Source organism: Dendrobates tinctorius, unplaced genomic scaffold, assembly GCF_039654945.1.
Source record: "Dendrobates tinctorius isolate UK_male_01 unplaced genomic scaffold, ASM3965494v1 ptg000155l, whole genome shotgun sequence".
Lineage (NCBI taxonomy): Eukaryota > Metazoa > Chordata > Amphibia > Anura > Dendrobatidae > Dendrobates > Dendrobates tinctorius.
Window position 1 is genome coordinate 21185081 of NW_027361822.1, and position 118972 is coordinate 21304052.

The 118972-nt window shown below is 45.8% G+C and overlaps 1 protein-coding gene across 3 annotated transcripts; it reads left to right on the top strand.

The window, feature by feature from the left end:
• Positions 1 to 2325: 2325 nt before the first annotated feature.
• LOC141051099 (uncharacterized) lies at positions 2326 to 84479 on the top strand. 3 transcript variants are annotated; one of them, XM_073547977.1, is made up of 3 exons: positions 2326 to 2494; positions 60932 to 61016; positions 82559 to 84479. In XM_073547977.1, exon 3 carries the CDS (start codon positions 82853 to 82855, stop codon positions 84230 to 84232), a length of 1380 nt encoding a protein of 459 aa, XP_073404078.1. In that variant the 5' UTR covers positions 2326 to 2494; positions 60932 to 61016; positions 82559 to 82852; the 3' UTR covers positions 84233 to 84479. The 3 variants fall into 3 exon arrangements, with proteins under 3 accessions (XP_073404078.1, XP_073404077.1, XP_073404076.1); XM_073547976.1 differs by lacking the exon at positions 2326 to 2494 and adding an exon at positions 6929 to 7263; XM_073547975.1 differs by lacking the exons at positions 2326 to 2494; positions 60932 to 61016 and adding an exon at positions 81240 to 81365.
• Positions 84480 to 118972: the final 34493 nt, after the last annotated feature.

Sequence of the window (118972 nt, forward strand, 5' to 3'; positions counted from 1 at the left end):
AAATGGAGCCTCCAGCACCGACCTCCACCCGCACTCCACATAGAGAATAATGGGGCCTCCGGCACCAACCTCCACCCGCAGAGCCGCACTCCACAGAGAATAATGGAGTCTCCAACACCGACATCCACCCGCAGAGCCACAATCCAGAGAATAATGGAGCCTCCGGCACCGACCTCCACCCGCACTCCACATAGAGAATAATGGAGCCTCCAGCACTGACCTCCACTCCACATAGAGAATAGAGGAGCCTCCAGCACCGACCTCCACCCGCACTCCACATAGAGAATAATGGGGCCTCCAGCACCTACCTCCACTCGCAGAGCCGCACTCCACATAGAGAATAATGGAGCCTCCAGCACCGACCTCCACCCGCAGAGCCCCACTCCACAGAGAATAATGGGGCCTCCAGCACCGACCTCCACCCGCAGAGCCACACTACACAGAGAATAATGGGGCCTCCAGCACCGACCTCCACCCGCAGAGCCGCACTCAACAGAGAGAATAATGGGGCCTCCGGCACAGAACTCCACCCGAAGAGCCACACTCCACAGAGAGAATAATGGAGCCTCCGGCACAGAACTCCACCCACAGAGCTGCACTCCACATAGAGAATAATGGAGCCTCTGGCACCGACCTCCACCCGCACTCCACATAGAGAATAATGGGGCCTCCGGCACCAACCTCCACCCGCAGAGCCGCACTCCACATAGAGAATAATGGAGCCTCCGGCACAGACCTCCACCTGCAGAGCCACACTCCACATAGAGAATAATGGAGCCTCCGACACAGACCTCCACCCGCAGAGCCTCACTCCACATAGAGAATAATGGAGCCTCCGGCACAGACCTCCACCTGCAGAGCCACACTCCACATAGAGAATAATGGAGCCTCCAGCACCGACCTTCACCTGCAGAGCCACACTCCACATAGAGAATAATGGAGCCTCCAGCACCGACCTCCACCCGCAGAGCCACACTCCACATAGAGAATAATGGAGCCTCCAGCACCGACCTTCACCTGCAGAGCCACACTCCACATAGAGAATAATGGAGCCTCCAGCACCGACCTCCACCCGCAGAACCGCACTCCACATAGAGAATAATGGAGCCTCCAGCACAGACCTCCACCAGCAGAGCCGCACTCCACAAAGATCATAATGGAGCCTCCGGCACAGACCTCCACCCGCAGAGCCACACTCCACATAGAGAATAATGGAGCCTCCGGCACAGACCTCCACCCGCAGAGCCGCACTCCACATAGAGAATAATGGAGCCTCCAGCACAGACTTCCACCCGCAGAGCCTCACTCCACATAGAGAATAATGGAGCCTCCGGCACAGACCTCCACCTGCAGAGCCACACTCCACAAAGAGAATAATGGAGCTTCAAGCACCGACCTCCACCCGCAGAGCCGCACTCCACAAAGATCATAATGGAGCCTCCAGCACCGACCTCCACCCGCAGAGCCACACTCCACATAGAGAATAATGGGGCCTCCAGCACCGACCTCCACCCGCAGAGCCGCACTCCACATAGAGAATGGAGCCTCCAGCACCGACCTCCACCTGAAGAGCCACACTCCACAAAGAGAATAATGGAGCTTCAAGCACCGACCTCCACCCGCAGAGCCGCACTCCACAAAGATCATAATGGAGCGTCCAGCACCGACCTCCACCCGCAGAGCCGCACTCCACATAGATAATAATGGAGCCTCCGGCACCGACCTCCACCCGCAGAGCCGCACTCCACATAGAGAATAATGGAGCCTCCAGCACCGACCTCCACCTGCAGAGCCACACTCCACAAAGATCATAATGGAGCCTCCAGCACCGACCTCCACCCGCAGAGCCGCACTCCACAAAGATCATAATGGAGCCTCCAGCACCGACCTCCACCCGCAGAGCCGCACTCCACATAGAGAATAGTGGATCTTCCAGCACCGACCTCCAACCGCAGAGCCGCACTCCACATAGAGAATAATGGAGCCTCCAGCACCGACCTGCACCCGCAGAGCCGCACTCCACATAGAGAATGGAGCCTCCAGCACAGACCTCCACCCTCAGAGCCACACTCCACATAGAGAATAATGGAGATTCCAGCACCGACCTCCACATAGAGAACATTGGAGCCTCCGGCACCGACCTCCATATAGAGAATAATGGAGCCTCTGGCACCGACTTTCACCCGCAGGGCCGCACTCCACATACATGGCTGCTCTCAGTGCTGTGAGCACAGGACCTGTGATGAGGTCACAGGAGGGGAGGAGACAGGGGTCACATGATCAGGGGCCCTGACACCTTCCCTTCTGTGATCACATGACAAGACTTTGCATGGTATCAGCAACACCAGCGTTCAGGCTAAATTGTAGGTGCTGCTGGTAGCAGAGCACATAATGCCGCCCCCACGTACACTCACTGTCAGGTGGGGAGAAGATGGAGTGCGGAGCAGCAGGAATATGTCCGTGGGGGCTTTCGAGGACAAGCTGCTGGTGTGAGGTGAGCGGAGCGCAAGATCCTTTCTCCGTGTGGCAGTTTTGTGCTGCAACTGCTGTTTCCCCCCTGCCAGCAGTCTCTGGCTCCGCCCTCAAAGAACCCTCTAGGGTGCCGCAGCGCTGCCTGCCGCCTTGCCAGCAAATTTAAAGTGCCGGCATTATCTGGCAAACGACCAGAGGAGCGGGCGCCCAGGCAACGACCCATAAGTGCATTAAAATGGCGGCCCAGCGGGAAAATGCCCGGTTAGGTAAGTGGCCAATCCGGGCCTGCATATTACCCCCATCCTGGTAGATGTCTCCATCCTAGTATATGCCCCCCCATCCTGGTATATGCCCCCCCATCCTGGTATATGCCTCCCCATCCTAGTATATGCCCCCCCCATCCTGGTATATGCCTCCCCATTCTAGTATATGCCCCCCCATCCTGGTATATGACCTCCCATCCTAGTATATGCCTCCCCATCCTAGTATATGCCGTCTCCATCCTAGTATATGCCCCCCCATCCTGGTATATGCCCCCCCATCCTAGTATATGCCCTCCCCATCCTGGTATATGCCTCCCCATCCTAGTATATGCCCCCCCGTCCTAGTATATGCCTCCCCATCCTAGTATATGCCCCACCATCCTGGTATATGCCTCCCCATCCAAGTATATGCCCCCCCCATCCTGGTATATGACCTCCCATCCTAGTATATCCTCCCCCATCCTAGTATATGCCCCCATCCTGGTATATGCTCCCTCGTCCTAATATATGCTCCCCCATCCTGGTATATGCCCCCCCATCCTGGTATATACCCCTGCATCCTGATATATGCTCCCCCATCCTAGTATATGCTTCATGATCTTGGTGTATGTCCCTACCTCCTGGTATATGCTCCCTCGTCCTAATATATGCTCCCTCGTCCTGGTATATGCTCCCTCGTCCTAGTATATGCTCCCCCATCCTGGTATATGCCCCCCCGTCCTAGTATATGCCCCCCCATCCTGGTATATGCTCCCCCGTCCTGGTATATGCTCCCCCATCATGGCATATGCTCCCTATCTTGGTATATGTGTAGGAAGATGGACCAGACCAGTGCTACCTCTCTTGCGTCGGTTCCGGAACTATTGGGGATATGACCATTGTTGCCGGGGGGACAGACCTTTGCACCCAACTGTAAGGGGTGTGACAGAGATAAAAGAGTCTGTCGCGGTAAAACAGGACACTTGGTGTGAAGACAGAGCAAGCAGCAGGAGAAGGTTGATTTCCTCTCCGTGGAGCCATGCAATAATTCAGGCCCGCGCTGCAGCTCCCCAGCCCATACACACACTGACTGTGAGCAACTTATTTGTGTGTGTCTGTTGACTCCAGTGACTGAAAATCCATCCCGCACCTCTCCGCTGACTGCCACGGGCGCGTGGCCTAATTCTGACTAAGTAAATCATACAGAGCCGGGTTACTTCACCCCAGCCTCCGTCACTGAACTGAGTGACACTCCAGCGGCGCCACATACTTCACACCACGTTCGTCGCTCTGGGAACGCAAAAGGGCTGTGGAGTCGGTAAGCCAAATCTGCGACTCCGACTCCCACATATATTGCTTATATTTAAGTGAAAAATTTATTGTAGTACAATGTGAACATCAGACAATCGTTTCTATGATCCAATAATCAAGATATTTAGATAGAACATAATATATTTATTGGAATACAACTTTAGAACACAAAAAACTGTAATAAATTGTAAATATGTAATACACTGTATACATGTACATGTATACGGTACAGACCAAAGTTTGGACACACCTTCTCATTCAAAGAGTTTTCTTCATTTTCATGACTATGAAAATTGTAGATTCACTCTGAAGGCATCAAAACTATGAATTAATACATGTGGAATTATATAATGTGTGAAACAACTGAAAATATGTCTTATATTCTAGGTTCCTCAAAGTAGCCACCTTTTGCTTTGATTACTGCTTTGCACACTCTTGGCATTCTCTTGATGAGCTTTAAGAGGTAGTCACTGGAAATGGTCTTCCAACAGTCTTGAAGGAGTTCCCAGAGATGCTTAGCACTTGTTGGCCCTTTTGCCTTCACTCTGCGGTCCAGCTCACCCCAAACCATCTCGATTGGGTTCAGGTCTGGTGACTGTGGAGGCCAGGTCATCTGGCGTAGCACCCCATCACACTCCTTCTTGGTCAAATAGCCCTTACACAGCCTGGAGGTGTGTTTGGGGTCATTGTCCTGTTGAAAAATAAATGATGGTCCAACTAAACGCAAACCGGATGGAATAGCATGCCGCTGCAAGATGCTGTGGTAGCCATGCTGGTTCAGTATGCCTTCAATTTTGAATAAAGAGAATAGTGGAGGCTCCAGCACCGAACTCCACCCGCACTCCACATAGAGAATAATGGAGCCTCCAGCACTGACCTCCACCCGCAGAGCGTCACTCCACATAGAGAATAATGGAGCCTTCGGCACAGATCTCCACCCGCAGAGCCACACTCCACCCGCAGAGCCACACTCCACATAGAGAATAATGGAGCCTCCGACACAGACCTCCACCTGCAGAGCCTCACTCCACATAGAGAATAATGGAGCCTCCGGCACAGACCTCCACCCGCAGAGCCGCACTCTACATAGAGAATAATGGAGCCTCCAGCACCGACCTCCACCCGCACTCCACATAGAGAATAATGGGGCCTCCGGCACCAACCTCCACCCGCAGAGCCGCACTCCACAGAGAATAATGGAGTCTCCAACACCGACATCCACCCGCAGAGCCACAATCCAGAGAATAATGGAGCCTCCGGCACCGACCTCCACCCGCACTCCACATAGAGAATAATGGAGCCTCCAGCACTGACCTCCACTCCACATAGAGAATAGAGGAGCCTCCAGCACCGACCTCCACCCGCACTCCACATAGAGAATAATGGGGCCTCCAGCACCTACCTCCACTCGCAGACCCGCACTCCACATAGAGAATAATGGAGCCTCTGGCACCGACCTCCACCCGAAGAGCCACACTCCACATAGAGAATAATGGGGCCTCCAGCACCGACCTCCACCCGCAGAGCCGCACTGCACAGAACTCCACCCGAAGAGCCACACTCCACAGAGAGAATAATGGAGCCTCCGGCACAGAACTCCACCCACAGAGCTGCACTCCACATAGAGAATAATGGAGCCTCTGGCACCGACCTCCACCCGCATTCCACATAGAGAATAATGGGGCCTCCGGCACCAACCTCCACCCGCAGAGCCGCACTCCACATAGAGAATAATGGAGCCTCCGGCACAGACCTCCACCTGCAGAGCCACACTCCACATAGAGAATAATGGAGCCTCCGGCACAGACCTCCACCTGCAGAGCCACACTCCACAAAGAGAATAATGGAGCCTCCGGCACAGACCTCCACCCGCAGAGCCTCACTCCACATAGAGAATAATGGAGCCTCCGGCACAGACCTCCACCTGCAGAGCCACACTCCACATAGAGAATAATGGAGCCTCCAGCACCGACCTCCACCTGCAGAGCCGCACTCTACGTAGAGAATAATGGATCTTCCAGCACCGACCTCCACCCGCAGAGCCACACTCCACAAAGATCATAATGGAGCCTCCAGCACCGACCTCCACCCGCAGAGCCGCACTCCACATAGAGAATAATGGAGCCTCCAGCACCGACCTCCGCCCGCAGAGCCCCACTCCACATAGAGAATAATGGAGCCTCCGGCACGACCTCCACCCGCAGAGCCACACTCCACATAGAGAATAATGGAGCCTCCGGCACGACCTCCACCCGCAGAGCCACACTCCACATAGAGAATAATGGAGCCTCCGGCACAGACCTCCACCTGCAGAGCCACACTCCACATAGAGAATAATGGAGCCTCCGGCACAGACCTCCACCTGCAGAGCCACACTCCACAAAGAGAATAATGGAGCCTCCGGCACAGACCTCCACCCGCAGAGCCTCACTCCACATAGAGAATAATGGAGCCTCCGGCACAGACCTCCACCTGCAGAGCCACACTCCACATAGAGAATAATGGAGCCTCCAGCACCGACCTCCACCTGCAGAGCCGCACTCTACGTAGAGAATAATGGATCTTCCAGCACCGACCTCCACCCGCAGAGCCACACTCCACAAAGATCATAATGGAGCCTCCAGCACCGACCTCCACCCGCAGAGCCGCACTCCACATAGAGAATAATGGAGCCTCCAGCACCGACCTCCGCCCGCAGAGCCCCACTCCACATAGAGAATAATGGAGCCTCCGGCACGACCTCCACCCGCAGAGCCACACTCCACATAGAGAATAATGGAGCCTCCGGCACGACCTCCACCCGCAGAGCCACACTCCACATAGAGAATAATGGAGCTTCCAGCATCGACCTCCACATAGAGAACATTGGAGCCTCCGGCACCGACCTCCATATAGAGAATAATGGAGCCTCTGGCACCGACTTTCACCCGCAGGGCCGCACTCCACGTACATGGCTGCTCTCAGTGCTGTGCGCACAGGACCTGTGATGAGGTCACAGGAGGGGAGGAGACAGGGGTCACATGATCAGGGGCCCTGACACCTTCCCTTCTGTGATCACATGACAAGACTTTGCACGGTATCAGCAACACCAGCGTTCAGGCTAAATTGTAGGTGCTGCTGGTAGCAGAGCACATAATGCAGCCCCCACGGACACTCACTGTCAGGTGGGGAAAAGATGGAGTGCGGAGCAGCAGGAATACGTCCGTGGGGGCTTTGGAGGACAAGCTGCTGGTGTGAGGTGAGCGGAGCGCAAGATCCTTTCTCCGTGTGGCAGTTTTGTGCTGCAACTGCTGTTTCCCCCCTGCCAGCAGTCTCTGGCTCCGCCCTCAAAGAACCCTCTAGGGTGCCGCAGCGCTGCCTGCCGCCTTGCCAGCAAATTTAAAGTGCCGGCATTATCTGGCAAACGACCAGAGGAGCGGGCGCCCAGGCAACGACCCATAAGTGCATTAAAATGGCGGCCCAGCGGGAAAATGCCCGGTTAGGTAAGTGGCCAATCCGGGCCTGTATATTACCCCCATCCTGGTAGATGTCTCCATCCTAGTATATGCCCCCCCCATCCTGGTATATGCCCCCCCCATCCTGGTATATGCCTCCCCATCCTGGTATATGCCTCCCCATCCTAGTATATGCCCCCCCATCCTAGTATATGACCTCCCATCCTAGTATATGCCCCTCCATCCTAGTATATGCTCCCCCGTCCTGGTATATGCCCCCCCCATCCTGGTATATGCCTCCCCATCCTAGTATATGCTCCCCCGTCCTGGTATATGCTCCCCCATCATGGCATATGCTCCCTATCCTAGTATACGCTCCCTATCTTGGTATATGTGTAGGAAGATGGACCAGGCCAGTGCTACCTCTCTTGCGTCGGTTCCGGAACTTTTGGGGATATGACCATTGTTGCCGGGGGGACAGACCTTTGCACCCAACTGTAGGGGGTGTGACAGAGATAAAAGAGTCGGTCGCGGTAAAACAGGACACTTGGTGTGAAGACAGAGCAAGCAGCAGGAGAAGGTTGATTTCCTCTCCGTGGAGCCATGCAATAATTCAGGCCCGCGCTGCAGCTCCCCAGCCCATACACACACTGACTGTGAGCAACTTATTTGTGTGTGTCTGTTGACTCCAGTGACTGAAAATCCATCCCGCACCTCTCCGCTGACTGCCACGGGCGCAATGCCTAATTCTGACTAAGTAAATCATACAGAGCCGGGTTACTTCACCCCAGCCTCCGTCACTGAACTGAGTGACACTCCAGCGGCGCCACATACTTCACACCACGTTCGTCGCTCTGGGAACGCAAAAGGGCTGTGGAGTCGGTAAGCCAAATCTGCGACTCCGACTCCCACATATATTGCTTATATTTAAGTGAAAAATTTATTGTAGTACAATGTGAACATCAGACAATCGTTTCTATGATCCAATAATCAAGATATTTAGATAGAACATAATATATTTATTGGAATACAACTTTAGAACACAAAACTGTAATAAATTGTAAATATGTAATACACTGTATACATGTACATGTATACGGTACAGACCAAAGTTTGGACACACCTTCTCATTCAAAGAGTTTTCTTCATTTTCATGACTATGAAAATTGTAGATTCACTCTGAAGGCATCAAAACTATGAATTAATACATGTGGAATTATATAATGTGTGAAACAACTGAAAATATGTCTTATATTCTAGGTTCCTCAAAGTAGCCACCTTTTGCTTTGATTACTGCTTTGCACACTCTTGGCATTCTCTTGATGAGCTTTAAGAGGTAGTCACTGGAAATGGTCTTCCAACAGTCTTGAAGGAGTTCCCAGAGATGCTTAGCACTTGTTGGCCCTTTTGCCTTCACTCTGCGGTCCAGCTCACCCCAAACCATCTCGATTGGGTTCAGGTCTGGTGACTGTGGAGCCCAGGTCATCTGGCGTAGCACCCCATCACACTCCTTCTTGGTCAAATAGCCCTTACACAGCCTGGAGGTGTGTTTGGGGTCATTGTCCTGTTGAAAAATAAATGATGGTCCAACTAAACGCAAACCGGATGGAATAGCATGCCGCTGCAAGATGCTGTGGTAGCCATGCTGGTTCAGTATGCCTTCAATTTTGAATAAATCCCCAACAGTGTCACCAGCAAAGCACACCCACACCATCACACCTCCTCCTCCATGCTTCACAGTGGGAACCAGGCATGTAGAGTCCATCCATTCACCTTTTCTGCTTCGCACAAAGACACGGTGGTTGGAACCAAAGATCTCAAATTTGGACTCATCAGACCAAAGCACAGATTTCCACTGGTCTAATGTCCATTCCTTGTGCTCTATAGCCCAAACAAGTCTCTTCTGCTTGTTACCTGTCCTTAGCAGTGGTTTCCTAGCAGCTATTTTACCATGACGGCCTGCTGCACAAAGTCTCCTCTTAACAGTTGTTGTAGAGATGTGTCTGCTGCTAGAACTCTGTGTGGCATTGACCTGGTCTCTAATCTGAGATGCTGTTAACCGTTAACCTGCGATTTCTGAGGCTGGTGACTCGGATGAACTTATCCTCCACAGCAGAGGTGACTCTTGGTCTTCCTTTCCTGGGGAGGTCCTCATGTGAGCCAGTTTCTTTGTAGCGCTTGATGGTTTTTGCCACTGCACTTGGGGACACTTTCAAAGTTTTCCCAATTTTTCGGACTGACTGACCTTCATTTCTTAAAGTAATGATGGCCACTCGTTTTTCTTTACTCAGCTGCTTTTTTCTTGCCATAATACAAACCCTAACAGTCTATTCAGTAGGACTATCAGCTGTGTATCCACCAGACTTCTGTACAACACAACTGATGTTCCCAACCTCATTTATAAGGCAAGAAATCCCACTTATTAAACCTGACAGGGCACACCTGTGAAGTGAAAACCATTTCCGGTGACTACCTCTTGAAGCTCATCAAGAGAATGCCAAGAGTGTGCAAAGCAGAAATCAAAGCAAAAGGTGGCTACTTTGAGGAACCTAGAATATAAGACACAGTATTTTCAGTTGTTTCACACTTTTTTGTTAATTATATAATTCCACATGTGTTAATTCATAGTTTTGATGCCTTCAGAGTGAATCTACAATTTTCATAGTCATGAAAATAAAGAAAACGCTTTGATTGAGAATGTGTGTCCAAACTTTTAGTCTGTACTGTGTGTGTGTGTGTATGTGTATATATATATATATATATATATATATACACTCACTGGCCACTTTATTAGGTACACCATGCTAGTAAGGGGTTGGACCCCCTTTTGCCTTCAGAACTGCCTCAATTCTTCGTGGCAGAGATTCAACAAGGTGCTGGAAGCATTCCTCAGAGATTTTGGACCATATTGACATGATGGCATCACACAGTTGGCGCAGATTTGTCGGCTGCACATCCCTGATGCGAATCTCCCGTTCCACCACATCCCAAAGATGCTCTATTGGATTGAGATCTGGTGACTGAGGAGGCCATTTGAGTACAGTAAACTCATTGTCATGTTCAAGAAACCAATCTGAGATGATTCGAGCTTTATGACATGGCGCATTATCCTGCTGAAAGTAGCCATCAGATGTTGGGTACATTGTGGTCATAAAGGGATGGACATGGTCAGCAACAATACTCAGGTTGGCTGTGGCGTTGCAACGATGCTCAATTGGTACCAAGGGGCCCAAAGAGTGCCCAGAAAAAATTCCCCACACCATGACACCACCACCACCAGCCTGAACCGTTGATACAAGGCAGGATGGATCCATGCTTTCATGTTGTTTACGCCAAATTCTGACCCTACCATCCGAATGTCGCAGCAGAAATCGAGACTCATCAGACCAGGCAACGTTTTTCCAATCTTCTACTGTCCAATTTCGATGAGCTTGTGCAAATTGTAGCCTCAGTTTCCTGTTCTTAGCTGAGAGGAGTGGTACCCAGTGTGGTCTTCTGCTGCTGTAGCCCATCTGCCTCAAAGTTCGACGCACTGTGCGTTCAGAGATGCTCTTCTGCCTACCTTGGTTGTAACGGGTGGCAATTTGAGTCACTGTTGCCTTTCTATCAGCTCGAACCAGTCTGCCCATTCTCCTCTGACCTCTGGCATCAACATGGCATTTCCGGCCACAGAACTGCCGCTCACTGGATTTTTTTTCTTTTTCGGCCCATTCTCTGTAAACCCTAGAGATGGTTGTGCGTGAAAATCCCAGTAGATCAGCAGTTTCTGAAATTCTCAGACCAGCCCTTCTGGCACCAACAATCATGCCACGTTCAAAGGCACTCAAATCACCTTTCTTCCCCATACTGATGCTCGGTTTGAACTGCAGGAGATTGTCTTGACCATGTCTACATGCCTAAATGCACTGAGTTGCCGCCATGTGATTGGCTGATTAGAAATTAAGTCTTAACACACAGTTGGACAGGTGTACCTAATAAAGTGGCCAGTGAGTGTATGTGTATGTGTATATATATATATATATATATATATATATATATATATATATATATATATACTGTGAGGTAGCGCTGTCCTTCAGGGTTAGGGGACACTCGCTTGGCAGCGAATAAGTCACATCCAGCACAGGTTTTCATAAAGCAGTATAATCCATGCGGTTTATTTCAGCTTCACAAACCGTCACAGCAACAGAAAACAGCATAAAGTCAGCATTGCGTCCATTACAGAGTTCAGCTCTGTTATCCTTGCATCACAGAAATTATGCACTGTTCAATGCGCAGGCTTTCTAGCCACCAAGTTATCTCACCCACGTCAGGGTTGCCTCGTGCTGTTTCACCATGCTGCACGTTTATTCCCTCCAGGGAACTAACAGGCACACATCGCCATTACACACAGCGTCCACATGTGCTGTCAGGCAGGAAGCCCTATGTCAGCGGGACCTTCCTCTCTGGACCAATCGGGTCCCTGCATTCACTCACTTGTGACCAGACCTCAAGTACCTTATATGGTCCATAACCACACCCACAGGTGATCACATGGCTATGACCTCACCCAAGGTCCTATTGCAGACAACCACACACAGGCTTCCCTGACACATTGTAACAGAACGTACTAGTCAGCAGTACCTCTGCTGATCATTATGATCTTTCAGTATCCTACACCTATCAGGGCAATGGAAATGTTTATACGGCTGTCCTGGGACACCCACACAGCGCCCCCTAGTGGACACAGCGGTCACTGCACCACAATACACATACACTAACACACTATGACTTATCTCGGCTAAGATAAAGCCTAGATCCTCAGGCTACATTCACACTATGGGCGTAGCCAGGATCAAACCTGGGGGAGGGGGCAGAATCTCAAACTGTTCCGCAGAATTTCATACTGCACACCTCAGCTGCTGCAGAACCTCATACTGCACACCCCTACACTTGAAAATAAAGCCTGCACCTTATGAAGATGTGGTGATGAATGCAGTCTATTTATTCCAACTATCAGTTGATGTTGATGTTACTGAAGACGAGCAATGCCTGTCCTGGGCGTCCTTTTGGGCAGCTATGAGGTGTACCTGACTGGTGCTAAAAAAAAGGAGTGTTAGTCTGTGTGCTATCCGGCTTTCATTCTTTTTGGTACAGATATGATATGGATAGACAGATATGGATAAATGGATATATAGATAAAAGCAGATTAGAAATCTGCTCTGCTATTGAAAACATTATCTATGAGCTCAAAAACCTTTCAGGTGATGCAGTTTTTTAAAAAGCTGATCTGCTTTTGCAACTGAAAAACGTATCCTCAAAAAACGCAGGAAAAACGCTGTGTGTGAATGTAGCCTTAGATCAGGACTAGAACAGTCATTTATAGGACATTTCATAACTTTCCCAAATTCCTATGAAAAAATATTCAGCATATTCTGCATTGAACCCAATTTATTATATATTTTCGGAGTCGGTCCATTTTATACCGACTCCAACTCCACCAAAATGAGCACCGACTCCGACTCCACAGCCCTGCAAAACTTCGCCTAGGAGAGCCAGGATATGCCACTTCGGTCAGGAGATGATGAAGATGCACCCCATGACCACTGCATTAGAAGCCGAGGTGGCCATGATGGATCTAGATGGAGAAGCCAGAGATTCAGTTATGTTACGACCCCCCAGAGAGCGAGTGCTACAAATTTTGGAGGAGTCCCATGGGGACCCCACAGATGTAGGGGAGTTAAGGATGCGTCTATTTAGCCATATGCATAGGGAGGGGGAAACGGTGACTCAGTGCATGAACACTCTTCATGAGATCCATACTGCTATCATTAGAAAGGACGGCATAGTCGTAGGGCCTACTGACGTATTGCTGTGAGATCAACCGGTGACAGGCTTGCGGGACGTGCTGATGAAACAGGCTTTGCAGGAGCGCTTGCGGGTGAATCCTCACATGACCTTTTCTGAGATAGGAAGCAAAGCACGCACACACGAGCAGGAGCAGGGAGTGACAGTCCTGGTAGGGAAGGTCCAAAGCGGAGAGGTATCTGTAAACATGATCACTGAACCACAATGGGTGGATGAATTGCAGAAAGAAATTCAGGATATTGGAGGAGAGTTGGCTGATGTAAAGAAGTCGGGAGGTACCTTAAATCCGCCAGGGGGCAGAGATGACCCCGAACCCTGGTTTGAAACAAGGATGTTCCATCGAGAGAGACCCCTCACCTGTTATAATTGTGGAGAAATTGGACATATGGCTCGGGAGTGCCCACGATGGGGTAGGCCCCTTCAACGTCACCCGTTAAACTAGAGGGCTCCGAGCCCTGGGGACACCGCCCAGTTGCCTGAACAGTCATGAAGGAGTAACAGAAGTCCCACACATCTAGTCTCTACATGCGTTCTCGTTTGGGCTGAATTGGACAATCGAGCAGTATGTTGTCTGGTAGATACTGGCTCGCTGGTTACTACGATGCCTGAAACTAACTTTCGGTGACACTTTCCTGAAGCAATGCGGCCTGAGTGGGGCCCAGTGATAAAGTTGACAGCTGCCAATCACTTACCCTTTCCGGTCGCAGGAGTGGTCTGGATGCAAATAGCCATCTATGACAAAGATCTGGGTCGGAAGGGAGTGGTGTTGACCATTGGAGAAACAGGTAACGGACATGCCGTCACCCTGGGCATGAACGTGCTGAAAGAGTTCAGCAGTCTTCTCATCAGTGAGCCCTCAGACGTCACCCTGAAGCAGTGGAGCCCGCACACTCCCCAAAGGAGAGAGTTCCAACAGTTAATCCGCATGGCTCAAGCTCAGGGGACCTTGTTGTGAGTTCATTTTCCCCTTCTTCACTGAGGTCTGGGGAACCCCCTATTCTGGTAAAGGAAGGTAATGAGCCTGATTATCAGGCACCTGAGTCTAATGAGGATGACTGGCTGAGTGGAGTCACTGACTGGATATAAGGCTGCCGACGCCCTCCTGCCCTGCGGGTGATTTCTCTGTGGACTTCTAGGACACCAGTCTGATTCCTGCTTCCCTAAAGCTAAGTTTCTGCTTTGCCTGTTTGCATTTGTGTTTTGTTTTTGTTTTCCTTGCTTTTCTGGATTCTGTCATTCCCTGCTGGATGAGCTGAATCTCCTTTTGCCGGTTGCTCTGTCTTCAGAATATTCCTGAGTACTGACATAGCTTTTTGAAGCCTACCGTCTTCAGGGCCTTTTTCACTGTCAGTCTGTTGGCTCTTATTTTCATAGGGTTTTTCAAGGATTGCAGACAGCAGCCTTCCTGTCCTTTCCTATCTAGGTAGTTTTGGGCCCCGTCTTTGCTCAGTCTATCTTTCTGTCTGTGTTAGTGTTTTCATCTTGCTTCACCGTCATTATATGTTGAGGCTGCTTATTGCTTTGGGGTCTGCTCTGGGGCAGTTTAGATTTCCCCTTTCTTTCTTTAGGCCTATTTTATTCTCCGGCTGTGATCGAGGGGTCTAGGGCATCGTAGGAACCCCCACGGCTACTGTTAGTTGTTGTGATAGGATCAGGGGTCTGCAATCCGATAGCTGCCAACCTCTCTGGTTTTCTGGACTTAGCTAGCATTTTTGTTTTTGCCTCCTACGGTGACTCAATCATAACAGAATCACCCGCCATACCGCAGATCCTAGGGTACTCAATAGCAGGAAAGAATTGTGTTTAAAAAAAAAAAAAGTGTGTGTATATTATTTCCTCTATATCTCTGAGGCCGTAGGGGGAATTTTTTTTTCTCTCAATGGAGATAAAGCAATTGTCTGATCGTGTGGAGCAGCTCGCTGCGGAAGTGCTGGCAATTTCCGCCTACCTTGCTCGTTCGCATGCTGTTGAACCAAAGATCCCTACACCTGATGTATTTTTTGGGGATCGATCTAAATTTTTGAGTTTCAAAAATAATTGTAAATTATTTTTTGCCTTGAAGCCTAACTCGTCAGGGAGCTCCGCGCAGCAGGTTAAAATTGTCATCTCTTTGCTGCGTGGCGATCCCCAGGATTGGGCGTTTTCTTTGAAACCAGATGATCCTATTCTGACTAATGTGAACGCATTCTTTCAAGCTTTGGGGTTGTTGTATGATGAACCTAATGCTATTGATCAGGCTGAAAAGACCCTGTTGGCATTAAACCAGGGTCAAGATTCTACAGAGTTGTACTGTCAAAAGTTCCGAAAGTGGGCGGTCCTTACTACCTGGAATGATAATGCCTTGGCTGCTCTCTTTCGGAAGGGTTTGTCAGAAGCCGTAAAAGATACTATGGTGGGATTTCCTGTTCCCTCTGGTCTGGACGATTCTATGTCATTAGCCATTCAGGTTGATCGGCGTTTACGTGAACGCAGGATTGCACGAGAGGTGTTGCCACCGGTTGAACTGACGTCTGAACCTATGCAATGTGATAGAGTTTTGTCTAAGGCGCAATGTCAGGAGTTCAGAAGGCGTAATAAGCTGTGTTTTTTCTGTGGAGATGCCTCGCATATTATTTCTGTTTGTCCTAAACAAGAGAAACGCTTTGCACACACGTTTTCTGTTGGTGGTGTTCAACCTAAGTTTCTTCTGGCAATTACTCTGATCTGCTCCCTGTCCACATTTTCCGCCAAGGCTTTTGTGGATTCGGGAGCAGCGCTAAACATAATGGACTTGGATTTTGCTAAACGTTGTGGATTTCCGATGACACCTCTGCAGACGCCTATCCCTTTGAGGGGGATTGATGCTACTCCTTTGGCTAAAAATAAACCTCAGTTTTGGACCCAGGTGGTCATGCGGGTCGCCCCAGACCATCAAGAAAATTGCAGATTTTTGGTGTTGCATGGTCTGCATGATGCCGTTGTTCTGGGGTTTCCCTGGTTGCAAATTCATAATCCAGTTTTGGATTGGAAGTCTGTGTCTGTGGTGAGTTGGGGTTGTCGGTGTGCCTTTAGTGAGGCTCCGGTTTTTTTCCACCTCTCCTCAGTCGCATGATGTTCCTGACTATTTGGCGGACTTTCATGATGTATTTAGTGATAATGAGTCTGCGTCCTTGCCTCCTCATAGGAGTTATGACTGTGCAATTGAACTAAGCCCGGGGTGTAAATTTCCCAAGGGTCGGCTCTTCAATTTATCTGTACCCGAGCACGAGGCTATGCGGTCCTATATTAAGGAGGCGTTGGAGAAGGGTCATATTAGACCATCCTCTTCACCCTTAGGTGCCGGTTTTTTTTTTGTGGCCAAAAAGGATGGTTCTTTAAGGCCTTGTATTGAATATTGTGCCCTCAATAAAATTACTATTAAATATCAGTATCCGTTACCCCTGATTTCGGATCTATTCTCTAGAGTTAGAGGTGCTTGCTGGTTTACCAAGCTTGACCTCAGGGGGGCGTATAATCTTATCCGCATTAAGCAGGGGGATGAATGGAAGACGGCGTTTAATACTCCGGAGGGACATTTTGAGTACCTGGTGATGCCTTTTGGGCTCACTAATGCCCCTTCTGTCTTCCAGTGCTTCATGAACGATATTTTCCGAGACTTTGTCGATAAATTTTTGATTATCTATCTGGATGATATTTTGATCTTCTCCAAGGATTGGGATTCTCATGTGGAACATATTCGGACTGTATTCCGGATCTTGAGGGAGAATTCCCTGTATGTCAAAGGATCGAAATGCATTTTTGGAGTACAGAGGATTTCAGTTTTGGGATTTATTTTGTCTCCGTCAACTATTGAAATGGACCCGGCCAAGGTACAGGCCATTTATGATTGGGTTCAGCCCACTTCTTTGAAGGCCCTCCTGAAGTTTTTGGGGTTTGCTAATTTTTATCGGAAATTTATAGCAAAATTTTCTAGTATTGCCAAGCCATTGACTGATCTGACTAAGAAGGGTGCTGATGTGTTGAATTGGTCTCCGGAGGCTGTTGCTTCCTTTCAGGAGCCACTCTTCTAGCTGCTTTCCAGAGCCATTGTCCTCCACCTGGTCGGAAGAGACCAAGGGCTCTGCTGCCTGCAATGAGTTGTTATTAACAGTGAGCAGCTTGGCAACTGTGGCGTACCGAGGTATTGTGGCTTCCTCCTCCCCACAGTTCAAAAGGCGTACAGGTACTCTCCCCTTTTGTACATCAACCACCCCTCTGGCTGTCAGGACAGTGGGCCTACTTTCGGAGTATACCGGTTCCACCAATGCCTGGTAATCCCTCCCTCTAAGGCCTATAGCTGCCCGACACCATATCAACATTTCACTCCTGGGGGGTATTACAATGGGGAAAGCATCACTCACTCTGACGCTGCCAATCTCTCCACCAGAGAGTTCTACCTGTTGTCTTTGCATCAGGGCTCGGATCTCCTTCTGCAGGACTCGTTGGTCACCAGAACCAGCAGTCTCAGCCACCTGTTGCAACAAGACAATAACCTCGGACAGACAGTTTTCAATTACATTTGTACCAAGAGTCATCATGGGATTACATTCACGTCGATCAATATCAACAATTATCAGACCTTGTGATTTTAGTTCTACCCGCCCCACTTTAACAGTAATTTCCTTGCATCCAATCTGCGGCAAGGTATGACCATTACTAGCAACTACTGTTAGTTCATCAGCCACGGGTGAGTTCAGAATCAGCCCAATATCTCTTGTACAGAATGTACGGCATAGTGGTCACCTGGGAGCCAGTGTCCAGCAAAGCATTCATGGGGATGCCGTCAATCACCACAGGAAGGATAGGTCTCCCTCCCACATAATTGGCTCTCCAGTTCCTCGGGCCTGCTGAACCTACTCCTGGGGGTTGGCCCTTTGCCCCAGGGGTTGCTCGTTTAAAGGACAGTACCTTACAAGATGACCTGCATTGTAGCAGCGACGACAGATGGGACGTCCGTCCTGGTCATAGCGATCATTGTTCCTTCCTCGAAGTGGCGGGGTTCTCCTCCTCCGGAGTCATGGGACATCCTCTGGACTGGAAGCAAGCTGGACCTTTTCTTTGGAGGACTCTTGCAGGGACTGCACGGTTTTGGTAAGTGCAGCCATTCCCTTGGTCAGCTCCTGGACCTGAAAAGGCAGCTCCTCCGTGGGGTCTTTATCCAGGGTCTGGGCATCAGCCTCCACAGGGATGGAAGGAAAAGGCGTTGTTTCCTGATGGTAGGTGATCGCTAGGTGCCTCTGGGGCGCTGGACGGCTGTCCGTGGGTTCCAGCAGTACCCGTATAGCTTTATCCTTAAAATCAGCAAAGTTTGCATGGTGAGGATGCGTAGCTGCCCCCTGTGGGTACTAGACAGGAGTCCTTCAATGAACTGCTCCTTCAACAGTTTATCTTCTTCTTTTACGCTGTCAGGATCAACTTGCTTAACTGCTCGCAGCGCCTCCTGCAGGTTGAGGACATAGTCCCTGATACTGTCTTGTGCCCTCTGTTTACAGCCAAAGAACCGCATCTTGATTTCAGCTGCAGTACGGGTGTGAAAGGTGCTCCTCAGCTTGACCAGGACCTTTGCAACAGTCTCTTTATCGGTGGCCTGCCAGACTTTCACCTCCCTCAGTGCTGCACCCGTTAACTGTCCAATCAGGATATTCACTTTCTGATCTTCAGACAGAGGGTAAACTTTAAACAAACTGCACAGTCTCTCTTTAAATTCGCTCAGGGTGTGTGACTCACCCGAGTACTGCGGTAGCCAGGCCGCTCCCGGTATGTAGGGCATAGACAGCGGCATGATGGGGACCGCTGCGGCGGGTTCTCCTCCTGGCGGTACCGTGTGATTGGCAACGGCAACGGCCGCTGCATTGCCATCTGGCGCGGACATCTTCTCCCCCCCTAGTGGACGTTGGCCCGGGCTGGGGGTTGTATGAGCTCACCGGCGGCTGCTTTGCAGGCCCGGCGCCCTAGGCCTCAGCTACTCCTCTTCTCGCGCGCTGTCCCCTCTTCCCACGCGGCACTTCACCTCTTCGTGCTCTGCGACAGGCTCCGCCCATGAAGGCCTGCCCCTTCTTCCCGCGCGCACCAAGCAGCGCGGCAATTGGCGCCAAATTCACACACAGTTCACAAACACAATCTATGGCACACAGGACCCGGGGATTCCGGACTCTGTAATCCTGTTCGTGACGCCAAATTGGGTCGCCCTCCTCAGGGCTGTGGGGTACTCGGTACCGGGCCAGTGTCAGGGGGATGTGTCACAGCAGCGGTGACCCGGTCCGTGGCCCTGGGTGCCCAAGCAATGGGGAGATGTAGTTAATGGTAGAATAGTTTGTGACGCCACCCGTGGTGTTTGGCAAGTATGGTGTTAGGCCAACGCTGCATACAGATCCGCTGGGACTGATGCTAGGGTGCAGCAAAGATGTAAAAGCTCCCCACAGGTGGAGCTGTAGTCCCAGGGCGGTGTAGATGTATCCGGCACAAGGATGTAGCAGTGCTGGAAGCGTAGGGAACAGACAAGACACAGCGGTTGCAGTTTCTGTACCTTTACTTTGTATATGCAGTCCAGGGTCCTGATTACAGATGGTGTTGGAGCAGGTTAGCCTGGAAGCAGATCAGGATTCTCTCTCAGCAGAAGGGCTGTGCAGTCTCCTTCCTAGCGCCTTGAGGTGTGAAGCACCCCAGTACTTAGTTACTCTGGATTGCCTCTCTTCGGATGTTCCTAGAACTATACTTGTATGACAGATAGCTGTAACCTCTCTCGGGGACTCCTCTCTTGAGTCCTGGCTCTCTATTCAATTGCTGTTCTGTCCCAAGTCTTTGATGGGAGCAGGGCATTTACAGCCTCCTACTCCTCTGGTATCTGTGGCAGGACCGTTAGTATCCGTACCACCGTGGAGACCAGGCTCCAGTTCGTGCGCTCTCAAGCTGGGGAGACCGCCTTCTGCAGCTCAACCTCCAGCTTCGCTCCACACGTCTGCACCCTTCACCCTCCGCAGACTCTCTGACTCCTACTTCCTCCTGGCCCTCAGAGAGCACTCCTCACCTAAATCTGGGTTCAGAGCTCCCCCTGCTGGCCAGGAATGGAACTGTGTTGCATGCATTAGGTTAACTGCTGGAGAGACCCGTCACTGCTGCCAAACCTGGCATTACCCTCCCCTGGAGGAAGGCAAAGCCAGTGTGGCGACCATACCCCTGGGGGTGCCACATTTATACATACTGAAAGCAGAAAGACAAACAAGCAGCAACAGCGGACACCGGCAGAAGAGGCCCTTGTGCAAGAACTTAATATGGGCCTTTCGCAGTCAGAGCGTGCATCATTTATACACAATTATACATGGTATGGAGGTGGAAAGAGACCTCCTTACCTCTTGGGCACAGGTTGCACCAATAATAAGTCCGCCCCTGGTCTGCAGTAAAGGCTTGTTTGGTAAAGTATCTGAAGGGCAAAACCCCAGTATTTTGTGATGTCCATGTGTTCCACACTTCAGAATGACACGCTCAGCGCTGTGCTGCTGATCGGTTGGGGGTCCAGGTCCTATGACCACCATCGATGAGTCAAAATACGGCTCCTACATGAACTGTGCGCTCAAAGCTTTCTACAGGTTGGGGCATTTTTTGTACTCCATTGAACTTTTTTTTGCTTTGTCTTCGCCTAGTAATTCACACTATTTTGCTGTTTTTATAAAAAAAAATACAGGCCAGATAATTTAAAGCGGGGGATCTCTGTCACAGGCCTCACCTATCTGTGGTCTAAAAATTGGGACATTTTTTGAGCTCAATTGAACTGTTGTTGCTGTGACTTAGCCTATTTATTCACACTCTTTTTGCTGTTTTAAAAAAATACAGGCCAGATAATTAAAAGTGGGGAATCTCTGTCACAGGCCTCACCTATCTGTGGTCTAAAAATTGGGGCATTTTTTTGGCTCAATTGAACTGTTGTTGCTGTGTCTTAAGGCCCCGTCTCACATAACGAGATCGCTAATGCGTCACTGATTTTGTGATGCAGCAGCGATCTCGCTATACGTGACATGCAGCAGTGACTGGACCCCCTGCTGGATATTGCTGATCGTGCAGGAATGTCCTGGGCCATTTTTTCGTCGTCGGCGTTCCGCTGGCCAGAGCGCATCGCTGTGTTTGATCACTGGATCATTGCTGCGTCGCTGAAGAGATCTGCCTGTTTGGCAGCTTACTAGCGATCATTTAGCAACGCACCAGTGATCCCTACCAGGTCGTATCGTTGTCGGGATCGCTGGTGCGTCGCAAAGTGAAACGGGACCCTAAGTCTAGTAATTGACATCAGTTTGCTAACAAAAAAAGGTGTTACCTACAGGCCACATATTTTAAACTGTGGATTTCACGCACACGGATCACATATAAGTTTGCTCCAAAGTCATTCATTTTTAGTGAACGTGCCAAATATTGTAGTCCATTTAAAATGGGCAAGGCATGTGGCAAGGGACTGGGAAGTGGACGTGATGGTGTATGGAGAGAGCGAGGACGTGGGCAAGCTAAAATTGGCCCACAACAAACACCCACATCTTCTCGCTTGACCTTCCTGTCACAATTGCTAGGGGACTGCAGCAGCACACCATTATTGAACCAAAAGCAGTGTCAAAAGGTTGTTGGTTGGATAGCAGATAATGCTTCCAGTCAGTTTGCCGCTGCCACCATCACCACCCTGTCTTCCACATGGTCAAATCTCAGTAGCCGTGAGTCTGGACCGCATATTCCTTCACCTTGATCCTCCTTCCACCCACCATGCAGAGCGCCCGGAGACAACTGATCCCACACTTGGACACTCCGAATAGCTATTCACTTTTCCATTTAGAGATTCGGGCCTCTCTCCCAGTGCAATTGAAGCGTGGCAAGAGGAGATCACATGTAGCAATGCCCAAATATTTGAGCAGCCACGTTCACAAGAAGATGACGGTGGAAATGTGTCACAAGAGGTGGACGATGATGAGACACAATTGCCAAAAAGTCAGGAGGAGGACCAGGTTGCGGAAGTGGAAGAAGAGGTGGTGGATGATATAGTGACTGACCCATCCTGGCAGGAGGACATGCAGAGCGAGGACAGCAGCACACAGGGGGAGGGAGGCGTAGCAGGAAGAAGCAGTGTGGTGGCCACAAACAGAAGATGGGTAACCGTTCCCTGTAACACCAACACGACGGAAGTTGCCAATACAATTGATAGGTCTTCCCGAGTCTGGTTGCTTTTTAAAGACTCTGCCGATAACCGCAAACAGGCCATTTGCACCACCTGCCATGCCCGTATCAGCAGGGGTAGCAAAACTACCAGCCTGATCACCACCAGCATGATCAGGCAAATGGCAGCAAAGAACCTGACTTTGTGGGCCAAACCCCAGGGTCCAGGAACAATGTCTGCATGTGACACCACTGCTTCTTCCTCTGTTGTGTGTGGAAGCCAATTCTCTGTCCATGGTGCCTGCGAAGATGCCTCCTGCCCTGCACCTGTCGGTGCAGACACTCAACTAGCTCCATCATCAAGCACATCCACGTCCTTGTCCCAGCGCAGCGTTCATTTGAACATACCCCAGTCCTTGGAATGCAAGTGGAAATACGCTGCCAACTCCCCACAGGCCACCCTACTAAATTCACATATTTCTCATCTGCTTGCGCTCAAAATGTTGCCTTTTAGGCTTGTGGAGGCGGAAACTTTCCGCAACCTGATTACGGCGGCCGTCCCAAGGTACTCAGTCCCCAGCCGCTACTATTTCTCCCAGTGTGCCGTCCCCGCATTACACAAGCACATGTCCCACAACATTAGCTGTGGCTTCAACAATGCTGTTACTGGGAAAGTCCACCTAACCACGGACACGTGGGCAAGTGCTTCTGGGCATTGATGGTACATCTCGCTGATGGCATACTGGGTTATCAGAGTGGAAGCCGGGACCCAGTCAGACCTTGAGATGGAACACGTCCGCCCGATGCCAAGGATTGCGGGCCCTACGTCAATCAGGGTTGCTCCCACAGTCTACAGCTCCTGCACCTCCTCCTCCTCTTCAGCCTCCATCTCCGAAATGACCACATCAGTCACAAGCTGGAAGCACTGCCTCAGCCAAGCGGAACAGGCTGTGCTGAAGCTAATATGCTTAGGTGACAAACCGCACAGTGCTGAAGAGTTGTGGACAGCTCTGAAAGAGCAGGCAGATCTGTGGCTGACACCGCTGAACCTTCAGCCAGGCATGGTCATGTGTGACAATGGCCGGAACCTGGTGGCAGCTCTCAGGTGAGGCGAGCTCACACACGTACCATGCCTGGCCCATGTGCTTAACCTCATGGTTCAGTGGTTTCTCAAAACTTACCCGGAGCTGCCGGATCTGCTTGTGAAAGTAAGCCGCCTGTGTGGCCATTTTAGAAAATCAGCTACAGTTACCGCCGCCCTTGCCGTGCTTCAGCAGCGTTTGCAGCTTCCGGCTCACCGACTGTTGTATGATAGCACCACGCATTGGAACTCTACACTGCATAAGTTGGAAAGGATTTGTGAGCACAAGAGGGCAGTTGTTGTCTACCAGCATCAACAAGGCCGTCGGTATTCAGTTCAGACTCCACACATAAGACCTCAGGAGTGGACATGGATATCAGACATATGTACCATCCTCCAAAACATCCTAATAATTAGTGTCACCATCCCTTTTCTCTGTGTTCTGAAACGCTCTCTGCTGACAATCAAAGAGGATGCATTGCAGGCATAGGACAATGAGATGGATCAAGGAACAATTCAGGGTGATTACACAGCCCAGCCTCATGTCATCCCAACATGGATTGGTTGACAGTGAGCAAGAGGAGAAGGAAGAACAGGAGCTACTTTCATCTTTATGTTGCGATGCCTTTCCCATGTGTGACCCTCGTATTCTCCAAATTTTGGGTGACAGTCATTGCTGGTTGGTGACACTTCTAGACCCTCACTACAATAAGAACTTTGTTTCTTACAGTGGCATACAGGTGTGCTAAAATGGTTCAGTACCAGAAGGCCATTGTTGCGGAATTATTAAAAAAAATTCCCATCTGAAAACGCTGGGGGCAGAGGTCACAGTTCGTTGGACAACCAAGGAGTACAGGCAAGAGAGACAAAACTCCAATCCAGCAGAGGCAGGGAACACCGGCAAAGTTCTTGGGAGAGTTTTCTCAGACCCTCCCATCGCAGTGTCCCTGAGGAGCGGGGTACTGTCACAAGGAGTGAAAAGTTTTGGAAGATGCAGCAAAAAAGGCAAATGCAATTCTAGGATGTATTAACAGAAGCATACAGTCTAGATCACGTGAAGTCATTATTGCCCTCTACTCCTCTTTGGTCCGACCTCATCTGGAATACTGTGTCCAGTTTTGGCGCCACATTTTAAAAAAGACATCAACAAACTGGAGCAAGTTCTGAAAAGAGTGACCAGAATGGTGACCGGTGTGCAAACCCTGTCTTATAAGGAAAGGTTGCAGAATTTGGGAATGTTTAGCTTGCAAAAGAGAAGACTGAGAGGAGACTTAATAGCTGTCTACAAATATCTCAAGGGCTGTCACATTGTAGAAGAATCATCTTTATTCTCATTTGCACAAGGAAAGACTAGAAACAATAGGATGAAACTGAATGGGAGGAGACACAGATTAGATATTAGAAAAAACTTTTTGACAGAGTCATCAATGAGTGGAACAGGCTGCCACGACAAGTGGTGAGTACTCCTTCAATGGAATTCTTCAAACAGAGGCTGGACAGACATCTGTCTGGGATGATTTAGCGAATCCTGCTTTGAGTAGGGGGTTGGACCAGATGGCCCAGGAGGTCCCTTCCAACTCTATGATTCTATGCTGAGGCAGTACCTTGGTAACTGTACCAATTCCTCTTTGCCTTATAATTATTGGGTATTCAAGCTGGACACGTGGCATGAAACTGGCTCTCTATGCCTTGGAGGTCCTTGCTTGCCCTGCCGCTAGCGTTTTGTCAGAGCGTGTTTTTAGTTCCGCTGGTGGAATTATAACTGAAAAGTGCATCCGCCTGTCAACTGAAAATGCTGACAGGCTGACTCTTATAAAAATTAACAAGGGCTGGATTGGGCCAGACTTCTCTACACCACTGAATGATAACAGCGAAACATAACCTCAAATCCAGTGTCATTTTTTGGGAGGTATATTCTCCTGCACCTCTTTCACACCACACATGGGTAAACGCTTCCTGATTTTTGCTGTTATCCTCCTCCTCCTCATCCTCATCATCAGCCACCACCACTAGATCACCACGGTGACCGTGGTCCGTGATGCAACAGCCACGTTATTTTGTTAAAGGGTGTTTTTGATGCCTGTAAAAAAAAAAATGTTTACACATGTTGATGTGTAACCCCCAGGGAGAAATGTTTGTCAGCCCATGCACTTAGTGTATGGGCATTACAACCATAGGAGACCCGTTCCTTTAAATTAGGAAAAGATTTTTAGCAGGCCATCTTCCACGTCTCTTCTGACACCACCACTAGATCACCAGGGTGAACGTGTTCTGTGATGCAACAGCCAGGTTTTATTTTTTTTCAAGGATGTTTATGATGCCCGTAAAAAAAGTTTACACAGTATGTTGATGTGTACCCCCAGGGGGAAATGTTTGTCAGCCCATACACTTACTGTATGGGTATTACAAGTATAGGAAACCCGCTCCTTTGTAATGGGAACAGATTTTTCGGAGGTTCTCCTCCACATCTCTTCCAAGGGGTATTGGGGTACGTCCAAATTTGTGGCAGGCCTTGCATTCACTGCATAGGAAAACAGTATGGGAGATTCACTTCCTAATAATGTGAACTTTGTTGTTTAGTCAGCTTCAACAATGCAATTCTCCACTGCCAGTTCTTCAGCCTCAACACTAAAATTCTCCACTGCTGGTTCTTCAGCCTCAACACAGCAATTCTCCACTGCTGTTTTTTTAAGCTCAACACTGCAATGCTCCACTGCCGGGTGTTCAGCCTCAACACTTAAATGCTCCACTGCCGGGTCTTCAGCCTCAACTATGCAATGCTTCAATGCCGGATCTTCAGCCTCAACATTTAAATGTTCCACTGCCGGGTGTTCAGCCTCAACACTGCAATGCTCCACTGCTGGTTCTTTAGGCTCAACACTGCAATTCTCCACTGCAGTTTCTTCAGCCTCAACACTGCTGTTCTCCACTGCTGGTTCTTTTAGCTCAATACTGCAATGCTCCACTGCCGGATCTTCAGCCTCAACACTGCAATTGTTCACTGCAGGTTCTTCATGCTCAGCACTGCAATGCTCCACTGTCGGGTCTTCAGCCTCAACACTGCAATTGTCCACTGCAGGTTCTTCAGGCTCACCAATGCAATTGACCAATGCAGGTTCTTCTGCCTCAATAATTCTCCAATGCAGATTCTTCAGGCCCAACACTGAAATGCTCCACTGCAGTTTCTTCAGCCTCAACACTGCAATGCTCCAATGCAGGTTCTTTAGCCTGAACACTTGCACTCACTTCATGGGAAATCATGATAGGAGTACCAAATGAATAATGGGAACTTTGGTTTCATGTGGATGTCCAGTATGTCGGTACAAAGGGTTATTGGGGTGCTTGTAACTTTGGGGAAGGCCAGGCCTTGCATTCACTTCATGGGCAAAGATTATGGGAGTACCAAATGAGTAATGGGAACTTTGGTTTCATGTGGCCTTCTAGCATGTTGGTTCAAAGGGTTTTTGGGGTGCGTGTAACTTTGGGGCAGGGCAGGCCTTGCAATCAATGCATAGGCTAACATTATGGGAGTAGCAAATTAAGAAAAATGGGAACTTTGGTTTCATGTGGACATCCAGTACGTTGGTTCAAAGGGTTATTGGAGTGCGTGTAACTTTGGGGCAGGGAAGACCTTGCATTCAATGCATAGGCTAACATTATGGGAGTAGTGAATTAAGAAAAATGGGAACTTTGGTTTCATGTGGCCATCCAGTACGTTGGTTGAAAGGGTTATTGGAGTGCGTGTAACTTTGGGGCAGGGATGACCCTGCATTCAATGCATAGGCTAACATTGTGGAAGTTCCAAATAAATAAGGATGGGAACTTTGGACTAGATGTTCCTTTACATATTTCCCAGGAAAATCAATTTTGGTTTCGTTCTTATATGTTTTATTTTACGCCTGTATAAGTGGCGTAAGACTCTGACAACATTGTTCACAGCTGTGACCTGGGAGTCAGAAATGCTTCCAGGGGTCTTCCCCATGATGTTCCCATGTCATTTAAGCACTGTTCCCATCAATTTCTGACGTTTTTAGACCCTAAAAAGACCCACTGCAAAAATGCTTGGTTTTCCCATAGACATTGGGCTTGTTGCTCAGGTCAAGCACCCGAGCATTACAATTTGCTTGACCCGAGCGACGAGCACCCGAGCATTTTAGTGCTCGCCCATCACTAGTAACAATGTTTCTTTGGTTAATCTTGTTTATATTTTGTCTTTTAGGATGAGGTTGTCATGACCATAAAAGACACTAGGTGGTGATAGTCACGTATGTCTCTTTCTCGAAAAGTGTGTTCCTATTTCGACTTTATAGATGGGAAAATAATTACATGCAGCAAATTGTGTGATTGTTAGGCTAAAGAAAAAAAGTGCAGGGCTACACACACAAGGCTGAATTGACAATTTGAACGCAGTGTTTTTTTTTCATCTTGTTTGTTTTTCTTTTTCAACGTTTGTGCATAGAGGGGCCCAAAAGGTGCCTTTGCCCCATATGAAAAGACTGTTACTATTAAAGACCTGTGATAATTGGGGACCCTGTCAGAGACTGTGCATTGGAGCCCATAAATAATAATAATAAATTTTATTTTTATAGCGCCGACATATTCCGCAGCACTTTACATTTCAGAGGGGATTTGTACAGACAATAGACATTACAGCATAGCAATAATCACATACAGTAGATTATAACAAATACCAAGAGGAAAGAGGGACCTGCTCGCAAGCTTACAGTCTATGAGGAAAGAGGTAGACACGAAAGGTGGGTGGTAACAGTTGCCCTGATTGTATGGACCAGCCATAATGTTAAGTGTGTAACAGTACAAACACAGAGGGCTAATGGATGCATAAAGCATGTGGGAACATGATGCGGGGAATCTGGTTATGGTAAAACTTTTGGCTGTGCCACACAGGGATAGATTAGGTTAATGTGTTGAGGCGATAGGCCAGTCTGAATAAATGCGTTTTCAGGGCACGCTTAAAATTGTGGGGATTGGGGACTAACCGTATTGACCTGGGAAGTGCATTCCAAAGAATTGGCGCAGCACGTGTAAAGTCTTGGAGACGGGAGTGGGAGGTTCTGACTATTGAGGATGCTAACCTCAGGTCATCAGCAGAACGGAGGGCGTGGGTAGGGTGGTATACTGAAACAAGGGAGGAGATGTAAGGTGGTGCTGAGCTATGGAGGGCTTTGTGGGTGAGGGTAATAAGTTTATACTGAATTCTGGAGTGGATGGGTACCCAGTGTAATGACTGGCACAAGGTAGAGGCATCGGTGTAACGATTGGTGATGAATATGATCCTGGCTGCAGCATTCAAGACAGATTGTAGAGGGGAGAGTTTGGTAAGAGGGAGACCGATTAGAAGAGAGTTACAATAGTCGAGACGAGAATGAATAAGAGAAACAGTAAGAGTTTTTGCAGAGTCAAAAGTAAGAAAAGGTCGAATTCTAGAAAAGTTTTTGAGGTGCAGATGACAAGAGCGAGCCAGTGATTGAATGTGGGGGGCAAAGGAAAGCTCGGAATCAAGTATGACCCCAAGACAGCGGGCCTGTTGCTGGGGAGTAATAGTGGAACCACACACAGAAATGGCAATGTCGGGTATAGGTACATTAGTAGAGGGAGGAAACACAAGGAGTTCAGTCTTTGACAGGTTCAATTTCAGATATAGTGAGGACATGATATTAGACACAGCGTTTAGACAATCGCCGGTGTTTTCTAGAAAGGCTGGTGTGATGTCAGAAGAAGAAGCGTATAATTGGGTGTCATCAGCATAGAGATGGTACTGGAAACCAAATCTACTGATTTTTTGACCAATAGGGGCAGAGTACAAGGAGAAGAGGAGGGGTCCTAGAACCGATCCTTAAGGGACCCCAAGAGTAAGGGAAAGGTGAGAGGAGGAGGAACCGTCAAAAGATACAGTAAAGGAGCGGTCGGAGAGATAGGAGGAGAACCAGGAGAGAACGGTGTCCTTGAGGCCAATGGAACGGAGCATAGTGAGGAGGAGCTGATGATCCACAGTGTCGAATGCTGCAGAGAGATCCAAAAGAATTAGCATGGAGTAATGACCATTTGATTTAGCTGTTAGCAGATCATTAGAGACTTTAGTGAGGGCAGTTTCAGTGGAGTGTAAAGAGCGGAAACTGGATTGGAGAGGGTCGAGAAGAGAGTTTTCTGAGAGATAGCGGATAAGACGGGAGTGGACCAGGCGTTCCAGGAGTTTAGAGATGAAGGGAAGATTAGAGACAGGTCTATAGTTAGCGGCACAGTTTTGGTCGAGGGATGGTTTTTTAAGTAGTGGATGTATGATGGCATGCTTAAATGAGGAGGGAAAAATACCAGAAGAGAGAGAGAGGTTAAATATTTTAGTTAGGTGAGGGGTGACAGCAGGGGAAAGGGACTGGAGGAGATGTGACAGAAATGGGTCACTGGTGCAGGTGGTTGGGTGAGAAGATGCAAGGAGCCTGCTTACTTCTTCTGTGACTAGTTCAAAATCAGAGAGTGAGCTAGATGCAGTGGGGGAGGGAGGACAGTGCATGGTATGAGGTGATTGGGAGATAATTTCCTGTCGAATCTGGTCAATTTTTTCTTTGAAGTAATTGGCCAGATCGTCAGCTCGGAGCTCCGTGGTTGGGGCCTGTACTCTTGGGTTGAGTAGAAAATGAAAAGTGTCAAAGAGACGTTTTGGGTTATTGGACAGTGAGGTGATGAGGGTGTTGAAATAGGCTTGTTTGGCGAGGTGAAGGGCAGTGTTGTATGTTCTAAGCATAAACTTAAAATGAATAAAATCTTCGTGTAGATTGGATTTTCTCCACAGACGTTCGGCGCACCTGGAGCACCGCTGCAGGAAACGTGTTTGCACCGTGTGCCAGGGTTGTCGCCGTCTGCATTGTGGTGTTCTATTTATAGGGGGTGCAAATTCATCCAGTGCACTTTGAAGTGTTTCATTGTAATGCTTCAATGCAGAATCAGGACATGAGGGAGGAGATAGGGGCCAATGAAGACTGCAAGTTCTTCATAAGTTTCTGGGTGTTAATGGCCTGTATGTTTCTATAAGTCTGGACAGTGGGGGTGACCTGAGCAGCCTGGCAGTTCTTGATAGAGAATGAAAGAAGATTGTGATCATAGAGTGGGAGAGGGGAGTTTGCAAAATCATCCACTGCACAAAGCCGAGAGAACACCAAGTCGAGGGAGTTTCCGTCTTCATGCGTTGGAGAATTAGTAAGTTGCGAAAGGCCAAATGAGGACGTTAGAGATTAAAGGTGAGTAGCAGATGGTGAGAGGGGAAGAGCAATGGGGATGTTGAAATCTCCCATGATGAGGGTAGGGATGTCACAGGAGAGAAAATGTGGAAGCCAAGTGGCAAAATGATCCAGGAACTGATGGGAGGGGCCGGGAGGACGATATACCACCGCCACTCGCATGGAGAAGGGGGTGTAGAGTCTGACGGAATGGACCTCAAAAGAAGGGAAGTCTAGTGAGGGTAGTTGAGGGATAACCTGAAATGTACATTTTGGTGATAGGAGCAGACCAGCGCCTCCACCTGCTCTATTGTCTGATCTTGGGGTATGAGAGAAGTGTAGCCCCCCGTATGAAAGAGCAGCAACAGCAGCGGTAGTGTCTGACTGCTGGATCCAGGTTTCAGTAAGAGCCAGGAGGTTAAGAGAATTAGAAAGGAAGTAGTCATGGATGAAAGATAGTTTGTTACACACTGAGCGAGAATTCCAAAGTGCACAATTAAGAGAGACAGATGGCATGCAGGGAATATTAATAAGATTAGAGGGGTTTCTGAGTGTAGCAGTCGGGGGGTTTGACTTTCTATAACATGGGGGACCAGGGTTGGGAGCAATGTCTCCTGCGACAAGGAGGAGGATAGAAAGAGTGAGCAGATGGTTAAGTGATTTGTGAGAGCGTCTCTTATTTTGAATGGTGGGACTGACTGGATCTGTGCAATTTAACAATGTGAAAAGAGCGTGAGTGCTATACATAGGAGAGGAAAGGAGCGAGGGGCCGATATGGATGGAGTGTAGAGAGTTAATGCCAGGGCGGTGTATGTGTGTGAATGCAGTGGCCTGGATATAAATTACACAAATGCATATGGTATATATTTGATGTACTCCAAATGTACAGGGAGTAGATGTATATAAATGTCTTACCTGTCTCCTGCCCTGTCTAACTGCCATGTTATAACTGCCAGTAGTACTTTTATACATGTACTTCGATTACATGTGCATAAATGCCCCCTGCATAAATGCTCCCCCTAGCTATGTCTGAATATATAGGAGGTTAAGGCTAAGGTTTTTTTTTTTGTTTTTTTGTTTTTTTATAAACTTGGCTTCTTTTAGGCTGAGATTTTTATCCTTTGTTTGCAACTGCATAGAAAAGCAAAGCAGACAGCACTTTTCTATATAGATGGACACACTTTGTGATACACACGTGATCAAAATAGTTGGTACCCCTCGTTTAATGACAGAACAACCCACAATGGTGACAGAAATAACTTAAATCTGACAAATGTAATAATAAATCAAAAATCTATGAAAATGAACAAATGAAAGTCAGACATTGCTTTTCAACCATGCTTCCACGGAATTTAAAAGAAAAATAAAACTCATGAAATTGGCCTGGACAGAAATGATGGTAGCCTTAACGTAATATTTTGTTGCACAACCTTTTGAGGCAATCATTGCAATCAAACGATTCCTGTAACAGTCAATGAGACTTCTGCACCTCTCGACAGGTATTTTGGCCCACTCTTCAAGAGCAAACTGCTCCAGTTGTCTCGTGTTAGAAGGTTGCCTTTTCCAGACGGCATGTTTCAGCTCTTACCAAAGATTCTCAGTAGGATTTAGGTCAGGGCTCATAGAAGGTCACTTCAGAATAGTCCAATGTTTTCCTCTAAGCCATTCTTGGGTGTTTTTAGCTGTGCGTTTTAAGTCATCCTGTTGCAAGACCCATGACCTACGACTGAGACCAAGCTTTCTGACACTGGGCTGCAAATTTCTCTCTTGAATCCCTTGATAATAGTCTTGAGATTTCATTGTACCCTGTACAGATTCTAGATACCCTGTGCCAGATGCAGGAAAGCAGCCCCAGAACATAACAGAGCCTCCTCCATGTTTCGCAGTAGGAACAGTGTTCCTTTCTTGATATGCTTCATTTTTCTGTCTGTGAACATAGAGCTGATATGCCTTGTAAAAAAGTTCAATTTCTGTTTCATCTGTCCATAGGACATTCTCCCAGAAGCTTTGTGGCTTTGTCAACATGTACAGTGGGGCAAAAAAGTATTTAGTCAGTCAGCAATAGTGCAAGTTCCACCACTTAAAAAGATGAGAGGCGTCTGTAATTTACATCATAGGTAGACCTTAACTATGGGAGACAAACTGAGAAAAAAAATCCAGAAAATCACATTGTCTGTTTTTTTTTCCTTTTATTTGCATATTATGGTGGAAAATAAGTATTTGGTCAGAAACAAAATTTCATCTCAATACTTTGTGATATATCCTTTGTTGGCAATGACAGAGGTCAAACGTTTTCTGTAAGTCTTCACAAGGTTGCCACACACTGTTGTTGGTATGTTGGCCCATTCCTCCATGCAGATCTCCTCTAGAGCAGTGATGTTTTTGGCTTTTCGCTTAGCAACACGGACTTTCAACTCCCTCCAAAGGTTTTCTATAGGGTTGAGATCTGGAGACTGGCTAGGCCACTCCAGGACCTTGAAATGCTTCTTACGAAGCCACTCCTTCGTTGCCCTGGCGGTGTGCTTTGGATCATTGTCATGTTGAAAGACCCAGCCACGTTTCATCATCAATGCCCTTGCTGATGGAAGGAGGTTTGCACTCAAAATCTCACGATACATGGCCCCATTCATTCTTTTATGTACCCGGATCAGTCGTCCTGGCCCCTTTGCAGAGAAACAGCCCCAAAGCATGATGTTTCCACCACCATGCTTTACAGTAGGTATGGTGTTTGATGGATGCAACTCAGTATTCTTTTTCCTCCAAACACGACAAGTTGTGTTTCTACCAAACAGTTCCAGTTTGGTTTCATCAGACCATAGGACATTCTCCCAAAACTCCTCTGGATCATCCAAATGCTCTCTAGCAAACTTCAGACGGGCCCGGACATGTACAGGCTTAAGCAGTGGGACACGTCTGGCACTGCAGGATCTGAGTCCATGGTGGCGTAGTGTGTTACTTATGGTAGGCCTTGTTACATTGGTCCCAGCTCTCTGCAGTTCATTCACTAGGTCCCCCCGCGTGGTTCTGGGATTTTTGCTCACCGTTCTTGTGATCATTCTGACCCCACGGGGTGGGATTTTGCGTGGAGCACCAGATCGAGGGAGATTATCAGTGGTCTTGTATGTCTTCCATTTTCTAATTATTGCTCCCACAGTTGATTTCTTCACTCCAAGCTGGTTGGCTATTGCAGATTCAGTCTTCCCAGCCTGGTGCAGGGCTACAATTTTGTTTCTGGTGTCCTTTGACAGCTCTTTGGTCTTCACCATAGTGGAGTTTGGAGTCAGACTGTTTGAGGGTGTGCACAGGTGTCTTTTTATACTGATAACAAGTTTAAACAGGTGCCATTACTACAGGTAATGAGTGAAGGAAAGAGGAGACTCTTAAAGAAGTTGTTACAGGTCTGTGAGAGCCAGAAATCTTGATTGCTTGTTTCTGACCAAATACTTATTTTCCACCATAATATGCAAATAAAAGGAAAAAAAAACAGACAATGTGATTTTCTGGATTTTTTTTTCTCAGTTTGTCTCCCATAGTTGAGGTCTACCTATGATGTAAATTACAGACGCCTCTCATCTTTTTAAGTGGTGGAACTTGCACTATTGCTGACTGACTAAATACTTTTTTGCCCCACTGTAGTTTGGCAAATTCCAGTCTGCCTTTTTTATGATTTTTTCAACAATGGTGTACTACTTGGTCGTCTCCCACGAAGTCCACTTTGGCTCATGCAACAACAGATGGTGCAATCTGACAATGATGTTTCTTGAGTTTGAAGTTCACCTTTAATCTGTTTAGAAGTTTTTCTGGACTCTCTTGTTACCATTCGTATTATCCGTCTCTTTGATTTGTCATCAATTTCCCTCATGCGGCCACGTCCAGGGAGGTTGGCTACAGTCCCTTGGAGCTTAAATTTCTGAATAATATGTGCAACTGTAGTCACAGGAACATAAAGCTGCTTGGAGATGGTCTTATAGCTTTTACTTTTAACATATTTGTGTATAATTTTCTTGCTAATCTCCTGAGACAGCTCTTTCCTTTGCTTCCTCTGGTCCATGTTGAGTGTGATACACACCATGTCATCAAACAGCACAGTGGTAACTGTGGCCCTCTATATTGGCCCACTCACTGATTCCAAGATTGTAGACACCTGTGATGCTAATTAGTGGACACACCATGATTTAATATGTCCCTTTTGTCACATTATTTTCAGAGGTACCATCATTTCTGTCCAGGCCTATTTCATGAGTTTTATTTTTTTTTAAAATTCTGTGAAAACATGGTTGAAAAACAATGTCTCACTTTCATTTGTTCATTTTCATAGATTTTTTTTATTTATTATTACTTTTGTCAGATTCAAGAGGTTTCTGTCACCATTTAAAGATTTTTTTTTTGGAAAGTGCATTGAGCAGCAGGGTGGTTTGCTGTTAAAAGGGAACAAAAATCTCTTTACATCTTCTGCCTGAGCGAGTGTGAACGAGCTGAGTGTAACCTGAGCGTAAGTGCGAACTGTGGTAAGAGTGTGACTTGTGAATCAGTGACTTTGGAATCAGGGAGTTTCCAAGGGAGGTATTACTGAATTACTGTTATATTTTATTAATACTTTTTATTTATTTTTACTTATCTTTTCTGTCTGGTGCAATCCCCATTAGGATGTGCTCCACTATTGCCAATGCCATCCAGTGTACGTCTTGCCGCATGTATGAAATACTTGAACAGCCGGTCGAGGGTGCATACTGCTGAGCGAGATGTGAGCACATTGTGCATTTGGAAGCCCAGATACTGGATCTAAATGTGCACCTGGCAACACTGAGATGCATAGACAATATGGAAAGGAGTCTTCTGCTCACTGAGCAGACGCTCAATGGGATAGATGGGATGCTAGCTTGGAGCTGCAGGACAGTGAAGAAGCTAGCTGGGTGACAGTTAGAAGGCGGGGTAGAGGGAAGAGCACCAGGGAGGCTAGTCCTGATCTGGCACACCCCAATAAGTTTGCTAAGTTGGCAGATGAGGGGAGTGTCAGTGCAAGAGTAGCTCTGCTGCAGCAAGACATGTCCTTTGAAAGCCGGAGGAGTGTGTGCTCCAGTGAGGGGGAAATAGGAGAGCAGGGCAGGCCAGACAGGTGCTGGTAGTGGGGGACTCAATTATTAGGGGAAAAGATAGGGCAATCTATTACAAAGACAGGGATCGTCGAACGGTGTGCTGCCTACCTGGTGCTCGAGTCCAACACATCGCTGATCGAGTTGACATATTACTGGGCATTGATCTGGTATACAGAGGGGTTTTGGTGGTTGAACAATGAAGACTTGCCTTGTTTGGTCAATCTTCTTTTTGAAGTGTGTGGCAAATTCCTCAGCAGAAATGAGGGAGTTTGGAGGGGGAAGTGGTGGGCGGAGGAGGGAGTTGAAAGTTTTGAATAACTGTTTGGGATTGTAGGATAGGGAAAATACGAGGGTTGTGAAGTAGGCCTGTTTAGCAGAGGTGAGGGCAGATTTGAAAGCGAGTGTTGTCTGTTTGAATGCAGTGAAGTCATCTTGCGAATTTGTTTTCGTCCAACGCCGCTCTGCAGCCCTGGACACTTGCCGGAGCTTTTTAGTGGTGTTATTGTGCCAGGGTTGTCTGTTGGTATGTCGCATTCTGCCATGAACGAGAGGGGCGACCTTGTTAATAGCTGATGCGAGAGTGCATTGTAGAAGCAGTGGCACTATCTGTGTCTTGGAGTGAGGATATGGATGTCAGTGGTAAAATAGAGTCAGAGAGCACGTGGATGTCTAGGTGTGCAAGGTTTCTGTGGGGGTGCACATGTTGCTGGACATGGGTGCCAGGAGAGGAGGACAGGGATGAGAAATTGAGTAGATAATGGTCAGATAGAGGGAGAGGGAGAGGGGAGGTGGTGAAGTTAGAAAGAAGGCAGAGGTGGGTGAAAACCAGGTCTAATGTATGTCCATCTGTGTGGGTGGCTGAGGAGGACCACTGAATAAGTCCAAAGGATGAAGTAAAGGACAGGAGTTTGGAGGCTGCTGACTGAAGGGTATGAGTGGGGATGTTGAAGTCATCCATGATAATAGTGGGGATGTCCGTTGAAAGAAAGTGAAGAAGCCAGGTAGAGAATTGGTCAATGAAGGCAGTGGTCGGGCCTGGAGGGCGGTATATGACGGCCACTTGGAGGTTTGAGATTAAGTTGATGCGGACAGAGTGGCCTACAAAAGAGGGGAGGATTAGGGAGGGAAGAGGTGGGATTGGGTTAAAGGTGCAGTTGGAAGAAAAGAGAAGACCCACTCCTCCACTATGTCTGTTGCCGGGGCGAGGAGTGTGGGTGAAGTGGAGGCCGCTGTAACACAGCGCAGCAGGGGAGGCGGTGTCAGAGGGTGTCAGCCAGGTTTCTTTGAGGCCGAGAAAGGCAAGATTGCGAGAGAGAAAGGGGTCATGAATCACATGAAGCCTATTGCAGATGGAGCGGGCATTCTAAAGTGCTCCAGAGAGAGTGAGCAGGGGGTTGGTTGTCAATGGCACGGGTTTTAAGTTGGAAAGATTGCGGTAGTTTTTATTAGATAGGGAGCGGTAGGAAGGGGTAGTAATGGGGGTTATGAGCTGTGGGGGTCCAGGATTGGGAGATATGTCGCCAGCAGTGAGGAGAAGCAGAGAAAGGGAGAGCAGATGGGAGAAGGAGAGTGGGCAGCTTGTCTTAAGTTTCACTAGGATAGATTTGAGGTTGAGGAGCAGTTCAGCAGAGGAGATCAGGTGGGGAGGAAAGAGGGAAGGGGAGATGATTATTTGGTTAGAAGGTGCTGGGGTTTGAGGATAGCAAATGAGAGTGAGTATTAATGGAGCAAACACTGTGAGGGCATATGTAAGCATGGTGAAGGAGTAGGAGGGTTAATAGAAAAGCTAAATACCAGTAATAAGAAGTGCTTACTCAGCAGACATACCTAAAAGAGACAGATATATAGTGTGTGGTTCCTGACTCCTGCCGTGACTAACTGCCAGTGTAATAACTGCATCTTCACGATACTTTTGCTGCAGGGAGACACGTGCCTGACCCAGCACACGTGCCCCCCTTAGGAGGCATCTAAATATATATGACTGAGTAGAGGCTCAGGTGAGAGGGATTGTGGGAACTGATTTGGGATAAATTACCAATTGCCTAGCACACCAGGGGAGGTTAGACAATCAAAGGCACAGGGCCTGGCTACATCCATTATGATAGTAACACCTTGCACCTGATAACATCTCTACTGGCCCCATCATGGATATACAGCAGTAAGTATTGAGTTCAATGCAACAAATGATTTTAGCAAACAATCAGTAGGCACTGTTATATACCATTAAAGGAAATGTTGCACTAGATGACAGCAAGCAGGGATTGTAGCAGTAGCAGAGATTGTACATGTATATCAAAGTGATAAATATGCATCATATATTAATTGCAAGAGCACAAAATGTTGTAAAGCCACCAAAAAATAATATATAAACTACTCAGAATAAAAAACTTTCATAGATGCAGACCTCACATTTAATGAAAGGACTATAAAGAGCCCATAATCAGAGAGAATACATTACCAACCAGAAATGGCAACAAGCTGCCCCCGCACACACCACTCCAACGCACGTTTCGCTTTACCCGCTTCGGCAGAGAGTGGTGTGGGCAGGATGCAGTGGTATTCTATAGCCGAGGTACAGCTGAATGTACTTACAATCAAGGGTGCCATAGTTACATGGCGCCACAACAGCGCACACCGCCGCCATCATCCCGGAAGCTGCATACCAGAAGTGCATCATCGAGGGCGGTCCATAGGACGCAGTCAGCAACACATCATGCCGATAAACAACCCCAGGACGCAGTTTATTGGGAGTCTCCGCCCATTATTTCTTTGTTTTCTGCAATGGGCGTGTTTTCATTTTCTTTGGGTTTTTAATTTAACCTGCATACTGAGGTTTTAGTTTAGAAAAAAGAAACAGAGAGAAGAGAGTAGACAGGGGCAGCACAACAGGCAGGAGTAACAAGGTGCAGCCACAGACTGGATCAGGGATGCCAAACTGCAGATATAAAAGAATATGCTCCCCCATCTTATATGCTCCCATATCCTGGTATTTTCTCTACCATCCTGGTATATGTCTCTCCTTTATGGTATATGTCCTTCCATCTTGGTATATGCTCCCCTATCCTTGTATTTGTCTCCCATCCTAGTACATGCTCCACCATCCTAGTACATGCTCCACCATCTGAATACATGCCCTCTCATCCTGGTATATGACCTCCCATCCTAGTATATGCTTCCCCATCCTAGTATATGCGCCCTATCCTGGTATATGCTCCCTATCTTGGTATATGTGTAGGAAGATGGACCAGGCCAGTGCTACCTCTCTTGCGTCGGTTCCGGAACTATTGGGGATATGACCATTGTTGCCGTGGGGGACAGACCTTTGCACCCAACTGTAGGGGGTGTGACAGAGATAAAAGAGTCGGTCGCGGTAAAACAGGACACTTGGTGTGAAGACAGAGCAAGCAGCAGGAGAAGGTTGATTTCCTCTCCATGGAGCCATGCAATAATTCAGGCCCGCGCTGCAGCTCCCCAGCCCATACACACACTGACTGTGAGCAACTTATTTGTGTGTGTCTGTTGACTCCAGTGACTGAAAATCCATCCCGCACCTCTCCGCTGACTGCCACGGGCGCGTGGCTTAATTCTGACTAAGTAAATCATACAGAGCCGGGTTACTTCACCCCAGCCTCCGTCACTGAACTGAGTGACACTCCAGCGGCGCCACATACTTCACACCACGTTCGTCGCTCTGGGAACGCAAAACCTCGCCTAGGAGAGCCAGGATTTGCCACTTCGGTCAGGAGATGATGAAGATGCACCCCATGACCCCTGCATTAGAAGCCGAGGTGGCCATGATGGATCTAGATGGAGAAGCCAGAGATTCAGTTATGTTACGACCCCCCCAGAGAGCGAGTGCTACAAATTTTGGAGGAGACCCATGGGGACCCCACTGATGTAGGGGAGTTAAGGATGCGTCTATTTAGCCATATGCATAGGGAGGGGGAAACGGTGACTCAGTGCATGAACGCTCTTCATGAGATCCATACTGCTATCATTAGAAAGGACGGCATAGGCGTAGGGCCTACTGACGTATTGCTGTGAGATCAATTGGTGACAGGCTTGCGGGACGTGCTGACGAAACAGACTTTGCAGGAGCGCTTGCGGGTGAATCCTCACATGACCTTTTCTGAGATAGGAAGCGAAGACACGCACACGCGAACAGGAGCAGGGGGTGACAGTCCTGGTAGGGAAGGTCCAAAGCGGAGAGGTATCTGTAAACATGATCACTGAACCACAATGGGTGGATGAATTGCAGAAAGAAATCCAGGATATTGGAGGAGAGTTGGCTGATGTAAAGAAGTCAGGAGGTACCTTGAATCCGCCAGGTGGCAGAGATGACCCCGAACCCTGGTTTGAAACAAGGATGTTCCATCGAGAGAGACCCCTCACCTGTTATAATTGTGTAGAAATTGGACATATGGCTCGGGAGTGCCCACGATGGGGTAGGCCCCTTCAACGTCACCCGTTAAACTAGAGGGCTCCGAGCCCGGGAGACACCGCCCAGTTGCCTTAACAGTCATGAAGGAGTAACAGAAGTCCCACACATCTAGTCTCTACATGCGTTCTCGTTTGGGCTGAATTGGACAATCGAGCAGTATGTTGTCTGGTAGATACTGGCTCGCTGGTTACTACGATGCCTGAAACTTACTTTCGACGACACTTTCCTGAAGCAATGCGGCCTGAGTGGGGCCCAGTGATACAGTTGACAGCTGCCAATCACTTACCCTTTCCGGTCGCAGGAGTGGTCTGGGTGCAAATAACCATCTATGACAAAAATCTGGGTCGGAAGGGAGTGGCGTTGACCATTGGAGAAACAGGTAACGTCACCCTGGGGATGAACGTGCTGAAGGAGTTCAGCAGTCTTCTCATCATTGAGCCCTCAAACGTCACCCTGAAGCAGTGGAGCCCGCAGACTCTCCAAAGGAGAGAGTTCCAACAGTTAATCCGCATGGCTCAAGCTCAGGGGACCTCCAGTGATGGAGGAATGTTGGGAAAAGTGATTGTCCCCGCCTCTGCTAAACTCGTTTTGCCACCATGACAGACCATGCTTACCCTGCCTGTACGGGCTTGTACCCCTCTAGAAGGAGTTGAGATCCAGATCGAACCAGCTACTATGGAACATCTACCCCCAGGGCTCCTTGTGGCGTGAACGTTAGCCATTGTACGTGACGAGATGGTCCCAGTACACTGTGTCAATTTAGGAGAAGATAACATCACGCTATCTCCCAGATGTGAAGTGGCTCTAACTATGGGCGTGCTAGAAGAAGTGACACCACCTCAGGCCGTGCAGTTGACGGTGAAGAAGGGAGACCATTGGACCGTGGCTGTGGATACGTCTCTGACACCGGAACCACAGCATATCTGGGAAGGGTGATGAAAAACCGGAGGAATAAAGTCTATGCTAGTTTACAAAAGTACCAAATTTTATTAATCATAAAAAGTGACATAAAATGTCAATATGTGGAAAAAGACACCATACACAATACATATGTGAGCAGACAATTTGAAAAGAGGGTGCATATATAATTTAAAGTGACCTCAATACCCTAGAACGTAGCATAAGTAACCTACCGTAACAGTTAGTACATGTGGGACAAAGAATGTGTGTATGTACTGCCACTAATCATAAGAATCTCATATGAACAAAATAGTCCCAGATGTAACAAGCATGATGCTAGACCTCAGTGTCCAGGTCTCCCCCAGGTATAATCAATATTGTAGATATGTGAACCTAGTAACATCAAACTAAATGGAGGAGCACCAGACACTGCAGCATATTATAAGACTAAAGTTCAGTAATTACATGTAAAAAATACATGGCAGAACAGTTGGAATAATTAAATCAGCAGAAATATATCGCTAATGTGTAATTACCCGTCATGCTTCGAATCGTGAGGGCAGGAGAAACGGACCCCGACGTACGTTTCGATGTATTAACCTTCTTCACGATTGGAAGCATGACGGCAATTACACATTAGCGATGTATTTCTGCTGATTTAATGGGTTGTCCCTCTGGTCCGGGTATCGCGGCATTAAAGTCACCTGGTGTTGCGACGGAGGAGCCCCTGTATAGGGGTACACCTTGTCCGTTGCTCCACTACGTGGTTCTGTGTCGTGGTCATAGAATCATAGAATCGTAGAGTTGGAAGGGACCTCCTGGGCCATCTGGTCCAACCCCCTGCTCAAAGCAGGATTCGCTAAATCATCCCAGTTAGATGTCTGTCCAGCCTCTGTTTGAAGACTTCCATGGAAGGAGAACTCACCACTTCTCGTGGCAGCCTGTTCCACTCATTGATCACTCTAACTGTCAAAAAGTTTTTTCTAATATCTAATCTGTGTCTCCTCCCATTCAGCTTCATCCCATTGCTTCTAGTCTTTCCTTGTGCAAATGAGAATAAAGTTGATCCTTCTACAATGTGACAGCCCTTTAGATATTTGTAGACAGCTATTAAGTCTCCTCTCAGTCTTCTCTTTTGCAAACTAAACATTCCCAAATCCTGCAACCTTTCCTCATAAGACAGGGTTTGCAGACCGGTCACCATTCTGGTCGCTCTTTTCTGAACTTGCTCCAGTTTGTTGATGTCTTTTTTAAAATGTGGTGCCCAAAATTGGACACAATATTCCAGATGAGGTCTGACCAAAGAGGAGTAGGGTTCTTTCCTCAGGCACCTTTTCCGTTTGTTTGTTTCCTTTAATAAACATCCTTGGTTTGGAAGCTCATTCTCCTGTCTCTTGTGTATCGGGTATACAGCTACCACTGCACCATCAGTGGTCCAGTGAGTCCACTATACACCTTCACACCCTGTGGGCGTAACAGTTTGTTCAGGCCATGGTCTCCGCTGATACCTGATGCACAGCCCAGATAGAGCTGGCTGCGCTTCGACAGAGTCAGGATCAGCTAGTGGCCTTTATGCAAACCTTGGATACCCACCTGACTACTCTACAGGCTGCCGAGCCCACCAACGTGACCCAGCTAGCAGAGCTCCATCTGGAATTCACTCACCAACTGGAGATGCAGACTCGCTTGTTGGACTATATGACCTTTGTGGAGGACCAGTTAACTAAGGTACCGCATCCTATTGTTGTGCCCACTTCAGGACCCAGTCCTCATCTCTGCAAGCCTCCTCGTTACAATGGTGACCCCAAGTTGTGCAGAGGAATTCTCAACCAATACATTATCCGACTGACATGGCCAAGGTGGCTTTCCTTGCCTCTCACCTGGAGAGAGAGGTTTAGCCTGGTTCAACCCCCTAATGGAGCGGAATCATCCCATCGAGTCAGATCTGCTACATCTGCCATGGAGTCTCTCTTCAATTTGCAACAGGGCTGTCTTTCTGTCGGTCAGTATGCCATCCGTTTCCGTACCCTGGATTCGGAGCTCCAGTGGACCAATGAGCCTCTAGTCGGAGCCTTCCGGCGAGGATTATCTGGAAGACTCAAAGATGAATTGGCAGTCAGGGACTTACCTGAGACCATGGAGGATCTCATATCCCTCGCCATTCGAATTGACCTGCGTCTCCAGGAACGCTCCAGAGAGAGGATTCTTGAGAAGCGATTTCCTCGTCCTGCATCTTCTTCACCGGAACCTCGGTTTCCGCCTTGTCCCGCTTCAGTCTCTAAGAAAGAACTCATGGGTCTTGATCACGTTAAGGTGGAGAGGAATAGGCAGGAGAAAAGGTCCGCTAGGAATCCGCATCATTATGGTGGACGCCCTGCTCCCAGTCTATGCAGTGGCACGGAGAGGCCGGAGAGACTCTTCCGCCTGGGACAGGTAAGAGAGGCCTCCCTAGGTGAGAATGATTCCTCCCCTCCACTAACTGTATCCATACAGGTGATCTTCGGAAAGGTGCGGTTCTCGGAGACGGCCTATCTGGACTCCGGGTCTGGTGGAAACTTCATCCAGCAAGCAGCGGCCAGCCGGTTCAGGATTCCTATCACTCCCCTGCAGCAGTCCCGGCAGATCATCTCCGTAGACGGAAGACCCCTGAAAGATCCCATTCTTGGTATCACCGAAGAGGTGGAGCTTCAAATCGGAGCACTCCACAAGGAGAGAATTGCCTTCTTTGTGTTACCGAATCTTTTCCGTTTCTACTAGGTCTTCCGTGGCTGCGCCATCATGAACCTGTCCTGTATTGGCAGTCAGGAGATGTCCTTCGATGGGGTCAGTCCTGTCATGATCACTGCCTCATACCCGTATGGCCTGGTTCAACGCCGCATCCTCCTGCAGCCTTACCCGGATTACCCGCTGCCTACTGGTCCTTCGCAGACGTATTTGACAAAGGAGGAGGCCGAAACTCTTCCCCCTCACAGGCCTTATGATTGTCCCATCGACCTAATCCCCAGATCCACTCCACCTTGAGGTAGGATCTACCCTCTTTCTCCCACTGAAACTCAAGCCATGTCTGATTACATCAAGGAGAATTTGGCTCGAGGGTTTATCCAGAAGTCCTCCTCTCCGGCTGGAGCTGGATTCGTCTTCGTCAAGAAGAAAGATGGATCTCTTCGTCCGTGTATAGACTACCGTGGTCTCAATCTAATAACTGTAAAGAACAGATACCCTCTTCACTTAATTCCAGAGCTTTTTGATCGTCATCGAGGTTCCAGAATTTTTACCAAGTTGGATCTCCGTGGGGCTTATAACCTCATCAGGATACGATCTGGGGACGAGTGGAAAACCGCCTTCAATACGCGAAATAGTCACTATGAATACCTGGTGATGCCGTTCGGATTAAGCAACGCGCCTGCTGTCTTCCAGGAGTTTGTCAATGACATATTCCGTGACCTGCTCTGTATATTTGTGTGGTAGTGTATCTGGACGACATCCTGGTATTTTCTCCCGACTTACCATCGCACAGGAGGAATGTTCGTCTCGCTCTCCAACGATTGAGAGAGAATCGCCTCTACGCGAAGTTTGAGAAATGTCTGTTTGAACAGAGATCTTTACCCTTTCTTGGCTTTATCATTTCTGATACAGGTCTCGAGATGGATCCAGAGAAGGTCTCCGCCGTGCTTAAGTGGCCCTGACCTGAGGGAATCAAGGCCATACAGCGGTTCCTGGGATTCGCCAATTACTATCGGCAATTTATCCCTCACTTCTCCTCCCTGGTAAGACCACTCACCGCTTTGACTTGTAAAGGTGCCAAAGCAAGGGATTGGACTCCTGAGGCCGAGTCGGCTTTTACTGCCCTTAAACAAGCTTTCTGTACTGCCCCGGCTCTTCACAGACCAATGATCAACAAGCAGTTTTTCCTGGAAGTGGACGCTTCGTCATCTGGAGCCGGAGCGGTCCTCACACAGAAACTGTCTACCGGTAAGATGGTGACCTGTGGATTCTTTTCCAAGGCATTCTCGCCCTGCGAACGTTACTACTCAATTGGGGATAGGGAGTTACTGGCAATTAAGTTAGCCTTAGAAGAGTGGTGATATCTTCTTGAAGTCGCTGTTCATCCAGTCATCATTTACATAAATCATAAAAACCTGTCCTACCTCCAGTCAGCTCAAAGACTCAACCCTCGCCAGGCTCGTTGGTCTTTATTTTTTGCTCGTTTCAATTTCACTCTCCATTTCCGTCCTGCAGAGAAGAATATCAAAGCCGATGCGCTTTCCAGATCATTCCTGTCAGACAACCTCGAAGAGGAGCCTCAGCCTATCATTGAACCATCCTAGATGATCACGGTGGCTGTCGCAGATCCCACCTGGTAAGACTCTCATAACTGAAAGAGACAAGAGGATAGTTCTACGCTGGGGTCATTCTTCTAAGCTGCCCGGTCACGCCGGTCAAAAGAAGACGTTACAGCTAATATCTCAACACTACTGGTGGTCCACCTTGCGCCAAGATGTAATGGACTTCGTTGCAGGCTGTCCCGCCTGTGCTCGTAATAAAACCCCCAAGAAACTGGCAGCCGGTCGCCTCCTTCCGCTCCCGATTCCGTCTGCTTCCTGGCAACACATTGCCATGGACTTCATCACGGATCTGCCAGCATCATCCGGTTGTAGAGTAATCTGGGTTGTTGTTGACCGGTTCTCCAAGATGGGACACTTCACTCCACTCTCCGGTCTTCCTTCCGCTCCTAAACTCGCAGAGCTCTTCATTCAGCATGTCCTTCGGCTTCACGGACTTCCACTTCACATTGTCTCCGACAGGGGAGTTCGGTTCATTTCCCGCTTCTGGCGGTCCCTCTGTAAGTTGTTGGACGTCACCCTGGACTTCTCCTCGGCCTATCACCCACAATCTAACGGCCAAGTGGAGAGGGTGAATCAAGTCCTCACAAACTATCTGCGACTCTTTGTGAATGGTCACCACAGCGACTGGGCCAACCTGCTGCCGTGGGCGGAGTTTTCATACAACAATCATGTCATGCTCTGCTGCTCAGGGAGACTATCTCACAGCTCCACTGGTACTTCTCACCCTGTCCGTGGCTCCATGCAATCAGCGGCCCCTTTCTCTGCTAAGAACCTGCATGCTCTTGGCAGGTCTCCTGGTAATGCTCTTAGGAGACGCGCCCCGCTTCCTGCTCACCTTGGTACACCTTGCCCGGTGCTCCACTACGTGGTTCTGTGTCGTGGTCAAGAGGGTTCTTCCCTCAAGCACCTTTTCCGTTTGTTTGCTTCCTTTAATAAACATCCTTGGTTTGGAAGCTCATTCTCCTGTCTCTTGTGTATCGGGTATACAGCTACCACTGCACCATCAGTGGTCCAGTGAGTCCACTATACACCTTCACGCCCTGTGGGCGTAACACTCACCTAGAAGAGCCAGGCTATGCGCTTCTGTCAGGAGACAGTGCCACAACTTTCTTCAGGATCAGGCGAGAGACTTCACGCATTACTTGCGGCGCTACCGTGGGATTTTAAGCTTCCCCTGCCCGGAAACCATCAGACTGATAAGTTTACCCGTTTCATAAACATTAGTTCTTACCCTGATACATTACTCAGTTTACTCCTCCTCATAACTCTTTCTCACCGTGTGTGGAGTAACCCCTGTAATAAACCCTTTAACTCTTGCTCTGTCTCCTGCTCATCAGTGCATACCGCATACATGTGATTACTACATATGTTCCCTCACACTGCCTGCACTGCTGTTCGAAACATAGAAGAAAAAAAATAAACACTCCTACTCATTTTTCCCCTGCAAAGGGTTGTCTTCTGAAGCCAGTTCCTGGCTACAGCGTTGAAGTTACGGAGGCGCATGATATCGCTGCCATGTGCCCAGTCACGTGCACGCCGACATCAGCTGCTGACCTCTGATTGGCCGGCAACTTATATTGCGGAGCACGGACCGCCACGTTCCTGAGCTGCAATACACTTCAGCTGATTGTGTGTCCGATTACCCACATTCAGCTGAAGTATTGGCTGGCGTTGGCGGCGTCCACACTACGGCATCATTTAATCGAAGGCACTCTTCAATAAAATGGTGCTGCAGTGCAGTATGCGCATGCGCTGCTCCCGACTCCACATGCGCATACGTCAAGTCTTCAGTCAGAATGACACATCTCCATTTACATTATAAATATAATGCATGACACAATACATGCAATACAGTCCACACCCTTACAGCATGACATTTATTGAAACCAAACAGCCCCCATTATAGTTAAGCTATGATAGTTCCCATGACCATTATTGGGTTTGACATCTAAAATATGAGATGTCAGCGATGAATATTATTATTTGACCTTTGTATTGTGTAAATGATCTACAAACAATGATTGGTTCTACATAAAACTTTGAAAATTTGCTCCCTGTTAAGCCTCACCCCATTTTTTCACTTTTGCTGGTATTTTTCGTGAAAAAGGAAACAATTTTAGTGGAAGTGGTCATCAAAGCGTATTTCCTGACCGTTCGGAGGGTGGAGGTGCTGCATTAGGGGTACTGTTAGCATAGTTACTGACCCATTACTTTGCTTGGAAGGACGCCATTGGCTTCATCTGCCTAAGGCTTCAAAATACCTTGTCCTGACCCTGATCATATTACTAAAGATACCAAAAAGCAGGTCTGTATATGAGAAGAATCTAACCAAAATCAACATAGATGTTTCATATATATATATATATATATATATATATATGTATTTGTGCATAAAAGTTGTTATGCAAATATGAAAAAGAAAGTGTGTAAATACAGTGACTTTCCGTAGAAAGGAGCAGATGATGACGATTCCGCTTCTCGGGCCTTGGTTTGCACTTGTGCTGGTTTTGGATATCCAGGTCTGGATCACACATGACAGAGAGGAGAAGAGCAGGAATGTGTGACATGTGATCTGTGTAGTTGGAGTTTTCCTGGATTCCTACAGCGTCGCGATCAACCATATGGCGTTCTGTCTGACCATGGGCAGGAAGGTGAAGGAGCAGCCGCTTCCTTCCATCTGTCCATGGCCTTGTAGGTGAAGGAGCAGCCACTTCCTTCTGTATGTACATGGCCAAGTAGGTGAAGGAGCCTCCGCTTCCTTCTTTCTGTAATATCCGGTAGGTGAAGGAGCAGCCACTTCCTTCTGTATGTACATGGCCAAGTAGGAGAAGGAGCAGCCGCTTCCTTCTTTCTGTAATATCCGGTAGGTGAAGGAGCAGCCGCTGCCTTCTTTCTGTAAATATCCGGTAGGTGTAGGAGCAGCCGCTGCCTTCTGTCTGTCCATATTCGGTAGTGTTCTCCTTAGCACCACATTGTAGATGAGTCATCCAGATGGTGACATAGCAAGTATTGCTGAAAAAATTCCTTCAATTTCAGCCTTTAATTACTTGCTATGTTGCTCCAGAGGAAGGCGAAAAATAACCCTGAGGACTCGTTGATGGATTGTCCTCATATCAAGGGAAAAAAATTCCTTCCTGATCCCAAATATGGCGATCGGAATAAATCCCTGGATGTTTGGTGCTCAAATCCACATGGGTGTTATGTGGTGGAAGCTCGGTAGGTTTGTCACAGTCCGGTTAATGAGAGTGTCCAGTTTTGTCGTCTCATCCGATTAATGTAAATCTTCATTCCTGGATGTTACTGGAATGGGGCTGATTGTTATCAGCTTAATAGTCTTGCTGTAAGAAGAGAAATATACACGTCTGAGAATCAGCTCCTCACATTCAGTATATACAGTGGTGTACTGGGGGATATAACAATGAGAGGTATAGTGGGTAAGTGCGTTACTGGGTAACATTATGGATGTCCGTATGTGTTGTACTTACAAAGTAATATGGGAATGGTGGGTCGGATCTGCCGCACTCCACATCGCTCCAGTCTATAGAGTGGAAGAACGGGTGGGACCTGATGGATGTTGTTATGGCAAATCGGGCAGATGGAGTTTTGCAGAGAAGCTAGAAAATGAAAGAGACCATTAGTCATTAGATCATGTATTATTACTGATAAGTTATTACACAATGTCTATGGACTGTCCACATCTTATCTTCTATCTATTCTTGTAGTCCACCGTCATCTTTATACATCTGATACTACTCACCCCTTTTATGATGTCAGTGGTATTAGTGCATATCCCTGGTGGAAAATAAGGAGTGTGCTCGCGCAGAGACTGGTGGTATTCGTCCAGTGAGCCTTTGCTGTAAAATGGCCAGTCACCTACACTCATCATATATAGGATGACTCCGAAGGAAAAGGAGTCTGCCAGATGGTTGTATCCTTCCTCATTCATTATCTGTGGGAACATGAGATTGGAGAGAAGTTGAATATTACGGGAAGAATGACACACAGAGAATATGAGTACCGGTCTGTGATTAGATGTAAGCAGGATACATAGAGATCAGATTATCCCTCAATCCTGCTATCGGCACCAATCACACAGAGATGTTCCTTACCTCAGGTGCTACGTAACCCTTAGTGCCAGCAATGTTCCTCACTAGGTCACCCTCAGATACATTCACGACTGATAAGCCAAAGTCGGAGATTTTGATGTGTCCGTTGTCTTGGAGGAGGATGTTCTCTGGCTTCAGGTCACTGCAGGGAGAAGGAGCAGACACTGATTGTGAGGATTATTCATGAAAATAACTTTCTACAATAGATATGTAAGGAGACAACAGAGAGTCCCAGGTGACAGATTTATGGAGGTGAAATGATTACCTATGTATGACGCTGTGTTCATGCAAGAATTGGAGTCCGCACACCATCTCTGCCGCAAAGAGTCTGTGGAATAGAAAGTAAAAGATGGATCAGTGGTTACATACGCAATCATACGGAGAACATGAGGAGATCACACACGTGTCCTTTTCACCTCATTATTTGCTCTTGTTGTCATTCTCTATTGCTCCAGGGCTACAATGTGCAGGCAGCGGATTATTAAGATTCAGTATAAGACATTTACCTTGTTGTCTTTGTGTTAAACATCATTGAATCTTTCATGTGGTGAAACAGGTCTCCTCCGGCCATATAGTCCATGGCTATTGCATATTCCATAGGTGTCTCCATAAACGCCCTCATAGACATTAGGTAGGGGCACCCGGCAGCCAGTCTCAGGACTTCGACCTCTGTAGAGATTATGTGCTCACAAGATCTCTTGTCCATGATCTTAATGGCCAGCAGTCCTTCATTGACCGGATCTGATGCCAAGCTGACCTGGAGAAAAATCACAACAGATCAGACCAAACTCCCATCTATTACTCTGTGATATGTCACTGGTTTATTCCAAGTATCATTACATATGAACATCCTGTAATGAATAAGTCCATCCCTCCTGTGTATCTGTGCAGGATACATTGAGGGTCACGGACAAATATAAATTGACACTTTTCCATAGCCTCCTTTTCCAAGATCTTTCAAGAACTCAAGACTGTAAAGGTCCATAGGTTGGTCTGTGTGGACCAGTCCTCTGTGTGGAGAAATCTGTACACTGGCATCACCAAGGCGTCGTGCCGGCATGTATGGTGTGTCGATGGACATCATTTCCACTCCGTCGATGGACATCTTATCCATTCCATCTGCAAGAGATGATACAAGATTTATTAGCCCCTTAGCGAACACATGATGGAAATGTTTGTCAGGTTGTGTAGTAAATGTATGGAGTGGGCTCAGGAGCTGAGCATGCATCGTACCAATGCCTGCTGTATTACATAGCTGCCACCTGCCTATATCTTCAGCGACCAGAGCGTTCTCCGATTACTGTAGTTTATCCATTTCAATGCTGACAATTGTATTTAAACTAAGTGACTTCCAATTTGTGTCCACGCAATTGCAGGGCATAATTGCTGGGGTTGATTGTTTGAAATGACTACCTGGACCTGCTGAAAGCCCCTGTCTCTCACTTTCCTTCTCCTGTGAAGACCAGCCTGGATTAATTTCATATGAGAACATTAATTTAGCTATATACAGTTCTAGCACAGTATATAGTACAAACGATCAGAAAATCACAGGTTCAAGTCCCCTAAGGAGACTAAAGAAAAGAAGTAAAAAATTGTTACAGAAGAAAACAGAAAATAAATGTAAAAACTGAAACTTTCCCATTAATAATAGCAATAATAATGATAATAATAATTTGCATCTCTATTATCACCACATCTATATTGGTCTGATACACAAAAATGCAATATTTATTATTATTATTAACGCAAACCGTAAACACTGAAATGAGAAAAAAAATGAAAATTGATTTTGTGAGAGTGCCGTATCCACCTAAACAATTGTAATGAAGAGATATCACAATGTCCGCTCTACCCAGGAAAGGTATCAATAAAAGCTACAACTCGACACGCAAAAAGTAAGTCGTCACACAGTTCCATCAAGCTATCAAAATCAAAAAGAGACAATGTCTCAAAATATGGGAACACAAACCAGTTATTTTTTTAAATTCACAATTTTCTTTCAACATCAAGTAAAATGAAAACCCCTATGTATATTCAGCATTGTCATAGTTGTCATTGACGTGGAGAAATATTTTGTGAGGTTCTTTTTACCACTCAATGAACACAGAGAAAAAAAAATACAAGAATCACTTTTTTGTTACCCACACTTTGAATCTTTTTCCTTATGTTCCAGAACATTGAATGGTAAAATAAATAACGTTCAAAACTACAGGTCTGTCCACTAAAAAAGCAAGTCCACATACGGCTACTTTGTCAGAGAAATTAAAAATAGTTATTGGTTTTATAAGGAGTAAGAAAAAAAAACGTACAGTTACCAGCTCAAGAAGGGGTTAACAAATATAGCTCCTGAAGAAATGTTACAATTTTATACAGCATTATGTAAATGAGCAGGAAATGTCTAATATTTGGGCTCCCATTTATCAAAACTGTCCATTAGCAAAAAGTTCCTGTTGCCCATAGCAACGAATCACAGCACAGATTCCATTTCTTAACATTCTATAGAACAATGAAAGCGCATTGTGATTGGTTGCTATGGACAACAAGGACAGTTTTTCTGCACTTTCTATAACTGTGGCCAGTACATAATATTAGAAATATAATCCCACTCACCCCAGTCTTATTATACTGAGCAGTGTCCATCTTACCTGGTCCCTCTTTATCCAGTGAGGTGTTTGGTGGAGAATCACTCAGCTGTGTGTTCTCTGGGATGGAGATGTTTTCAGCTGATGTCCTAGACCTCTGTAATGCACCATTCCCATTTATAATGGGTTTAGCATAGATGAGACCTCTTGTACATTGGACAACCCAGTCTCTGCTGTTCCTGATCCTCTTCTGGGCTGCCGCTCTTTGTAGGTTCGCTGTCTCCAGACTTTCAGATCTGGAGAATGTGACATGTCTCGGTGTTTCTTGGAGAACCTCTTCCAGCTCTAACTCTGCCCTGATGTTTCTCCACTTATTGAGGATGTCTTCTTTGTTCCTCCTCCGTATTTCAGGGACCAGATCTCCGATTTTTTTCAAGGAGATAAGAATGGCCCTCTGAAGCTCAGCGGAGGCTGCAGAGTGAGACTCCATGAGGGTCTCCACTTTCCTTTTCTCTGTAAGGATCTCATGCCTTTTTGACTTTCTCATTTTCTCCTGAGTTTGTCGTTTGTATGCCATTTCTGAGGCTTCAGTGTCCATGTCCGGTAATATAGAGTCTTTTCGCCCTAAAGCGAACAATGGTACCTGCTCTTCATTTATTCCTCTCTTCTCTCTCAGAACCCGACCTCTTTGGGCTCTTCTTCTCTCTTTATCCATTTTAGAATGAATTTTTGCTTTGTTCATCATGTAAAACAAAAGGGGTTGCCTTACCCTTGGGAGTCTGTAAGGCAGTGATTTCCCTCAGGCCGCTACAATAGAATATAGAATGTGAAGATGTCATCACATCACTTGTGACATCGGTTTTATTGTGATGTCACCATGAGAGAGATGATAGAGATAGCTAGATAGATAAGAGATAGAAATGAAATTTAAAGGATGATGAACCAAATTTTTGCGGCTGTATGCATGTACATATACACCCTGTGTGCACAATTTGTATTTTTGATTCATTTTATTATTGAACAACTATTGTGCTGCTGATTGATTCAAAATGTTAATAAATCTGAAACCTGAATATTTAGGAAATTAAAAATAAAGTTTTTTCTTTCTTAGGAGAATATCTCTGTGTGCAGAAGTATTGAGTAACTATTATTGTGCAGAATTATTATGCAACTAAATGAAAAACATACATTTTCTCATCTCATTTGTTTATTTTCCTCTTACAGTGAGAATGATAATCAAGGAACTCAAAAAGTTAAAAAATACATTTCTGGCATTTAAAAAATATATATCAGTGCCCAATATAGCCGCCCTTCTGTACATTAATAGACATAAGCCGCTCATCCATGGAGTATGTTGCAATCAGCTTTTTGGGCAACACCAACCACAGCCTCCCAGACCCCGGCATTAGATGCATTGATACATAATGTTTTAGAGGTTCCCAATTGGATTCAGGTCTGGGCCTGTTTTGGAGGTGGTAGTGGCCCCCTAACCTCTTGGACCCCTGTGTGGCTGTACAAATTGCACCAGGTCTGGGTCTGGGGATCATGGACTCATCAATACCTTCATCATTCATTAACTGCGTACCCAGTCTGGTCACATGAGGTCGAGTAATGTCCTGCACTAGGAGGAGCGCAGGGTCCACTGCACTGCGGTAAGGTCTGACAATGGCTCTGAGAATTTCATCCTGGTACCTAATAGCAGTCAGGAGCTGTTGGCTATCACATAGTACCCGTCCTCCCAGGTGATGGTGCAGACTGCATAACATTCACCACGGCGTCTCCAGACTATCACATCTGTCACTTGCTCAGTGTGAACATGCTCTCATCTGTGCCGAGAAGGTAGGACCGGCCAATTCTGGTGTTCTCAGGTTTGTGCCACTTGAATTACAAGGTGCTGAGCTGTTAGTAAGGAGGCTGCGAATAGGGAATTCAGGTGGGAGTAAGCGAGCCAGCAGAGGACCGGACAGAGACAGGAGATTGGCGATAGAAGTGTATGTTTTTTATTTTTTAACCAGTCTGTTTATTGTGCTTTTCATTCTGCAGAGACTACAAGAAAAAAAAAACAAAGGACAAATATAGATTGTGTTACTGAATATCTAAACTTTATTAACCAAACAATAGATGTGCACGAGTAATACAACAAGATGACCGGGGGTGCATATCCAAATAATAATGTGAATAATCTAAAGACTATAGAGATTGTGTGTCCGAAGAAGCAGCTGAATACAAAAATCCACTGATACACTTGGCACAGTGCAAATATGCTAACAACAATACATGTGCACATGTGAGCGTATACTGGTAATGAACTAAATGGAAACATAATCGAGGCAGCGCTCAACGATGGCCAGTTTACTAGTATAAATAATGGCCATTGGGAAATGGTTGTGCCTGTAGCAATGCTATTATATTGCCCCATGTAGGGTGATATAAGCACATGTTGATGTACGTGTTAGAATGACAGGGGAAGAGTCTTGAGGAGATCATTTGCATATTCCCAGTGCCTTCTAGGATAAGTGAAGAGTCTCCGCGAGCTCAACGATCACTGGGTTTTGGCCGTTGCAGCTGAAAAGAGGAAATCGGAAAACCAGGGGAAGAGTCTTGAGGAGATCATTTGCATATTCCCAGTGCCTTCTAGGATAAGTGAAGAGTCTCCGCGAGCTCAACGATCACTGGGTTTTGGCCGTTGCAGCTGAAAAGAGGAAATCGGAAAAACCGCGCGCCTATCGGCGCGCGAATTTTGGCTCATCTTTCATCGTTTCTAAGAAATCTCAAGATGGAAGAGGCCAGGAGCCATTTGGTGAGCTGCATTTCTTGCTACATGTTCACAGATTTACCAGTGGAAAAGCCAAACTTCACCTGCCACAAATGCAAGCTTGTGTCCCTGTTGGAGGAAAAGTTGCAAAATCTCGAAGAGAGGTTAGCTACATTGAAGATCATTAAGGACGGTGAAGAGTTCTTAGACAGAGCAGAATTATCTCTTCATGTTACAGAAAGAGAAGAAATTCGAAGTGCACCTGAAGAAACAGAGGAATGGAGACATGTGACCCAGAGAAGCAGGAGGATCAGGAGGCAGTCAGCACCCATACTGCTCAGAAACCAGTACCAGGCTCTCACGCAGGAAAACGATGAAGAAATACATCAGGATAAGACTTTGCCAACAAACAACAACCATGTACGCCTTCAGAGTCCTCCCGGATGGAGAAAGAAGAAAAATGTTGTGAAGAACAAACGGAGAGTGGTGGTCATGGGGGATTCCCTGTTGAGAGGTACAGAGGCCGCTATCTGCAGACCGGATATAACTTCAAGAGAAATGTGCTGTCTTCCAGGTGCAAAAATTAAAGATGTGTCTGACAGGATATCAGGACTCTTCAGACCTACAGATGACTACCCATTCCTGCTACTACATGTGGGGACAAATGACACCGCAAGAAACGACCTGGAAACCATCTGCAGAGACTTTGAAGACTTAGGCAAGAAAGTGAAAGAACTGGGAGCGCAGGTGGTCTTCTCTTCCATCCTCCCAGTGGATGGCCATGGAACAAGGAGGTGGAATAAGATTCTGCAGGTGAACAACTGGCTACGTCGATGGTGCCGTCAGCAACGATTTGGATTTCTGGATCACGGAGTGAACTACTTATACGATGGACTACTTGCTAGAGATGGGGTGCACCTTACGAAGACTGGAAAGTATGTATTTGGAAGTCGCCTTGCTACACTTGTAAGGAGAGCTTTAAACTAGAACAACATGGGAAGGGAAGCAAAAGACCAGAAAAAGCCATACACCTGACAAATGCTATTGAGAACTCTGCTATTAGAAGTGGAAAGGAAGAACAGGAAGAACAAAGACGAAAGAATCTAATTAATAAAAATATTGGAGAAAGAGAAACCAATCACAAACTAAAATGTTTCTATACTAATGCACAAAGCATGGGCAACAAACAAGGAGAATTGGAACTACTAACACAGGAAAAGAAATATGATGTCATTGGAATCACTGAAACTTGGTGGGACAATACACATGATTGGAATACAAGACTAGAAGGATACAACTTATTTGCAAGAAACAGACTTGATAAACGAGGAGGAGGTGTCGCATTGTATGTTAGAAACGCGTATGTCTGCACAGAGATTGAATCTTCAGAGACTGGGAGTTCTGTGGAAACTGTTTGGGTAAGAATACAAGGACAGAACAATGGAAAGGACACCATCGTAGGCATTTACTACAGGCCGCCTGTGCAAGCTGAAGATATGGATGAACTCTTTATGCATCAAATGGCCAAGTTCTCCAAAAAATATGACATAGTTGTCATGGGAGATTTCAACTATCCAGACATTTGTTGGGAATCTCTCTCAGGCAAAACTAACAGGTCAAGGAAATTCTTATCCTCTCTTGCTGACAACTTTATCTTCCAAAAGGTAGGGGAGAAAACAAGGGGAACTGCTACCTTGGATCTAATCCTTATAAACAGGGAGGAAATGGTTGAGGAGGTAAAAGTGGCTGGGACCCTAGGAGGTAGCGACCATGCTATTTTAGAATTTTGGATAACTAGAGGTGGAAGACCTGTGAAGACTCAGACGTCAAGGTTAGATTTCAGAAAGGCAGATTTTAAGGGATTCAGAAAGAGAATTGGAGGGATCCAATGGCTGGATATCCTAAAAGACAAAAATGTCCAGGAGGGATGGGAAATCTTGAAAAATGAAATTCTCAAAGCACAGTTGTTAACAATTCCGAAAAGAGGGAAGAATAGGAAGCATTTAAGGAAACCAGGATGGATGAACACAGAACTTAAGCACATGCTAAAAAGGAAGAAAAAAATGTTTATAAAATGGAAAGAGGGAGGCATATCTAAAGAAGAATATAATGCTGTCTGCAGAACCTGCAGGGCACAAATCAGATTATCTAAAGCTGAAAATGAATTGAGGCTTGCAAGAGATGTCAAAAGCAATAATAAAGGATTTTGGGGATATGTCAAAAGTAAAAGAAAAGTCAAAGATGCTATAGGATTTTTACAGGATGAAAATGAGGAAATGGTAAGACAGGATGTTGAGAAGGCCGAACTTTTAAATTCCTATTTTGCATCTGTTTTCTCTCAGAAAGGAAATGTAACATCAACTGTTATTCACTGTCCTATTAAGGGAATAGAAGAATCCAGGATATCTATAAACAGAAAGATTGTGAGGAAACACTTAGCTAACCTAAATGAATTCAAGTCTCCAGGTCCAGATGAATTACACCCCAGAGTACTGAAGGAGATAGCAGAAGAAATTTTTGAACCCCTCTCCATAATCTTTGAAAATTCTTGGAGAACAGGAGAAGTGCCAGAAGACTGGAGAAGAGCAAATGTTGTTCCTATCTTCAAAAAGGGGAAGAAGGTGGACCCAGGCAACTATAGGCCGGTGAGTCTGACTTCTATACCAGGAAAGATCTTTGAACAAATTATTAAACAACATGTATGTCAATACCTGGATAAGAATGAAGTGATTAAACAGAGTCAGCATGGGTTTGTAACTAATAAGTCATGTCAGACTAACTTAATTTCCTTCTATGACGGTATCACTGATTGGGTGGATCAAGGAAATGCTGTAGATATAGTATATCTTGACTTCAGCAAAGCATTTGACAAAGTCTCTCATACAATGCTTATTGAAAAAATGACTAAGTATGGAATGGACATGGCAACTGTTAGGTGGATTCATAACTGGCTTAGTGATCGGACCCAAAGAGTGGTCGTAAATGGCTGCACATCCAGTTGGAAGAATGTCTCAAGTGGGGTACCACAGGGCTCTGTCCTGGGCCCTGTATTGTTCAACATCTTTATCAACGATTTAGATGAAGGAATTGAGGGTAAACTGATTAAATTTGCTGATGACACAAAGCTAGGAGGGATAGCTAATACTAGAGAAGAGAGAGAGAGGATTCAAAAAGATATAAATAAACTGGAGAAGTGGGCAGCAACAAACAGAATGGTTTTTAACAGGGAAAAATGCAAAGTACTACATCTGGGCAATAAAAATGAAAAAAGCATATATAGAATGGGAGGAATAGGGCTAAGTGACAGCACATGTGAAAAAGACTTGGGTATACTAATAGATCACAGACTGAATATGAGTCAACAGTGTGATGCAGCAGCAAAAAAGGCAAATGCAATTCTAGGATGTATTAACAGAAGCATACAGTCTAGATCACGTGAAGTCATTATTTCCCTCTACTCCTCTTTGGTCAGACCTCATCTGGAATATTGTGTCCAGTTTTGGGCACCACATTTTAAAAAAGACATCAACAAACTGGAGCAAGTTCAGAAAAGAGCGACCAGAATGGTGACCGGTCTGCAAACCCTGTCTTATGAGGAAAGGTTGCAGGATTTGGGAATGTTTAGTTTGCAAAAGAGAAGACTGAGAGGAGACTTAATAGCTGTCTACAAATATCTAAAGGGCTGTCACATTGTAGAAGGATCAACTTTATTCTCATTTGCACAAGGAAAGACTAGAAGCAATGGGATGAAACTGAATGGGAGGAGACACAGATTAGATATTAGAAAAAACTTTTTGACAGTTAGAGTGATCAATGAGTGGAACAGGCTGCCACGAGAAGTGGTGAGTTCTCCTTCAATGGAAGTCTTCAAACAGAGGCTGGACAGACATCTGACTGGGATGATTTAGCGAATCCTGCTTTGAGCAGGGGGTTGGACCAGATGGCCCAGGAGGTCCCTTCCAACTCTACGATTCTATGATTCTATGATTCTATGACAAGGTGTTAAAGTGTAGAGATACATACAGTTTACAAAGTGATTCCGGTCAAATGACCGTGTTATGAACTTATTGTGCGCATGCCGCGAATCCCGTCACCCTTGCGTCCCACGCCTCGAGATGAACATCACGATCCTAGTCACGCGAGCAGGCCAGCGCCAAGCCCTACATGACGTAGACACAGACCGGACGTCAGCCTGAAGAATGTGACGAAGGATCAGGGACTCCACATAGGCATAAAGTGTAAAGTGACTATGTGCAATTGCAAAAATAAGATAATTGCGCAACAAATAATAACTCACGGGTCAAAAATACCACATGATCATTAAGCAATGTGCAAGGTGCAAAGTAGTGATTCTAACTAATTACATATATTTGTATTTAAGGCATAATTACCGACATAATCAATAAAACAAGAACCAAACAGCTTACCTAGATAACAAACATCAATGATCCCACCATTACTATAAGACAATAAAAATGGAGAGAGAATAAATATAGTCAAATGAACAAAAAATAATATGATTACAATGTTGACATGTATAAAGTTAGAACCATATATGGAACAACCATTAATATTAGGCCATTAGGAGTTATTTACAATGCATCATATGAGGAGCAAAAAAGTATCGTAATAATTAACTTGAATTGTTCTAGATGATATATATCACTAATAATACAGCATCAAATCTTCATATTTCCGCATAAGTTTTGTTGCGTTTAGCAACAACCAAAGGTGTTATGAATGAGTCACCGAAGGAGGAAAAAACAAAAATACAAGCTAAGTCCTGAAAACCAGAGAGGTTGGTAGCTATCGGATTGCATACCCCTGATCCTATTCACCACAACTAACAGTAGCCGTGGGGGGTTCCTACGGTGCCCTAGACCCTTCGTTCACAGCCGGAGAACTAAATAAGCCTATAGAAAGAAAGGGGAAATCTAAACTGCCCCAAAGCAATAGACAGCCCCCAACATGTATTGTCGGTGAAAAGCAGATGAAAACACAGACAGAAAGACAGGCTGAGCAAACGATGGGGCCCAAATAACTAAATAGGAAAGGACAGAAAAGATGCTGGCTGCAATCCGCAAAAAACCCTACCAAAAATGTCCCAACCGTCTGATATGGAAAAAGGCCCTGAAGTCGCTAGACTTCAAAATCACTATATCAGCACTCAGGTACATTCTGAAAACAGAGCAAAGAGATAAACTGATCAGAGACAAAAATGGAGCTCAGCCCGTCCCAACAAAGGCAGGCTGAACACAAAACACGAAGCAAACAGACAAAATCTCATGGCAAAATAAGAGAGCAAAAACTTAGCTTTCAGTAGACAGGACTAACTGGTTGCAAGAGCTCAGAGCAGAAAGGATCACCAGCACCCCTGTAGGGTGTCAGCTGCCTTATATCCACTCAGTGATTCCGGGTGTCCAAACAGGCTCCACCTGTTCAGATGACAGGTTCTTCTCAACCCAATCAATTTCACTACCTCTCTTCACCAGCAGAGGGAGTTCATCAGACATCAACGGTGAAGGGGAAAATGAACTCACAACACTAAGGTTTCTCAGGTATTACATTAGATATACCTGGATCGTGTAAAAGAATAGGCCAAAACTTAGAGATGATACCAGTCATCTCATGCCATCTAGAGTGAAAATTTATGATGAACCGCACATGACCATCTGTTTCTTTATTTTTTGCCTCAGAAATTAACAACGATTGCCGATCAGTTTCTTTGGCTCTAACAAAAGCATTATGCACAATATCTCTCCGATAACCCCTTTTTGAAAAATCTATTCGTCAGTTCATTGGCCTGTTTTTCGAAAACATCTTGTCGACCACAGATACGTCTAGTTCTTAAGAAATTGTCCTGTTTGTATCGCACAGATAATATGCGCTGGATGTGATGAACTGGCATGGAGCAATGCATTAACACTCGTTTCTTTCAGGCAGATGGAAGGGACAAGTAATCCTGTGTCATCAACCGATATCTTCAGATCCAGAAAATTTATGGAATCCTGTTTAATCGTGCAGGTAAGTTTAATATTAATACTGTTTTCATTCAAATATTGAAGGAATCCTTCCAATTGCACTTTGGAACCGTGCCAGACAAACAAAATATCATCGATGAATCTCATCCATAATACAACTCTGGGGCGGACAGACTGTAGTGGGCCCCTGTGCAAGAAATTTTTCGGGCCCCCCCCAACCCTTAGTAGAGCAACAAAGTTATTTGTTATTTGTTGTTATCTAATATTGAGGCTATGCAGGGCTGGATATAATATCTGTATAGAACATAATGTAACCCCCCATAGAATATAATGCAGTCCCCCCATATAGTATAATGCAGCCCCTCCATAGAATATATAGCAACCCCCTCATAGGATATAACGCAGCCCCTTATATAGTGTAATGTAGCCCCTCCATAGAATACAATGTAGCTCTCCTCATATAGTATAATGCAGCCCCCATAGAATATAATAAATATAATACAGCCCCCCTATAGAATATAATGTAGCCCCAAATAGAATATAATACAGCCCACCTCCCCATAGAATATTATGTAGCCCCCCCATATTATATAACACAGCCTCCCCTTATAGAATATAATGTAAAATGTACCCCCATGGTATATAACAGCTGCATAGTATATAGCCCATTACCACATGGTATACAGCCCAGCCCACCATGTTATACAGCCCATCATGGTATATAGCCCCCCCAGCATGGTATAATACAGCCCAGCATGGTATAATACAGCCCAGCATGGTATATAACACAGCCGCATATGTTAGATAGCCCAGCCCACCATGGTATATAGGCCCCCAGAATGGTATAAGACAGCCCAGCATGGTATATAGGCCCCCCAGCATGGTATAATACAGCCCAGCATGGTATAATACAGCCCAGCATGGTATATAGCCAGCCCAGCATGGTATATAGCCCCCCCAGCATGGTATAATACAGCCCAGCATGGTATATAACCTTGAACCCCAGGTGCTTCACAGAAGTTTCTATCATTGAGCCGTGAAAATAAAAAAAATCTTAATTTTACCACAAAAAAGTTTTTTAGCCCCAAATTTTGCATTTTCATAAGAGTAACAGGTGAGATTGCGCCATACAATTTGTCGTGCAATTTATCCTGAGTATGCTGATACCCAATATGTGGAGAAAAACTAATGTTTGGGTGCACAGCAGGGCTTGGAAGTGAATGAATGCCATTTGACTTTTTGAATGCAAAGTTTGCTGGAATAATTACCGGACATCATGTCGCGTTTGGAGTGCCCCTGATGTGCCTAAACAGTGAAAACACCACACACCATGTACGGCCCAACAAACACTGTCAGAATATTAGGAATGTTTTTTTATTACATAATCTATCAAAATATTTCTGTAGAACACAACAGAAAGCCCCAAGACTATTAAAACTCACTATTAGGCCGGAGTCACACTACAGCGAGATACGGCCGAGTCTCGCAGGTTAAAACCAAGCTCTGGCACCGGCACTCCGGAGCGGAGCGTGCAGCTCCATGTATTGCTGTGCGGCTGCATGCTCCGCTCCAGAGTGCCGGCGCCAGAGCTTGGTTTTAACCTGCGAGACTCGGCCGTATCTCGCTGTGTGTGATCCCGGCCTTATTGACCAAATACTGGATAATTATCCTGATCATTACAGGAGCTTAATAAATAGGAAGAGCTATTGGATATTTAAATTGTGCACACTAGCTCCTGAAGGCTTGAATCTTACTACTGAAAATGTGGCGAAATAACATTATTTGCATTTTTATTTTTAATTTTTATCTATCATATTTTAATTGTTTTTATGCACTATATTTATTACTGTTTGTTTTTTCCTTATATTCCTCTGATTTTATATATTCATTTTGTCATATAGATTGTCATTGGTTGATTGTTTATGTTACCCTATTGGTCGCTTGAGTTTAATAAATACACCTTCCTGTTGTAATCACATTGCTACCTGATGAAGAAGGCGTTGTCCGTTGAACCGCGTAGTGGAATAAAGTTAATCAATTTTACCCTTGGATCCCCAGCGCTCCTTTGACCGTGTTCATTTTGTTCTAAACACCACACAAGTGACATTTTGGAAACTAGGCCCTCCAGGGAACTTATTTAGATGTGTGGTGAGAAGCTTGAACCCCCAGGTGCTTCACAAGCGTTTATAACATTGAGTCGTAAAAATAATGAAAAGTTCCCCACAAAAATGTTATTTTAGCACCAAATTTTTTATTTTCACAAGAGTAACAGGAGAAAATGGAACCCTAAATTTGTGGTGCAAAACTACTTTTGAGGCACAGTGCAAAGCTCAGAAGGAAAGAAACAACATATTGGAGTTCAGATTTAACTGGACTGGTTTGTGGGAGCCATGTCACATTGGCAGAGATCTTGAAGTGCCAGAACAGCTGATTCCCCATATAAGACACAATTTTACAAACTAAATCTCTTGATGAATTCATCTAGATGTGCAATGAGCATATTGACACTACAGGTGTGTCACAGAATTTTATACCATTGGGCTGTGAAGAAAAAAATAACATTTTTACCATCAAAATTTTGTTTTAGCCTCAGATTTTACATTTTCATACTTGGAAATGGGTAAAAATGGCCAGACAATTTGTCCCACAATTTCTGCTGAATGTAGAATTACCCCATATGTGGATGTACAGTACAGCTTACCCATATGGCGAGACTCAGGAGGTACGGAGCGCTATTTGCTTCCTGAGAGCAGATTTTCCTAGTATCCTCTTGAGGAAATTCTACTCATTTGAGAATTTATCCACAGGTGCCGTGACAATTTTGACTCCATGGGTGTTTTCCAGAAACAAGCAGCAGTGTATGTTGCTGGGTGAAAATTGCAAACTGCCATAGTGACCAGTACGTTGTAGTGACCGTACATTGTTCCCAGCTCATGCACCTGTAAATTAGGCAGGTTCTCATCTCTACAGCAATGCCAAAAATGTGAATGCTAACTGCGGTTTAGGCAACTTTGGGGCTCAGAAGGGAGGGGGGCATTTGGAATTGGGAGCGCAGAATATGTTTAATTTGTTTTGGGTGGGCAAGGAGCCATTTAATTTTTCCAGAGCCTTTGTACTGCAATTAACGTGGAAGTCCCCTATATTTCCATTAACAGATGATGGACCTGAGCAGCGTCGGACTGGAGCAACTTGGGCCCACCAGAGAAAATTATCCTTGGGGCCCACTATGTATCTACATAGAAATAAGTACAAGACCACCAATTGCGTGGTAAAACACGCTAATATCAGGGTATAATATAATGTAGTACACGTCTTAATTATGTAGCAGGGGGTGGGATAGCCCCCTCATAGAATATAAAGTAGCCCCCCTAATAGAATATAATGTAGCCTCCCTCATGGAATATAATGCAGACCCCCTTATAGGGTATAATGCAGCACCCCACAAAATATAATGCAACCCCCTCATAAGGTATAATGCGGTACCCCAATAGAATATAATGTAGCACCCTCATAGGGCATAATGCAGCCCCCCTCATATAGTATAATGCAGCCCCTCCACAGAATATAATGCAGCCCCTACAGAGTATAATGCAACCCCCTCATAAGGTATAATGCAGCCCCCCATAGAATATAGTGTAACCCCCTCATAGGGCATAATGCAGCCCTCCTCATATAGAATGATGTAGCCCCCCAAGAATAAAATGTAGCCCCTGAGAGAATAATGCAGCCCCCACACGGAATAAAATGCAGCCCCCCACAGAATATAATGTAGCCCCCTCGTAAAGTATAACACAGCCCCGTCATAGGGTATAATGCAGCCCTCCTCATAGGGTATACTGCAGCCCCCTCCATCATTGTTCTTCCCCTCCACCCCCATCTTTGTCATCATCACCACCTCCATCATTGCCTTCTCACCAACCACCCCTATTCATTGCAACTTTCCACCACTTCCATCTTTGCCTCCTCCCTCACCACCATTGTCCTTTCCACCACTACCATCATTGTCCTTTCCACCAGAACCATCATTGCTTTCTCCCCCACCACCCCATCATTGCCAATTCCACCACCTCCATCATTGGCTCCTCCCCCATCACCCCCATCGTCCTTTTCACCAGCACCAACATTGCCTTCTCCCCCACCACCCCATCACTGCTCTCTCCATCACCCACATTATTGCCAATCTTCAATACACACACAGCACCTCACCACTCTCACACACCCACACACATGAAGCACTGCACTGCATCACATATACACACACGCATGCAGGCAGACAGACACACACAGAACCACTCACCTCTCCTCACGTTCCTCGCAGTCGCAGCACATCCCGGCAGCATCTTCGTCGCCGGCAGCTTTCTCTCTGATGATGTCATCCAACTGCGCTGTGTCAGACAGGAAGCAGGATGATATCGGATTCCTGCAGCTCGGCTCCGCTTTTAAGCTCCGCTCTACTGCCAAGCTGCAGGGATCGCTCCCTGCCCACCGATTGCCCTCAGAGTTAGCTGCCTCCTCCGGGGTTTAGATGTAGCCGCACTGGCTTTACATGTGGGCAGTGTTAGACTCAGCCTGCGGCTAACACGGCCCACTATTTAAAAAAACGATACCGGAGATATCCGTGTCCGTGTGTCAATTTGTCACATTCCACCTCTTAGCCGCAGACGTTTTTAATCACAGCAGGGCCACCACTCCTCCACAGAGATATAGATTTCAGTCTAAGGAGAGGATTTACATAGGTTCCTATACAGATGAACGCTTTAGTCTAAGTGAGGATTGTCATGGTTAGGGTCCCGGAAAACAAGAAGCGCCTTACCGTGGCTTCCAGGTACACATAAATTGGCCATTTAATGTGCTAAGCTTTCTCAATTTTTCATATGCAATAATGCAATTCATTTTTCATATTTCATGATGGCATTCTATGGTGCTACAGTGTGCTTCCTATTTTGTTTGAGTGTATATGAGTTGGTTACTCTAGGTTAAGCACATGTTCACATTTAATTTATGCTTGGATGTGACGGTCAGTTTTTTTGAAATTTGTATTCATTAACCTTCTGACTGAGCACTCCACCTCTTAGCCACAGGCGTTTTTAATCACAGCAGGGCCACCACCCCTCAACAGAGATATAAATTTCAGTCAAAGGAGAGGATTTACATAGGTTCCCATACAGATGAACACTTTAGTCTAAGTGAGGATTGGCAAAGTTAGGGTCCTGGAAAACGAGAAATGCCTTACCGTGGCTTTCAGGTACACATAAATTGGCCATTTTATACGCTAAGCTTTCGCAATTTTTCATATTTCTAATGCAGTAATGCAATTCATTTTTCATATTTCATGTTTACATGCTATGGCGCTACAATGTGCTTCCTATTTTGTTTGAGTATCTACAGCATGCTATCATGCTGTAGATAAGCTCCTGAACCGACCTGCAAGTGAAGAAAAATAAGTTTTATTATACTCACCCAGGGTGCAGTCCGGTTCGATGGGTGTCGCAGGTCCGGGTCCGGCGCCTCCCATCTTCTTACGATGCCATCCTCCTGCTTGGTTTGTGGCTCCCCGGCATCGCACTCTGGCACAGGCTTATTTATCTGCCCTGTTGAGGAAAGAGCAAAGTACTGCAGTGCACAGGCACTGGGCCTCTCTGACCTTTCCCGGGACCTGCACACTGCAGTACCTTGCTCTGCCCTTAACAGGGCAGATAAGTATACCTACACAGGAGTGCGATGCCTGGGAGCCATGAAGCAAGCAGGAGGGTGGCATCCGAAGAAGATGAGAGGCGCCAGACCTAGACCTGCGACACCCATCGGACCAGACCGCCCCCCAGGTGAGTATAATAAAACTTATTTTTCTTATCTTTCAGGTCAGATTGGGGGCTTATCTACAGCATTATACAATGCTGTAGATAAGCCCTAAAAGGCAGTGGCCGCATCTTAAAGCGGCCAAAACAGGTGACAGGTTCCTTTTAACACAGTCCCTTAGTATATAGTGTACTCGCTTATTATACATAGCATAGGCCCTTAGTATATAGTGTACTTACGTATTATATATAGCACAGTTCCTTATTATATAGTGTACTAGCTTATTATGTGTAGCGCCATCCCTCAGTATATAGTGTAGTCACTTTTTATATATAGCAGTCCCTTAGTATATACTGTACTCACTTATTATGTATAACACCATCCTTAGTTACATAGTTTCCTCTTTTGTTATGTATAACACCATCCCTTATTACATACCATCCTCTCTAGTTATATATGGTGCCGTCATTTATTATATAGCTTCCTCTGCTGTTATGTACAGTGCTGTCTCTTACATAGTGTATTCTTGTTCATTTTGTTATTAACAGCGCCCTCTTTTATTACATAGTCCACTCTCTTGTTAGATATAAAATGACTGCTGATGGAGGAGCCGATGACCAGACTACCACTCCATTAGAAAAGAAGCTTTCCCATGCTCCATCAGCCATCATTGCATTATATATCTAACAAGAGAGGACGGTATGTAATAAAAACAGGGCTTTACATAATCCAATATGTAAGGAACGGTGCTGTACATAGCAAGAGAGGGCACTGTATAAGGGACGGCAATATACATAATAATGTGTGTGTGTGTGTAGTTTTGTCACCACAAAAGGAGGGGGGCCCAGATACATTTCTTGCACAGGGGCTCCAAGCTCTCAGTGTCTGCCCCTGACCTGACTCTAAAATAGTTTATAGCATCTAATGTGTTATACAGATAATACAAAATCCCAATGGCAGGAATCATACTATCAAATAGCGGTCAAAGAAAATACCCAAACCACCAAATGGCATTAGCCGTAGGTAAACTCCACCAAACTTGTACACATGCAAAAAAAAAAAGGGAGTCTATATCCTCAAATAAAATCACATCTTTATTTTATTAATAGATACATCACAAATATATAAATAGATGAGATAATACAATAATATTATGGCAGAGTGTCAAAAAGAGACCTAGGTGCAACACAAGTGCAGGGCTAGTGACAGCAGGAAATCCTAATATATACAGTATGTTGCCAATGCAACTATATTCCAGAGGCCCCAGAGACACAAATTAGCAGAGGCATAGTAATCCCCTAGTGAGGTGTAGCCATCACAATAATCCCTTGCTTATCAGTCATTATGTCATAACCCCATTATTTCTTAGCCATAGCTGTCAAGAGAACCGCATGCTGCGCCCCGACGCGCGTTTCTCGTGGGCCCCAGGAGAAACTCATGTTAACTTATGCTACTGGACAGGCTACACCACTTCCTTTCTTTATCAGACGCACGGCGGTACGTATTGTCGATGATGCCCAAAAAGAGCATGTACTTGAGTGGATGGCAAGGGCAGCTTCATGTGTCCTCTCCTCCTCGTCCTCCATCTCAACATCACACCCTGTGCAGTCCACAGAAGTGGCACCAAAATTCCCTTTGCTTCCCCCCATGTCCCAACTATCCAATCGTTCAACTGACGTACAAAACCACAGATGGGTGAGTCTGAAAACCTGTTCACACATTCTATGCCATGTTCATCAGAAGTGTACTCAAAAGCTTCGCAGAGTCAAGAGGAGGAGATCTGCACTGATGCAGGGCAAGATGAAGTACGGTCCGAACATCTTCCTGACCCTCGTCATCAGATGTTAACCCCTGGTTGTGGAGGTGATTCTGATAAGACTCAGATATCTGAGGCTCACGCAGACTGTACTGTGCTGTCAAGGCAAGAAGAGGAGGATGACTCCAATGGTGAGGAATGTGATAACACAGAGGAGGATGATGATGATGTGTTACATCCCAGTTGGTGTGAACATAGAGGCACACAGCTGAGCAGGTCATCTGAAAAGGAAGACGAGGAGGTTATGTTGCGCCATACGTCACAGACACAAAGTGATGCAGCCGTGACGAGCAATGCATCCTCAGCCACAACTGTACTTGTGACCAGCAGCGCCTGCAGGTCTGCAGCTCGCAGGGGTGGCAAGGGTTGCCTAACCTGGGCCATTTTTGACACTGCAAAGGATGAGCCAACTCACATAATCTGCCAAATTTGAAAAAAAAACTGAGTCAAGGTAAAAATTGCAATAATTTGACTACTACATGTATGAACCTTCACATGCGCAATCAACATGCTTTACTGTGGTAATCCCAGTGTGCAAAAATGCGGACCTCAACAACCATCATCCACTCCATCATTCACATTTGCTGCTTCTTCCTCCTCCTCTGTTAAGAGGACTTTTCGCAGACTGTACAGACTAGGTGATATTGCATTTTTTAGTGTGATGCAATAATGTCACGTAACTGCACTCTGTAATATCTTTAGTGTGGCTTCTGTGCCTGCTGCTGCTGATGTTAACACAAATTTGTGGAAATGTGAACAGTCATGGTTGGTCTACATCTGCTGGGTTAGCTGTAGTGGAAGACGTCTCGGTCCCAATTATACTATTTCTATTCTCGTGACATTTATTCCACTTCGGTGGTGTCAGGCCCTCATTTTTTAAAATGTGAACACTTCTGGTTGAGTGTGCCTCTGCTGGATTGGGTGTAGTGGAAGACCTGTCGGTCCCTATTATACTATCTCTACTCTCATGAAATTGATGCCACTTTGGTTGTGTCTACCAATAATTTTTGGAAATGTCAACACTCCTGGTTGGGTGTTCATCTGTTGGATTAGGTGTAGTGGAAGACCTATCGACCCCTATTATTCTATTTCTACTCTCGTGAAATTGATGCCACTTATGTGGTGTAAGGCTCATTTGTTTAAATGTGAACACTCCTGGTTGAGTGTCCATCTGCTGGATTTGGTTTAGTGGCATACCTGTCAGTCCCTATTATACTATTTCTACTCTCGTGAAATTGATGCCACTTTGGTGGTGTTTGGTGAACACTCCTGGTTGGGTGTTCATCTGTTGGATTAGGTGTAGTGGAAGACCTATCGGTCCCTATTATTCTATTTCTACTCTCGTGAAATTGATGCCATTTATGTGGGGTAAGGCTCATTTGTTTAAATGTGAACACTCCTGGTTGGGTGTCCATCTGCTGGATTTGGTTTAGTGGAATACCTGTCAGTCCCTATTATACTATTTCTACTCTCGTGAAATTGATGCCACTTTGGTGGTGTTTGGTGACCACTCCTGGTTGGGTGTCCATCTGCTGGATTGGGTGTAGTGGAACACCTGTTGGTCCCTATTATATTATCTACTGTATGCTGTGGTGAAATTGATGTCTCGTGTGGAGAGATCATAACTGTAGTGGCTAAATCCCCAACACTTCGACTTTAAATCAGGCAAGACTAAAGGACATGATGAGGGTAAATACATTTTGGACTTGTTAAAAACATGTTCCTGCGCAGAGATAATTTTATAAATGTGCCCCTGCTGTGTACTGTGCATTGGCTGTGTCCGACCGTACAGGGACATGGTCTGATCATACTTCATCTCCTGGGCAGGGGAGGAGGCAAAAGATAGTATACAGATAGCACAGCATAGGATTGCAGCTGGCTCTGTCTGTACAGTAAAACATTGCAGGAAATATTTTACCTCACAGAAAGCCACAGCTGCGTCCCCTTCTATTCTGACGTTGGTCTTTATTCTGGCTTTGGGGCCAGACTATAACAATATTACTTAGAATAAAACCCCAATATATTCCAGTGTGCTCCAGAGGTAGTGCCACTCAAAGCTCCCAAATGCTGTTACAATATTAATGAGAATATGGCCTTACCTCTGTAGTTATCTGATGGGATCTGAAGACTTAACAATGCCAAATATTTGTAGAAGTGGATATTTCATGATGTATGAAAGTGAACATCACTCTGTTCAGTTTATTGGCCTGTATTCTTGTCAGTATCTTGACATCATTCGTCAAAAGAGAGCACAGCTTTTTCATTGGCAATACACCTTATAGTAAGCTCCAATTCTTCCAAGCATAGAGCAGCATCCAAAAAGTCTCCTGATTCTGTAGTTAGCATTAGCAGATTTGGCTGTGGAAGAAATGAGCTGATCTCATCTGCTGTTAGCAATACAATACTTTCCAGGTAATGTTGTGCTCAAAAATTTACATACCCCGGTGTCTAAACTTTTAAGCACAACTGTATATAATGAAGTATAAAGTATTTTCACTATGGAAGGATGGTCATGTACCAGGTGACCACTATGATCTTTCAAAAAGCTAATGTAAGGAACAACTTGTTAGACATTGGTAACACCAGACAACATATTTTGTACCTTTGCCCTTTCTTCAAAATAAGTTTGTTTAAAGAAAAATGGCTTCCTATCAATCATGACCATCAAATATTTTTTGAGTTCAGTTTGTGCTTGGTGAAACCTGTCTTGGGTACATTGTGTAGAAATTTATCCCCAGGCCTCCTTTAGTACCTGGTGTAACACATCACATAAAACCTTAGATTTAGTCTTATGGTTAGGGTTATGGTTGGGATTAGGGTTAGGGATGTGTTGAGGTTAGGGTTGCAGTTAGAATTGGGGGTTCCACTGTTTAGGTACATCAGGGGCTCTCCTAACATGACATGGCGCCACCATTGATTCCAGCCAATTTTGTGTTCAAAAAGGCAAATGGTGCTCCCTCCCTTCTGAATCTTGCCATGCACCCAGTGACTTTTCCCCACAAATAGGGTATCAGCGTACTCAGGAGAAATTTCACAACAAATTTTGGGGTCCATTTTTTCCTGACACCCTTGTGAAAATAAAAATAAAATTGGTTCCAAAGTAAATTTTTTGTGAAAAAAGTAAAATGTTCATTTTTTCTTTCCACATTGCTTTAGTTCTCGTGAAGCACCTGAAGGGTCAATAAACTTCTTGAATGTGGTTTTGCACAAGATGAGGGGTGCAGTTTTTAGAATGGTGTCACTTTTGGATATTTTCTATCATATAGACCCCACAAACTCACTTCAAATGTGAGGTGGTCCCTAAAAAAAATGGTTTTGTAAATTTTGATGGAAAAATGAGAAATTGCTGGTCAACTTTTAGTCCTTATAACGTCCTTACAAAAAAAAATGCTTCCAAAATTGTGCTGATGTAAAGCAGACATGTGGGAAATGTTATTTTTTAACTATTTTGTGTGACACCCCTCTCTGATTTAAAGGCATACAAATTAAAAGTTTGAAAATTGCAACATTTTAAAAATTTTTGTCAAATTTCCGTTTTTTTTTTACTTTTTTTTTATATATAAATAAACGCAAGTCATATTGAAGAAATGTTACCACTAACATGAAGTACAATATGTCACGAAAAACAATCTCAGAATCAGTGGGATCCGTTGAAGCGTTCCAGAGCTATAACCTTACAATGTGACAGTGGTCAGAATTGTAAAAATTGGCCTGATCATTAAGTACCAAATTGGCTCTGTCACTAAGGAGTTAAATTCCTCCAGGACTATACATGAACTATCTGGATAAGGGCAGAGACACACTGGCATATTTCTCCTGCGATAATCGTATCGCACTGAACGGACTGGCTGGCACCTCTCCTGACCTGAGCATGACAGTGTGATGGATTACTATGCAGCTGTCAAGCTCAGGTCAGGAGAGGTGCCGGCCAGTGTGAGTTTTACAATGCGATTCTCGGACGAAAAATATGCCAGTGTGTCTCTTCCCTAAAGGTATGTTTCCACGGTCAATAAATGCTGCGGATTCGACGCTACGTACAGCCGCAGCGTAGAATCTGCAGCGTCCAGATGTTACAGCATAGTGGAGGGGATTTTATGAAATCCCAGCTCCACTATGCATTCAAACACGGCGCATCTTTCTAGACCGCAGCATGTCTATTTATCTTGCGGAGATGCAAAGTCTCCGCAAGATTAATAGCATTGTTCTATGTATAGGATGCGGTGATTCCGCATGTGTTCAGTCAACAGAAGCGGAATCACTGCGCATACAAAAGGGGGCAGCGCTTTGGGCAGAGCTGCATCCAAAGCGCTGCCAATACGACACGTGGAAACATACCCTAAGATGGCATAAATGTTAACGCATGTTTCAAAACACGGCTCCATACACCTCGTACACACACACGGCTGCGCTCCGTACACCTCGTACACACACACGGCTCCGCTCCGTACACCTCGTACACACACACGGCTCCGCTCCGTACACCTCGTACACACACACGGCTCCGCTCCGTACACCTCGTACACACACACGGCTCCGCTCCGTACACCTCGTACACACACGGCTCCGCTCCGTACACCTCGTACACACACACGGCTCCGCTCCGTACACCTCCTACTCACACGGTTCTGCTACATCCACCCTGTAAACCCCTCCTGACCCCACACATAAACTTCCCCTCATTCAACAACATGACAACCAGCACAGCACAGTCCTGTATAGACTGAGCCCCCTGATAATGTGACCCCAGACTCCTCCCCTCCTGTGACCTCTCACAGGTCCTGTGTGCACAGAGCAGCCATATATGTGGTGTGCGGCTCTGCAGGTGGAGGTAAGTGCTGGGGATTCCCCATTACTGGGCACCAGCAGGGGGCAGTAATATTAGATAATGCACTGATAACTCTTAACCCCTTCACCACATTTGACGTACCAATGTGTCAGGTGCATAAGATCATTACACCCCTACATGAATGGGGGGTGTAGTTTGCAAAATGGGGTTGCTTATGGGGGAGTTCTGCTGTTCTGACACCTCAGGGGCTCTGACAATGTGACATGGCACGCTCAAACCAATCCAGCAAAATATGAACTCCAATATGGCGCTTCTTCCCTTCTGAGCTTTGCACTGTGCCTCAGAAGTATTTTTCGACCACATATGGTGTATCGGCGTACTCAGGAGAAATTGTGTAACAAACTGTTCAGTTCATTTTCTCCTTTTATCCCTTCTGAAAATTAAAAACTTGTACCCAAAGCAACATTTTAGTGGAAAAAAATGGTAATTTTCCATTTACTCAGATTAATGTTATACAATTATGTGATTCAAAAGTTAAAAATGTTCACTACAGCCCTACGTGAATTCCTCAGGAGTTATGTTTTCCAAAATGGGGTCACTTGTGGCGGTTCCTGCTGTTTGAACATGTCAGGGGTTCTTCAAATGTGACATGGCATCCGCAATCTATTCCAGCCCAAACTGAGCTCCAGAATTCAATTGGCGCTCCTCTTTCGAGCCCTGCCGTGCTCCCAAACAGTAGTTTTCCCCCACATATGGAGTACCTGCGTACTCAGGAGAAATTGTACAACAAATTGTATGGTGCATTTTATCCTCATACCCTTGTGAAAATGAATAATTTGAAGCAACATTTTTGCTGGAAATATGTATTTTTCTTAATTTTTAAGTCTCAGCGTTATAAACTTCTTTGAAGCCCTTGTGGGTTCAAGGTGCTCTTCACACATCTAGATAAGTTGCTTGTGGGATGTAGTTTCCAAAATGGGGTCACTTGTGAGCGGTTTCCACTGTTTAGACACATCAGGGGCTCTTCGAACATGACATGGTGTCCACTCTCAAGTCCAGCCAATTTTGCGTTCAAAAAGTCAAATGGTGCGCCTTCCCTTCCGAGCCCTGCCGTGCAGTCAAACAGTGGTTTTCCCCCAGATATGTGGTATCGGCATACTCAGGAGATATTGCACAACAAATTGTATGGTTCATTTTCTTCTGCTACCCTTGTGAAAATGAAAAATTTGGGGCTAAAGCAACATTTTTGCAAGAAATATGGATTTTTTAATTTTTATGGCTCAACATTATAAAATTTTGTGAAGCCCTAGTAGGTTCAAGGTGCTCTCCACACATCTAGATAAGCTGCTTGAGGGATCTAATTTCCAAAATGAGGTAACTTGTGCGGGGTTTCCACTGTTTAGGCACATCAGAGGCTCTCCAATCGCAACATGACATACACTATTCCAGTCAGTTTGCATTCCAAAAATCAATTAGGAGTTCCTAAATGCCAAAATGCAAAATTTGGGGCTAAAGCAGCATTTTTGTGGGAAAAAGTTAAATTTTCAGTTTTTTACAATTTGCTTTAATTCCTGTGAAGCACCTGACTTGTTAATAAACTTCTTGAATTTGGTTTTGAGAACTCTGAGGGGTGCAGTTTTTAGAATGGTGTCACTTTTGGGTATTTGTCATATAGACCACTCAAAATCACTTCAAATATGATGTGGTCCCTAAAAAAATGGTTTTGTAAATTTTATTGTAAAAATGAGAAATCGCTGGTCAACTTTTAACCCTTATAACTTCCTAACCAAAAAAATTATGTATCTAAAATTGTGCTGAAGTAAATTGACATGTGGGAAATGTTATTTATTAACTATTTTGTGTGAAATATCTCTCTGATTTAAGGGCATAAAAAATAAAAGTTAGTCGTTGGGCTGAACAACAGGGTACAAAATCAGTGTCTGCGACTGCGGGTCAGACCACTGCCATGTCGCCTGTGATATGTCCTTTCCAATCTGCTGGGCAGGAAGCAGGTGATCATCATACCTCTTGCTCACAAGCTGCGGTTGCACAGACACAGGCCACAACAAGCTCATCCACTTGTTTGTCCCAGGAAAGCGCCCAATTGTCCATGCCCCAGATGTATGAAAGGAGCTGTAACTACCAAGCCACACACCCACAAGCACAAATACTGAGCGCGCACATTGCCAAGTTGCTAGCCGTGGAGATGTTGATGTTTAGGCTTGTGGGGACACAGTCTTTCTGTGATCTTTTGGCTGTGGCTGCCCCACGATACTCGGTTCCCAGCCGACACTATTTTTCCCGGTGTGCCGTCCCCACGTTACACCAGCATGTCTTAAACAATCTAAAGCGTGCTCTCACCGTAGCTGGGAAGGTCCATCTTACAACAGACACATGGACAAGTACTTGTGGCCAGGGATGATACATCTCTGTCACGGCACACTGGCTCAACCTGGTGGAGGGTGGGACAAAGTCTCAAACTGGACCATCATCACATATCCTACCTACCCCATGAATAGTGGGCCCAACCTCAGTCAGGGTTTCCGCCTCATCATATACATCCAGTCTCCCCTCTTCCTCCTCCTCATCCTATGCTGAATTACCCTCCACATCACTCCCAAGTTGGGAGCTGTGCAGCAGCGCATCGGAAAAGCGGCAACTCGCTCTGCTGAAGCTGATCTGCTTAGGTGAAACACCACACACTGCAACAGAGGTGTGGCAAGGACTAAAACAACTGACCGATCAGTGGCTCTCCCCACTGCAACTTCAACCTGGTCTGGTTGTCTGCAACAATGGGCGTAACCTGTTGGCGGCTTTAAAGCTCGGGAAGCTGGTACATGTGTCATGTATGGCTCGCGTGCTGGACCTAGTGGTGCAGAAATTTATAAAAACATACTCTGACTTGCCGTACCTACTTGAGAAGGTGCGCCGTATTTGCGCCCATTTCCGCCATTACTCAACCGCTGTTGCCGATCTTGCAGCGCTTCAAAAGCAATTTAATTTGCCAAACCACAGACTCATTTGCGACCTGCCAACAAGGTGGAACTCAACATATCATATGTTGGCAAGGGTAAGTGAGCAGCAGAGGGCACTTGTTGAATACCAGCTTAAACATGCCTGTCAGTGAGACTCTGCCAAGAGGCATAACAATTGTTGAGTGGGTGTGGATCGCTGATATTTGTGAGGTGCTTGATAACTTTGAGTACTGCACCAAGCTTGTGAGCGGTAATCAGCCTATTATCAGCGTAACCATCCCTATGCTATGTCTGCTGAAAAAAAATCGCTGCAGAATCAAAAAATGGAATCTTTGCATGCCCAGCAGCTGGGTATGGAGCAAAATTTCACAATGGGTGACCCTACCCAGCCCAGCCAATATCATCAGGTAAGATTGGGGGATGAAGAGGATGATGAAAATGAGGAGGGAGAGTACTTCTTTTTCAGTGGTACCGAGGAGACACCTCATGCTACAGAGGGGAATCCCGACCCCAGCTTCTTGTCTGTCCAGCATAGGTGGGCTGGAGAGGAGGAGGTGGAGGAGGAGAGTCAGTGTGAGGAGAGGATGGGTATTGTTCCTCCTTCTGGTGGCAGATTTTCCTTTTTGCAGCTTGGCACACATGGCACACTTCATATCTGACTGTCTGTGCCAAGACCCTTGGTGTTGTGAACTCCCTTGCTCGGATTTCTGAGCCGAAGCTCCCTCTCCCTCTGGGGGTTACTGAGAGTAGTGGAGCTGGCCAGGTGGATGGAGTTTCTACACCTGTCGATGACAATTGGGAATCTGGGATTGCTGGCTGGGAGCATATAATGGAGCTGGCTGCTCTTGAAGGTTGCTGGTGATTTTTTCCTCTGTGTGCAATTGGAGATCTTTTGTCCCCTGCCTGATCTACATGTTCAGCTAAGTGATTCTTTTGCTAATCCTTTGCATCTATTCTGGTTGTGTCTTTTTTTGCTTTGCTGCTAGGGTTCAGCGTGCTCCCTGCTGGGGGCAGCGCTGGGTCCTGCTTCATAAGTTGTAGCTTGTTCACTCCCCTGTTATGTTAGTATCTTTTTGCTTGCTGCCAGTTTATACCAGAGTGCTGATCTAGCGGGGGTGAGATCGTGAAATCTCAGGTTTTTTAGTATATCAGAAGTGTTGGACTTTTTCAGGGTTTTGTGTGTGATTGCAGACAGTATCTTTTTCTGTCCTGTCCTGTCTAGACAGCTTGGGCCCCACCGTTTGCTTAGTCTGTTCTCTGCCTGTGTGTGTGTCTCATCTTGTTTCACCGACAACATATGTTTGGGGGCTGTCTATTCCTTTGGGGATCTGCTCCGGGGCAGTTTAGATTTCATCTTTATGTCTTTAGGCTTAGTTAGTCCTCCGGCTGTGATGAAGCGTCCAGGGCATCATAGGAACGCTCCATGGCTACTGCTAGTTGTGCGGATAGGATCAGGGTTCTGCAATCCGCTTAGTTACCAACCTCTCTGGTCTTCTGGTGACTTAGCCTGTTCCTGCCATCCTCCTCGGTGACCCACTCATTACACCTTGCGTAATCCACATTTTCAATAGCAACCTATATTGGTTGTCCACTTTTCTAGACCCACAGTACAAGGACAAATTTCCTTCGCTACTGTTGCAGTCACCAAGGGGTTTCACAATGGAATCCTTCAAGAAGGCCATTGTCGATCATTTGATGGCAACAGCACCCTCAGACACCACTGCTAGCAGAGGTACCAGCTCTGTGCAACAGCATGCATTAATGAGGAGAGACACGCCAAGCAGATCCAAAAGAGGTGGTGGTAAAATGTCCACAAACTGGGCCATCTACAGTAAACCGGCTCATCACCAAGGACTAGCTGGATCAGTAACCATATCAAGGAGGGAGAAGTTGAAAAAGATGGTCAACAACTAAGTGACCATACCTGTGTCCTTCCTGACGCTTCTGTTCCGTTTAATTGCTGGGTATCCAAGCTTCATAGTTGGCCAGACCTCTCCTTATATGCTTTGGAGGTGCTGGCCTGCCCTGCTGCTAGTGTGATGTCAGAGCTTGTTTTCAGTGCCGCTGGGGCAATCATCACAGATATACGCACACGGTTGACTACAGAGAATGCAGACAGGCTGAAGAAAAATATATCTCTTCCTTACTTACTTTCAAGTAAGTGCACGGTTGAGAATTAAAAAATAAAAGCAATGTTGAATTGAGGATAAAATAAATCTTGTTTAATTGTTCATTCAAAAAGTGATTGCAAAAATGAGAAAAAGTAAGTTCATAACATGCAATAATTATTTGAAGAGAAAAACAAGCATTGTTCTTACATATGGCCTTGAGCAGCTGTGGTCCGGGTGTTCGAGAGTCTCCAGCTATGGGAGATCTCCTGAACAAGAGTTAGGTTGGCTTATATACTATTTAGCCCCCTAGACTTGTAAATGTCTGTTTCCACATAGGGTGATTTGCCACTATGTTTATAGCTTCTTCCATATTAGTAGAACTCTAATATCTTACAGAATAAGCATACAGCTATTTTTCAATATGCATATAATTAGTTATGTATTACCTTAGCCTAGGAAACTTAAACCTATGGAGATTCATTCATCATCTCAGAATAGTCACATATTGACAGTTCTGACAAGTGACCTATACGTTTTGACAAGTGAGGTACAGCTGTATGAACCAAGGAACTCAGAATAGCTCAGTCACACTCTAACCAGAGCCTCTGCTAGCTGGACTAGACTCTGTATGTGAGAATTAATCTATATATTTTTTATCATAGAAATACTGATATTTTACACAGGCTGACTCTGATAAAATTTAACAAGGACTGGATTTCGCAACAGTATTTAAGCCCTCCAGATGACAGTATCCCAACCTAAAGTCACCCAAAACGTTATTTTTTTTAAAATTGGTGATCAGTCACGTCCATCCCTTCCCATACAAGTCCCTTTTCTTCTTCTTACACATGTTTTCACATCCTGCTTCTGCCACATGTACCTCATGGTCAATAAGCTAAAAACAATGTTACATTAATTAATATTTCCCATCAGAGGCGCTTGTGATGATAGTGAGACCCTTCTTTCTTCATCAACCATGGTATCATGCCCCTTGGGCTAATTTTTGGAGAGACTATGGCTATGCCTGGACACTGGGCACTGCAACTACTATGCTAGTAGTCCTAGCTTCATTATAATTGCTTGGCCCTTCAGACCTGCCTTGCTTCCTTCATCAACTATGATGCTGCCCCTTGGGCTAATTTTTGGAGACACTATGGCTATGCCTGGACACTGGGCATGGCCACCTCTATGCTAGTAGTCCTAGCTTCATCATAATTGTTTGGCCCTTCAGACCAGCCTTGCTTCATTCAGCAACTATGATACAGCCCCATGGGCTAATTTTTGGAGACACTATGGCTATGCCTGGACACTGGGCACTGCAACTACTATGCTAGTAGTCCTAGCTTCATTATAATTGTTTAGCCCTTCAGACCAGCCTTGCTTTCTTCATTAACCATGATACAGCACCTAGGGCTAATGTTTTGAAGACACTATGTCTATGCCTACACATTGGGCAGTGGCAGTGGAACAAGGACAGTAGTCCAAGCTTTATTATTGTGAATCCCTTGTGATGATGATGATGGGTGGCTTCTTCCTGCGTTAACCATCACACAGCCCCTGGGGCAGATCGCTCTCCTTACACCTCTTACTCACTTAGCTGTCAGAAGATCGCCTCCATCATCACTCGCTCTTACTGATATATCACTGGCACTGCGTAAGTGGCGTGCGAGTCCCGCTCTGCCAGCAAAAAACCACAGGACTTCAAACAGTGTTTGTACATTCTAGTGAAGCAGTGGTGTAAAACCACTCGTGCAGCCCCTGACCAGGTGCCCCCATGTTATATACATTTGTTTACAGCATACATTTGTTTGACATTTACACATTTTTTAGCCTTTTCCTCAGCCCCCAGACCGCTTTGTAGGGTCCAGCAGACAATTACTCGCATTTTCCATTGACTATCATTGGACTCGCTAATTGTACCGAATACCCGAGTATTATGGTATACTCGATAAGAGTATAGCGAGTCCGAATACTTCAGTACTCGCTCATTCCTATTCACCACCTGGATGAGAGGGCCGCTATTGACCACAACATCTAAGTTGATAATCAGCCTTTAAAATTTGTGTTGTGTAATATTATTTCCATTGAGAAAACTGCCTCTACATCATGATGTACAGTAACGGCAAGTATTCAAGAAGAAGGGATGAAAGGGATTTTCCAACAATCGAGAAATGAAAAATTAAAAATCTATACGTCACATCTCTTGTGATCTTCTATGATGTTACATAGACCTCTTCTCACCATTCAGGTCCCTACAATATTGGATCCTCTTGGTGGAGATCTTCTGTATAAGAGCATTTTACTTACTGACCCATCATAATGGATAGAGACAGGGAGAAGATGGCGGAGAGGATATTACACCTCACCCTAAAGATCCTCCTCCGGCTTACTGGAGAGGTGAGAGATTCTGATGACGTCACATTACATCATTCTTATCTATGGGAATAACAGATGGACAGAACTGGAGAGGTGAGGATTCTGGAAATGTCTATAGTGAGATTTATTAATGTGTCTCTCCATAACCAGGATTACACAGTAGTGAAGACCTCCAATGAGCACTGTCAGGCCCCTGTGTCTGAGGGATGGGGAAGACCCCTGAGCACAATCACGATGCCTCAACTTCACCCTCATACATGAGGACATCAATGACCAGAAGATCCTAGAACTCAAGTACAAGATGATTGAGCTGCTGACTGGAGAGGTGACACTGCTGGGAATGTTGGGACATTATACAGTAACACTATGGTGGGATCGGGGGGATGACGGTATCCTTGTATGTGTCAGGTTCCTATAAGGTCTCAGAATGTCACCATCTATTTCTCCTTGGAGGAGTGGGAGTATTTAGAAGGACACAAAGATCTGTACAAGGACGTCATGATGGAGGTTCCCCAGCCCCTCACATCACCAGGTAATAGACAGGACTAAATACACATGGCCTATAATTATCTGTATGTAAAGAACAAATTCAGTCCCTGTATATGTTTCCTCCAGTTGTATCCAGTAAGAGGACAACACCAGAGAGATGTCTGCATTCTCTTCTTCCACAGGACTGTAAACAAGAAAAAAAAGAGAGAAGCCAGCGCCGCTTAAGGATAGAACGCATAGCATAGAGTGCATATGCACATAATATCTGACTGTATTCAAAATGAGATATTTGGCAAAAAAATTGATCAATTCAATTGAGCCACCCCGCCGCGCCAAGGCAATCTCATGTGGGGGGTCCTACTCTACGCTTTTAATAAACACTGTGCCATATGGCCTCCTAAATACATTAAAAGCAAGACCACATTAAGTGCAATCCGTACCTGAGCATATCTAGATCGCTCCCATGAAGCCAGATAAGGCAAGTGCAGATGAAGGCCAACCAGGTCTGAATGTAGACATGTCAGGTTTAGCCTCCACACATTGCCCAACCAGGAAACATAGATGAAGGGCGATGCAGGTTCAAACACAGGTGCACAATTAAATAAAGCTTGGGGCAGGGTGGGGCTTCTGTGTGTGTGCACAGCAGCCTAGATCCATCTATGGCTGATAGACACTCCGGGATTTTGGACAGCAGAGAGGTGATGTCTGGGCCAGAGAGGTAGATCTGAGTGTCGTCAGCATAAAGGTGGTACTGGAATCCATGGGACTTTATGAGTTGACCCAGGCCAAGGGTATACAAAAAACTAATAATACTTTCTCTACTTTTCTGGTCAGAGCTCATTAGAGCTCCAGTGGTGCAGTATAAATGAGTGTAATTCCAGGTTAGAACTGTGTGTTAAAAAGTTCTCTCTAAATGTCTTATATTTTATCTGGCAGAAAATATTAGTTAGTTTGGATTGCCAAGTGCTTCCAATTGATGTAGGGAGTATTTTTGATGACTTTTCAGGCCAGTATTTTGCTATTTAAGAGCAAGAATGAACAAAAAGAACCGAACATCATTCTCTAGTGGTTCATGTTGAGGTCTACTGTTCTATTGTGAACTGTTTTTGTCTTATTGAATTTTGCCACATAACTTTGCAGTTTCTCATGTATATTTTAAATAGATATGTTGTAAAATGATAAATTTTACAATTATTTTATTTAAAAAAAAATAATAATTGGTTTTATTCTTGGCAGATGACTGTATCAGGAGATCGGAGGGACAGATGACAGCCTCAATTTTTAATTCATATGACCTTGATGTCACAAAAGATTCAACTGAAGTGTATGTTACTACTCCAGATGCACCATTTTCCCTTCACAGCACCGATCTAAAATCTGGCCCTATTAAACAGGTTCTACCTCCTGATTCATCACAAACCATCAATTAATAAATATAAATGGCACATAAGGGGCATTAAATATCAAAATGCTCTTATAGAAAAGAAGCCATTTTTACATTCTGAGTATGGAGATAATGTTTCCTTCAACATGTCTTTTGTTATACATCAAAAAATTCACACAAAAGATAAAACATTTTCTTGTTTACAGTGTGGGAAATATTTTAACCAGAAATCACAGCTTATTACACACGAGAGAGTTCACACAAGAGAGAAGCCATATTTATGTTCAGAATGTCGAAAATGTTTTGCCGATAAACGAAATCTTAAAAAACACCAGAAAATTCACACAGGGGAGAAGCCATATTCATGTTCAGAATGTTGGAAAGGTTTTGCAGATAAAACACATTTAGTCATACATCAAAGAACTCACACAGGGGAGAAGCCTTATTCATGTTCAGAATGTGAGAAATGTTTCACAGTCAAATCAAGTCTTGTTAAACATGAGAAAACTCACATAAGGGAGAAGCAGTTTCCATGTTCTGGATGTGAGAAATGTTTTAATCAGAAATCAGATCTTGATACACATGAGAGAATTTGTGCAGGGAAGAAGACTTTTTATTGTTCAGAATGTGAAAAATGCTTTACATCTAAATCATGTCTAGTTAAACATCAAAGAATTCACACAGGTGAGAAGCCATATTCATGTTCAAAATGTGGGAAAAGCTTTAACAAGAAATCAAACCTTTTTAGTCACCAGAGAATTCACACAGGGGAGAAGCCTTTTTCATGTTCAGCATGTGAGAAATGCTTTCCAGACATAACACATCTTGGTAAACATCAGAGAACTCACACAGGGGAGAAGGCACATTCATGTTCAGAATGTGAGAAATGTTTTTCAGAGAAATCAAATCTTATAATACATCAGCGAATTCACACAGGGGAGAAGCCATATTCAAGTTCATTATGTGGGAAATGTTTTACTCATAAATCATTTTTAGTTGCACACGAGAGAACTCACACAGCAGAGAAGCCATTTTCATGTTCAGAATGTGGAAAAAATTTCCGAGAGATATCACATTTTATTAAACATCAGAGAAATCACACAGGGAAGAAGCCATTTTCATGTTCAGAATGTGGGAAATTTTTTAACGAGAAGTCAAATCTTATTACACACCAGAGAATTCACACAGGAGAGGAGCCTTTTTCATGTTCAGAATGTGGGAAATGTTTTGCAGACAAATCAAATCTTATTATACATCATATAGGTCACACAGGGGAGAAGCCATTTTCATGTTTAGAATGTGCTAAATGTTTTACTCATAAATCATTTCTAGTTGTACATGAGAGAACTCATACAGGGGAGAAGCCATTTTCTTGTTCAGAATGTGGGAAATGTTTTGCACAGAAAATAAATCTTGTTGGACACCAGAGAATTCACACAGGGGAGAAGCCACATTTATGTTCAGAATGTGGGAAATGTTTCACCCACTCTTCGGAACTATTTAAGCATAAAAAAATTCACACATAGAAAAAATTAATATAATATCTTTAAAGTGAGAAATGCTTTATTTATAAATCATATATTGTTGACCATCAAAACATCTCATATAATTGTTTGACAAATGGCACAAGAAAACATCTAACAGCTAAGGTAAAGATAAGTAAATGTGAACAATAATAAAATCATTTAAAACTTGCATTAGAATTAAAAATATTTGAATTTACTAACAGACATCTGTTAGCTGAAATGCAAATAAAAAGCAATATTCCACATGCATTGTATATTTCTTTTTGTTGAATACTCACTATATGGCCAGGGTCACACTTGCGTATGGCATCTGATGCGAGAGCATTGGATGCGATATGCTAATGACCCTCGGTTCCTGCTCTGCTGCAAGCTGGAGCAGAGTGTCATGTAACTGTGCACCGAGCCTCTCGCACAGAGCAGATCGGAGCACAGCTGCGGAGAAGGCAGAGAAACTAATTTCTCTATCTCCTCCATTGTTGGTATATAGCGCACAGCACTCGGATGATATCCGAGTGATGTGCGCTGTGTCACTCGCACCCATATGCTTATATGGGTGCGAGTGAGCTGAGACTCGGCCGAGTGTTAGTGTGCAAATCGCAGCATGCTGCGATTTCACTCGGATGCTGAAAACGGCTGAGAAAAGTAACATTTATGGGAGCTGCCCCATAGCTGAATACTGGTCCGAGTGCTAGGCGATGTTTTGTCGCTTAGCACTCGTCCTTATTCATCGCAGGTGTGACCCTGTGAAGGAGTCAGCTTACGCTGAGTCGTTTTCTTTAGAGTGGACCCTCTGGGTCATGGCACCCACCCACCTAGGGCGAGCTGACCTTGTGAGGAACAAACCAGAAGGAAGAAAAGAAGTGTGTATAGTGGACGCAATCAACCCCAAAGTAAGCAAAAAAATATATGGACCATGACATATTATCAATTTTTATTGTTAGCATACAAAAAACACAAGTGACAAAAATACAATTAAAAAGGCCATACAAAAATAGCCATGAATGACACTCCAAAAGAACAGGTTCTAAGGTAGGAACCAGATAGCTACGTCTTGGACCCCTAGACCCATTCTATCATATTTGCAGTTTCAATGTGTCATAGTTCCACTCGCATTGGTCATTGTCCTCTGACCTATGGCCATTAATTATTTGGATGGGGGGCTGGTTGGGAGAAAAGAAGAGGGGGAACAAGATAGTGATATAAAGAAAAATAAAATTAAAATGGAGCAATAAAAACAAATAAATCAATATGGTATTGGGTGTAGGGAATATATATATATATATGGATATTTCTATTGTAGGGTGTCTATGCAATATTTCATGGCTATGCATGATCACTTGGGGGCCCTTTTGGTTCTCATGATCTTTTTGGGTTTGAAATTTTTTTTGCCATTTGGCAAATACCAACATATCATCAGTGGACGTGTGCGGGGTATCCTCTTGAGGGTCCCTCTCTTGGCCCCCCCCCCTTTTTCTTCATCCACGCACACCATTTTTCACATCTGCATGCCATATGTATTTGTCATAAGGTCAATATAGCCCTTACTTTAATATTATTATTTTCTTCATAATAGTGCACTGGCTTTATTATTTTCATGCCTTTTCTTTGGTTCATTTGGTATATATATTCCTTAATTTAACATTATGCCTTATCAAAAGTGGCATCTATTAATTTATATATTTATCTTTATTATTGAGGCGTCTTCTATATTACATATCCAATTAATTCGGATGTGTGAACCACTGCGTCATGCGCATGTGTTATATATTTTCTATATTTTCTTTATTATTTTTTTATATATATTCCCAATCCTTTTTTTTACATCACCTTATGTTAATTTTTCTTTCTATAATGGTTTCTCAATGCAGAGTACTATCATTATTCTCATAACGCATGCGCATTATTTAATTTTCCTTTATTATGCATTGCAGGTCACATGTTATTGTGACCAGTTTTGTTAGGTTTTCATTTATTTAACATACACTGGATGTTGCAATATTTGTTTTTTGTTTTTTTGTTATTATATATTGATTTTTGTTTTCTTACATATGCGCATGTTTGCATGTCTATTTGATTCCCATTTGGCACTACGTTTTTGCCATATCCTATTCTCAGGCCCTGGCCATGATTGGGCCTTGGGCGTGTGTGCATCTGCTCCCCCTGCACATAGCTCTTTGGCCGCAGAATCATTTGTGGTCTCCTCTCTTCTGTTCACGCTTGCGCAGTCGTGCCTGTTCGACACACATTTGGACTGCGCCTGCGTCACCTTCCGATTTCCAGGTTTCGGTTTTGATTTCATCTTAGCGCCTGCGCACTGGTCACTTCCAGTCTCGCCGTACTGGTCTATCATCTGTAAGTTGTTCATTGTGATTTTTTAGCATATATAAGGAACATCATTTGTGACTATGATTTATCTCCATTGCCCTTGAGGAAGCCACGCTAGAGGTGGAGATACGCGTGGGGTCACATCCCCCCTCCAGCCTTTAGATCTTACGGGTATCTGACCTACTATTTGACCTTTTGCTTTACCCTTTTGGGTTTGTTATTTTCAGGCATTTTGTGCACCGGCATGTCTCTGACTGTAGAGACATTTCAGTTCACTTTTGAGGCCTTAGTGCTTTCCTGTGTGTCATAATTTTAACCTTGCACATGGTATTGCACTACAGGGGACCTTATTTGTTTCTTTAGCGGCACCAGATGGTTATGGATTATTTATAGAACGTATATTGGAATATTATAACCACATATGGATTGTATACCGTCATTAGTATATTATCTTTCCATGCATCAGAGCTTCCGCATTCATGATTATTTATAGCTATTTGCCATCAGGGTTATTGTTTTGTTCCTCATGCTATAAGCATGAGAAGCGAGGCCCAGTGTGCTAGGAAACACAATGCTCAGGCGCCTCCCTCAGGGGTAAGCGGCCTGATATGCCCCTGTCTGGTCTGCCATTGGTCAGGGGGGTGCTTCCGGGTCAGGGCATAGCCAGAGCACAAGAAGCAGAAGGGAGGTGTGGCCGCGGCCTATGGCGCATGCGCATTGCATGCAGAGACGCCGCCGTCCGCAAGCCTGTCAGAGGTGACCTCCTTGGAGGTCGGGCGCCGGGGGGCTGTGGCGTGGGAGCGGTGGCCGGGTGAGTATGCAGAGACAGCGTGACAATCAGACTGTGCTGGCACACAGGAAAGGTCACCTGATCAGGGTCTCCAGGATCATAGATGATCGCTGCAGGCAGAGCAGAGATGGGAGGTCACACAGCAGCAGCGTGTAGCAATGACATACCTCCCAACTTTTGAAGAAGGCAAAGAGGGACAAAGGCTGCGCCCCTAGCCACACCCATTTTAGTAGTCACGCCCATATCCACGCCCCAACCGCACCCATTTAGCACTGCTGATCACACAGTTTCATAAACAATAATTATAAACAGAAAAAAAATGGAGCGCTGATGCCCCGCCGCCGCTTCTCTGTCCTCCTGCAGAGTCCTGAACGATTACCTCCTCCTGAGGTGACATGCTATAAGCTGACCGCCGGAAATGAGGTCAGCAGTCATTTCCGGCGGTCAGCTTAGGCCTGTTTCACACATCCGTTTGTCACCATCAGTCAAGATCCGCCGATTTGCAAAAAAACGGATCCGCCATTTTTCTTGGCGGATCCGTTTTTTTCCTCATAGACTTGCATTATCGGCGGATCTTGACAGATGGTCATCCGTTCGATCCGCTATTGTATGGATCCGCCAACATATTGCCGTCCGCTAAGCGGACAGGACAGAGCATGAAAAGTTTTTTTTCATGCGCGGATCCGCATTTTGCGCTTGTCCGGGTGATTTAACCCTATATCCCGGTTGCGAAATCTCTCTCTCTCTCTCTGACTGAAGGATAAAACATGATGTAACAGCAGAATAGTGAGTTCAGCTCTGGAGGTGACTGGAGGATAAGACACAATGTTATAGCAGAATAATGAGTGCAGATTCGGAGGTGACTGGAGGATAAGACACAATGTTATAGCAGAATAATGAGTGCAGATTCGGAGGTGACTGGAGGATAAGACAATGTAACAGCAGAATAGTGACTGCAGCTCGGGGGGTGACTGGAGGATAACACAGGATGTAACAGCAGAATAGTGACTGCAGCTCTGGAGGTGACTGGAGGAAAAGACATGATGTGATAGCAGAATAGTAAGTGCAGCTCTGGAGGTGACTGGAGGATAAGACACGATGTAACAGAATAGTGACTGCAGCTCTGGAGGTGACTGGAGGAGAAGACATGAAGTAACAGCAGAATAGAGATTGCAGCTCTGGAAGTGACTGGAGGATAAGACACGGTATAACAGCAGAATGACTGCAGCTCTGGAGGTGACTGGAGGATAGGGACACGATGTAACAGCAGAATAGTGATTGCAGCTCTGGAGGATAAGACATGATGTAACGGCAGAAAAGTGTCTAGAGCTGTGGAGGTGACTGGAGGATAGGACACAATGTAACAGCAGATCTCTCTCTCCCCCTCCCTCCTCCTTTCCTCGCTCACCCGACTTCCTCCCTATCTTCTCCGCCTCCTCCATTCCTCGCTCACCCGACTTCCTCCCTATCTTCTCCGCCTCCTCCATTCCTCGCCAGATCGCGGCCCCATATCGTGGGATAAATAGCTTCCCGGCCGGGATGGGGGGATACGGCCCCGAAATCGGGACTATCCCGCGAGAATCGGTCGGGTTGGGACCTATGCAATGAGGTAAAACACACATGGGCAATGGCAGGCAGCCATGAGATGAGGCGTGCGTGCACACTGCTCCAGGCATCTTTCAGCACAACAGTCACGAGGTGCGTGTGCACACTGCTTCCAGGGATCTCGCAGCATAAGACATAATGGGCATGATAGTTCAGTGCACATGCACACTGCTCCAGGAGTCATGCGGCATAGCAGGCATGATAGTTCCGTGCGCGTGCACACTGCTCCAGGGGTCATGCGGCATACCAGACAAGGCAGGCATGATAGTTCGGTGCGCGTGCACACTGCTCCAGGGGTCATGCGGCATACCAGACAAGGCAGGCATGATAGTTCGGTGCGCGTGCACACTGCTGCAGGGGTCATGCGGCATACCAGACATAGCAGGCATGATAGTTCCGTGCGCGTGCACACTGCTCCAGGGGTCATGCGGCATACCAGACAAGGCAGGCATGATAGTTCGGTGCGCGTGCACACTGCTCCAGGGGTCATGCGGCATACCAGACAAGGCAGGCATGATAGTTCGGTGCGCGTGCACACTGCTGCAGGGGTCATGCGGCATAACAGACATGGCGGGCATGATAGTTCAGTGCGCTTGCACACTGCTCCAGGGTTCATGCGGCATAACAGATATGGCGGGCATGATAGTTCAGTGCGCTTGCACACTGCTCCAGGGTTCATGCGGCATAACCGATATGGCGGGCATAATAGTTCAGTGCGCTTGCACACTGCTCCAGGGTTCATGCGGCATAACAGACATGGCGGGCATGATAGTTCAGTGCGCTTGCACACGGCTCCAGGGTTCATGCGGCATAACAGACATGGCGGGCATGACAGACCCCGACCTTTGGAAAACTATGGTGACGTTCCTTTGCAAAACCAAAAAACTGCTCTGGACTACAAGCTGGTAAACGTTTAATGTTTAAGAGCGCATTCTCACTGTAGCCATTTCATAGACAAAACCAAAGAACAAAAAATGAGCATATACCCTACAGCAAGTAAATAGTAATAGTACATGTATAGCATAGGGTATTTAGTTAACATTTAGTTAGTTTTGATCAAGTAAGCATAAAAGCTTGGTAAGGTTTTAATACTAGAGACAGGTTAGGACTGTCCCAATGGGTACACCTTGGTGTGGTGGGATGGCTTTTATGATCGAAATAACGTGAAAGGGAACCTGTCACCCCTCAGGGCATTTTTAAGTTAAAGAGCGTCCTTTAGCAGCACTAAGGCTGCACTCTGTGAAGGTGGCTCTTCTGTTTCTGATCCCTTGTAACGCTGAAATATTGACTTTTATAAATTGCTCCCCATACCTGTATTGAGTCCCATAGGGTCAGAGTCGGATTGGGGTGCCAAGGGCCCACCAGTAACATTGACTTTGAGGGGCACACTTTTCACCTGTATACAAATAGTACACTACCTTCATTCACAAATTTACCTATATCTCTATATAATCATAAGCTAGGTAGTTTGCTTAATGAATGATGAGATGCTGTTTTTTTCTGTACTGAGTAAATCAAGTGAATTATTCCAAGTATTATCCATATAGTGGGGTTGGGGGCCCACCGGTGGATTCCCCTGTTACCCTGTGGGCCAGTCCGAGCCTGGGTATGGTGTGTCCCCCTGTATCAGCCGCCTCCCAGCCGTTCATCAACACCTGTTATGTCTGTGCACCGCCTCCTCTTGTGTTGCTGTTACATGCCGGTGCCTGCGCTGTGCCAACAGTTCTCGGGCATGCGCAGTGCACGTTGCCCGGGTACTGACATCAGGCTATAGCGCCTGCATGTTGCGGAGGTCCCAGATCCTGCCCCGCAGTGTGTTATGATGTATTCACACTGTGGGGCTGGGAATCTGGCACCTGCGCAGTGAGCAACTATAGCTGCACTTGCCCCCATCTCCCTCCTCCTCTTTTTATTTCCTCCCTCGGCAGCATCTGATGAGCTGACCTGCCAGCTGAGCTCCCCACACACAGTTCACTATAGCTGGGGCAGGCGCAGCTATAGATGCTCACTGCGCAGGCGCCAGATTCCCAGCCCCGCAGTGTGAATACATCATAACACACTGCAGGGCGGGATCTGTTTTTTTCTTAATCAGTCTAAGGATAATATACAAGGAAAAAATAAAATAAAAAAAACATACAAAATGTGTGCATGTGATTTGTTAAATATACAGAATGAAGTTGAACAACTCTTCCCTCTGGAGCGAAATATTATTTTTGTGCTTTTTCCCTCCCACTTCTTCCAAGAGGCATAACTTTTTTTTTTTTTGCAGGATGGGTTGTAGTTTTAAATTACACCATTTAATATCATTGGCATTTCCCGAGACTCGTAACATTGCTGTTTCCATCAATTGAGCTTGGTGAAGGCTTGTTTTTTTGCGTAACAAGCTGACATTTTTATTAACACCATTTTTAGCTATTTATGACGTTTTGATCTCTTTTTTATTTTTGCGATTTTTGTTGCTTTTTCTTGTTACGGAGTTTAACCACCTGGTTGAATAATATTATCTTTTATGAACGCAGTGATACCAAGATCAGTTTTTATTTTTCTAATTTCTTTAATTTCATTGGATGAAAACAGGTGATTTTAAATGTTATATACTTTTCTTTTAAAATATGTAGATTATTTTATTTTTTATGCTCCACAAGCTGATCCCAGCTGCCACAGCAACCCTAACGCCTCATAATCACATCAAAGGGCAGTGATAAAAGCTGGTAAGCAGAAGCAGCAGTGCTTGTTCCATTTTAATACTGTTGTCAGACATTGATAGCAGCAATTAAATGGTTAACAGTCGCTAAAGAAGATGAGCTACGGCCCCGCGGCTGTCAGACACAGATGGTGGCAGTTTAATATATATTCGATATCTGCTTCATGTGGAGGGAGCACATTTTTTGACCATCAGGCAAGACCAAATGACGCAAGGAGGATAAGCAGTCAGAGGCGAGACACGCCACTTGTCCCTGTCTCTGGACACAAAGTCCTCCTATTATAATCGTTCACCACTTTTTTTCACCAGTGAGTGAGAAACAGATGTTTGTCCCTCATTCTCCTCAACACCATCACCTTTCCTTCAGAAACTTATGGTTATAATGGGACCAAACTGTTTCATCCTGTAGGCAAAAAGGCAAAATAAGTAGACGGGGAAAACACAAAGAAAAATTCCATCTCCTGGTAAAAAATTCTTTTGACTTTATTCCATATGAAGATTGAAAACTATATCCAACGCGGATACATGCAAAGCGACGCGTTTCGAACCTACACACAAACACACAAAACAAGCAGACCTCTGATACATGCGGTATAGGGGTCTGCAAGATATCCATCACTGAGGATTCTAGTACCTCTTCCCAAACATATGCAGTAAAGTGTGGGAACTGCGCTTTCCAACTTGCCTTCACAGCGAGCTGCGTTGAAGCAATTTTTGCTCTCAGTAGGTGAGTATATAAAGCAGGCCACGTTCCCACGATGAGGTTTTGGTGACATTTTTGCAGCATTTTTGTAACAATTTGGTAAATTTTGTTGTGTTTTTGACATTTACATGTAAAAAATATCAGGTACTTAATTGAGATTTTATCATAAAAATATTTAGTTTTTTTTATTAGTCAAATTTGATATCCAGGCATTATTGCCTGTCGCTGCAGCTCTTTTTTTGGACATGTACCTAGTATTTAGTCTTTGGGAAGTGGGGAATAGTGATTACAAAGCATGACAAAAATTAATTCCAATGTATTATGGTAAAATAAAAAGTGGCAGTGGGAATGGATGAGGAAAGGAAAAAGAAGAAACAAAAGGTTGGTGTGCGCACAGCGGCAAATTTTGACCACGCCCATAGTCACAACCCAATTGAAGACCATTTACCATTTCTTTATCCCCTGGCAGGAGGAATTGTCAGAGGGGAACTGGTAGTGAGGAAAATTCAGCAGATGCCCGAGACTGCAAGGCGTAGACCCAAATCAAGGACTGTCCGCTGTATCCGGGACAGTTGGGACTAGAGATGAGCGGATAGATTCATGGGTTTCTGGTCCAGTGTCCAGGTCAGTTCAGTGGTACCTGGCGGCTGGACGGGAGGCCGTGAATCTCTAACCTTCCGGCGTCCGTGGCAAGGATTTTTACCACCCACGGCTGGTGGGACATCACCTGTGCGTATTGCTAATCTCTGGTTGGGAGCTGTGGATAATTTTTTGCTCCTGTGTTCACAGTCGGAGCCGCCAGAACTTTCTCATCTTTATGTAGCGTCACTATATGACATCTGGCTTTTTGGTACAATTAAATAAGTAGTGATACACAGCATCTCATAGCACAGCAGGGATAACTTTACCGACAGTAGGAGCGCACATCAGAATCCAGGGAGTCCTTCCTGGAAAGCGTCCAAACATCAAATAGGAAGTAGAGACAGCGCCTCACAAGTTGGTGAAAATTGCGGTCTCTACTTTCTAGTTGAGATCTGGCTTCTTGGTGTCATGATCCCAGTGCAGGTTTTTGAGCTGCACGTCAGGGGTTAATGTCTGGAGCTCAGTGCAGGTTTTGACTTGCACACCTGGGGTTAATGATTGTGGCCTCTCTATGGTTCTGGGAGAGCTTCTTAAACCCCTGGGAAGCTCCAATCACTGTCAGTTATACTTTTGCCTTTGGCCGAGTGTGCTGACCTCTATGTGCCTGTTCGTTGTTATAACTTGTTTATATGGTTCTGACCCAGTTCTGTTTCCTGTTGTGAGTTTGCCTGTTGATTCTGTATTTCGCTATCCTCTCTGTGTATGACTCATTGCCTGTGATCTGACTGCTATCTGCTCGCCCCTCTTGTACCTTGCAGCTATCTCTGTATGACTCATTGGCTACGTCCTGACTATCCTCCCTGTCTATGCCCCTTGGTAACTTTGTCTCGCAGATACCCTGCTAGGAGTTCTCTTGCAGCTCCTAGCTCTCTGGAGTTTAGGCCACGCCCCCAGCAGTCACATGCTTCAGGTCCTGCTGTTCTGAAGTACGCACTTACTCGGCTGCTGCCCGCTCCACAGGTATCTTTGAGCACAGAACTGAAACTAAAATAAGGTAACAAGTGTACACTGGCGCTTCCTGGTCTGTACGCTATGGATAATAGGGGATTACCTGCTGCTGGTATATACTGGGTCTGTGCTTACCCAGAAATGCAAAGAAAATAAATGAATAAATGGAAGAAATACCTGCGCAAGTGGAGTTGTCCAGCCCTGACGAAGAAGGTCCGTAGACCTTAGAAACGCGTTGGCTTATAGTTTGGCCTGCACACGCTCCCTTCCTTCCCCGGTGACGTCACCCAGCCTCGCCTCCCCCCCTCCCCTCCACGCCACAGCTGCTGTATACTGGCGGCGCCTCTCGGCCGGAGCGCGCCGCCACTCATCTCCATCTCCAGCGGCTGTTAGGCTGGTTTCACATTTGCGTTTTTTAGCGCTGGAAAAAAACGCATATGTGCGCATGCGTTTTTCCCCCTATATTTAACATGGGTGCGCATACCTGCGCGCTTGTAAGCGCATGTATGCGATTTTCATGCGCTGCGTTTTTTTGGGGTGTGCGTTTGTATTTTCCAGACGCAGCATGTTGCATTTTTTGGCCCTGCAAAAAAGCGCATGCGCACATATGCGCACGTTTTGCGCTAAAAATGGCCATTATAGCCTATGGATGCGCATATGTGCGCACTGGCATGCTCATGTATGCGTTTTTTTGCATATGCGTTTTTTTTTTTAACCATGGAATTTAGGGGTTTGGGTTAGAGTTAGGGTTAGTTAAGGGGGGTTAGGGTCAGGGTTGGGGTTTGGGTCAGGGTTAGGGTTAAGTATGGTTTGGTTAAGGGTCAGGGTTAGGGTCAGGATTAGGGTTAAGTATGGTTTGGTTAAGGGTTAGGGTCAGGGTTAGGGTCAGGGTTAGGGTCAGGGTTAGGGTTAAGTATGGTTTTGTTAAGGGTCAGGATTAGGGTTAAGTATGGTTTGGGTTAGGGTCAGGGTTAGGGTTAGGGTCAGGGTTAGGGTCAGGGTTAGGGTTAAGTATGGTTTTGTTAAGGGTTAGGGTCAGGGTTAGGGTCAGGATTAGGGTTAAGTATGGTTTGGTTAAGGGTTAGGGTCAGGGTTAGGGTTAGGGTCAGGGTTAGGGTTAGGGTCAGGGTTAGGGTTAAGTATGGTTTTATTAAGGGTTAGGGTTAGGGTTAGGGTCAGGGTTAGGGTTAGTTAGGGTTTAGGGTTTGGGTTAGGGTTAAGTATGATTTGGTTAAGGGTTAGGGTCAGGGTTAGGGTCAGGGTTAGGGTTAGGGTCAGGGTTAGGGTTAGTTAGGGTTTAGGGTTTGGGTTAGGGTTAAGTATGATTTGGTTAAGGGTTAGGGTCAGGGTTAGGGTTAGGGTCAGGGTTAGGGTTAGTAAAGTCATGGTTTGGGTTAGTGTGAGGGGCCACCTAATGTTGGAAAAAAACGCAAACGCGGTAAAAACGCACTAAAAACGCATACAAACGCATAAAAACGCTGCGTTTTTTTCATGCATGCTCATAAAAATGCTTGAAAAAAACGCAGCAGTTGTATGCTTTTGTATGCGTTTTTTCAATGCGTTTTTTTGCGGGAAAAACGCGCTGCAAAAAAAAGCAAGTGTGAAACTAGCCTTAGCGTTGGAAATTACCCGACCACATCGCCTATTGGGGCGACTTTTCTTTAGCGTCACATCTCCATATCACACCGCTGTGGCACGTCCACCACCGCACACAGTTTATCCCGGTGTGCTCGCTACATCGCTACCAGTAAGGCAGGACTGTGGTCCGATTCACATTCTGGACAACTCCACTTGCGCAGGTATTTCTTCCATTTATTCATTTATTATCTTTGAGCACAGTTCGCTTTAGTCAGGACACGCGCACTAGCTCAGTGAGCAAGTGCAGTGCGGTGTTCCTGACACTTGGTGTCTGTAAAGCCGTGTTCTCATGTAGCAGAAATGCTGCGTTTTTGGTTTTGTGCAGGATCCGCACCAAATTACACAATAACAATCTTCACCCCTCTTATTTCTTATGTTTCTGGTGCAGATGTGAAGCCGTGTTTTAAATGTGTTTTTTATAGCACAGAAAGGCTTTGATTCTACAATTAAAAAAGTATCTGCAGTTTTTTATATGTGTTCTTTTTAGGCTCCAAATAAAAGACAAGAAGGGAAAAAAGCCCCAAAATCGCCGCATCTTTGGGTGCGTTTTATGTTAAAGTAGGTTTTATTAAGGATTTTGTACATAAATGGGGTAAAGCAAAAGCTGGGAGACATAATAAATATATAGTAATATGGACGCAATAAAGAACAAATAAAACAAAATTTAAAGGGATGAAAAATACAGGCAAAATAAAGGGTGGAAAGTGTTAAGGATGAGAAGGCTGAAGGAAAAATATGGTTTATTAAGGAATAATGAAAAAAGAAAAAATTAGAGGGATAGAAGGAAAATGAAAAAGATTGGTATGTCCAGGATGGGCGAGGGTTATGATACATATACGATACCTTATATATAAAACATTTAAGAGGTAGGAGGGGAAGAAAAGGAAAGCGAAAGGCAAGGAAAGAAAAGTGAAAGGGAGAACCCCTGTAACAGGTGAAGAGAGGCTTCTGCTGAAAAAAAAACATGAAGGAAAAAACACTTGTATTTTTAAGTGCTCAAAACTGTTTCATATCTGCACCGAAATCGCATCAAATAAGGGAGAGAAAGCATAAAAGAAACGCAGCAAACGAGCAATCATCTGAGAGGATTTACACCACATGGGAACACGGCCTCAGCATTACAGTATTATTGCATTTTAATTTTTTATTTAATAAAGAAAAATATCAACCACGCCATTTTTTTAACGGCATTTACCGATTGCCGTAAAAAATCTGATCGCTGTGGTGCATGGTACGTTATGATTACAGGGACACCAAATATGTCAGTGTTGTTTGCTGATTTGTGATGTTTATTTACAAAAAAGCATTAAAATGACTTTTTATCAAATGTTTTTCATTATTATTTTTTAGTAAATTTCTAGGATGAAAAAATTTCTTATTCCCCATGTAGAATGCAGAAACTTATCCATAGTACATAGCAGTGTATTTCTATCAGTATAATCTGCCTGTAGAGTCAGAGCCTGCAATACAAATCAAGTACACAAAAGTCTCCCCAAGACATCAGGGCCTGTGGCTCAGTAGAATTAGTGCCCTGTCTGTAATGTTTTAAGGTTACAGGTTTGAGACCTGGAAAAGAAAAAGAAAAAATGTGTAATTGCTTATTATTTTTTACTACATTTATAAGAACAAAAAAAATCTTTTTCTTCACCTGAGTACAGTATAGAGGCATTATAAAAATACATTGTTATATACATAATGTATTTCTATGGATATTTATACCCTGCTTCTGGATTCATTGCGGTCAAGAGGTCAAGATTAGAGATGAGCGAACTTGTTCGTGAAGCGTTCGCCAATCTCAAATTCCGCACAAATGTAGCACATTCGGATTCGTGTTCGCTTTCATGAGCATTTCTACTGAAAGTCGGCAAAATTCGGTCACAGTTCGGTAAATCATCACATTTCCACTAATGCTTTTGCTATTACTTTGGCTAGGTGTATGATGAGGGGGTTGACGAGGGTCACAAGATTGATGAGTGGAGGGGTTGTGGAGAGGTTAGAAGAGCGTGTGGAGAGATTACAGGAGAAGTGCGATCTTTTTTTCCCTTAACTTTATATGTGTTGAGCTGAGGCGAGCTTCCAGGGCTGCTGAGCGCAGATGGAAAAGATCCCACTCCAACGAGCATTTCATCGCATTCAAACAGTCCCTCACTACTTTCAAGACCACACTCGCCACAGCTAAACAAACCTACTTCTCATCTCTCATATCCTCCCTGTCTCACAACCCTAAACAGTTATTCAACACCTTCAATTCTCTCCTCCGCCCCCCAGCACCTCCTCCCTCCCCACTCATCTCAGCTGAAGACTTTGCCTCATTTTTCAAGCAGAAAATTGATAACATCAGGGACAGTTTTGGTCAACAACCCCCAGAGCCCTTCCTCCCGACTTCCCAGCCCTCCACCTTCAAAACCAACTTCTCCACCATTACAGAAGATCGACTCTCCACTCTACTCTCAAGATCACATCTCACCACCTGTGCACTCGACCCGATCCCATCCCACTTCATCCCAAACCTCACCACAGTCTTCATCCCAACCCTAACCCATCTCTTCAACCTATCACTAACAACTGGTGTTTTCCCCTCAAGCTTTAAACATGCCTCCATCACACCTATCCTCAAAAAGCCCTCTCTTGACCCATCCTCTGTATCTAGCTATCGCCCTATATCACTTCTCCCATACGCCTCCAAGCTACTGGAACAACACGTCTACCTTGAACTGTCCTCCCATCTCTCTTCTTGCTCCCTCTTCGACCGCTTACAATCTGGCTTCCGGTCACACCACTCCACTGAAACTGCCCTTACTAAGGTCACCAATGACCTCTTAACTGCCAAGAGCAAGCGACACTACTCTGTCCTCCTCCTCCTGGACCTGTCGGCTGCCTTTGACACAGTGGACCATTCCCTATTATTACAGACCCTCTCATCCCTCGGCATCACAGACTTGGCCCTCTCCTGGATCTCATCATACCTAACAGACCAGACATTCAGCGTCTCCCACTCACACACCACCTCCTCACCTCGCCCCCTATCTGTCGGAGTCCCACAAGGTTCAGTCCTAGGGCCCCTGCTGTTCTCTATTTACACCTTTGGCCTGGGACAGCTCATAGAATCTCATGGCTTTCAGTATCATCTTTATGCTGATGACACACAGATCTACATCTCTGGACCAGATATCACCTCCCTACTAACCAGAATCCCTCAATGTCTGTCCACTATTTCATCCTTCTTCTCCACTAGATATCTGAAACTCAACATGGACAAAACAGAATTCATCATCTTTCCCCCATCTCACGTGACCCCCCCTACGAACCTATCAATTACAGTAAATGACTGCCCACTCTCCCCAGTCCCACAAGCTCGCTGCCTCGGAGTAATCCTTGATGCTGATCTCTCCTTCAAACCACATATTCAAACCCTTTCCACTTCCTGCCGACTTCAACTCAAAAATATTTCACGCATCCGTTCATTCCTCACCCAAGAATCTGCAAAAACCCTAGTCCATGCCCTCATCATCTCTCGCCTTGACTACTGCAACCTCATGCTCTGCGGCCTCCCCTCAAACACTCTCGCACCCCTCCAATCTATTCTAAACTCTGCTGCCCGACTAATCCACCTGTCCCCCCGCTATTCCCCAGCTTCTCCCCTCTGTCAATCCCTTCACTGGCTCCCAATTGCCCAGAGACTCCATTACATTACAAAACCCTAACCATGACATACAAAGCCATCCACAACTTGTCTCCTCCATACATCTGTGACCTCGTCTCCCGGTACTTTCCTGCACGCAACCTCCGATCCTCACAAGATCTCCTTCTCTACTCCCCTCTTATCTCCTCTTCCCACAATCGCATACAAGATTTCTCTCGCGCATCACCCCTACTCTGGAACTCTCTACCACAACATATCAGACTCTCACCTACCATCGAAACCTTCAAAAAGAGCCTGAAGACCCACCTCTTCCGACAAGCCTATAACCTGCAGTAACCACCGATCGACCAAACCGCTGCATGACCAGCTCTACCCTCGCCTACTGTGTTCCCAACCATCCATTGTAGATTGTGAGCCTTCGCGGGCAGGGTCCTCTCTCCTCCTGTACCAGTTATGACTTGTATTGTTTAAGATTATTGTACTTGTTTTTATGTATACCCCCCTCACATGTAAAGCGCCATGGAATAAATGGCGCTATAACAATAAATAATAATAATAATAATAATAATAATGTGTTGATTCCAGCAGTCAATAAGGGCACAGAAATCATCCACAACCTCATGACACAAGGTCTTCTGGGATTGGCTGCCGAAGTCACATGTCCCTGGCCATATAAAAAGCGGACATCTTGTTTTGCTGGCGCCATTTGCTCATTGTCACAGTGCAGAGAGTTCGCTCCTGCTCTAGTGCTGCTGCTGAAGGTGAACCTGTCAGTGAAATAGATAGGATCCTGTCCTGTGTGAAATCGATCTTCCAGCTGTAGGTTCGCAGGTACGCAGGATGCAGTGACGAGTCTGAGATGGAGGAAGAGCAAACCCAACATTTATATGTAGATTATATGATTAAACGGTAAAGTTGACAATAGTTTTCCACGCTGGGAAGCTAGACACAAACAACACGATATCAACCAGTACGGCAAGTGCCGGTAACTATGTGGCCGCGATATGGCCGACTACGGGTCCTTGGGCTATAATTAAAGTCACTTATCAATCTCTGACATCTTGCAGAGGTGTTGTCCGGGAGATGTCTGTTCGGCGTCTCAGCTGCAGGGTCCAGCCGAAGAAGAGTTGACGTAGGCTTCGAGCGGTCCTACACCCAGGTGCAGAGGGGGTGAAGCAGGCCCCAGGCTGGTTCCCCGCCGTTGGGGCTGTCCCTCTGGGAGACAAGGCCGAGGCGGCCACAGGCCTCAGCGTACAGGCCACAGCCACGGTCTAGAGTGGGGCAGTGGCGGCTACGGGTCTCTGAGTAGAGGCCGCAACCGCGGTATGGAGCGGGGCAGAGGTGGCCGCGGGTCTCGACGTACAGGCCGCAACCACGGTATGGAGCGGGGCTATGGCGGCCACGGGTCTCAGCGTATCTCCTCCTCGGGCTGCTTGACACCATCCTCTGCTCCGGTCAGGTGAGCCCCTGTTCTGTCAGTCTGGAAGGCGCTCACTCACTCTCGCTCTCCAGCGCCACCTAGACTCCTTCCTGTCTCATCTCTCTCCTCGCCGAGTCCCCTCTGCTGGTCTCCTGCGCTCGTTTTAGTCACCCGCCCCCTTTCTTTGTCCAGCCCCCATATTTCCTGGATGAGTGTTGGTCCCGGCCTCTAACTACTTCCCCCGGGAACATGCCCTCTGGGAACCTGGGTGACAGCCCCCCTAGTTCCAGCCCGGCTACACAGCGTGCCTTTATTCCTGGGCTCTCTCTCCTACACAGCATCGAACTAGATTATGCAAAAACTGTGGCAGTCTCCAGAGGCCCCATTTGCTACTCCAAATCGTCGTTTGTCATAAAACTGTTTCACTGACAAATCAGAAGGCCAGATTTCCACTTAAATATCGTTAGGCCTAATATTGATGTGCAGCCACGAGGCCCAACTAGCTACTACAAATCATTTGTGATGAAACTCTGTTTTATTGGCAAATCAGAAGGCCAGGCTTCCATTTAAAAATAGTTAGGCCGGGGGCGGGGCCTAGCTCTTGATGTGAGAAGTCGGGTGGCTGTGCTTCTCTGCCACCATTAGCCTCAATTATCCTGCACAGAGCCCGAACCAGCTAATTCCTTTACCAGGATCAGATGTCTGAAGGTCCCAGGAGTCAGGGGCGAGCTTCTGCCAGACTCAGAGAGACAGACATGGGCCGCAAAAGGCAGAAAGATGCCGGAGCCTGCAGCAGTGCCTCAGTCCAAGATGGTGCTGAGAGAGAGGAGGAGGTGGGAAGAAGAAACACAGCCTTTGCACAGAGGCTGGAAGTCTCAGCCCGACTGAACAGGTATGTGAAGGGCATAGAGACAGATGAAGAAGGAAATGGAGAGAGTGAGAAGCACAGAGATGAGGAGGAAGAGATGAGGAGATGCCTGTGCTGAATGCAGAGCTGGAGCAGGAGGAAGAGGGGGATGGTGACACTGTGCAGTTAGCTGAAAGTGCAGATGTAGCAGAGCCCACCCTGCGGGATGTATTCCAAGCTGTCTTATACTGCAAGACTGCCTTAACTGCTCTAACAAAGCAAGTGAATTGCCTGAAAGAAGAAATGGGAGGCATAAAAACATCTATGCAGAAAGTTACAGCCAGATTAACTGAGGTGGAGGACAGAGTTGGTGTAACAGAAGATCACTTAACCTCAGTGCAAAAGACACAACAACAGCACAGAGGATCATGGTAGTAGCCAATAAAAATGATGACCTGGAGAACCGGTCACGTAGGAACAATTTGCGCATTGTGGGCATCCCTGAGAGAGCTGAGGGTGCTGACCCCACAACCTTTATTGAAACCTGGCTGCTGGACAAGTTTGGTGCTGATAACTTGTCGAGAGTGTTTGCGGTGGAGCGTGCCCATCGCGTACCCATGAGACCCCCAGTGCCGGGAGATGGACCTCGCACGATGCTAGCCAGAATCCTGAATTGCAGAGACAGGGACACTATCTTACGAAAGGCTGCAAAGTTGACAGATCTTAACCTGGAGGGCAAACGAATCGAAATATACCCGGATTACTCAGCCGAGGTGCAAAAGTTGCGACTGCGGTATGGCGAAGTGAAGAAACAGCTCCGCTCTTTGCATTTGAAATACTCTACAATTTATCCTGCTAAATTAAGAGTGGAAGCTTTTGGAAAGGTCATTTTTTTCCCGTCACCGGTTGAGGCTGCTTCGTGGTTGGAGCGCAACCGGAGCAAATTGAGAGAAGATAATGGAAATATGACCACATGACCCTGCTAGACTGATCACTGGACAGGGTTGTGGCGCTGCTTTACTCTGCGAAATAGGAGCGCAGAGGAGGGGGAGAACTCCCCACTGGGATCTACGTATTATGGTTAATTGTTTGACTAATGGTTCGGGACTATGCATACTGTTGACAATATGGCGGAGAGGCTGCCAATGATGGAGGAGGACACGACGCATGTTGAAGTGCGGAATGCTGAGAAGTTGCTCAGGTTCTTTGAGCTCCCACTCTCACGTTGGGGAGAGAGTGACAAGTGCAAAAGGGGAAGGGTGGGGGGAGGGGAAGCGGAGAGGGATGGGGGGAGGTGGGTGGGGTGGATTTGTAGGGAGATGGGGGTTTTCATGCTGTTTGACCGGGTATGATTGGGACCACAATGTAATGATGTTACTTGATGATGATGGATTGTTCTTTCTAATGCACAATGAGTAACCGTACTGTCCGGATGTTAAGTTGGAATGTACGTGGTATATCTGATAAGGTTAAGAGGGCGGCTGTTCTGAATCATATCAAATCCTGTGAACCTATGATCGCGTGCTTGCAGGAGACACATCTCACTAGAGACACTATGCACTGGTTGTCAAGAGCCTGGATGCTAAAGACATATCATTCTACTTATTCCTCGTACTCCAGGGGGGTGTCAGTCCTAATACACAAAAACACACATTATGAAGAGCTGGAAGTGCATGTAGACAGTGAAGGGCAGTATGTATGGATTGCTTGCAGATTGTTCGGACACAAAATGATTTTAGTGGCTTTATATATCCCTCCACCTTACTCTAAAAAGAAACTACAAGCAGTACTGGAACTGACGGGCAGATGGGGGGAGACTCCATTGTTGATTATGGGAGATGTTAATAACACTATGAATGATTTTTGGGATAAAGTACGACCGGCAGGTACGGAAGCTGGACAGGACAGGATGACTGCCTTTGGCAAGTATGTAGGGGAACTTGGGCTGGTAGATCTGTGGAGAGTACGAAATGAGGGTAAGAGGACTTTTTCATGTCATTCGGCAACCCATGGAACACTGTCGAGGATAGACCTGGCTTTGGGGGATACCGCTATGGACGGGATGGTGGGGGAGGTGGAATACCTACAGAGGACTCTCTCGGATCATGGTCCTATGGTGGTCACGCTTCTGGTGAGATCTGCTCGGGGTCAGAGGGGAGGTTGGCGTCTACACCCGACGTGGCTTAAAGTGGTGGACATGGGTGGCATAACCAAAGAGCTAGAGCACTTCTTCCAAATGAACGAAGGGAGTACTGAGGCCACAACGGTATGGGATGCCATGAAGGCATTTATGAGGGGACTTTTTATAAGTGAGATTGCGAGGTGTAAGACCAAAACTAAATTGGCAGATCAACAAATAAAGGATGACCTGACAAGAGCGGAGGCAGACATGATTTTGGCGCCAACGAGTGAAGCTCACAATAGACTAAAATTGGCTCAGGAGGCAGTTGATAAACTGCACATGATGCAAGCTGAGAGGAAAAGGGCATTTCAGCAAGCTCAATTCTTTGAAGAAGGAGAGAGAGTAGGTCACTTGTTGGCGGTGATATCTGCGGCACAAAGGGAGTCTTCCAGGGTGTATAAACTGAGAGATCAAACAGGGGCGACTCTGACAGACACAAAGGACATACTGGAGGTCTTCAAGGCATATTACATGGCACTGTACACTTCGAGAGCACGGGACACAGAGGGGGATGTGGAGAAATTTTTGGAAGGCATTTCACTACCTAAATTGTCTGAGGAAGATAGGTTGAGGTTGGAAGAACCTGTGAGTGTGAAGGAGGTGGAATGTGCAATACTGTCTATGCCCAATAACAAATCACCGGGAGCTGATGGTCTACCTGGGGAGGTGTACAGGGAGTTAGTGGAACTGCTGGCTCCGAAATTGAAATCTGTGTTTGATGAGGCTTTAGTGACGGGGGCACTGCCGAGATCAATGGAGGAAGCAGTGATAGTGGTTCTGCCGAAGGAGGGAAAAGATCCCATGGATGCGGAGTCGTACAGGCCCATTTCGTTGTTGACAACGGATGTCAAAATACTCGCTAAGATCCTGGCCACCCGGCTCACCGGGGTTGCGCATACCATTATACACGAGGACCAGTCGGGCTTTATGCCTAACCGCTCCACGGCTGTTAACTTAAGAAGATTATTTCTTAATATGCAACTGCCTGCTGATAATGGTGGCAGGAGAATAGTGATGTCATTGGATGCTAGGAAAGCATTTGATAGCGTGGAATGGCAATACTTATGGAAAATCATGGAACTGATGGGATTCGGCCCCGCGTTCATGGCCTGGGTGAAGTTATTGTACTCATCCCCAAAGGCGGTAGTTAAGGTGAATGGAGAACAGTCCGGGATGTTTGACTTGCATAGGGGCACAAGGCAGGGGTGTCCGCTGTCCCCGCTATTGTTCGCGGTGGCAGTGGAGCCCCTGGCGGCCAAGATTAGAGCTGAGAGGGGAGTGGTCGGATTTAAATTTGGGAAGCTGGAAGAAAAAATATCATTGTATGCCGACGACATCCTGTTGTTTTTGGAAAGTGCAGGAGAGACACTGGGGTGCGCGATGGATGTAATTAAACAATTTGGGAGCATTTCGGGACTGGAGATAAATTGGCACAAGTCTTATGTCATGGCTGTGGATAGAGCAATAGAAGCTGAGGAGATAGATGAGAGGGGGAAACAACTCCAGCTAGTTTCACAGTTTAAATACCTAGGGATATGGGTAGCTCTTCCACTGTCCCGATTCACGGATCTGAATTTGGTTCCTCTGCTAGAGAAATTTAAAGGGAAAATAGGTGCATGGTGCAAATTGGCTTTAACGGTAACGGGTAGAACTAACCTGATTAAGATGGTCCTTATGCCACAACTAATGTACGTTTTGCACAATTCGCCGATATGGCTACCAAAAAAACGGTTTCGGGGCATTGATTCTATCTTCAGATCCTTGATATGGGGCAAGAAGCAGGCACGGATTAAATTTGGAACTCTGCAAAAAGGAAAGGAAGAGGGAGGACTGGCCGCACCAAATCCATGGGTCTATTTCTTGGCAGTACAGGGCCAGCATGTCAGGGGATGGAGAGAGCTCGATTGTGGAGGAGCAGCTCACTGGGTGCTGGTACATGTGACGGGGAGACGCCCACTTATCCAGGGTCTAGAGGATGGTACCTTTAAGAAACTGGGAGCACCATATCCTACCATAGGCATGATTCAGAAGGTATGGGACACCATTAAAAGGATCAGAGGGGTGGATGAGCTGACTAGGTACTCACCGGTGTTGGACAATGAGCATCTGCCGGAACTTAATAAGCTGCGTCAAATGGGCAATTGGAAGGCGAAAGGAGTAAGATATGTGTGCCAGCTGCAGAGTGGAACGGACCTGAAGACCTTTGAGACATTGAGAGAGGAATTTGATTTGCCTTCGGTATGGGGGTTTCAATACTATATGCTTCGACATGCTTGGAGGGCACAGTGTAGATTGGGAGCCATGACGGTTCAGGGCGACATTGTACTAGAATTTGTGTGTATGAAAGGAGGGACGAGGGGAGTTATATCGAGCATATATCATGATCTACTACACTCCTATCTGGGGGACAATCACCTCACTGCAAAGAGTAAACGGGAAAGGGAGGTGGGTACCCTCACAACAGAACAATGGGAGACTATTCTTGAATATGTCCCGAAGATCTCTCTAAGCGAGCAGGCACGGCTCTCCCAATTATATGTAATACATAGAACATACAAAACACCGCTGGTCCTATTCAAGGCGGGCTTGAGGGGAGACTCTAGCTGCCCTAGATGTGGCACGGACCAGGCCGGACTGTTACATATGCTATGGTCGTGTCCGCGGCTGGTGGCATACTGGCTGGTCGTTATCAACAAAATTGAGAGAGCTTATGCATGTACGCTCGACAGGAATCCAGTGCTGTGTGTTTTGGGGGAGGTGGATGGGATACCTGTCTCAGAACATTACAAAGTGGCAATAGCGAGGTTGCTGTATGTGGCACGCAAACTAATAGCACGAAAATGGAAGGATTCGGAACCCCCCACTAGGAGGGAATTTATTGCTCAGACACGTACGGTAATGCATTTAGAGGAAAGCATTTACAGGCGAAGGCATGGTGAAAGAACTTTCGAAAAAATATGGTCCGCCTGGATGGCGGTGATATGATTGCTAAGACTCTCAAGTATACCCGGCATAAGGAGTATTGGGGGAGGGGGGAGGGATGGCTTTGATTGTATTATTACAAGATATGTGAATTGTTACATGTATATTGATATCCACTGTTTATTGTTTAAAATCTTTTGAAACCTAAATAAAAATAACTGGTTTAAAAAAAAAAAAAAAAATAGTTAGGCCTAAGGCCAGAGTCACACTTAACGTATAAAAATACGGTCCGTTTTTTAGAATGAGAATCGCAGAAATGTTCCCTGAACAGTGATCCGTATGTCATCCGTTGGCAATGTGAGGATGCGATTTTCTCGCATCTAAGCATCTGTATGGCATTCGTACGGCGAGATTTTCTCGCCGGCTTGCAAAACGGACATATAATGGGTCCATAGCCTCAAATACTTGTGAAAACATATACACTCACTGGCCACTTTATTAGGTACACCATGCTAGTAACGGGTTGGACCCCCTTTTGCCTTCAGAACTGCCTCAATTCTTCGTGGCAGAGATTCAACAAGGTGCTGGAAGCATTCCTCAGAGATTTTGGACCATATTGACATGATGGCATCACACAGTTGGCGCAGATTTGTCGGCTGCACATCCCTGATGCGAATCTCCCGTTCCACCACATCCCAAAGATGCTCTATTGGATTGAGATCTGGTGACTGAGGAGGCCATTTGAGTACAGTGAACTCATTGTCATGTTCAAGAAACCAATCTGAGATGAATCGAGCTTTATGACATGGCGCATTATCCTGCTGAAAGTAGCCATCAGATGCCTGTTCTTAGCTGAGAGGAGTGGTACCCAGTGTGGTCTTCTGCTGCTGTAGCCCATCTGTCTCAAAGTTCGACGCACTGTGCGTTCAGAGATGCTCTTCTGCCTACCTTGGTTGTAACGGGTGGCAATTTGAGTCACTGTTGCCTTTCTATCAGCTCGAACCAGTATGCCCATTCTCCTCTGACCTCTGGCATCAACAAGGCATTTCCGGCCACAGAACTGCCGCTCACTGGATTTTTTTTCTTTTTCGGACCATTCTCTGTAAACCCTAGAGATGGTTGTGCGTGAAAATCCCAGTAGATCAGCAGTTTCTGAAATACTCAGACCAGCCCTTCTGGCACCAACAATCATGCCACGTTCAAAGGCACTCAAATCACCTTTCTTCCCCATACTGATGCTCGGTTTGAACTGCAGGAGATTGTCTTGACCATGTCTACATGCCTAAATGCACTGAGTTGCCGCCATGTGATTGGCTGATTAGAAATTAAGTCTTAACACACAGTTGGACAGGTGTACCTAATAAAGTGGCCAGTGAGTGTATACAGTCTATACCTAATATATAAAGCTCAATGTGGGTGTGTATGTCCAGGATTGGCATCTGCACCGTCGCAGCTACAGCCACAAAATTTGGCGCAGTCACACGTCTGGACCCGGAGAGCATCATAGTCTATGTTGTGATGCGAAATTTTAACCCCGCACGATCCAATTCACCAAACAATTTTGCCCCTATCTACATAATGGGGAAAAAGTGTATGGATGTATGTATGTATGTCCGGGATTGGCATCTGCACCGTCGTAGCTACAGCCACAAAATTTTTCACAGTCACACATCTGGACCCTGAGAGCGTCATAAGCTATGTTGTGAGGCACAATTTTAACCCGGGGTGTTCCAATTCACCAAACAATTTTGCACCTATCTACATAATGGGGAAAAAGTGAAAGGAAAAGTGTTGGAGGCAAATTGACAGCTGCCAGATGTGAACAAGGGGGACTTAAAGAATGAGAGCAATGGCGCCAAAGAGTATATACCGTACAGTTGCTAAGGTGGGGCCCTGACATGGGATACTCACCACACACGGGGATATGAACACACACAGAATGCGCCACACACTACCACGTGCTTCACCACATATACCACCCTCAGCACACATTGCACCACACATACACCAACCTCGCCACATAAAAGGCGAAACACAAAAGTCGCCACTCAAAACTCCCCACGCTGTCCCAGAGCTGTTTGAAGGATGAAAAATGAGCTGTGATTGGTTGCTATCAGCAACAGTTTTCTTTGTAGACAGTTGTGGTAACTGAGGCCTATTATTCTTATCATTTCTATTGTGTTATTGTCCCTCTGTAAAGCTGGAAATAACACAATTTATTACCGTGCCAACACAGACCACCCTCTGACACAGACTGCAGGGGGAGCCCAGTATCACACAGAATAGGATTAGATACACGGCTCAGCAGGCAGTATCACACAGGAGAGGATTAGATACACGGCTCAGCAATCAGTATCACACAGGATAGGATTAGACACATGGCTCAGCAGGCAGTATCACACAGGATAGGGTTAGATACACAGCTCAGCAGTCAGTATCACACAGGATAGGATTAGATACACAGCTCAGCAGTCAGTATCACACAGGATAGGATTAGGTACATAGCTCAGCAGTCAGTATCACACAGGAGAGGATTAGACACATGGCTCAGCAGGCAGTATCACACAGGATAGGATTAGATACACAGCTCAGCAGACAGTATCACACAGGATAGGATTAGATACATGGCTCAGTAGTCAGTATCACACAGAATAGTATTAGATACACAGCTCAGCAGTCTGTATCACACAGGAGAGGATTAAATACACAGCTCAGCAGTCAGTATCACACAGGATAGGATTAGATACACAGCTCAGCAGACAGTATCACACAGGAGAGGATTAGATACACAGCTCAGCAGTCAGTATCACACAGGAGAGGATTAGATACACGGCTCAGCAGTCAGTATCACACAGGATAGGATTAGATACACAGCTCAGCAGGCAGTATCACAGAGGATAGGATTAGATACACGGCTCAGCAGACAGTATCACACAGGATAGGATTAGATACATGGCTCAGTAGTCAGTATCACACAGAATAGTATTAGATACACAGCTCAGCAGTCTATCACACAGGAGAGGATTAAATACACAGCTCAGCAGTCAGTATCACACAGGATAGGATTAGATACACAGCTCAGCAGACAGTATCACACAGGATAGGATTAGATACACGGCTCAGCAGGCAGTATCACACAGGATAGGATTAGATACACGGCTCAGCAGACATTATCACACAGGATAGGATTAGATACACGGCTCAGCAGTCAGTATCACACAGGAGAGGATTAGACACATGGCTCAGCAGGCAGTATCACACAGGATAGGATTAGATACACAGCTCAGCAGTCAGTATCATACAGGAGAGGATTAGATACACAGCTCAGCAGTCAGTATCACACAGGATAGGATTAGGTACATAGCTCAGCAGTAAGTATCACACAGGAGAGGATTAGACACGTGGCTCAGCAGGCAGTATCACACAGGATAGAATTAGATACACAGCTCAGCAGTCAGTATCACACAGGAGAGGATTAGACACATGGCTCAGCAGGCAGTATCACACAGGATAGGGTTAGATACACAGCTCAGCAGTCAGTATCACACAGAAGAGGATTAGACACATGGCTCAGCAGGCAGTATCACACAGGATAGGGTTAGATACACAGCTCAGCAGTCAGTATCACACAGGAGAGGATTAGATACACGGCTCAGCAGTCAGTATCACACAGGATAGGATTCGATACACGGCTCAGCAGTCAGTATCACACAGGATAGGGTTAGATACACAGCTCAGCAGTCAGTATCACACAGGAGAGGATTAGACACATGGCTCAGCAGTCAGTATCACACAGGAGAGGATTAGATACACGGCTCAGCAGTCAGTATCACACAGGATAGGATTCGATACACGGCTCAGCTGTCAGTATCACACAGGATAGGATTAGATACACAGCTCAGCAGTCAGTATCACACAGGAGAGGATTAGACACATGGCTCAGCAGTCAGTATCACACAGGATAGAATTAGATACATGGCTCAGCAGTCAGTATCACACAGGATAGGATTAGATATATGGCTCAGCAGTCAGTATCACACAGGATAGGATAAGATACACAGCTCAGCAGTCAGTATCACACAGAATAATATTAGATACATGGCTCAGCAGACAGTATCACACAGGATAGAATTAGATACGCAGCTCAGCACACAGTATAACAGGATAGGATTAGACACACGGCTCAGCAGACAGTATCACACAGAATAGGATTAGATACACGGCTCAGCACACAGTATCACACAGGATAGGATTAGACACACGGCTCAGCAGACAGTATCACACAGAATAGGATTAGATACACGGCTCAGCAGTCAGTATCACACAGGATAGGATTAGATGCACAGCTCAACAGACAGTATAACACAGGATAGGATTAGATACACGGCTCAGCAGACAGTATCACACAGGATAGGATTAGATACCCGGCTCAGCAGACAGTATCACACAGGATAGGATTAGATGCACGGTTTTTATGTGCAATATAATCATTATAATTTGTTATAACTAACCACAGTTGGTTACTATGCCCAGGCAACGCATATAAAAGCTCAATGTGTGTGTGTGTGTATGTGCGTATGTATGTGTGTATGTCCGGGATTGGCATCCGCACCGTCACAGCTACAGTCATAAAATTTGGCACAGTCACACGTCTGGACCCCAAGAGCGTCATAGGCTATGTTGTGAGGCAAAATTTTAACCCCGTGCGTTCCAATTCACCAAACAATTTTGCCACTATCTACATAATGTGGAAAAAGTGAAAGGAAAAGTGTTGGAGGCAAATTGACAGCTGCCAGATGTGAACAAGGGCGACTTAAAGAATGACAGCGATGGTGCCAAACAGTATATACCGTACAGCTGCTAAGGTGGGGCCCTGACATGGGATACTCACCACATACGGGGATATGAACACACACACAAAATGCGCCACACACTACCACGTGCTTCAGCACATATACCACCCTCAGCACACATTGCACCACACATACAACAACCTCGCCACATAAAAGTCAAAACAAAACTCGCCACGCTGTCCCAGAGCTGTTTAAAGGATGAAAAATAAGCTGTGATTGGTTGCTATCAGAAACAGTTTTCTTTGTAGACAGTTGTGGTAACTGAGGCCTATTATTCTATGGTGTTATCGTCCTTCTGTAAAGCTGGAAATAACACAATTTATTACCGTGCCAACACAGACCACCCTCTGACACAGACTGCAGAGGGAGCCCAGTATCACACTGGATAGGATTAGATACACGGCTCAGCAGTCAGTATCACACAGGAGAGGATTAGATACACGGCTCAGCAGTCAGTATCACACAGGATAGGATTAGATACACAGCTCAGCAGGCAGTAGCACACAGGATAGGATTAGATACACAGCTCAGCAGTCAGTATCACACAGGATAGGATTAGATACGCAGCTCAGCAGGCGGTATCACACAGGATAGGAATAGATACACGGCTCAGCAGTCAGTATCACACAGAATAGGATTATATACACGGCTCAGCAGTCAGTATCACACAGGGGAGGATTAGACACATGGCTCAGCAGGCAGTAGCACACAGGATAGGATTATATACACAGCTCAGCAGTCAGTATCACACAGGAGAGGATTAGACACATGGCTCAGCAGGCAGTATCACACAGGATAGGATTAGATACACGGCTCAGCAGTCAGTATCACACAGGGGAGGATTAGACACATGGCTCAGCGGACAGTAGCACACAGGATAGGATTAGATACACAGCTCAGCAGTCAGTATCACACAGGAGAGGATTAGACACATGGCTCAGCAGGCAGTATCACACAGGATAGGATTAGATACACAGCTCAGCAGTCAGTATCACACAGAATAGGATTCGATACACGGCTCAGCAGTCAGTATCACACAGAATAGGATTAGATACACGGCTCAGCAGACAGTATCACAAAGGATAGGATTAGATACATGGCTCAGCAGTCAGTATCACACAGGGGAGGATTAGACACATGGCTCAGCAGACAGTAGCACACAGGATAGGATTAGATACACAGCTCAGCAGTGAGTATCACACAGGAGAGGATTAGACACATGGCTCAGCAGGCAGTATCACACAGGATAGGATTAGATACACAGCTCAGCAGTCAGTATCAAACAGAATAGGATTAGATACACGGCTCAGCAGTCAGTATCACACAGAATAGGATTAGATACACAGCTCAGCAGACAGTATCACAAAGGATAGGATTAGATACACGGCTCAGCTGTCAGTATCACACAGGATAGGATTAGATACACGGCTCAGCAGTCAGTATCACACAGGATAGGATTAGATACACGGCTCAGCTGTCAGTATCACACAGGATAGGATTAGATACACGGCTCAGCTGTCAGTATCACACAGGATAGGATTAGATACACAGCTCAGCAGTCAGTATCACAGAATAGGATTAGATACACGGCTCAGCAGTCAGTATCACACAGAATAGGATTAGATACACTGCTCAGCAGTCAGTATCACACAGGAGAGGATTAGATACACGGCTCAGCAGTCAGTATCACACAGGATAGGATTAGGTACATAGCTCAGCAGTAAGTATCACACAGGAGAGGATTAGACACGTGGCTCAGCAGGCAGTATCACACAGGATAGAATTAGATACACAGCTCAGCAGTCAGTATCACACAGGAGAGGATTAGACACATGGCTCAGCAGGCAGTATCACACAGGATAGGGTTAGATACACAGCTCAGCAGTCAGTATCACACAGGAGAGGATTAGACACATGGCTCAGCAGGCAGTATCACACAGGATAGGGTTAGATACACAGCTCAGCAGTCAGTATCACACAGGAGAGGATTAGATACATGGCTCAGCAGTCAGTATCACACAGGATAGGATTCGATACACGGCTCAGCAGTCAGTATCACACAGGATAGGGTTAGATACACAGCTCAGCAGTCAGTATCACACAGGAGAGGATTAGACACATGGCTCAGCAGTCAGTATCACACAGGAGAGGATTAGATACACGGCTCAGCAGTCAGTATCACACAGGATAGGATTCGATACACGGCTCAGCTGTCAGTATCACACAGGATAGGATTAGATACACGGCTCAGCAGTCAGTATCACACAGGAGAGGATTAGACACATGGCTCAGCAGTCAGTATCACACAGGATAGAATTAGATACATGGCTCAGCAGTCAGTATCACACAGGATAGGATTAGATATATGGCTCAGCAGTCAGTATCACACAGGATAGGATAAGATACACAGCTCAGCAGTCAGTATCACACAGAATAATATTAGATACATGGCTCAGCAGACAGTATCACACAGGATAGAATTAGATACGCAGCTCAGCACACAGTATAACAGGATAGGATTAGACACACGGCTCAGCAGACAGTATCACACAGAATAGGATTAGATACATGGCTCAGCACACAGTATCACACAGGATAGGATTAGACACACGGCTCAGCAGACAGTATCACACAGAATAGGATTAGATACACGGCTCAGCAGTCAGTATCACACAGGATAGGATTAGATGCACAGCTCAACAGACAGTATAACACAGGATAGGATTAGATACACGGCTCAGCAGACAGTATCACACAGGATAGGATTAGATACCCGGCTCAGCAGACAGTATCACACAGGATAGGATTAGATGCACGTTTTTTATGTGCAATATAATCATTATAATTTGTTATAACTAACCACAGTTGGTTACTATGCCCAGGCAACGCATATAAAAGCTCAATGTGTGTGTGTGTGTATGTGCGTATGTATGTATGTATGTGTGTATGTCCGGGATTGGCATCCGCACCGTCACAGCTACAGTCATAAAATTTGGCACAGTCACACGTCTGGACCCCAAGAGCGTCATAGGCTATGTTGTGAGGCAAAATTTTAACCCCGTGCATTCCAATTCACCAAACAATTTTGCCCCTATCAACATAATGTGGAAAAAGTGAAAGGAAAAGTGTTGGAGGCAAATTGACAGCTGCCAGATGTGAACAAGGGGGACTTAAAGAATGAGAGCGATGGCGCCAAACAGTATATACCGTACAGCTGCTAAGGTGGGGCCCTGACATGGGATACTCACCACACACGGGGATATGAACACACACACAAAATGCGCCACACACTACCACGTGCTTCAGCACATATACCACCCTCAGCACACATTTCACCACACATACACCAACCTCGCCACATAAAAGTCGAAACACAAAACTCGCCACGCTGTCCCAGAGCTGTTTAAAGGATGAAAAATGAGCTGTGATTGGTTGCTATCAGCAACAGTTTTCTTTGTAGACAGTTGTGGTAACTGAGGCCTATTATTCTTATCATTTCTATGGTGTTATCGTCCTTCTGTAAAGCTGGAAATAACACAATTTATTACCGTGCCAACATAGACCACCCTCTGACACAGACTGCAGGGGGAGCCCAGTATCACACTGGATAGGATTAGATACACGGCTCAGCAGTCAGTATCACACAGGATAGGATTAGATACACGGCTCAGCAGTCAGTATCACACAGGATAGGATTAGATACACAGCTCAGCAGTCAGTATCACACACGATAGGATTAGATACACAGCTCAGCAGTCAGTATCACACAGGATAGGATTAGATACGCAACTCAGCAGGCGGTATCACACAGGATAGGAATAGATACACGGCTGAGCAGACAGTATCACACAGAATAGGATTAGATACACGTCTCAGCAGTCAGTATCACACAGGGGAGGATTAGACACATGGCTCAGCAGGCAGTAGCACACAGGATAGGATTAGATACACAGCTCAGCAGTCAGTATCACACAGGAGAGGATTAGACACATGGCTCAGCAGGCAGTATCACACAGGATAGGATTAGATACACGGCTCAGCAGTCAGTATCACACAGGGGAGGATTAGACACATGGCTCAGCAGACAGTAGCACACAGGATAGGATTAGATACACAGCTCAGCAGTCAGTATCACACAGGAGAGGATTAGACACATGGCTCAGCAGGCAGTATCACACAGGATAGGATTAGATACACAGCTCAGCAGTCAGTATCACACAGAATAGGATTCGATACACGGCTCAGCAGTCAGTATCACACAGAATAGGATTAGATACACGGCTCAGCAGACAGTATCACAAAGGATAGGATTAGATACACGGCTCAGCAGTCAGTATCACACAGGGGAGGATTAGACACATGGCTCAGCAGACAGTAGCACACAGGATAGGATTAGATACACAGCTCAGCAGTGAGTATCACACAGGCGAGGATTAGACACATGGCTCAGCAGGCAGTATCACACAGGATAGGATTAGATACACAGCTCAGCAGTCAGTATCAAACAGAATAGGATTAGATACACGGCTCAGCAGTCAGTATCACACAGAATAGGATTAGATACACAGCTCAGCAGACAGTATCACAAAGGATAGGATTAGATACACGGCTCAGCTGTCAGTATCACACAGGATAGGATTAGATACACGGCTCAGCAGTCAGTATCACACAGGATAGGATTAGATACACGGCTCAGCTGTCAGTATCACACAGGATAGGATTAGATGCACAGCTCAGCAGTCAGTATCACACAGAATAGGATTCGATACACGGCTCAGCAGTCAGTATCACACAGAATAGGATTAGATACACGGCTCAGCAGACAGTATCACAAAGGATAGGATTAGATACACGGCTCAGCAGTCAGTATCACACAGGGGAGGATTAGACACATGGCTCAGCTGTCAGTATCACACAGGATAGGATTAGATGCACAGCTCAGCAGTCAGTATCACACAGGAGAGGATTAGATACACGGCTCAGCAGTCAGTATCACACAGGATAGGATTAGATACACGGCTCAGCAGTCAGTATCACACAGAATAGGATTAGATACACGGCTCAGCAGACAGTATCACACAGGATAGGATTAGACATATGGCTCAGCAGGCAGTATCACACAGGATAGGATTAGATACACAGCTCAGCAGTCAGTATCACAGAATAGGATTAGATACACGGCTCAGCAGTCAGTATCACACAGAATAGGATTAGATACACGGCTTAGCAGACAGTATCACAAAGGATAGGATTAGATGCACAGCTCAGCAGTCAGTATCACACAGGAGAGGATTAGATACACGGCTCAGCAGTCAGTATCACACAGGATAGGATTAGATACACGGCTCAGCAGTCAGTATCACACAGAATAGGATTAGATACACGGCTCAGCAGACAGTATCACACAGGATAGGATTAGACATATGGCTCAGCAGGCAGTATCACACAGGATAGGATTAGATACACAGCTCAGCAGTCAGTATCACAGAATAGGATTAGATACACGGCTCAGCAGTCAGTATCACACAGAATAGGATTAGATACACGGCTTAGCAGACAGTATCACAAAGGATAGGATTAGATACACGGCTCAGCAGTCAGTATCACACAGGATAGGATTAGATACACGGCTCAGCTGTCAGTATCACACAGGATAGGATTAGATACACAGCTCAGCAGTCAGTATCACAGAATAGGATTAGATACACGGCTCAGCAGTCAGTATCACACAGAATAGGATTAGATACACGGCTCAGCAGTCAGTATCACACAGGAGAGGATTAGATACACGGCTCAGCAGTCAGTATCACACAGGGGAGGATTAGATACACGGCTCAGCAGTCAGTATCACACAGGGGAGGATTAGATACACGGCTCAGCAGGCAGTATCACACAGAATAGGATTAGATACACGGCTCAGCAGACAGTATCACAAAGGATAGGATTAGATACACGGCTCAGCAGTCAGTATCACACAGGATAGGATTAGATACACGACTCAGCAGTCAGTATCACACAGGATAGGATTAGATACATGGCTCAGCAGTCAGTATCACACAGGATAGGAATAGATACACGGCTCAGCAGTCAGTATCACACAGAATAGGATTAGATACACAGCTCAGCAGACAGTATCACAAAGGATAGGATTAGATACACGGCTCAGCTGTCAGTATCACACAGGATAGGATTAGATACACGGCTCAGCAGTCAGTATCACACAGGATAGGATTAGATACACGGCTCAGCTGTCAGTATCACACAGGATAGGATTAGATGCACAGCTCAGCAGTCAGTATCACACAGAATAGGATTCGATACACGGCTCAGCAGTCAGTATCACACAGAATAGGATTAGATACACGGCTCAGCAGACAGTATCACAAAGGATAGGATTAGATACACGGCTCAGCAGTCAGTATCACACAGGGGAGGATTAGACACATGGCTCAGCAGACAGTAGCACACAGGATAGGATTAGATACACAGCTCAGCAGTCAGTATCACACAGGAGAGGATTAGACACATGGCTCAGCAGGCAGTATCACACAGGATAGGATTAGATACACAGCTCAGCAGTCAGTATCAAACAGAATAGGATTAGATACACGGCTCAGCAGTCAGTATCACACAGAATAGGATTAGATACACAGCTCAGCAGACAGTATCACAAAGGATAGGATTAGATACACGGCTCAGCTGTCAGTATCACACAGGATAGGATTAGATACACGGCTCAGCAGTCAGTATCACACAGGATAGGATTAGATACACGGCTCAGCTGTCAGTATCACACAGGATAGGATTAGATGCACAGCTCAGCAGTCGGTATCACACAGGAGAGGATTAGATACACGGCTCAGCAGTCAGTATCACACAGGATAGGATTAGATACACGGCTCAGCAGTCAGTATTACACAGAATAGGATTAGATACACGGCTCAGCAGACAGTATCACATAGGATAGGATTAGACATATGGCTCAGCAGGCAGTATCACACAGGATAGGATTAGATACACAGCTCAGCAGTCAGTATCACAGAATAGGATTAGATACACGGCTCAGCAGTCAGTATCACACAGAATAGGATTAGATACACGGCTTAGCAGACAGTATCACAAAGGATAGGATTAGATACACGGCTCAGCAGTCAGTATCACACAGGATAGGATTAGATACACGGCTCAGCTGTCAGTATCACACAGGATAGGATTAGATACACAGCTCAGCAGTCAGTATCACAGAATAGGATTAGATACACGGCTCAGCAGTCAGTATCACACAGAATAGGATTAGATACACGGCTCAGCAGTCAGTATCACACAGGAGAGGATTAGATACACGGCTCAGCAGTCAGTATCACACAGGGGAGGATTAGATACACGGCTCAGCAATCAGTATCACACAGGGGAGGATTAGATACACGGCTCAGCAGGCATTATCACACAGAATAGGATTAGATACACGGCTCAGCAGACAGTATCACAAAGGAAAGGATTAGATACACGGCTCAGCAG

What these genes read in the sequence shown, in the direction of transcription:
- LOC141051099 (XM_073547977.1), top strand. Translation starts at nt 82,853, where the DNA reads ATGTCTTTTGTTATACATCAAAAAATTCACACAAAAGATAAAACATTT.